Source organism: Saccostrea echinata, unplaced genomic scaffold (assembly GCF_033153115.1).
Source record: "Saccostrea echinata isolate AGI-Se365-2 ecotype Australia unplaced genomic scaffold, CSIRO_AGI_Sech_v1 ptg000056l, whole genome shotgun sequence".
Classification (NCBI taxonomy): Eukaryota; Metazoa; Mollusca; class Bivalvia; order Ostreida; family Ostreidae; genus Saccostrea; species Saccostrea echinata.
Window position 1 is genome coordinate 9825408 of NW_026889805.1, and position 109476 is coordinate 9934883.

Consider the following 109476-nt stretch of genomic DNA (forward strand, 5'->3'; position numbering starts at 1 on the left):
ACCCGAAACATTTCGCTTGTTTGAACACTATACCACAAAAAAGACTAAAACTTGCTCAATGAAATCGTTCGTAACGATAAAAATAAACAATCCCCCGGGATACAATACAAATTAAAAATTATCGCATACAAATAAGAAATTATACAATACAAAGAGCAAGAACCACTTAGGGCCCCTTTTGGCCCTGAGAATTTCTGAAAAATCGAAACTGCTCAGTTTTGGTTGAAAATGCAGTATTCATAACTTGGACCCTTGGTGAACGTGTATCCATTGAACATAACGTAATTTTCTCAACGCATTATGACGTCATAAAATGCGTCATTTTTCCCATATCCTGTAAATTCCCTTTCAAATGGCCAAAAGTTGGGGTATTTTTTCAATATAACATATAGAGCACAACCTCTGATCCAAAATATGCAATTACATAATGAAAGATCTGTTTCTGAAGATCACAAAACATGTTTTAATTTTTGGATCGTGGGCTGTGCTCATATTTTAATTCTTTGCTGAAGGTAGTCAAATACGCATGTTTTCTGCAAAATTCAAGAACATTCCATTTTCTCAAAGCCTGTTTTCCAATATCTGGATACTCAAAAAGAAATTTTGTCATAGGAAATGAAAGCATTAAGTTTCTACTTTATTTTGATAAATGAAATTGGATAGAGGGTGATAGTCAATTAATTGATATAAAGACAGGGCCATTTTATGCATAAAGTGAACCTAGCTCTTTACAGTGCAAATATAAAATATAGAATACAAATAAAAAAATATAAAATGAATCTTTTTACAATACAAATGGAAAATATAGAATACAAATATATGTTATACAATCCAAATGGAAAATTATAGAACACAAATGGAAAATAATACACTCCAGATAAAATTTATACAATACAAATGAAAAATTATACAATGCAAATGAATAATTTTACAATACAAATGGAAAATTAAGAATATGAATACAAAATATACAACATAAATGGAAATACAAATGGAAAAGATCGAATATTGCAACGTTTGACATGCCATATTTTACATTCAAATATTTTTTGTGAAAAAACTATCGTTTAATTTTGAAAAAAAAAAAAAATTCTCCAAGTAGCTGATGCCATTATGATCTTGATTTTTTATCATAATTTTTGAACGACCAGCTCTGAATTTAATGCGGAAATCACCAGTTTGTTTGTATATATAGGAGGGGTGATCAAAAAGTTCGCAAACTAATTGAATAACTTCCATAAAAGAAATAGAATAGGTTTCTGTGTTCATTACTTTTTAAAGTAGTACTCTCCAATTTTAATGCACATCTGAAACTGTTCTGTCCATGCACGAAACACGTGATCCAGGCGGTCACGTGACATACTCCGTAGCGTTCTGTTCACAGAAGCTAAAAGATTTTTCCGAGTCTTAAATTTTTTACCATGCAAGTTATTTTTTTTTTATAACAAGAACATTCCATTTGTCAGAAATGGCCAAATTTCGGCAATAGGATGGGTGGATAAGTTTATCCTCTCCCAGAATGAGAATGGTGACCATCACAACCCGAGTCATCTGTCTTAAGAGCGTCTTTTATACAATGTGGTTAAAGTATGGACGCCTTCTTTTTATCATATCTGATATGTTTAAAGTCTAAAGTAAACGATATTTTAGGGATTTAATTATCATATTATTGTTAAGATAGTCAATTCTTTTTTCTAACTGTAACTTGGCGATCTTTCATAACAAATTGGGCGATCTTTCATAACAAATTGCTCAACTAAGGACACATCTCTTCCCCAGCTTGCCTTCACTGGGCAACAGAACAAACATCATTTTTAACCATCTCCCTTCCTTCTCTAAAGTAATCAATCCAATTAATGATTGAACTTCTGGCAAGGTTTTTGTCTTCATAAACCTTGTACAAATTATTATATGATACTGCAAAGGAATTTCCAGGATATACGTTAAATTTACAGCCGTTCGTTGCTCGAGTACGACTGAGTCATCTAGTTTTTGTCACAAGTCATCTTACATATTGACGTCATTTTCACATTGCGACGTCACAAACATGGAGCAAAACATTACATATGATGTGCTATTTATAGGACATGTGTATGACTATAGAAAATAGGGGGTCAGTGTGCATATTACTGAGCAACGGTACAATGAACTTGACCTTTTTGCACTTAAATTGTAACTCTTTGGTTAATCGCTTTATGATATTTTATCAGATGTAATCATGGCAATAAATATAATCTCATTTTACGAAAAATAGTTTGGATAATATTTATCATTGAACAAGTCAGGCAAATTAATGCGCATAAATTATTGTGTGACCTTTTTGCACTTAAAAAGTCTCATATTTGAGGTATAAAAAATCTAAATAGGCAATAAAATATTTTCTTGTATCAAACTTTTTATGACTTTAGTGCTGATCGGTTGGGGGTAAAATTATGAAAGAAAAGGTAGGGGTCAGTGATGTAAATTTTGAGATTTTGGTCAAAATTTGCGATTTTTAGGCAAAAAAAAAAAGTGTAAATTTTATCTTGACCTCTTTAGTAGATCTTCATTTCTAGGCAAAGTCTGTTGAGTGAATGCGTAAAATTTGTTCTAACAATATAAATTGAAACCTACATTTTATATTCCTAACATATGATAACGGAAAATATTCTCTGAGTAAAAATATGTGGGGTTAATGTTCCAAGATATGAAATTCAATAAATATGTAGATTTGAAGAATTTTCTTCTAAATATTCTTCCACCACAAGAAATAGTCTCTCATAAATCTTATTTCTTTATGAATTTGTGAGCCGTTTTTAAATTGAATGTTGTATAATTTGCGATGTCTAATTCAAATATGTTATAAATATTGAGTTGTAATAAATAGTTTTGAAGTTAGAGGTTCTGACTGAACTTTTCTTAAAAGCTGACGAGTGACATACCTTAATTAAAATCGCAGGAGTTAACGAATCCACTGTGTTGTACGCCTTTAAGGCTCAATAAAGATCAAAATAGCTGAATATATCTAATTTTTTTTTCAATTTTTTCCTTCCGTTACCATGGCAACCAAGACATTCAGCAACACAATTTTGTTTGGTATAAATGTATTTGGTATCAAGCTTTAACAATGAGCAAAGCTTTATTAAAATCGATGACCATGAGTGCCAATCTAAATTATCGCACCATTGCCAAATCGGTAAGGGTCGGTTTATTTTAAAACCAAGATTTTCTTTAAAATCTAGATGACATAATCTGGTGTTTATCTTTATGAAGCCGTCCAAATTTTGCTATTTACCGTCTAAAGAAATATAATCGCCGATATATGGTTGAAATACTGCGGACTCGGAGTTGAACAATATAATCATTCAATCCAAAGAAATATTGAAGGCAGACACGTGACGTCCATTAGCCAATGGCAAAGTCATTATTGTCCGAGGCAAAACAAAAAAGGCCAAAGTGCTTACAAAGAATACCTCTTAAAACTGTACAGATATTTTGTTTAAAATAAATATTTTGTTTCTAGTGAAGTACAATTAAATCCAAATATCAAAGAATATTTTTTAAAAATTCAAACTGTTTTCACATCCCTTTAACATTGAGGAATTACAATGTCTATTTAATCGCTCAGGTATTTTATGACTTTGATTTTCCCAGACTTCCGCTCAGCCACATACAATGTGTCATATTCGCTCACGTTTATTCCTACGGGAAACTTAATAAAATGCTTGTCGATGAGCGATAAGAATTTTCAGTCTTTGTCTATTATATGTATACAGTACTGAATTTTGTCTACAATAAGAATGTGACTTTGGCTATCACATGCAACACAACCAGGCACAAACTCTGAGTGGGAGCGCCCGCTGTATTTATGTCGAGGGACCCCTGTGCTTTTGACGACAACAACGCAGCGTGTTTCTGCATCGCTAACGCAAATGTCTGTATTTGCATTTTCGCAAACAAAAGAGGCATCCCGAAAGAGGAAGTTTCCCTGAGAATCTCGTGAGATTCTTTGAATAACAGTTACTCCGGAATATCGAACAACCTTGTCTGGTTCACCGTGCTTGAACATAGAAACTAGTACATCGTCATTAGCAGTGACACAGAGACCTCGATGTATCCACCCAATATATGTGAAAATTGTCTTGATCTTTTTATTCTTAATTACATTTAAAACTCTGGCCGTCGTTACAGTAAAGAAGAGTTCCCCTCCTTTGTTCAGTGCGATTTGACATGGCGAATGAATGGATCCACTGCTATATGTTTCCATGACTACTCAGTTCATGTCCAATTGCTTCACTGTATTCATATCCCCCAAGGTCCATATGCTACCATCACGTGACTTTACTACTCTAAACAAAGGTACAAACCCACTCTCTAATGTTTGAATTACTGTTGGAAAAATCAGTTCTAACTCTTCTGTGAGTAAGATATTGCACAACTGTGTGATCGACGGGTGAGGACAACACGTGTCTGGAAACACAGGACTGACACAGGTGTTTCTTGCAGCTTTTACAGAAAATTTCCGCTGCTCCTCTCTCCACGTAAGCAGGACAGATGTCGCACCTGATGATGTCCTGGGCAAACTCAATCCCCGCCATACTTTTAGGACAGCACTACAATGGTTAGAAATATCAGTAAAATCGCAATAATATGGTGGCTTGTTTTCTGCCACCTACATGCAAGATAAATTATGTTAACATGCGAGAAAAGTCTGTGCACATGCAAAGATAATTATGTCTACATGAAAAATTATATTATGTTGTCATGCAAATTACCAACCTTTATACAGAATCTGATTTTAATGTTGGTAAATTTACCTACTAACTCCAGAATATGACAGCATACGTTCAAGATGAACATAATTATGTTGACATGCGACTTATGCCAACATGCGAGATAATAAATATGTAGACATACAACTTATTTATGACAAAACGCGAGTTTATTAAGAAGACATGAGACATTAATGTCAACATGCGAGTTAATTAAGTGAACATGCAACATAGTTATGTTGATATACGACTTAATCATAACAACATTCGAGTTATATCTTAACATGCCAGGTATTTATGTCAACATGCAAGATAATAAGTTGCATGTCAACATACATATCTTGCATGTTGACATAATTAACTGGCATGTAAAGATAATTATCTTGCATGTTGTCATAAATAAGTCACATGTCTACATAACTATCTCGCATGTTGACATAAATAAGTAGCATGACAACGTAACATGATTATGTTGCGTCTTGGACAATTGATGTCAGATAGTGGTGTAAATAAGTAAATTTGCCGATGTTAAAATCAGACTCCCTAAAAAGATTGGTAACTTGCATGTCCACATAATCATTTTGCATGTAGACATAATTATTTTGCACCGTCACGGTAGTTCACTCGGTAGAGCGCTTGCTCCGTGATCGGAAGGTCGTGTGTTCGAATCACGGCAGCGACTGACCTAAGTCGATAAAAAAGCAACTGTTCCTTCACTAAGCGCTCGGCACTTTGAAGTGAAAGTTGCGAGTCTTTCGGATGAGACCTTTAAAACCGAGGACCCGTGTCACGATAAAGAACCCTCACTGCTCAATGGCCCTCAGTGCCGAGCAAAGGTTTAAATTTGAAGCCCTTCACCCGTATATGGTGACGTCTCTACATAAGTGAAAAATTCTCGAACGGGACGTAAAACAGCATACAATCAATCATTTAGTAATATACTGGTATCTCATACATGTAATATCGCGGTGCTTATTTTCTTGCGTAAAAAAGTTATTCAAAATTCTTACTTTAACTTTTCATCAAGTGCTATTCATAAACCTAACAATGATCTAACTTTTTCGTGGCTAATTATTTCCTACGCTTGCTTCGTTTAATTTGTGGTCTATTTTTAAAACAGGAAGTCTTATTTACCTCCTAAAGTGGAGAGTCTCATTGTTACTGAAAAACATGGAAGCTTGGCGCTGTCACAAAGAACAATTTTTATTTTCAAATTTACGATGTAATCTACATGAAAACTGAACAATAATACAAACTTAAGACTTTCAAAATATGAACTTTATTATCGGTTTTACTAGGATATAAATTCAATGGTCTAAATAAAATAAAAACGGAAATTGAAATCTGTAAAATTACATTTTACAAAATTTCAAACGGGTGTTCCATGCTTTTTAATCATCACAAAAGTCAACAATCAGACGACAGACAGATAGTCCATCAACGAAAAGGATATGAGCTTTATATCCTATAATTTTTGGAGTATACCGCGATACAATAGAACCCGCGATATAATGAGAATTGACGATACATATATACACAAACTATAGTCTAGCTTATATTCTTTTTTATTTAAAGAAAATTCATCATACATAAAATTTGCTAAATACAAATAAAAAATAGTCTTATATTCATTTCTACAATACTAAGTTAGCATTTATCACGCCTACGTGTATGTATTTATTGTGTATAGCTCCAAAAAGGTTGCCATACATAGAGACGACCTGAGCTATGTGGTTCCTTCTTTAAAAGTTTTACTTGCGCCTGTTTACCCCTAGTGGTACAATAAGTAATGTAAACTTACTAAGTATCTTCTCTGTATAGGCGTCTTCTATCATTGTCTTCGCTCATCTCAAACACGTATTCCACCCATTCCACTTAGTCTTTGTTATATCTATGTATATTGTATACTTTTTCCTAGAGCTTACTTTTCAAGAGACCTTGACCTCATTTCAAGTTTGTCTATTTATACCATCAGGTTGATGTAATTCTCCTTAGCTCCTTACTCCCACTGTTAAATTATAGAATATAAAGTTTAAAGAAAGATCTAAAAAAAATTGTGGAGATGATTTTCGACAATTATACATACAAAAAGAGAAGAGGGTTGTCGGCCTGAAGAGGGTAAACTTATGACATATTTCTTCATTCAAACAGTTTTGACATTGAAGTATTGAAATATTTATTTTTAAGAAGTTTTGAACAAAGAAAAATTAAATGTTAATTTAAAACAAGAGGCCCATGGGCCACATCGCTCACCTGAGTAATTTTGGCCATGCTGTTCTTTACCAGATTTCCCCCTTGTAATACCTATTGTGGCCCCGCCCTACCCCTGGGGTTCATGATTTGAACACTTCAGAGTCTTTACTACCCCAGGATGCTTCCACATAAGTTTCAGCTTTTCTGGCCCAGTGGCTCTTGAGAAGAAGATTTTTAAAGATCTTCCCTATATATTTCAATGTAAAACTTGGCTTTCCTATTGTAGCCCAGCCCTACCCCCGGGGGTCCTGATTTGAACAATTTAGAATCTACACTACCACAGGATGCTTTCACATAAGTTTCAGCTTTTCTGGCCCAGTGGTTCTTGAGAAGAAGATTTTTAAAGATTTTTCTTATATATTTCAATGTAAAACTTGGATTCCCTATTGTGGCCCCGCCCTACCCCTGGGGGTCATGATTTGAACAATTTAAAATCTGCACTACTTGAGGATGCTTTCACATAAGTTTCAGCTTTTTGGCCCAGTGGTTCTTGAGAAGAAGATTTTTTTATGACCCCACCCTATTTTTGTCTTTTCTTGATTATCTCCCCTTGCAAGGAGACTTGGTCCTTTATTTTAACAATTGAAACTCCCCTTCACCCAAGGATACTTTGTACTAAGTTTGGTTAAAATTGGCCCAGTGGTTCTTGAGAAGAAGATGAAAATGTGAAAAGTTTACATACGGACGGACGGACGACGGACAATGGGTGATCAGAAAAGCTCACTTGAGCTTTCAGCTCAGGTGAGCTAAAAAGCGCAAATAATCTCAGAATTGAAAGTGAAAGATGGTAGAAAATTATAAACACTAAACGACAGAAAACCACCCTTAAAAGAAATGAAAGAATTTGTAAAATGTGTGACATGAATTGTGTTGATGATGCGCAATACCACTGACTACATATGTCAAAAAGATTTCGTGAAAGGTTCTTTAAATTGCAATTAAATTACGTAGTTTATGAGGGGATGGCTTCCCCAAGTGTAACGGAAGGAAGTATGGACGGACATTCCTATCAATTTATAACACCCCCCCCCCCCCAGCAGGGATGTAAAAAGAAAACTGGTCGATAACTTCATGTGGTATCTGTAGATGTTGTATATAATAAATGTTCAGTCACATTACCTTACACAATATCTGAGAGAATCTGTGAGATTATTGCAGAATCTGTTCGTAGTCAGTGACAGTTATCACTAGACGGTATTTGTAAGAGAGTCGAGAGAAGCGTGCATTTTACTAATTCAGTTCAGTGATCAGGTTAATATTCCTGAAAGATGACCAGTTTAAAGTGAATATATTATAATCAACTAACTTCCATAGATGTTAAATTTTCGTTTTTTGGTTGTTTGATTGCTTTACGTCTCTTCGAGAATTTTTCACTCATATTGGGTTGCCACTAACCGCCGGTGGAAACCTGTAGATTTAGACATGTATTTTTAACTAATGGTCACTGAGTATTGAGGGGTCATTTTACTCAGCGCTTGATGCGACATATAATACATAGAGTAATAATTGTACATCTAAGGAATACTAACGACAATCTATATTATTTACGTTTTCAAAAACCCATTCGGAAAAAGGAGGATATAAACAATCAGAAATTGAACCTATTATGCTAGAAATTATATTTGTATGTGAATATGTGTTAGTCCACTGGTTTTTGTTCGGAATAACATTCACACATAGTTCTTTAATCCTCACAAAAACTGCTGTGAAGGAGAAACTAAAGATTCAAGAATTTGTTATTTGTATGAAAATAAGTTTACATTTGCAGACAAGAAATTGAATAAAAGAATTTTAAATTATCTATAAACTGTATATCTCTTTGATTCGGAACGAAACCACTCAAGTCGAACACGTATTTGGATCTTAACCACTTTGGATCTTAACCACTCGGGTCGACGAACCACCCGCATTTTCTGGAGGTTTGGGGGGGGGGGGGGTTGACCCCTTATACCATTTATTGTGTCAAAAAACAAAGATGGGAAAGAGCCCGCCAAACGCGGTGTAATTTTAAAATAATTATACATGTAATTATAATTTAATACAATTTTATTTTTTTACATAAATTTGCGTTGCAATTTTTTTTCATAACTTTATCTTTTCCAAATATGGCAGGAAAAAATATTAATTGTGGGTGGAGACTGATTTTGACAAATGTGAGTTCGGAAAGGGTTTTTCCTACCCAATTACTGAAAGTTTGCACAATTCATTCATTTCCGAAAGTTGTCATGTTGGCATATAATTTTTTTCGAAGTTCATAAAAAACGCTATGCACTAAAATAATAATATTTGCTGTTTTGGCAATAAATTCGATCAACAGGTTCCAATTAAGGGCCAAAAATTTACACCCCTCTTTTATTTTATTTTTTTTAAAATAAAAATCTTTCAAAAATTCTTTTTGAACAGAATTTGCATCATTAAATTCTGTAATTTCAGACTTGTCATGAATTTAGTATATGAAATTCTTACATAAGAGGCCCATGGGCTACATGTTCACCTGAGCATTTCATGCTCGATTTGACAGATACATGTTTTTACATGTAATTTGTGTAAAATATAGAATTACGAGTGTCGTTCAATTAAGTAACGCCACGTACGGATGTAGAAGCAGTTTATTTTATATTTTCACAGAAAAAGTTCTATTTAAGATCTCCTAATCACCGAAAACCGCATGTTTTCCCCATATTTCCGCCTCTAGTTGTATTATACTTAAACACCTAACATTAGTAAATATTGACCGTTTTTCAGCATTTTTAAAATATGTATGTCAAATATATCCAGGGTTTCATTAACTTAAGAATATACTCTAAATAATTTTATAGCATAAGTGGCGACTGAAGTGCTATGTTTTTGAAGAGTTGTTATTTTGGATTTCTTAGTCTCTACTAAGGCTCAATAAAGATCAAAACAGCTGAAAATTTTTTTTTCAGTCTTTTCCATTCGTTACCATGGCAACCTAGACAGATAGAAACACGATTTTGTTTGGTATATATGTTTTGGTATCAAACTTTAACATTGAGCGAGTTTTATTAAAATCGATGACCTTGCGTGCCATTTTAAGCAATGGCACCATTTCCAAATTACCAAATCGGTAATTAAAAGCAAAAATAGCGCTGGCAGGAGTTTTTCTTTGAATTTGGATAATAATGTCGTGGTCACCTTTATGTTGCCGTCCAAATTTTGCTTTTCATATTGTCGCATGTATATATGGCTGAAATACTACCGACTCGGCGTTAAACAATAATCTATCAATCAATCTATTGAAGGCAGGCACGTGACGTCCGTGATTTGAACAAACTTCAGTCTACACTACCTGAAGATACTTCCATATAAATATGACAAATCATGAATTTGCTGTTCTTGAAAAGAAGACTATTAAAATTTTTCAAATGTATTCCTATGTGAAACTTTGATTGCTCATCGCGGCCCAACCCTAGTCCTGAGGGTCATGATATTTAAAGACTTCTCATATATATTCCTCCTATGTAAAACTTTAATCCCCCATATCTGCCCCACCCTACACCCAGGGGTTATGTTTTGTACAAACATCAATTTACACTACCTGAGGATAATTCCATATAAAAATGATTGATCATGAGTTTGCTGTTCTTGAGATCAAGATTTTTATAGATATTTCCAATATATATTTCTATGTATAACGTTGATCCCCTCTTGTGGCCCCGTTCTACCCCCGAGGGTCAAATTTTGAACAAACTTGAATCTACCTGATGATGATTCTGTTTTAATATGACTAACTAATAATGGCTATGCTGTGCTTTAAAAGATTTTTTTCTCTAAATATTCCGATGTAAAACTTTGATCCCCTGTTGTGGTCACATCTTACCCCTGGGGTGTTGATTTGAATAAACTTGAATCTTCACTATACCTGAGGATGCTTCTATATTAGTGGCTTTGCTGTTCTTGAGAAAAATTTTAAAGATATTTCCTACATATTCCTATGTAAAACTTTGCCCCCTGTAGTCGCCCTGTCCTACATCCGGGGTCATGGTATGAACAAATTTGAATCTGTAATGATAATGATAATAATGAATTTCTCAACTAAGTTTTCTCTTTTCTGGCCCAGCAGTTCATGAGAAAAAGATTTTCTAAATATGCCGCCGAATTTTCACGAAATCGTAATTATCTCCCCTTGTAAGAGGGTGTGGTCCTTCATTTGAACAAAAGTGAATCCTCTTTACTCAAGGATACCCTGTGTTAAGTTTGTTTGAAATTGGTCCATTGGTTCTGGAGAAGAAGGTGAAATTTTAAAATATTTTAGACAACGACCGACAACGGACAATTTTTGATGAGAAAAGCTCACTTAAGGTGTAATGTCTTCTGATAAGAGAGATAACTTTCCAAAGAAGTTATTCCAAGCAATCCAATGAATTGTCTTACCAGAGTTTAATAATGAGGATAATTATACAGTCACTTCTATCAAATTTGAACTATGTTACATATATTGATTTCTATTTTCTATTAGATGCTGAATTTTTATAATCAATTTATTAATATATTTTCTCTCAAAGCATATTCTGAAGAAAGATAACTACACTAGATGGAAAGATAACTCTTGTAGATGGATGCATTTATTTTACAACCACAAAAAACAATGCGATATTCTGATTTAAAAAGCAACACTTCATTGAGTTTTCTAATATGAATTAAATAGGTGTGACAGTAAATATTATTTTCATATATATATCTCATGTTGAGATAAATTATTGATCTTTCTATTCACCATATCAAATTTTCTTCATATCGTGATTAGACATAATATTCATTTCTGAAAAAGAAAGCAATGCTTCATACTTCAAACTATTTTCCATTTGAATATAATGATATTGTTGTTGGTGAAAATCAATGTTGGGAATTTAAAAAGAAATTGATGAAGTTTATAGAGCAGAGGGATATTTCACCTTAAGTCTTTGGCTCAGGTGAGCTAAAATCTGTACAGATATTTTGTTTATAATCAAATATTTTGTTTCTAGTGAAGTAAACACTGTCAAATCCAAATTTCAATCAAAGAATTAAAAAAAAAAAATAACGGTTTTCACAACCCTTTAAAAGGATTACAATGCCTAACTAATCGCTGAGGTATTTTATGACTTTGATTTTCCCAGACTTCCGCTCAGCCACATACAGTGTGTCATCTTCGCTCACGTTTATTCCTACGGGAAGCTTAATAAAATGCTTGTTGATGAGCGATAAGAATTTTCCGTCTTTGTCTATTATATGTATACAGTGCTGATTTTTGTCTGCAATCAGAATGTGACTTTGGCTATCACATGAAACACAACCAGGCTCAAACTTTGAATGGGAACGCCCGCTGTATTTATATCGAGGGACCCCTGTGCTTTTGACGACAACAACGCAGCGTGTTTCTACATCCCTAACGCAAACGTCTGTATTTGTATTTTCGCAAACAAAAGAGGCATCCCGAAAGAGGAAGTTTCCCTGAGAATCTCGAGAGAATTCTTGAATAACAGTTACTCCGGAATATCGAACAACCTTTCTGGTTCACCTTGCCTGAACATGGAAACTAGTACATCGTTGTTAGCAGTGACACAGAGGCCGCGAGGTGTCCACCCCGTAAATGTGAGTAATGTCTTAATTTTTTGATCTGCAATTGAAGATAGGTACAATTAAATCAAAGATAGGTCCAAATGAATTACAAATCAGTGTAAAGAAAATGACACCTATCTTTAAATAATTCAATCTAGGTTTAAATGATTTACACCTCTTTAGTGCCATTACAGATAGGTTCAATTGAATTATTTCAATTGATTTAAATTGAATTATTTAAATTGCCTTAAAGATGGGTAAAATTAAAATATCTCCACAAAGGATTTGAAGATAGTTACAGGCCAATTATGTGTAGGTTTAATTGCATTGCATCTATCTTTAAATCGATTATACCTATCTTTAATTCTTGCTATTCTTACCTGTCTTCAATTCTGTTAAATCGGTCACGGTAGCCTAGTGGTAGGGTGCTCGCTTCGTGATCGGGAGGCCTTGGTTCGATTTTCGTTCGCCGTGCCGCATAAAACCTAAGACGTTAACATAGGTAGACTGTTCCTTCCCCAAGTGCTCGGCACGAGAAGTGAAAGTCGCGGGTCTTTTTGGATGAGACCTTAAAGCTATATGTGGCGTATCTGAGCTAAAAAATAAAAATACGAGATTGAGTGTAGATAAACATGATACATGTTATTTACATTCAAATTAAAATTTTCACCGACTTTGAACTTGAATAACCTCATGTTTCCATAGTTAAATTGATTTTAAACTGTCTGTTAATTAAATGCGGAGTCGGTAAATAAATCGGTTAATGTTTTAAATTTCTAATATCTTTGAATCCTGATTGATTTAAATTGTGTACTTTACAGGAAAGTCCTATCTTTATATAAAGTAATAAAACAAATAGAAAGATCTTTTTAATTTTATAGTTAGTCTGAACTTATGTGAATTTATGTATATAAATAAATTTATGTGATCTAAATGCCTACAGAATTGTGTTATTTTGATTTATTAATAATGTTGTATGAATGCATGGGTCTTGAGGGGTTTTTCCGGGTTTAAGTTTTTATGCGCCCCTATTGACGGCTATTAGCCTCACCCCTATCAAAATAACGTTTGGCTCCAAAAAGCGTGGTTTAAAAGTTTTACAAGTTTTTATCTTTGTGTGAGTATTTATATTGTGTAAATCATGCAGAATAGTGTATTGATTCTTGGTCATTCATTTATCGTGCGTCTGCAGCGGTTCATGAATCGTTCGGAGCATTTAAAGGTCAATCTTGGTCTGAATCTCAGGGAAAAAGTATATTACAGAGGATATTCGGGTTGCACAATCGATAGGCTATCGGTAAGGGGCTTACGAGAAGTTGATAGATTTAAACCCGCTCTGGTGTGTCTACAGATAGGTTCGAACGATTTGTGTAACTTAGATGTTCAGGTATACGACCTGGTTGAAAAAATAGTTTCATTCATCGAGAAGCTCCAGGGTCGTGGAGTGCAGAGAGTATGTGTTTATCAAATTCTGCATAGAAAACCACCAGGTAAACCTGGCAGATTTTCAGTAGACGTTGAATGGTTCAATGCCAGGGTGGATGTGGTTAATAGGCTTTTGAATGATAGGTTAGACAGAGATTTTGGCTCTGGTGTCAGGTTCTGGCGGCACTCTGGATTTTGGTCACAAGAAAATAAGAAAATTGTGTACTGTGAAGATGGTGTGCACCTAAATGAGACATACGGGTACCCAAAATATTACAACAGTGTCAGGGCATCAGTTGTTTCAGCCCTTAAAAGCTTGTAAGTAGTTGTATAAAACTTGAATACAAATACAATGTATTGTCTTGAATACAAATCAATTTATTGTGTTGGGATCAACATGGTGTAGCTTGCATTTAATGTCCTTGTTTTATCATGAACTTATGTTGTTGGTACATCAGGCAATGCAACTAATTGACCAATGTTTATCTACTATGATTAAGTTTAAATTTTATTAAAATATATATATATATATATATATATATATATATATATATATATATATATATATATATATATATATATATATATATATATATATATATATATATATATATATATATATATATATATATATATATATATATATAAATTGGTGCACTGCAAACGCATAAAACTGGAGTATATTGTCATTTGTTGTTCACCTCGTAAAAGTTACATTCAGTCGATCATTTTGTTTTCATTATTTGCCATAGGGTTAGATGCATGAAAGTGTAATGGGTTGTTTTAAGCAGGTGTTCACAATGCAGATTATGGTTGTTTGTTTCTGGACCTCTTAAGGGAGATTAAGGTGTTTCTATGGTTTGTATAAAAAAAAAAAATGATGATTTATATTTAAAAATAAAGATAGAAATCTGGTGTTTTTTTATATGAGGGTATGGTCAATTGGACCGATACAGACAACCATGGTATTATGCCTTATATGGTTGGGCAGTATATACTACATGTTTTGTCCCGCATGATCTGATTATGGTTGGGCTAGAAATACTAAAGCTCTATATGGTTGGGCTATATGTATCCCTGTATGGTTGGGCGCCATGGTGATAGGCCCTGTATGGTCGGGCTTTTATATGTATAGCCCTGTATGGTTGGGCTATATGTATCCCAGTGGTTGGGCGCCATGGTGATATGCCCTGTATGGTTGGGCAATATATACTATAGCCCTATATGGTTGAGCTATATGTATTCCTTTATGATGTGGCACCATGATGTTATGCCCTGTATGGTTGGGCTATAAATGCTATAGCTCTATATGGTTGGGCTATATGTATCCCTGTATGGTTGGGCGCCATGGTGATATGCCCTGTATGGTTGGGCAATAAATACTATAGCCCTATATGGTTGAGCTATATGCATCCCTGTATGGTTGGGCGCCATGGTGTTTTGCCCTGTATGGTTGGGCAATAAATACTATAGCCCTATATGGTTGAGCTATATGCATCCCTGTATGGTTGGGCGCCATGGTGTTTTGCCCTGTATGGTTGGGCAATAAATACTATAGCCCTATATGGTTGGGCTTTATGTATCCCTGTATGGTTGGGCGCCATGGTGTTTTGCCCTGTATGGTTGGGCAATAAATACTATAGCCTTATATGGTTGGGCTTTATGTATCCTTGTACAGTGAGTTGTCCTGTATGGTTGGACATTTTATTTGATGCATCTGTACGGTTGAATATACTTAACAAGTTTTGCCCTGTAGGGTAAAACACACATTATGCTCTTGTTATGTTTGATTAGACATTTTATTTGATATATTCTGTAGGATTTTATATACTAATTGCAAGATTTACCCTATACGGTTGGGAACATATTATGGTTATGTATTATATATGATTGGACTTTTTTATTTTAAATACCCTGCATGATTGGTTATACACATCCTTAGCAAGACTTGGCATGTATGCTTAGGCAATATGGTCATGGTGTGTTTGGTATGACATTTTAGTTGACATAGCCTGTGTAGTTGGAGGTACTTAACAAGCTCTGCCTTGTAGAGTTGGGTGCATATTATGCTTTTGTTATTTATGGTTTCACAAGGAAGTGGTAGATGTTAGGGTCCATCATGGCATGTCTTGTCTTCTGACAGTATCATACATTCATGAATCCTTTATGTGTGGTTTTGAGAGTGAGATACATACATAAAATGGTATGTGGGTGTACATATATTTATATTGTTATAAGTACATATAACACAATAATCATTATAATGAATGATTTTATTCATGAAGCATCTATTTATGTAAGTTTTAAATCCTTTGCACGCATTGCATTTTCAGTGGTAAACTTCAGACTGTCTGACCCATTTACTATTTTGTCATAAAGAGTTTTGCTTATGAAGTTTTTTACAGAAAAATGCCTAGGGCCAAAACTGGTACCAAAAGAAAGAGTACCGATGTATCAAATAGAGGTACAGGTTCTAGGGCAAAGACAAGAAAGGCACAGAGGGTTGATGATGATGGTGAACATAAGGAGGAAGTTTTGGTTAGGAAGGTCACGCAAGCTGTATTGGAGGTCATGGATGAAAGGAACAAAACCACTGATACCACAGGGGGAGGTGCTTCGGATAGTGACGATGAGTCCGACTCAGAGATTACCTTTAAGGAGATAGAAGGGTCAGATGATGAGTATGCCTCAAGTGAGGCAATTGATACTTTTACTTGGTCAACTCCTATTTCGGCAATGATTCCACAAAAGCTTAAGCAAAAGATATGGGAAGATCAGTATATTGACCTCGCAGCACTACTTCCTGACAATTTAATTCCTTGCACCGAAAATAATGACTACACATTTAAATTAGGGAAGAATACTAACATTTCAGTAGTACCCAAAAAGGCAAAACAAACAATTAATACCATATACCAGTGGACCACAGCATTTTTGCGTTTTGTTTCTGTCTATGCTGAAAAATTTCCAAACGAAACACCAAATTTATTAAAACATGCAGAGACAGTTCGTGATATGGCATCATCTGGAAATGTTTCTTGGCAAACATATGATAAACAAATTAGGATGGATAGGCAAAATAGGGGTACACCTTGGGGAAAGCTAAATGTTGAATTCATTCTTCAGGCACAGAGATCTAGGGAGGAAACTAAACAGCCTTTTCGTCCCTTCCGATCAAGGTTTGGACAAAGATTCTTGGGGAAAAACAGTACCCCAGAGGAATTTGCTGGACATATAATAGGGATGGGAGTTGCAAACTTGAAAACTGCAAATTTCAACACATTTGTGCAGGATGTAGAAAAAACCACCCTAAAACAAATTGCCGAGCACAAACAGTTAATAGAAGCCAAGTGCAGTATCCCGCAGGCAAAACAGCAAAACAACAATGAGGTTGTGACCCCTATTATTCCTAATGTCCTGCAATATCTGTTACTAGGCTATGATGCAACAATTTCTGATTATTTGGTTTCAGGATTTAAGTATGGATTCGACTTACACTATCATGGTCCGAGATATTTCAGAGCATCTAGGAATCTCTCTTCTGCTTTGCGCAACACAGTCATTGTTTGCAACAAGCTACAGAAAGAGCTTGATGCCCATAGAATTGCTGGGCCTTTTGTTTCACCCCCCTTTGAAAATCTTCAAATTTCCCCGATTGGTATTGTACCAAAGAAAGAACACGGTCAATTTAGACTCATACACCATTTATCTTTTCCAGAAAAAAAATTCTATCAATGATTTTATTCCAGATACATTCACTAAAGTTCAATATGCTACTCTAGATGATGCTGTAAATATTATTGTCTTAATGGGGAAAGGTTGCCTTTTGGCCAAAACAGATGTAGAATCAGCTTTTCGGATTATACCTATTCGCAGAGAGGATCACGAATTACTGGGCTTTCAATGGGAAGGTCTCTTTTTTTATGATAAATGTTTGCCGATGGGTTGTGCGAGTTCCTGTGCTATTTTTGAAAAATTTTCTACGGCCTTAGAATGGATTGGTAAGGTTAAGGGACATATTCCTCACTTAACTCATGTGTTGGACGATTTTCTATTTATTGATCCACCTGCATCAGGTATATGTAATCAAAGTTTACAGGTGTTCAAACTTACATGTGAAAGTCTAGGTGTTTCTTTAAAAGAAGAAAAGACTGCTTGGGCAACTACAAAATTGGTATTTCTTGGTATTGAAATTGATACATTGGCTATGGAAATTAGGTTGCCTTGTGAGAAATTGGAGAAATTAAAACAAGCTATAGATGCAATGAAATTTAAGCGAAAGGATCGCCTTAGAGAACTTCAATCCTTAATAGGACTGCTTAATTTTGCTTGTCTGGTGGTTGTGCCAGGGCGTACATTCTTAAGGCGGCTCATTGACCTAACAAAAGGCCAATCTAAGCCTCACCATCACAAAGACATGGTTAGAGAGAGTAGGCGGGATTTGGCTGCTTGGTCATTATTTATAGATCACTTCAATGGGAAGTCATTATTATTTAAACATGTATGGGTGACATCCAAACAAATACATCTCTACACTGATGCAGCGGGTTCTCTAGGGTTTGGAGCTGTATTTGAAAAGAAATGGTTCTATGGGTCTTGGCCAGAAAATATGAAGGATTATGATATTACCCTCAAGGAATTATTCCCAATTGTGTTAGCTGTTGAATTATGGGGATCTAACTTAAAGAATTCGTGTGTCATATTCCATTCTGATAATGCAGCAGTTGTTCACATTGTAAACTCGCAAACATCGAAAGATTCAAAAATCATGATTTTGGTGAGAAGATTAGTTTTGGCACTTATGACATACAATATTCTATTTTCGGCTGAACACATTCCAGGAATGTTCAATATTTTACCAGACTTACTTTCACGCTTACAGATCGAGAAATTCAAAGAGGTGTCTGTGGATATGGAGGCCAAGCCTACAAGGATACCGATCCATCTTTTGCAACTCTCCAAAACACAGCATGTAGTTTAATAGATGCAGCTTTGGCTCCTAACACAAAGAAAGTTTACAGGCAGGCTCTAAATTGTTTTAGTGGTTTCATTCAGAGTTACTACAAGACTGATTGCATTAAAGAGGTTTCCCTTGGACAGGTTATGTGTTTTGTGTCATACCTATTCGGTTTAGGAAAAGCACCAAGCTCTATCTCAACTTACCTGGCAGCATGGGCTTACTATTTCAAAATGACAAATGCCCCAGATCTCTCCAATCATTTCTTAATCAAGAAAATGGTAAGTGGGGCAAAACGGCTTGTCAATTCGGCTGATATCTGACAACCTATTACTTTGGATATTCTTGGAAAGCTTCTGGTTGCAATACCACATGTAGCCAATTCTAAGTACCAAGCATGTTTGTACATGGCAATGTTTCTTTTAGCATTTTATGCTTTTCTAAGAGTGGGGGAAATCACAGTTCGTTCGGGCTCTAACCCAAACTTGTTGTTTCGAAGAAATGTTTCTTTCAGGCATGACAAAAAACAAGTCTACATGGTTGTTACAATGATCAACTTCAAACACAATCTAGGTAAAAAACCTGTCCAGCTGGAAATAAATCCTCAACCCAACTGCAGCTTTTGTCCTGTGCAAGCTATGCGAAATTATTTGGAGGTGCGAGGTGCAGAAGAAGGACCCCTATTTTGCTACAGATCAGGAAGACCCATCTCGCGCACAGAATTTTGTGAGGTTTTGAGATCAGCGCTTAGATTTGCCAAGCTTGATTCTAACAAATTTAAGGCACATAGTTTCAGAATAGGAGCAGCAACCCAGGCACATTTACAGGGTTTTTCAGATTCACAAATAAGAGTCATGGGACGGTGGCACTCGGAGTCATTTCAGAGATACATTAGGGTCTCAATGTTTCCAACCTTTTAGTGTGAACAGGTTTTTATTAAGGGGGTAGAGACTCCAATTATAAAGGATAACTGGCTGAGACGGTATTCTTTATTTTGGTTATATGATTGCATTTTAAATGAAGGGGGATTCTGTCTGAGGCGGTTTCCTCTATTTTCCTTTTTTCGCGTAATAGATTGTTAATTCAATAGTTTCATAATCATATGTATGATTGTTTTAGTGCCAATTTTATGTTGTAATTATCTTTTATTATGAATGAGAGAGTTGCATTGCACCATTTTTGTATGTCTTCACTTCAAACTACATTAGCAGTTAAATTCAAGAAGAATTGGGTGACTATCTGAGGTGGCACTCAAGATTTCTTCTTTGTTTATGATATTGATGATTTGTATTAATTTTTCATGTCACTTTGAATTTATTCAGGGTTTGTTACAAGATATGTAATGTTTTTGTACATATGTTAATAACTTTCAACCTGTGAATGGATGGTGGAACCACATTGTACTAAGCCTAGTGTGTTTATATGTGAGAATTACTTATATGTGCAAGAACATTTGGATCATTTCCGTTATCCTTCGAGTGCATTAGGCGGGCTATGCAGATTCCTGTTGCTTGATGTTTTGATATCGGTTAACAGACAATATACTAGTATATACTCGGTAAATGTCCGAACATGGCAAGGTTACACATGGGCAGGACAAAACAAGGAGCGAATGTAAAATAGAGATTATTCGAGTGAGAATGTAGATAATGTTTCGATGCTGTGTGGCTGATAACCTCAGTAATATTCAATATGTTGTAATGAATTTTATGTAAAATGCAAGGAGATAAAACTTTGTATTATCAATTTTAAATTTAAATCATTTATTATTCCTCTTAAGTATTCCATTGATCTATATATCAATTTATTTGTATTAATATCATACTCATGCTGTATACATCAATTAACTGAAGCACATTTTTGGGTGGGGCGAGGGAACCTTCTCTGTAAGTTCACTGTCCCTCTTGTGGGATATTTTTTGGGCCCCACCTTCTGCTGCATTCTAAAATTGTAAAATTTGTCATTTTATTCGGCATTTGTAATAAATGCTCTATTCACAAATATTTGCTTTATTATTCGAATAGCTGCAGAACAGAGCTGCAAATGTGCTTCAGGTACATAAACTGAATTATTCATTATTGCCTGCATTTAAGAGCACATAAGTGGATTTATGTATATAAATAAATTTATGTGATCTAAATGCCTACAGAATTGTGTTATTTTGATTTATTAATAATGTTGTATGAATGCATGGGTCTTGAGGGGTTTTTCCGGGTTTAAGTTTCTATGCGCCCCTATTGACGGCTATTAGCCTCACCCCTATCAAAATAACGTTTGGCTCCAAAAAGCGTGGTTTAAAAGTTTTACCCACCTCCACCCCCTCAAACCTCCATGCACAATGTTATTATTGTTCAGATTACTGGTTTTCTTTTGTTGAAGGTGTGGGATATTTTTTGGGCCCCACCTTCTGCTGCATTCTAAAATTGTAAAATTTGTCATTTTATTCGGCATTTGTAATAAATGCTCTATTCACAAATATTTGCTTTATTATTCGAATAGCTGCAGAACAGAGCTGCAAATGTGCTTCAGGTACATAAACTGAATTATTCATTATTGCCTGCATTTAAGAGCACATAAAAAAAACGCCATATATGACTTTAAAAATCGAGGTCCCATGTCAGGGTAAACTTTGGTACGATAAAGAACCCTCACTGTTCAATGGCTCTGAGTGCCGAGTATAGGTTTAAATTTGAAGCCCCTCACCGGCATATGGTGACGTCTCTATATGAGTGAAAAATTCTCGAATGAGATTTTAAACAACAAACAATCAATCTATCAATTATATTATATTTTTATTCTCAAATCAATTTTACCTATCTCACAATGAATTAAAGATTTATTGAACTGAACTTAACTTATCTTCAATTCATTTTGAGATAGGTACAATCGACTTGAGGATAGGTAAATTGTTTGAAAATAGATATAAATCAAATAATTGTTCCTCTCTTCAAATAACTGAACCTATCTCCAAATGAATTTAAGATTGGTATAATTGAAATTGTATATATTTGAAGATTCCTTTTCCGATCTCATCTCTTCTATTTACAAATGTTCTGTCAAAAACTGTCAAACCTGTGATGTTTTGAGTACAAGCTGTTCTTTTACTAGAAATTTTACTGGACAGAGCTTAAATTATACCAAAACATGGAAAATTTGAACTGCAAATCTACTGTTGTCTACTCGAAATATATACGAAATCTTTTGTTCCTGATACAGTAAACCAATGGAATAGTTTAAGTATTACCACAAGAAACAGCTCAACTTTTAGTAGTTTCAAAAACAAAATACATAAAAAACCAGCAGACCCCCTCCTTATTTCTGTTATGGTAACAGACGACTTAGTATCATACATACTAAACTACGACACAATTGTATTTTAAATTATGATCTTTATAAAAGAAACATTAGTGAGAGTCCTAATTGTTCATGTGGTACACCAGAAGACCATATCATTTCTTCTTTGTATGTAATAAATATCAACATGCTAGAGAGGAACTATTTAGAAACCTACTGTGTCTTATTAAACCAAACACTAAATTGAATATTATTGATTGTCACCTACTTCTGTGGGGAGATGAGTCACAAAATGTTGAAATCAATAAATATATTTTTCAATCTGTAAAAAATTTATAAGAGGTTCTGGCAGATTCAATTAATTATAACAGCCTTACACTAAAACTCTAGTTAGTTATATATTTATCATGTAATTAATGTATGTTTAAAACAAACATGTTTGTATATCAATATTTGTTTTCTATATATAGACCTTGACAGCTGTAGCCATTTATGGTGAGAACCTCGTAAGTTGTTAGAACTTGTGTTCAAACCATTTGTATATTATTTATACAATAAAATGTGTTCAAACTGTTGTCTACGGAATAGAAATAGAATGTACCCTTTGTGGTCTTATTTATGTTGGTGAAACCCAGGGTTCACTTAATAAAAGAATATCGGGGCATATATTTCAAATAAACAACAAGGGCCAGCAGCTTCTATACAAGCACTTTAATTTACCTTCTGTTTTGTAAATGAAAGTTAGAATTCTAGAAAAAAAATTTACATCATATTAATAGCCCATCATTAAGTACTCAGACTTTTGACATCATAGACAGCTGCTATTTCAATAAAAATGGAAGTCGTACATTTACTTTCCTTGTCATTGGTCATTTACAAAAATTATTGTGTTAAAAAAACATGTGATTGTACACACAAGTACTCCGAAATTGGTATTAAAAAGATGTTGAGTTTCTTTTTGACAATATCTATGTAGTTTTTAAAGATCAAGTCTTGAACAATCTGTCGGAATTCCCACCAATTGCGCCCCTTTATTAGCAGACCTGGTTTTATATTCATATGAACCACAATTTATTCAAAAACTTCTACTTGGAAAAAAAAAAAAGAAAACCATTTGTTGTGCTCTTCAGCTTGACATTTAGATATATCGACATCGTTTTATCAATTAACAATACTTGATTCCACTCATATGTCGACACGGTATATCCCAGTGAACTTGAAAGAAAAGATACCACAGAGTCTGACACATCTGTTTCATCTTTAGATATTTTACTAGAAAAAGGCGTAAATGGTAACCTAACAACAAAACTTTATGATAAACGTAATGACTTCAACTTTTCAATATTCAACTCTCCTTATTTATGTAGCAATATAATCTTATCACCTTCATATGAAGTTTATGTCTCCTAGTTGATTCGAATATGCAAGAGTATGCTTTACGTAGGAACAATTTCTTAAACGAGGCAAGCTATTGAAAAACAAGTTGATGAAACAAGGATATCAAAAGTCTCTTTTGAAGTCGATATTTCGCAAGTTCTATGGATGATACAATGACCTTGTCAGCAAATACAATATATCATTAAGTCAAATGCTGACTGACGTTTTTCAAACCAATTGTTAGGCAATTACTTACACACTGAATTGTCTACGGATTCATGAATGAATTAGAGATCTCATAAATATTACACAAAGCGAATCGTGAACAGGCCATATACACAGACCCCTGGAAATACCAGCGGTGGGTTTAGGTGTCTAGGAGGAGTAAGCATCCAAGCCGGTTACACCAGCCGTGAGCCGCCGTATTGATCAGGTAGACGGAATACTTCGTAGTCAAATTTAGTATAAAAGCAATGACCTAGCAGATGGTTTTTGATGCGCTATCGTCTATTGTCAGTAAAACGTCCAAATATGAAACAGATGTGGCAGTCTTTGATCATGAGATTGATCTAATTATTTTGGTTTAGTTTTGTTTTTGCCCCGCTTTTTTCACTAGGACTTCATAAAAACAAACAAAAAACAAAATACAAAAAAAAAAAAAAAAAAGAAAGACACGGTTTGCTTATTACACTTTTGTTTCATTTAATCATTGAATCATATAATAAAACAATTGAATTTTTTTTCCAGTCAGTGCGATAATTTAGCCACCTTCGAAGTACAATATTCACCTCGTCCTTCGGGCTCGATGAATTTTGTATTCCTCGGCTGGCTAAATCATCGTATTGACCAAAAAAAAAAAAAAAAAAAAAAAAAAAAAAAAAAAAAAAGAAAGAAAGAAAGAAAAAAAAGCATTATAGGGCCTAATTGTATAATTTAATATTTAAGTCTTTGATTTTATAATTTTTCATTTATGGATCTATTGTAGAATATACAATTTTGATTTTTTTTTTTATTTGTCACGTATACACTAGATTTTTCTCCATTTATACTGTGTAAAATGATAAAATATTCATGTTATCAGGGACCTATATACTAACAAAAACCTACTATATGAACCTTTTTTTTATCTCTCGGCAAATAACATGTCTGTTTCTTTTCTCCTGCCATGATGAAGAACCAGAGCTCATTTTTGAAGACTGAAATATGGAAGTACATGTATATATTTTTTCCGGAAATATTTTAAACGTTTCATAAGATTTGAACTAAATAGGTTGCCCATCATCATGTTTGCGGCGTTTGAACACTAATGGATATAGATGTTTATTAAGTATCATTAAAACTGCAATTTTTAATCAGTAGGTTAGTATATATACGTCCCTGATGTTATAGCATACATAATTTTGTATGATATACAAAACAAATGGACAGTTATTAATACAAATGGAAACGAGCGAAGTTGACATATGCCATAGCAAAGATGCAGTAATAGCGAGCGCAGCGAGCGGCGCGAAGCGAGCTCAATAGACTAACGTGTAAGATCAGAGAAAATTCGGAATGAAATCTGTACATTCGTCAGGCAAATTTTTCTGCTGCTTCACAGTTGCGCAAGCGCATTGCAACTTCCGCTTTCGCTTTGGATCGTGAACGGTGAAAATTCACAGTCATGATTGTGCTAGTTACTTTCTTTGTGGTACGTTCATTTTAAATCAGATTTTTAATTTTATCGCTTGAATAAGTTTTTGGATAACTTTTTTGTTTTTTCTCATTGAAAATACAATCTTTTTAAGCATTTAAAGACGTACAACACACTGGGGGCGATAACTCTTGGGATTTCAATAAAACGTTTAACATAACGTTAAATTTGACGTTAAGAGCCATTCTCTGTAATAACTTGAACTTTTATATCGGAGCCGTTGCATGCATAGTCTCAGAATTTCTCCAAACTCTCTATGATAAAAGCCTTTGATACCGTAAACTCAAATCAGGCAAAAATTGGTTGCTACGTGTTATGGTTACCAAAGCAACATGTCCTAAAGTTTGAAAATTGCATTTTTCAACATGTTCAGAGTCCCACAGTTAACGTTTGCAGCAAAGCAAACAAGTGGCAATGACTGTTTCTGAAAGTTGAAGGCCTGGTGTTTTAAATGCATGATAAACATGTTTGGTAAATCAACTATAACATACGTTACTATGGAAACAAAGTATTCAAAAGAAATAATTTTGTTTATTTAATTCCATGAAGTCATACACTTAAGAATAAAAACAATTATAGGTTGAAATGCAAGCAAATAATAGACAAGAGATCCTTGTAACATATACCAAGGACAAAATATGATATTTCTTATAGGTTGACAATGGTTGCCATGGTTTTAATACCACGAAGGGATTTTAAATTTACTCTCTTAGTGTTTTAATCTTATTCAATCTTTTTAAAAAGCACATTTCTATATAACTGATGATCAATTTTTAAAGGCGTTGGTGTGACCCTAATTTTCACATTTCAAAAAATTCAATTTCAATTCTTTAAATAGTGTGTTGCTATGGAAATAAGGCGAAAAAACATAAACATCTGAAAAATACTCTGTTTCCTTGGATATACCCTTGTATGTAGATTCCCAAAACTTTAATGATTGATATATGTGAACAACTAACCTGACTTTCAATTTTGACTACCACCCAATCTCTAACTGGATGCAAAAAGCTGGCACATAGGGTCTAGTATTGACATAAAATTAGCAAAATCGAACATTTTCCCTTCTTGGTAACCATAGCAATAGTGTTGTATTTTTCAACAAACTTTATCAATATATGATATTCAACTTTAGTTCTACCAGATAAGTACTATTCGCGGTGAGTCAAATAATATGTTTCTTAATTAAAAGGTTAGTAAATTCCTAAAGCAGCCAAAAAAAATTATCAATTTAAACAACTAGTACGTTGTTTCCATGGTTACACTGCAAAGTAACAATTAATCCCAATTTTCTTATGTTGTCGGTGTTGCAAGGTCCTAAGGATGTATATGTGCCAGTCATGAATTCTATTGTTTTTCCTCAAGATAGTAGCATTAACCCAATCATAGCAACAGATTTTGCATGGTGACACTGTGTTACCATGGAAACCATGTAAGTTATTTTTAGAATGATATTGCCAATACCTAATTACATAAGGTCAAATATTTTTCATTGTTTTTCTTAGATTGTTGACTGAGTTTGATCATGTAACATCTATCATTTGTGAATATTGAGCGTTTTTCAGCATTTTTCAGCATCTAAAATGCATTTAAATGTACCAATGGTTACCACTTACTTAGAGATAAATTCTAAATAGTTTCTTTATAGCATTAGTGGCAACAAGGTGTCATGTTTTTAGGAGAATGGTTTGTTTGTTTCTCTTAGTCTTTATTAAGGCTTAATAAAGATTTTAAGTAGCTGAAAATCTCAATTTTTTCAACTTTTCTGGCTGTTAACATGGCAACCAAAACACATAGCAACAAAATTTTATTTGATATATGTTTCTGGTGTCAAGTTGTAATAATGGGTAAAGTTTCATCAAAATCGGTGACCATGCGTGGCAAAGAAGTTTAAATGGTTACAGAGAATCGCTATTAATTACGAAGCGTCAAATGACGAATTAATGTTAAAAAAAATAATAGAGGTTTTTATTGTGGTTTCTTTAGGAATACCAAATCCTATCCTTGATCATTTACGCAATTGAAATAATTCTTCCCCCTCCATAAAAAAGGAAAAAAAGACAGGTTCCTTCTTTAATTTAAATTTAGTTAATTAATTCTATGATATACACAAAGGCAATGTTTTAATCTAAAAATGTTAATGCTACTCTACATTGCTTTTTCCCGTTACAATCGGCCACATAACATTGAGAATAAATATTACCGGTATGTCTAAATATTATCGTATTACGAAAATTAACATTTCTTTCCTTTGGAAAAAAAAATGAAAAAGAGTAACCATTTTCAGAAGGTCACTGATCAAAGAGAAACAACTTTAAAAATGTGGTGTATGTCTTTCCTCCCTTTAGCTGAGTTATTCCTCCTGTTTTTTCGAAGAATTGTTTTTTCCCTCACAAATACACAGACACATTTACAGTGTGCAAGGAACTGAAATCCAAAGTTTATGCAAATTAAAGTAAGTATTAACAGTGAAAAATTATTTATTGAAATTAATACAACGGTTGCACCCCACTGAGAAAATCTTTTACTGTTGACAGTTTCAGTTCGCATTTCCTCGAATTAAACAAAACGATTGATACCAATGTAGATGATACCATTGTAGATGATTCAGGCACATGAATAATTTTAATATTGATAAATAATTTACAATTTGGTAAAGTTGAAGTTAATATGGACGAACACATCATTTCCATTTATTAAAACAACGGAAGGATACAATATCGGGGGGGGGGGGGCACCTTCTCGTTTGAAAACAGAATTTAAAACCTATACGTACATATATTCCATTTTCATTACAAGAGAGTTGTACATACTCTACTGTTGGTTCACTTAAAAAATAATATTCAATGCAAGTAGAAGTCATATGAAGGTTTGAAACTGCACCTGTGTGCATGAACTCCAAACCGGACACGCGGTCATAAAATTCTTAGAAAAATAGTTTTACTAAATATGAATATAAAAAAAAAGTTCAATATGCCAATTATATATATTATGCAGACGTAACCGATGTTGTTTTTTTTTTCAAGCTCGAATGCCCTGCATTGAAGAGAATAATGGAGGGGGGGGGGTCTTAAATTTTCAGAAATTGCTTATTCATCTTCATTTAAATGCCGATGTAAAGTTTTATATTTGTAATAAATATAATGTACATTACATTTTTTAAGTAAAAGCTATTTTCCAGCCAGGAATTTTTATTTGTATTTGTAGAATCATAGCTTTGCTTTCGTCCCAAGTCTGAAAGACGCTGTGAGAAACGTAACTTAGAGAGAGGGGGAGGGGAGATTTTCCGCTACAAATTCAAAACGCGTCGTTTAAAAAAATTTCAAAAAATTATCAAGAACATTTTGATCATCAGTTACAAGAAGTAATTATTTTTTTCAAAATTAAACGACAGATTTTTTCATAAAAAAATATTTCTTTTGAAAATCACGCATTTTTCGATGCAAATATGAACCATAGTTTTTCAGTTTAAATTCTTCAAAATCGTTTTTCTCGAAGTGTACCTCTACAAATTCACTTTGTTTGTGCGTTTAATAGTTAAACGAACGATTCGGCAAATTTTGACAGCTAGGCTAACCTTAAATATTTTAGAATAAGGGATTTTATAGTTAGTTGGTTGAATTTTATTTGTACTCGTCATCAGCCAAAGGGGGGTAACTTTAGGAACTTCCTGTCCAAATTCGGCTCGAACGATTTTGACCAAAATGTACATACACATAGTAGATATTGTCATGTATAAGATATACAAAAATAGCGAAAATTAAACTGCAGGAAATTTTTGGGGTAGGTGTGTTGTACATCCTTAATATGATATTAAGTGCAATAGTTTAGATACACAATACTATACTAAACAATTTGAAGAAAAAAATTAGTTGTTTGATAGCAATATTAATAGTGATTATTATATGTTTATTCATATGAGTATAACACTATTTTATTGATTTTATTTGATCTGTTGATGGAATATATATTTCTATGGTTGAATTTAACATTTCAGTTCAACATGTTAAAAAATTATCTCCATTTTCAAAATATATGCCTATCAGATGAACAAAGGATGTCTGTGTTCTGTTGTTAGATATGATTTTTACTGAAGCAGTTGTGTGAGAGGGCAGTACACTGAATCTCTTGTAAAAATTTTTTTGGCATTTCTCAGAAAATTCAGATGCTTTATCTGTCACATTCTGATAAATTAAGGGCAAATGATTATTATGAAGTAACTGTAAGGTCAGGTCAGAACAGAGGGACATCCTATCCCCTTACTCCAGCATGCTAGAAATTCACAGCAAGATGCTTTTCACTTGGCACCACATTAGCGAGGTATATAAGGAGTGAAGGGAGGTTAACTGAAGCTTTAACTTTTAGGAGTACCTATACCCTCTGATCTCTGTTACAGATAAATACACAAGGGAAAAATTGAAATAGCATGCTATTTTAAAACAGTCAAAAACAGGAGAGAAATGTACACAAATCCTTTAACTAGTGCAAGTGATGTGTCCTTAAGCTTATACTGACTAAAATATTTCCAAAATATCCAGTGTAAATAGTAAAAAGTCAAAGAGGTGCTGATTGTTAATTTGATAATATACTGATAATATACTGATGCATTTGGATTTTATATATATAGGTGAACCTATTACAAAGACTTCTCTACTACAATGCTCACAGCGTCAGTGACTGAAAGGTGACATAGACTGAGAAAAAAATTATATCAAATTATATCAAATTATAACAAATATGAGTGTGTGGTGAAGCAGTTCTGAAATTATGAAGCTGGATTGGTCTTCCCACCTCAGTCAGAACTTGATCACTTGCAGTAATTTAAATTTTGGCTATTTATTAATAATAGGACTATTGTACATTGTACTGATACAGTGTATTGAAGCGCATCGTAGAGGAGCGAAAATTTCAAGTCTAATTTTAATTAGATTGTAAAATTATCATGACTGTGTTGAAAACCCTTAAGTTACTCCATTTTGTTCAACCTTTTGGATATATTTATATACATAGACTTGTATGTATATTCCTCTCCATCTACCGGGTATATTTTAGAACCTGTAAAAATTCCCTTCCGATGTATATACATGTATATATAATCATATATATTTGTGCTCTTGTCGGTCATGCATAAAAGAGAAATCTTACCCACCTAATTAATATGCATATACATTTATCATTATTTTGTTGACAGCCTTAGTCCCAATATATATGGGTTCTGAAATAAAATAAAACTTGCCTCCTTTCTTTCCTTCATTGTATATATTGTGAGTACGTGTCTTTATGTGTGTGTTGGGGGGGGGGGCACCAGCACTGGTTTCGTTTACCAGTGTTTACAGGGCACCCCCTATACGTAGGAATGCCCTGTACACGAAAGGTACAGGCTGGGGGGGGGGGGTATACTATATACCGTAGACTACAACAAGTTTTCTTTTTGTAAACATAGGGATAATTTTTAATTATTTGGGGGTTCTGGAGATATTAATAGGTCAACTGCAAGGTAAAGCTGGCGGGGGGGGGGGGTCTGTTTAGCTCTCTCGGTCTTTTTTTCTTTAGAGCTGAACCAAGAGCATATAAACTTTTTGCGGATTTGATTATTGATGACAATTTTGAATTTAGATAGACTCAAAGAGGAGGCATTTTTTGATATTTCTAAAATATTCAAAAATTCAAGTATACAAGAGAACCAGGAGTCTCTACTTGTACTAAGTGTTTTGGAATTACAAGTGTTTAGCTGCTAGGCTATAGCTTTTTGATGGTACAACTGCGCTCGCCCCAACGGTTACACCGTAAAACATATTAATCTGTAATCTGTATATCACAGGTATTTGTCAAAACACATTATTGCGATGCCCTCCGGATCAATGACGCAACGTTAAGTACAGATTGTTTGCATTTTTTAGTCACTTCCCGTTCACTTCCTGTTTGTGTGGGGAAAAGAACAAGGTGAGCTTCAACAAGTAACGACGTCGGCGTTTAATTATAACTATGCGATTGTAAGAAGAATTCCGAACAGTTTTAAATACAGTGGTCAACAGTACTCAAATAAATATGAAAAAGAGAATGAGATTGACGTAGAAAAGGCGAGAGAAGAGCATCGACAACTGATCGAGACGCTTAAAAAATGCGAGGTACGAGTTATCGAACTTCAAGAGGAAGAGGACTACCCCGAGTGCTGTTTTGTGGACGATTCCGCTGTCGTAATCGGTGCTACAGCCCTTATCACTAGGCTAGGACAAACTACACGTCAGGGAGAGGTAAGTCACTTCATAGAATCTGAATTTAAAAGAGGTGGAAAAAGGGGTGGGGGTGACGCGTGTGACACGATCATACTTTTCGATGACTCATGAAAAATGACTATAGTTTGATCAGTGTAAGCGAGTTGCTGCTTAACAAATTTATGATGAATTACTGAAAACAAAACTATTTCAATGTTTAGGTTTGATTTACAAAATATTTGGTGAATATTGATCTAATGAATGTCAAGAGTTCATATTTCCAAAAGTATTGGTCATAGGCCTACAACAAGCCTTGTTTACATTGTCGTAGTGTGGTAGTGTAAGATACACAGCATCCTACTAGCTTGGACTAGCGGGTTAACCCTTTAGCTCAATCGGTTGAGCATTGGTCATTGGACAAATGCCAGAGGTCCAGGGTTCAATCCCAAGTGGAGGCACTTACATCAGGTCCAGCACAATACCCTGATAAAGGTATATAGCTTGATAAAGCTATATAGCTTTATCAAGGTATTACAAATACTTTGATCAAGGTATTTTATGTAATGAAAATACAAAAAAAAATTCTAAAAAAAATAAATACTGAAAGTCGAGTTCTGATTTGTTGTCAGTAAATTCACTCATGCATGTAAAGTACTCAAACACAAAGAAATCGGTAAAAAAGCATGTCGTGTGAGGAGACGTTCTTTTATGCTGTCCTTTTTGATACCTGAGTACTTTTCATGCACGAGTGAATACACTGACCACAACTCATAATTCGACTTTTAAATTTAATTTTTTAAGATTTTTTTTTGTATTTTCATTACATAAAATACCTTGATCAAGATATGTGTAATACCTTGATAATATTTATCAAGCTATATACCTTTATCAGGGTATTGTGCTGGACCTGTACATGTCTCTGTTACATTTGATGCCCACGTTGGGACCGGGGTATTCTCTGGCGGGTGAGAGTGATTGCCCTCAGATCTTCACCCCACAAGCATCGACACTCCAAAAGAGATGAGGACATCTCATTCTCTGGAGAGGGACAATGTGGTAGTGTAAGATACATAGCATCCTACTAGCTAGGACTAGTGGATTAACCCTTTAGCTCAATCGGTAGAGCACTGGACTAATGCCAGAGGTCCCGGGTTCTATCCCAAGCGGAGACACTTATATGTCTCTGTTACAGTAGTGTATTATGAATCAATGTGCCTCATATCTTCTTAATCTTTGTTCCCTCTGATGTGATCAGAAATATTCTTGTTTATTTAATTCCAGGTTGCAGAGATTCGTAAAGTACTGAAAGATCTGAAATTTCGTATTGTGGAGATTGTTGACCCTGATGCCATTGTGGAAGGAGGAGATGTACTGTTCACAGGTAAGTCTGTGTTACCTTTTATTCACAGTTAAGTGTCACCAACCATGACTAAAACACAGATCCGCAAAACTGAACTATGAACTATTCAAACTGACAGTCTTCATTTAACTTCATTTAACTTAAACTTAATGTTTTGATTTTGGTGTCTTTAATCTTCAAACCAATTTAATTCTTCAACATAAGAATTTTTCCCCCATTCTGATTTTATATGTTACAGGTATGTATGTTTGACTGATAATCATGCTGATTATCACAACATTATAATTCATGAATTTTGATTTTGTTTCAGGGAAAGAAATTTTTGTTGGCCTGGGACAGGGAAGAAGAACAAATGAGCGGGGAGCATCAGCTGTTGCGGATGCTTTCCCAGAATACAATGTAGCCCCTGTCCGAATTGATGGGCAGGTCCAGCTGAAATCTCTGGTGTCCATGGCAGGGAAGGACATCATTGCCGTGGGTAACAGTCAGAATGCGAACAGATTTATGCAGGTAAATATCGTAAATGTCCAACATGTTTCTTAATGGATTACTTATTTTTCTCTGACACATACCATACACATTTGAATTTCATAAAAATAATTATTTGTAATATTATCAAGAAGTATGTGATACTAGTGTTGTACCGATAATCAGAAAACATCGATTGTCGACGAAAAAATGCTACCGATTCCAACGATCGATTATAATTTTTCATAATACTTCTAGTACAATACATTCCAGAATTATCCATTTCTGGTTTAAAATTTATTTCTTCTTAATGGAAGAAAATGGCGTTTGCATCTGATACTAGCCAACTAGCATGAAGCAGAGGTGATTAAGAACCGAGAGGTGCACATATAGGGCCTAAAAAAATTATGTTTGTTTCCTGTAACCCGACCGACCCCTTCAATTTACCCCTGGTTGGATTTTTTCTCTCCCAAATCTGTGTTTGCTCTTTGGTTTGATCAATCATCTGATTCTCTTTATTCAAAAATATTAATTGTATCTTTTATTTGAGATATAAAATATGCAACTTAGTCAACATTTACCTTAAATCTAAAGAATAATTAATTCCCCCCACAACTTTTTGAAGTTCGTTTTCTGCCGCTAGGCAGCCATGTTGGGTGTCCACTGTAAATATAACATCTGGATAATTCAGTCCTAGGATGATTGACCCCATTATTCATAAGCAAAAAAATCCCGACCTACCGACCCTTGATTTTTTGGGAATGTTACAGGATACAAACAAACATAATTTATTTTAGGCCTAGAAAGTGTAAAAGAAGTAAAACAACAAAGAAAATAATATATAATATATTTTATATATTCATGTTAAAGAAATAGTATGAAATAATTGTAATAGTCTGATTTTTGTATACAAAACTATGAAATCCGATTATAATTGGTAAAATTGTAGGAGTGAAACGGTTCACTGCGGTATCGATTCACCGCGGTAATTTTTCTCGGTTTGATACACGGTGCAAAATCTCTAATTTTCGGTTCGGTTCATTTTTCGGTCGGGATCATTATTCAGTCGGGTTTGGCATAAGGTAAAACATGCTACTTAATATAAATAAGTATAGAAAACGTAAATTTTTGATGACTGATAGCTTGTAAAATAATTTTTGACAGTCAAATAATTTTTATCAATTTCTTCTAGTCAATTTGCAAATAAAATTCGTAAAATATGTGACTAGATTTAGAAAAAGAAAGCATAAAACAATATGAATTTGTTTCCTTCTATCAAAATATATCGTATCGAAAATAACCGAACCGAGACAAAATTATACAATACGTATCAAATCGTGAAGGAGGTGTATCATTTCACCCTTGCATCGGAAGCAGTAACCGATTCCAACCGATGATCGATTATGAAAATTAACCGATGTCCCATCGCTATGTGATACAGCAAGTTAATATTTTACATTGGATTAGAATAATTTTGCACACAATCTCAGTACAGTAAAACATGCTTATAAGGAAGTGCCAGGGACGGACAATTTTGCTTCATTATAAGCGTAATACGTTATATCCTTTAAGTTTACAATATGTTTTAAACTCACAGGGAATGACAATCACTTCACTGTAAGCATCAATTCATTATAAGTGTGTTCGCTATAAGTGTGTTTTACTGTATTCCCATTTCTCACAAGGAATTAATCATAAAGTGAAATGATAGAATATAATGATATATTCAGGAAGTTTACATTTGCTATGATTTAGAATACTAAACTGTTGATTATATATTTTTGATGACATGAAAATTAAATGTTTTTTTTCATAGCAAATCAAGCAAGTGGCACAGTACAGTTATCATATTTTGAAACTTGACAATGATAAGGCAGCTAACATGTTGTATGTAAATGGCCGACTGATACACAGAACCAGGGAAGAAATCGGGGATAGCAGTTACAGTGTAAGTACTCACAATAAAGTTAGTTAATGTAGTAACATTAAAAATAATATACAAATCTATACACTGAGTAGAACTTATAGAGTAGGACCTTGCACTATAGCTAACGAATTAACTCAGTAATGTTAGTTTATTTGACAAATCTATACACTGGGTAGAACTTACAGAGTAAGAACTTGCACTATAGCTAACTGATTAACTAAGCAGTGTTAGAATATTTTACAACTCTATACACTTGGTAGAACTAATATATTTTTAAGTTTTCATTAATCAAATAAATTATTTTAAAGCCTTTGCATCAAAAAAAGTTTTATGTTCAAGTCAGGTATTTTCCAAAACTTTGAGATGTGACAACTCTATACAGGATTTCAGTACAGAGTTATTTCTCTTGTTTTAATGTGCTATTTTTAAAAGATTAGGCAGAATACACAAAATAAATTAAAGGAAATGTAACAGTTTGATTAAAAACATAAATTTTCACATTGAAAAAGAAACAGATTTAATGTCATATTTCTTTGCCATAATTTTTGTATTCTGAAGGAATTAATAAATAAATGTATTTATCATGGGTGCTAAGCATTATTTGTACCCGTGGGAAAGTAGGCGGGTTTGTTTTGATACGGGTGTTGGATTTATACAATGATTGGCTATTTATATAGTAACAAGTACACATGAGTAGAGATGTTATTGAAGGGCGAGTATTGTGTGAATGTGCCATTCGAAGGCTCAGATTCTAAATCATTCCACGTTTTATCCATGTTACAATGTCCGAGCACGAGGACACAGAGCTGAATCTTTTATACGAAACACCAACTCAAGGCCGCTCTCAACAAGTTTCAAGGGCTCCTGAGGTTCAGTCTACTCTTGGGAATACTAGTAATGTGAATGACTTGGCCGATGCAGTAAGTTTATTCAAAAGCGTCATTGACTCTCAATTTGCTTCTCTATCTGAAAAACCTCTGACCGAGCAGAAAGTTAACGCTAAAAGTCTGTCAAAGAAGATTAAAGAAAGTAAAAGTACACGTATTCAGGGTGAAGGCAATAGAATTCAGTACACTTTTAACGAAGAAATAATTGAAGACCTAGAAAATCTGTCTATCATCCTTAAAGACAGTTCGGCTGTATCCGTCATTAAAGAGATTAAAGAAAAATTGCAGAAACGTAATAAACTCATAAGAATTGCAGATAATAGTCCAGCTGGTTGGAAGACCGTAAGAGAATATGAACAAAACGATTATGCAGACGACTCTGATGACGATAAAAAGATACGAAGTGCGGAGTCACGGGCCATGCGGCAGAAGTTCCGAGGCAGGGGACGTCCTACACCGTACAGCCGTCTGGTGTCAGCAGCGGCGGGGTCCCCGGCGCAGCTTTCCTCTGGTAGTTTTGGTGGTTATCCTCTACTCAGTCAGCCCTTTCGTGCCTTTGGGGGTTCAAGGAGAACCCCACAGCCTTCAGACTTGTGTCACAGATGTTTTAAGACCGGATACTGGAAAAGTCGCTGCCCCCTCAATTACACGCAATCCACCACAGGGTCTGCAGGAGCAAGCACATCAGGCGGTCAATGATGATAAGTATTGTTATAGTCCAAGCTGGTCTGGTATTCTCGATATTTCAAAAAGTATCAAGGAAATTTTGATTTCTTATGATAGAAAATGTAATCAAATAAAAGGTAGAGTCAAGAAAAGTTTGTTTCATAATCTTCAGTTTTGGAAAGAAATAGATGCTTATGATTCGGTTTTTTTCTATAATTCAAAATGGATATTCTCTTGATTTTGAAATTCACCCCCCTTCAAAGCATTTCGAGAATAATAAATCAGCTATGTTGAATGAAGATTTTGTTTCAGGAGCAGTTCAGAATCTGATAGACTCAGGTAGAGTAATTCAGTTACATGAAAAACCATATATGATCAATCCACTGAGCGTAGCAGAAAACCACGAAAAGAAAAGGCTTATTTTAGATCTTAGTTTCTTGAATAATTTCGTACGGAAAGAAAAAGTAAAATTTGAAGATTGGAAAATCGCTATACAATATTTCAAAATAAACTGTTTTATGACAAAATTTGATTTGCAGTCGGGATATCATCACATAGATATCGATCCTTGTTTTCAGCAATATTTAGGTTTTTCATGGAAGGGTAATTATTTTTGTTTCACTGTCTTACCATTTGGTCTAACTTCAGCTCCATATGTTTTTACAAAGTGTTTGAGGCCATTAGTAAATTATTGGAGAAAAAACAATTTAAAAGTAGTTCTATACCTGGATGACGGTCTTATTCTGGCTATGTCCGAGGCAAAATGTATTTCAGCTACAGGATTTATTAAACAGTCTTTAGTTTCAGCAGGTTTTTTCAAAAACGAGAAGAAATCAATTTTCAGCCCTGTACAAGAAATTGAATGGCTTGGACTGGTATGGAGATCTTTAGATTTTAGTTTACGAGTACCAGAACAGAGAATAGTAGACTTAGAAAATTGTTTAGAAAGAGTTTTGAATGCATTGCCTAATGTTTCTGCAAGAATTGTAGCACAGTTTACGTGAAAAATTATTTCAATGTTACCGGTTATGGGAAATGTTGTTAGACTTATGAGTCGTGCTTGCCACGTTGCTATAGAGAATAGGGTTTCTTGGGATAAAAAGTTAGATCATGTTATCTTAGATTCAATATTACCTGAAATGTATTTTTGGAAAAAGAACGTTAGATCTTATAACTGCAAAAGCCTTCAGAATTATTCAAGAAAGCATGTCATGATTTTTTCAGACGCTAGTGATGTTGCTGGAGCAGCACATACAGTAGAGTTGGATCAAAAGGTTTTTCACATTGGATGGAGCGAGTTTGAAAAAGAAAAGAGTCCTACATGGAGAGAATTAAAGGCTATAGAGCTTGGTTTATTATCGTTTCACAAAGTTCTTTGTGGAAAAACTGTGAAATGGTTTACTGATAATCAAAACTGTGTAAAAATCATTGAAAGTGGGAGTATGAAAAGTGATTTACAAGAAATTTCATTGGGCATTTTTCAGATTTGTCTGTCTAACGGTATTTCAATCGACGCTCAATGGATACCCAGAAATAAAAATTTCAGAGCAGATTATTTAAGCAAAATTATTGATTACAAAGACTGGGGGATAACAGATGAGTTTTTTGAATTTATGACCAGTATTTGGGGTCCATTTGACATTGACCGGTTTGCGAATTTTAAAAATACCAAGTTAGAACGATTCAATTCGTTATTTTGGAATCCTGGTACAGAGGGTGTAGACTGTTTTAGTTTTTCATGGGAAAGGGATAACAATTGGCTAGTACCCCCCATTTCATTGATTGGTAAATGCATTTTACATTTGATTGGAACTAAATGGAGAGGTACTATCATTGTTCCACATTGGCCCTCTTCTTATTTCTGGCCTTTGATTTTTGACGAGTATAATGAAACCATGCCCGTTGTAAAGGAGGTTTTAGAGTTTCGTGAAGGTTACAGAATTTTTAAACAAGGAGATAATAAGAATTCTATTTTTGGTTCTCTGGATTTTTATTCAAAAGTTTTGACAATCAGATTAGATGCAAGAATGTGAAATGGGACCTGATGTGCAAGGGCACATTGCAGAAGGTTTAACATATTATTGGTCCTGGTGCATGCGGTGCATTGCAGATGTTTTTATAAACGTATATATTGTATGATTAGTTGTCAAGAGAGATTTATTGGAAGATGCGTTAATCTTATAAGTGGTATCGGGTCCTGATATGCTAGAGGCATATTGCAGAAGTTTTATATGAATAACATTATATACGGAGGTCATGAATAATGAAATGTGTGTATATTTCGATGCATATACATGTAGGTAGTGATATTTTTTTTATAGATGTTTTCAATTATGCGTTTTACAGATATATTCCGCAAGGGAAGGTGGGCAGAAAACAGATCGTACGACAACCCAGAGCTGAATAGACTATCTGCCCTACTACCGGAGTACTGTCTAAAAGGAAAGGCAGAAAATACCAGAAAGAAATATAAGTATGCATTTAATAACTTTTGTGTGTAGTTCTCATTGTTCGAGTTTGTCATTTTTACCTTCAACCTTCAACTTTTACCTTCAACTGATATGACAGTTTCTATGTATTTGGTACACATTGGCCAGAATTTTTGCTCGTCAGCCAAACTAGAGGAAGCTGTAAGTGCTATTTCATGGGCTCATAATTTAGCAGGTTATTCAAACCCATGTCATTCTTCTTTAGTCACACAGGTCAAAGAAGGGGTACTGAGAGAATGCAGGAAACCGATCACAAAAAAGGAACCTATTTTACCTCTTCATTTATTTCTTCTTGCAGAAAAGTATGGCAATGAAAACAGCTGTCTTCCAGATTTGCGAATCATTACAATTTGCCTTATAGGATATTCAGGTTTTCTTAGATTTTCGGAAATTGTTAACATCAGACGATCCGATATCTCATTCCAAGATCAGTATGTCTCCATATTCATTCCGAAAAGTAAAACAGACAAATATAATGAAGGTTCTCATGTTTGCATTGCAGAGACTTGTACCAAAACATGTCCTGTAAATTTTTTGAAAAGATATTTAGAATTAGCGGGAATAGAGAGTTCCTCAGATGAGTTTATTTTTAGACAAATTACATACTTGAAAAAAGCCGGTTCCTTTAAGTTAAGAAATACTAACAAACCACTGTCATATACTAGAGCAAGGGAAATTATTCTTTCTGCCTTGGGGGATATTGGTTTAGATAAGAAAAAGTTTGGATTACACAGTTTAAGGTCAGGAGGCGCTACAGCGGCAGCTGCTTCAGGAGTTAATGACAGAATTTTCAAAAAACATGGCAGGTGGAAAAGTGAAAAAGCAAAAGATGGTTATGTAAGGGAAACAAAGTCAGAAAAATTGAGCGTTTCAAAAAATCTGGGTATATAATTCAATTTTGCCCTATTGTAACTTAACTCTACTTTATTCTTTTCGAAATCTGAGCGCTTCGCCTCCTATTCTATAAATAATGTGTTGTTTTATATGGTAAATGAATTATGTTCGTTTGAGTGAAACGAATTAAGAACATAAATGTATTTATCATGGGTGCTAAGCATTATTTGTACCCGTGGGAAAGTAGGCGGGTTTGTTTTGATACGGGTGTTGGATTTATACAATGATTGGCTATTTATATAGTAACAAGTACGCATGAGTAGAGATGTTGTTGAAGGGCGAATATTGTGTAAATGTGCCATTCGAAGGCTCAGATTCTAAATCAATTCCACGTTTTGGCATTATTCCCACCCACCCACCCATTATTACAATTTATAATTTATATTGACTGATTTGTTTAATGTATTGATGTTTAAATTTTTTTTTGTAGTTTGATGAATGTATATGGATGGAGGTATAAGGGTACATGATGGTACATGAGAATACATGATGGTACATGAGGGTACATGAGGATTGATAATGTATATTATAATGTGTGAATAAATCTGAGTGCTTCGCCTCCTATCCTATAAATAATGCGTTGTTTTATATGGTAAATGATTTATGTTCGTTTGAGTGAAACGAATTAAGAACATAAATGGAGGATTTCAATGTTTTGTAGTTGGATATGGAATTTATTTCACAAGTGGGACATGATATTTTGATATTTTTTGAGTGTGAAGCATGAGTAAAAATTTTTTTAAAAATCCTGTTTTACTAGTGATTGTGAGATTGAAAACTTGTAAACATATTTCAGCAACATATTTGGAGAAACTTCGGCAGTTTTAATTTCTGTGTCAGGATGCTTTATTTACTTTCAGACTGTATTATAACAGTCCAGAGAGTACATGTATTTTTTTTAACAGCACCCATCATGAAGGGAAGAAAGTTGAGAGTTTTGCAGCACTTCTGATATTCTTTCACACTGTGACAAAATATCTCTTTTATTCAATTACAGTATTTCGATGTTAAAAATGTAATAAATGTTCATATGTGGCACACTTTTCCTAAATATCATTTAAAAGTTTTAGCTTTTTTTTTTTGAAAAACACGATTAGGTGATCAAAATCAATCTTGACATTTGAATGAAGTGATGTGAAACAGCATCATATATACATATTGATATTAAGGAAATTGATTAGAAAAGCAATGAAGTCAAGCAATTAAAAGTGGTATCAAATTGATTTTGACTATGGGTTCTTGATGAAATATCTTTTTCGGCTTGAAATAGGTTATACAGAAATTGATAGAGGATGACATTCCAGTCTCCCAAAAAGAGCTATTTCAGACAGGGGGGGGGGGGACCATTCAGAACTGTTGTTTATTGTGAATGAATGTGTCCGAGTTCAAACATATTATCTCCACCCTTCCATCAACAGGTATTATTGTTACTAAGGCATGGATTGGTTGATTTTTGTCATCAAGGCAAGGATTAGCTAATCCTTATTGCCAATGCAGGGATTGGCTATGGGACTTCAAATTCTCATTTTAAGCTCACCTCGACAGTCAAAATGAACTTACGCTATACCCCCCGTTGTCAAGGTTAAAGTTTTTGGAGCAAGTCCATTCCTAAATAGATTAACTATGATTCCTATGTTGACCAAATGTGAATGGATGATGCACTTAGAGTTGCACATTATCAGACATACTTTGGATGCTAGATCTGAGCTAGATTTTCTAGATAAATTACCAGGTTAAAGTTTTCAAGCAAGTCCATTCCAAGTAACTATAAGCCCTACATGGACTAGTCTAAACTTTAATGAATGATGCATCTAGGGATGTACACTACTAGACATGCTTTGGATGCTGGATCTGACCTAGAATTTCCAGATGAGTGACCAGGTTAAATGTTTTGGAGCAAGTACATTTCCAAGTAACTGCAAGTCTTACCTGGACCAAACTTGCATGGAAGATGCATCTGTGGATGTACACTACCGGATTTACTTCAGATGCTGTATCTGACGTAGATTTACTACATGTATATGAGTGACGAGGTTAAAGTTTTTAGAGCAGGTCCATTCCCAAGTAACTACAAGCCCTATGCTGACCATACTTGACAGGATGATGCATCTAGGGATACACATTGCCAGACATGCTTGGGATCAGATGCTGGATTTGATCTACATTTTCCAGATGAGTGACCAGATTTAATTATTTGCAGTAATTTATTTTTCAAGTAACTATAAGCCCTAACTGGACAAAACTTGCATGGATGATCCATTGAGAGATTCACACTTCCAGACATCCTTTAGATACTGAGTCTGACCATCATAAAATTAGCTATAACCCCTATGTTGACAAAACTTGAATTGATGATTCATATGGAAAAGCACACTAGCAGACATGCTTCAGATGCTTTATTTAACCTTGATTTTCCAGATGAGTGACCAGGTTGAAGTTTTTTTGGAACAGGTCCATTCCCAAATAACTTTAAGTTCCATCTAGACCAAACTTGCATGAATGATTCATCTAACAATATACATTACCAGAACTTTTATTGATGTGAGACTTTGCTTCACTCCTTGATAATATTCGTCGAGATGAACTTCATAAGTTTTGATTACCTATGTTTCTATTTTTCCCCTCTAAATTTATGAACAAAAGGTACTGTTGTTTGCAGATTTATTGCATGACAGATCTAGGTATATTTAAAATGACTAAAAAAAATTGCATGACTGACATATTTCTGGGGAAAAAAATGTAAATGTGGTACTCCACATTCACCAAGATGGACATCACAATCAGTGAGCTTTGTGCCTGTGTTGGAAGGGTATTTAAGTAAAGAAAATTAATTTCTGAATGAAAACTAACAAATGGTTTTGCATGTAACTAATATTTTTAAGATAGAGTTCATTGATGACTTTTGCAGGTTGAATAAACCAATGAAATGTTATTATTGCTTGTAAAATTATTTTTATTAGTTTTCCAACTGTTTCTTTAATAAAATCAAACTAAAGAAGATAAAACTTATTGTAGGTTTTAGATGAGAAGATAACATATGCAAAATACGAAGTTCAACTCTCCGAAATAGAAAAGTCTGGTGGTGTATTATCCAACCTTGTCTTATTCCTTAAGAAGTGATAGTGTCTACTATTACTTCTCGAGATGTCACCATGTATTCAGAAATCAACTTCATGTGAGAAAATGGCTGTATTTCTAAAAAATGTGTTGTAGCATTTATATACTTATGTTACATGTTAGATGTGCTTTAATTAACAGTATTTGCTTAAATATAGACATGACATGTTTTTCCTTCATATGATAGCCTGTTCTTGACATTGATAGGATTTTCGATTTTTGCAGTTGCACAGAATTTTTCAGAGCTTTTTGCTTGCCATCTGAGATGAAAATAATATACAGAGCTTGTGTTACTTATATGTATTTTTGTTGGGATTTTGCAGAGCAATTGTTTAATATGCTGTAGACCAGTTAAATTGTGTTCATAATTCTCATTAAAGTTTTTGTTGAATTATTCAAAGGAAAAAGTTTAAATATTGTGGTTACACTGTACATGTGTTAATTTTGACAAATGTCATTTAACCCTGTCAAATCGTATTGCTCAGTTGTCCATCATGATAGCAATCAAATGGCACTATGATTGTGTGATAACATTCTTGTAAGTTTTTTGTGTTTAAATTATCTTTGTTAGGTTGTGATAACTCGGATATCAGGTAAATCGTTGTACACATTCCTTTGGACACTTTTTAAGTGTGTGATAATTCTGATATCAGTTAAATCATTGTATACTTTCCTGGACACTTTTTAAGTTTGTGATAAAACATGGAGTTGTGAAACAAAAACATTTACTGTTTTTTTTTTTTTTTTGCACAGTCAGGGATCTGAAGTTTTCTAATATTCTTTATAATATTGTTACATTGTGTTAAGACACTTTTCATGTACCTTAATATATAAATATACCATGGAGCAATGAACCAGATAGATTTTTTGTCGGATATCACTTTAATATTGTTGCTTTTTATATATGTGTTTGTTGGTTCTAGACTACTTGTATATAAAACTTTATGCATAAATAAATAATCATGTTCAGAAAATCTTAGATTTATATATGTATGATTTAACACAAAATATTGTATAAATTTATTTTTTATTCAAATAAATTAAGATCAACAACTGTTCTAAGTTAATTTTTTCCATAAAGAATTAGAAAATAATATAATAATTTAACATTTATTTATGAAGACTAAAAAAGTCACCCGCGTGGCGCAGTGGTTAGAGCGTCTGCTCTAGAGTCCCAAAGTAAGGAGTTTATCCTTACGTCGCGGGTTTGAATCCCACTCTGGGACGTGGAGACCGGTCCTTCGGATGAGACCATATAAACCAAGGTCCTGTGTCGCAGTAGGTGCTGGCACGAAAAAGATCCCTCACTGCTCAATGGCCGTAAGTGCCGAGTATAAGATAAAATTTGCAGCTCTCCACAAGCAAGTGGTGGCGTCTCCATATGAGTGAAAAATTCTCGAGATTGACGTTAAAACAACATACAAAAAAAAGAAAAGAAAAAAAAACGAAGACTAAAAAATATATCCAGCAATATATACCTGTATGGGAAAAAAATCGTTTCTGATGCATGCATTATAAGATATATAAACTTTGAAACTTGAATTAAACTGCAAAATTGACCATCTTTTAAAACGTAAAATAAGTGCTGAATAGTTCAAACTGTTAATTTCTGTAAGAATGACCTCCTCCTTACTGACAGGAAATTTTACCTCTAGCGTTGACAATATTCCACCCTTTGGGTGGGATAAAAAATGAATTTCAAGCAAAAGTTTACAGTGTGTGGCAATCTTTAAAACGACCGTGTTTAAAGATAAACATTTTACAAAAGAAAGTTTCATCAATTTTAGAGTTATCTCTCCTACCGGGGGGTCACCTCCTCCTTAAGTTATTTGCAGTCACTCAGTAAAGTGAATCAACTCGCAAATCCAGAGTAAAAACATCTTGTTGCTAGTAAACTGAAGACAACTGGTAAAGATGATTTCTCTTTTGGAATTCCATCTCATTCTCGTTTGTCATACAATTTAGTTGACAGTCAGCGCTTATCGTCTATAGTCAGTAAAACATCCAAATATGAAACAGGTGTGGCTTTTATTTAGAATTCACTGAGATATATTGAGTCGACATATAAATGGAAGTACATTGATAAAACATCGTCTATATATCCGAATGTCGAGTTGAAGGCTATAGCAAGTGTATGTTTTTTTCTTCTCGTGTAGAAGTTTTCAAATAAATTTTGCTTCATAGGAATATAAAAAAAACAGGTCGGCTAATAAGGGAACAAAATTAGTGCCCATCGGAATTCCAACATTTGTTGGAAGACCTGGTCTCCAAAGACCACACAGATTTTGTCAGTGAGGAACCCCGTCATCCTTTTAATAATTTATCAGGCTCCGTGTCAAGTTTCAATGATACTAAGACGGTTATGCATGTACATGTTCATTTTATGCATTAATACATTTGTTTTAAATTTCATTAAAAAAAAAATCCAGATCATTCATGTACTGTTAAACAATGTTCATGAATTAATAAAATTTTTAAATGTTTTCAGAAATAAATTTTCCATGCAAGAATAAAACTTCTTTGCTTTCAATATTTAAAGTCCATATCAGTCTCTTGGAAGGTGTTATACAAGCTTTATTGTTATATTTTTGGACAAACAAGGAAAAAAAAAACAACAACAACAACTATCTTCGACCTCCTGCGTTTTGCATTGAAAGCATACTTTAAATTTTTGGTTTGAGTTAAGTGTATTTTTTTTAATATGAGCAAAAATGCAGAGATTAGATATGTTTTTCCCCTGATCATGGTTATTAAAAGTGGTGAGCAACATGAAGCGTTCCCTTCCAAAGTTGTGTTGAATGTACTGCATGTATTGGTGTCGTATACTAAACGTTCAGCAAAGCAAACTTCTCACATTTTTGGTTGAAAATCCTGAAAAAAATCTGCTCGATGATCGATGAAAACTTTGCACACGATACTAGACGTAACCGTGGTGCATCGAATTATACAGAGAAGTTACTCTTTAAGATATTGAATCAATTTTTCATTTATTTTTTATTTTATTTTTGTATTTTTTTCTTCAATTTTTTTAGCTCATCTGAGCTGAAAGCTCAAGTGAGCTTTTCTGATCATCTGTTGTCCGTCGTCCGTCCATCTGTCTGTCCGTCCGTCTGTAAACTTTTCACACTTTCAACTTCTTCCCAAGAACCACTGATCCAATTTTGACGAAAGTTGGAACAGAGCATCCTTGGGTAAAGGGGAGTTTAAATTGTTGAAATGAAGGGCCAACCCCCCTTACAAGGGGAGATAATCTTAAAAAGACAAAAATAGGGTGGGGTCATTAAAAAATCTTCTTCTCAAGAACCACTGGGCCAGAAAAGTTGAAACTTATGTGGAAGCATCCTTGGGTAGTGTAGATTCTAAATTTTTCAAATCATGGCCCCCGGGGGTAGGGTGGGGCCGCAATAGGTATTACAAGGGAGGGGGGTCTGGTGAAGAACAGCAGGGCCAAAGTAACTCAGGTGAGCGTTTTGGCCCATGGGCCTCTTGTCCATTTATGGACTACCCTGGTGCTTTGCTTTGATATATTCTTGTAACAACACTGTTTTCTTATGCCCGTGTTTTTTTTTTTATTTTTTCCACCGAGGAATTTGATTTCGACTATAAGAAAGATTACTAAATTAAATGCTGTACTATTTTCGATGTCAAAATCTTTTTCTTTCTTTTCTTTCGAACTTTAAAATCTTTTAAAAAAAAGATTATTGCCTTCAGTCCCTTCCCCCACATTTCTTAGGAGATATATATATCTTATTGTTATGATTGCCTGTGTCAAAATTGAGTCATTATGTAACTATAACTTTTTGACTATAATGGATTCAAAGTTTAGTATGACATTGCCCATGGCCTGAAGGTGCGTCATGATTTTGATCTTAAGGAGGTTGGATCCTGACATCAAAAGTAATGAGAATTTTTTATCAAGTATATTTTTAGAATTTATACACGTAGCTTAATTAAAAATCAAAACAAAAAATTGGGGTCAATGCGCTTTTTTTGGCGCTACAGAGCATTTAGTTTGACCTTTTTGCACTGTAAAAACGTCTTACACATAAATCAATTTTTTAAGTTTTTCCTCCGATATTTTTTATTCAAATAAGTTATGGGAACAAACACAGTTTTATTTCATCTTGAATAGACCCATTAAAATTTTTGACAACGAAAATTTTTTTTAAATTACTCCGCACGTTCAATTATTTGACCTTTTTGCACTCAAAAAATTTCATTTTGCTAGCATTGCAAATTTAACAAGCAAAAAACTAATTTTAAAGTAATGACATTTTACTGAATTTAAGAAGAATGATTAAAATTATCTTGTATATTCAGAAAAGAAAGTTAAAAGTGGGGGTCTGTGATGTTAATTTTTAGATATTACTAAAATAGTGCTAATTTTGAGCTTAAATTAGGGCTATTTTTTCTCTTGATTTTCACAATATATTTGATTTATTTATCAAATATGATGATTGAATTCATGACAGTTTATTAAATATATAATTTAGGACCAGTATAAATCAGTTCACTGCTCAAAATAATTCTGTGTGCAGACTGCATGTAAAAATAGGAATCCAAACTTAACATACTTTAAATACTTCGAAAGAGAAAAATTGATCATTTTCTTCTAAAAAACCTTCCGCCACAAAATATAGTTCCTCACTTAATGCTTTTATTAGGGAATTTAATCATGGAGTTTTAACTGAATATAGCTTATTTGGCATTGTAGAATCCAGATTTATTGTAAGAATTAAAACATTACGCAGATTTTTTTAAATATAGGTTAAAATAGAAATCTGCTCAAAAGCTCAGCAGCGAACCTCGTTAAAGGAATACTTCTAATCTCTAGCGGGCTATTGTCCATGATGTAAAAGTTTGTTGTCGATTTGACTCGAGGCAATATATCAAAGTGCAATGCATGTGCCAGAAAGTCTTTTTTCTAAATGAATTTAAACTCAAGTACATAAGTAAACTCAAATTATGCTATAAAAGTATTAGAATATTAATAGTTCTCTTATACGATTAATATGAAAATTATTTAGTTTGTATGGATTATATAGTAAATATCAAGGTGGATACCTAAACTATTACGAACTGTTGCCAAAGGCCACGCTTAACCAGAAAAACAGCTTCTGAATAATTTTATTTGGGTATGACTGTACCTTATTACATTTAGATAATTTTGGTTAAAGATGGTCTTAATATGGAAAATGATAAAAACATATATTCAATTTTCCTTCTCATTTCCGTAGGATTTACTAATCTGTTTAAAATTTATCATTAGAACAGCAATGACTTCGTGGCGCAGTGGTATGATCGCTGGGCTGAAAATCTTACGATTCCGAGATCGAGACCAGTATTTTCCATTCATGTGCTTTTAAATTTTTCTCTTTTTTGGCGTTTCTATTCTACTTTAAAAAAAAAAATTTAGAATGAACACAATTTTGAAAAGTTCCAATATACACGTTACACTTTGAAAGCATCTCGGGAAAAGACAGTTCTAAACTATTTTATTAAATTTTACAAATTCATACCTCCTTGATTTATTGTTAAATATTTTCTTAACCTTTTGTCTCGAAATTAGAGTAATGAGCATGTTAATGACTTTTATATGTATTACTTGCACTTAAGAAAATATAATACACGTCCACAAATGATATTAAATATGTTGGCTTTCAATTGAACAAGAATGTCTATAAATAGAAACGGGTGATTTCCTTTAAAATTCTCGAGTCGGCCGTGTCATCGGCAAGGCAGCTATGGCTCTTTACATTCTTTGTCACTGGTCATTTGCAAAAAATATTTTGTTAAACACACAAGTACACCGAAGTTGATATTAAAAAGATAGTTGAGTTTCTGACTGACAATATATATTGAGTTTTTGGAGATCAAGTCTTCCAACAATCTGTTGGAATTCTCACGAGTAATTGCGCCCCTTTATTAGCAGACCCATTTTTATATTCATATAAAGCTAAATTCATTCAAAAACATCTACACGAGAAGAAGACAACATTTGTTGTTGCTTTCATCTCGACATTAAGATATATCGAAGGCGTATTATCAATTGACAATAGTTGCTTTCATTCAGATGTCGAATATATGTATCACAGTGAACTTGAAATAAAGGAAACGACAGAGTCTGACACGTCTGTTTCATATTTGGATATTTTACTAGAGAAAGATGTTATTGGTAACGCAACAACAATACTTTATGATAAACATGATGCCTTCAACTTTTCTATCGTCAACTTCCCTTATTTATATAGCAATATACCCTTATCACCTGCAAATGGAGTTGATGTCTCCAAGTTGATTCGATACGCAGAAGCATTCTCTACGTATGAACAATTTCTAAAACGAGGCAAGCTATTGACAAACAAGTTGATGAAGCAAGGATATCAACAGTCTCGTTTGAAGTCAATTTCGCAACTTCTGTTGTCGATAGAATGACATTGTCAGCAAAACAATCTATCAGTAAGTCGAATACTGACTGACGATTTCATACTAATTGTTAAGTCATTATTTACACATTGAATTGTCGACGGACTTTCCTGTTTGCTCGATCATGACAAGAAGCACACGGCGGGTGTGACCGGTCGACATGGGATACCTACTCCCCCATGACACCTGATCCTACCTCTGATGTTTTTAGAGGTCGATCCGTGTTTGCTCTGCTCCCAATTTTTATTGTTTCGATGGACTTTTGAGCTTGATTATTGTTCATTATCTCCATATTTCACAGTAATTTTGAAATATACCTTTCTTAGATTTTCGGAAATTGTAGTTACTCTGTAGCCTTTGGAGATTTCAAAAAATCCATTCGTTTATATTCGTCGAATCTCAATAAAGGGGGTCAAAGCTTTACACTGGAAAAACATTTTCTATGATCATTATCTAAAGATCATGTATTCTAAATATGGAAATACACTGTATATGCATATTTTCCTATGACGACACTTGAAAATAAAAAATTAAAAACATGAACAGGTGACTATTTTGATAACATGTACAATCTTATGTGTTTTTTCTACAATAAAACTCTTAATCAAGATAAAGTCAGTTCTCCATGATTCTTGGACCAATGTAAAGACGAATAAAGACCCCTTAGAAAATGATTTTTTTGTAGGTGACAGTTTTCTACATGTGAAACTTATAAGAAAATGATCTATTGTGTTCTCAGCACACAATAAAGATTTCACAATAGATACTTAACAGTGGCTATTGGTTAAAACTGTTATCTTAATATTTCTTTATCATCTGTTTCATATTTGGGTATTTTACTGATTATAGACGTTTATGCCCGACTAACAACTAAACTACAAATGTATCTATGGCAAACGGAATGACTTTTGAATCGTCTATTCCATCGGCAACTTACAAGTATTTATCTAGTTATATTCCACTATCGCCTGCACGTGGTGTTTATGTCTCCCAACTTATTAAGAACACCAGAGCATGCCCTAAGTACGATCAACTTTAAAACAGAGACAGGATACTGTCAAATAAATGATGTTACAGGGCTCCCAACTGTCTTATTTGAAATCAGCATATTGAAAATTCCTGAGTCACTTGTAGCAAATACATTTTTTTAATTTGTAAGGTTATATATTTTGTAATTTTAGAAAATTGTTTACTCTAACAAATTTGCCAAAATCTCCAAATACTTGTTTCAAAATTTATAAATACCGAACATAAATTTATATAAGGCAATTGTACGGTGCCATTGAAGCCCAGAAAAAAAATATATAGTTATTCGAACTAAATATATTTTATATATATATATATATATATATATATATATATATATATATATATATATATATATATATATATATATATATATATATATATATATATATATATATATATATATTCTGACAAATAAGATATTAGTTCTGACAAGTTTGTTCTTCGCTCAGACGAACAATATATCTGTGTGGACAAATAACTTCTTCCTTCGGACGAATTAAATACACTTGAAAATTATTTTAATATTTTTGTTCGGAATTATTCAAACATTCTCATTGTACTCTCACACAAGTACTCTGATGTTGATATCAAAAAGAGCTTGAGTTTCTGATTGACAATATCTATGTGGTTTTTGGAAACCAGGTTTTCCAACAATCTGTTGGAATTCCCATGAGTACCAAATGCGCCCTGTTGTAAGCAAACCTATTTTTGTATTCATATGAAGCAGAATTTATTCAAAATCTCACACATTAGAATAAGAAATCTCTTCCTGTGACCCCCAACTCGACATAGATATAGCAACGACGTATTATCAATTAACAATAGTCATTTCCATTTATATGTCGACACCATATATTCCAGTGAGCATGAAATAAAAGATACCACAGAGTCTGACATATCTGTTTCATATTTGGATATTTTACTAGAAAAAGACGTTAATGGTAATCTAACAGCCAAGCTTTATGATAAACATGATGACTTTCACTTTTTAATCGTCAACTTCCCTTACTTATGCAGCGATATACCCTTACCACCTGCATATGGGGTGTATATCTCTCAGTTGATTCGATATGCAAGAGCTCTACATATGAACTATTTCTAAAACGAGGTAAGTTATTGACAATCAAGTTGATGAACAAGAATATCAACAGTCTCGTTTAAAGTCATCATTTCGTAAGTTCTATGGTCGATACAATGACCTTGTCAGCAAATACAATCTATCAAGTCATATGCTGACTGACGTTTTTCATACTAATTGTTAGGCCATTATTTACACACTGAATTGTCGACGGATTTTCCCGTTATTTCCCGATCATGACAAGGAGCACACGGCGGGTGTGACCTGTCGGCAGGGGATGCTCACTCCTCCATGGCACCTGATCCCACCTCTGATGTGTTTGGAGGTCCGTGTTTGCTCTACTGCCGACTTGTATTGTTTTTATGTACTTTGAGCTGGAATACTGTTCGTTATCTCCATATTTCATCTCGCTAACTTTGACTCACTCAAGGAAGCTTGTTGATGAAACACAAATTGAAGCGAATATATTTTGGCATTTTCCTTTATTCTGTTATATGAGTCAACAATTTTTGAAGATGATTTACCATTTCTCTGCTTTTTAAAAACAAATATTTTTCAAATTCATTTTCTCTGTAAATTTATACTTGCCATACATTGCATGGGGCCTTAACTTATCATCCAAAAAGCAAAATTTTACCACTTGTATGAGGAATTATCACTCGTTGTCATTTTACGCACAGGTTTTTGCAAGCTAGTCTTATGAAAAAAATCTTATTCCTTTATTTATAACATATTAAAAACAATTGGGAAGTTGATTTTTAGTATTAACTGTTATAGTCCTTGCAAGCGAAATACCCTAAGACAAATTTCTCCATGGTGACCAGATCGGATGTGTTAGGTTGTTACATTTCACTCTTGGGTTTCTGGGGAAAAAAAACAAGAGTCAATGCAAGAATACTATTCCTTTCAACTTAACAGATAAGCACACTTAAACAATCTAGAAAATTCAATAAGTACTGTTATTTCTTGTATATTAGAATCCACGTTTTGTGCGTATGTTATGAGATGACTTTGGTATCACTAGTATTTTACTGTAATGAACAGAAAAATATATTGTTTACTGACTTTACTCACGTATTACTCATTACGAGAAATGCATGACGGGTAATTTTATCCACCTCAATAGTTTGACAAATGATGGACGACAGTGTGACCTTTTTTATTTCCGTCAGCTGATCTAAAATGTTGGAGAGAGATAATCAAGAAATATAAAAAGATGCGTTAGATAGAGTTTATATCATAGTGTTTTTAAATCTGAAAGGTCAAGTCTTTAATACTGTCAGATATTGGGACGTTAATATTATTAAAACTGTTCCTGTTTTCAGTTAAAACAGATGTTAGCATTACTAGTACTCAGTAGTTAGGTATGAAGAGGGTGGATTGAATTCACTGAATAAAATACTTATCTGAATATGATAGCGATAAAGAATTTAAATGACATCGTACTTCTTGGTTATATGGATATATATCAAGAAAATTTATGCCCTGCTTTAAGATATTTTGAATGATATATTTTCCAATCTAAAGTCCAAAAAGCATTTTTATACATAATTGCGTAAATTAATGTTTCAAGTCTTCATAAGACGACAAGAAGCCATCTTTATTATACACAGAACAACTGCATCTCTCGGGATTTCATTTTAACTAACCTTCAGTAAACCCTGTATAGCCATCGTTTTCGTACCAGAACCTGTCTCCTTTCTTGTACAGAGTGAACTGCTTCGCTATCAGACAAGCAAATGTCGGCCCCACCACTCCACCTTTCACGTGCTTCTCAGTCATAGCACCGGCAAAGAGGTCTACATTTTCTAAATTCCTAATTTTCAAATACTGAATGAAATTATCAAAATTTTAGAAGACTGTAATTATGTAAATAAAATTTAATCTTTAATTAGATTTTGATTGATAATTTTTATGATAAGATTTTTCTATCTTTCTTTTTTTTCTTTAGATAGAGGGTGTTCTTTTGTTATTTTCCCTAAAGTTGTAGCAGTTTAAAAGAAAAATTTTAAGTAAAAGAAAACGGTCTTAATTTTTTAAAGATACAACGGTATATACAGCACAATGTAGAACGATATTTAGAAACTGCATATCAACTTCCAATTTGCCATTAAATGAAGTGTAAATTAGTCACATAGCAAAATAAGTCAAGATTTCTGTTTTCCAAATAGGGAATCCCCATTGTTCTGAAAAATTGCCTCCTTGAAACAGAATGAATTTGATATACGCATAAGGAGACAGGATTTTTCTTCAAAACTGTCATTTCCGATTTTTGTTTCAAAGAGGCATATTTTTGAAAATCACAAAAATCGAATAAAAATTATCATCCATTCGAAATGCAATATGTGCTCATAAAATAGCACAGGAGACTTCATTGTCCGAGCTGGTCTAGTGGTAAAGTGTGTGGACTCTGTGCGAAGATTCTTTTACCTGAGAATGGGTTCAAATCCTGGAATGGCTGGTATATACATATTTTTTTAGTCCCCTACCGGTGAAACCGGAGGGGACTATAGGTTTCCTCTGAGTCTGTCCGTCCGTCCGTCTGTCCAGCTGTCTGTCCGTCTGTCTGTCTGTCTGTCTAGCTGTCCCTCTGTCTGTCTGCCAGTCTGTCCCACTTGGTTTTCCGCACTTCTTTCCTAAACGCTTGCAGATGTTGAGCTGATTTTTGGTATGTGAGTGTATCTTGATGAGTTACAGATCAAGTTTGCATTTCGTTCCGCTTCATTGATTTTTGACGGAATTACGGCCTTTTCAATTTTTAGGGGTTTTCCGCAATTTTCTTCTAAACGCTTGTAGATATTGAGCTGATTTTTGGTATGTGGCTTTACCTTGATTAGTTATAGATCAAGTTTGCATTTCGTCCCGCTTCATTAATTTCCGACGGAATTATGGCATTTTCAATTCTTAACGGGAAAGGAACCAGATAACACTTGCCGGTAGGGGACTAGTATTGCTAATGCAATACTCTCAGAATGCTTGTTTCTTATGTAATGAAAGTACAATGTAACATCTCTCTTGAGAGAGAGGGAGAGAATGTCAGAAAGTTAATGGGTAATATTTAAAATGCATGCAGAATTAAATTGTTTTCCTTGATATTGTGATACATACATTTAATGTCATTATTTAGTGGCGATGTCTTAAAAAATAAAGTACTGTTATTTTAAATAATTTAAATTTTTTCATACTCATTTCGTTTCATTATTGTTCTGTTAATTAGTGGCTCAGATTTGACCTGAAACAACTAAATTGAAATGACTGAATGGAATTTCATGGATATTGCATCAACAGCGTGATTATTGGACACTGCATGGTTATTGGACACATTTTTATATATTAAAAATTATTAACGCACGCTGTCAATAGTACATCTTTCAAAATGATGTGCGAGGTGCACTTGCCATTAATTGTGCTTTTTATCGTTCTAACTTTTCTCGTGCAATATGCCGAGAGTGACCATAGATGTGAAAAAAAGTTTACTTACAGATCGCCAGTCTATGTTAGGAAAAAACTATGCATGAAATAAACGTTACTGACTTGAAAGTTAAAACCTCTAAGGCCTTTCTTTAAATGTTTTGTTATAACAAGCTGGACATACCCGTCGTATAAATAAAGTCATCTACGTAGCATTATCTATATTTAGAGATTACTCTTCATGCGTCGTGGGTATTTAAATGTCCTTCTCGATATATAGGGAATAATCACGACTTTCTGCAACACCCTCTATATGCAAAAAGTTCTTAAGGAGAATAAGTTCAGTAAAGTACAGGAACTTTTGTGATATTTTCAGAAACATGACATGTGATAATTTTGTACTTTTTATTAATTTTGTCATGTTTAAAAAGAAGAGCCTAAAAGAAAACTATAATATACCACTATTACGAAAAACTTGTTTTAACTTATTAAAATCATAGAGTTCAGGCGTAAAAATTATTAAATGCTAAGAAACGGTTAAAAGAATCAGAAAAAGAAAATTTCGTCAAGGGGCAAAAATGTGAATAGGATATGAACACACTTGTATAATCTAAGTGGTCATGCTAGTACGTTAAGCAACAGGATTTTACAATAAAAATGTCCTTATTTGTTTAAAACAATTTTTAAAGTTAGACCATCAATTTTTAATTGATGTACTTTGTTAGCAAAAACAAACCTATAAATATTTTGAAGTTTGAGTTCGTCAGCAGTACTGTGATCTGAGAATGTTTTGTGATTCAATCCACAGAATTTCCTCCATTTCCAGTATGGTGGTATCCCATGATCCCTTCCACGCTGCAAATTGATGGCGGGAAGATCCAAACTCCTACCGGCCGGGTCCATGAAAAGCTTGTCTCTAACGCCACTCTCGAATACTCTTGAAAAACCCAGAAGTTTTTATAGGCATGGAGAGATAAATTTAGATTAGCAATATTTTCTGTGACTATTCTCTTACCCGTCTGTTTTTGCAGTACCCTCTGCAAGCTGCCATCTTAAAACACCGTCACTTCCTTTTCCTTCCTTTTCGACACACATATGTGGGTGATGATAGGTGTCTTCAATATTCTTGCTCACAACTCGAGAGTACGTTTTACTAAACTGCTTTTGATGGTTTGAAACCTGAGAATGACCGAAACGGAAGGCCGCAACACCAAAACTATTTCTAGTAGATGCATCAACCTTCTCGTCATAAACCGTGTCCTGGCCATTGGATTTAGGGAGGAGTTTATATTGCTCCATAATGTCATGCCCTAAGACAAGCGGCAGATACTCACTGTAAACCACATGTTGTGTGATACCACTCACTATAGCACGAGTTTCTTGATAAAGTATTTCGTCATTCCACAAAGGATTGATATCAGCCAATTGCTTTGCAATGTAATTGTGATATCTAACAAACAGAAGGTGCATCGAACCAAGATTTGGTACAACATTTACCCGAACATCTCCTAAAATGAAATGCGCAATATTACAGGTAAATCATAGAATACTATCAAAACGCACATTTCTCCTATGTTTACTTTAACACACCATTAGTGTCTTTACCTGCATTTGGACAATATTCATGTGTAGTATCATCATAAACACATTTGCTTGTGCCACCATCTGGCAAGCCGGCGTTCTTCTGACGCACTGTACCTAAAACAATATTTATCAGTATAATCCAGAATATATTACTAGTATCCAGAAATATCACACGACATTGTTTTTTTACTCTCATTAAAAAACTATGTATTTATATTCAGTATTGTATGATAGGGTTGAAGACAAGCAAAGTAGTTCTCAAAAGTCAGAAACTGGGGTAGACGACAATGGATTCTTGGAGGTAAAAAGAGTGTACCTTTAGAAAAGATTATAGACCTTAAACTGTCCATTCTTTGAGAAGAAAGAACTGTTGGAGGGCCGTTTGGTCCGATGCACACGGCATGACTTGCCTTCAATTCTTAAAACCTAAATTTCTGAAAGGCTGTGTACACCTAATAAGGCGAGCCTTACAAGATTATAACCAACATTACCATAAATTCCACGTGTTTTTATTATTGAGTTCTCAAAGTGGAAAGAAAAAGAAACTAAGAAAAGGAAACTAAAACAGATTGTTTCCTCTACCACCCCAAAACTAACGACTTTCTCTACAACCAAGTTTGTATAGACAGTCATTACCACTTTCGAATTCGCCAATCTACCCACATGTACGTTTAGAAGAGGCTGACACTCGGGTGACTAATTTTCATGGGCTAACAAGAAAAAGTCGGCTTGGCCTTGTATTCAGATTGTATTTAGAAATAGAGCAGTGCTCTATTCCCAAGTCAGACTTGTAAGGGTGTATTAAAGGTGTACACACGGTTAGACTAGAACTTAAGTTTCATGACTTGTAAGCCAAGCTTTATGGTGCGTATCGGTCCTTAGGAAAAAAGTTTTTTCTCACAGAATGGACAGTTTGAGGACTATAACCAGATAACCTACATAAAACATGTACTCTTCTGTGTTCATAAAGTACTTTCTTCTTTATTAAAGGTCCATTGTTCAAGCAAGATATTGTCTATTCACTGGAGTGTTTCAGATAAAGGGATTATTTACAATTTAATAAAAATAAAATACCGGTAGCATTCACTGCAATAATTAACTTAGTGGACGTTAAAGGTAAGTGCTATTTCTAACTGAATAAAGAATATGAAACACAAGACGTGAGACTCGAATGCCATTTTCATTGAAGGCATGTCTTCGTCTGAGGGGAAACGAATTTTTTGACGCAAAACATAAACCTAATGAACTTTGACCCAAAAGTGAATATTTTCCGGACATTTTAAACCTTTGGTCCCGACAAATCAGGATGGAGAAAATAAGGTGAACGTAGAAAGTTTTCAATAATTGAATCAAGACTTGTCGAAGAAAACACAGCTGACATCTAAATGGGTGATAACTGGCAGAGAGTACGTAAAACTCTACACAATGATTGATTGATGCTGTCATGCTTAAGGATATCATGATGATGAGTGATAAAGAAATCAATAAAACTATAAGCTTTTTTGATCGCTATATTCAGAAACAAAGTGGAGCAAGACAGTGGACCAAACATCCTTGTGTTCCTATAAAAGAACAAACGATGTTCTCTGGAAGAAAGTGAGCAAAATGATTCAGAGGAAGAAAGAAGGAGCTACGGCTTCTTGACCGGGGGGGGGGGGTAAACAGGGTAAGTGATGTATACAAGTGTTCGGTTGGTTCAAGTGAGATTCAAATAGAATTTTAAAAATATTTCATTCAAAGGATGATTCTCTATAAGGCCATTTTCCGGCCTACGATAAAATCACTTAAAAATGTGATTTTATGTAACTTTAATCATTGTATTTCATGATTTTGATGTTTGTTTTTCAACATCGATCACCTAAGTAGCGTGATTTAAAGATCACAAACGGCCGTCAAGTAAAGAAAAATTGAGGGTAGGTCTATTTACATCAAGTTTCTATGCATGTTTCTAGATGTAAATGATCAAAAATTGTTTATTTATGTCGGAAACATATCAGACTAAAGTAATAAGTGCAAAGATTGTTTAATTTAAGGCTAAAGATATTTTTTTATGGCAAGAATTTTGATGCATTCACATTTTGCATATTTTGAATGTAAATTTTTACAAAATGCACCTCGTATGATGTTGAAAAATGTTTAATTAGCATTTAATTAATTAAAAGTATTATTTCATATATGTTTATATTGTAATTGTGTATTGTTTCTATAGATGTGGTACCTATTTTACGCATAAAATGCCCATGCAAGAAATGAGATTTCTAAGTTTCTATTGAACTATAAAAGTTGTGTATCAAATGTTTAAAGCATTGAATGAATTTTGTTTGTCATTAAATCAAAATTAAGTTGTACTTTATAAAATATAGTCTACATTTCCAAAAAAAAAAAAATAAAGAATTCATTAATATACAGGATGAAAATATTAATGCAAGTACATGTTAATAGTCAGTACATAAAACTCAGAACGGTTGTATTAAAATATATATATCGACGTAAAATGAAATAACATCGTAAGAATTGCTTTGATTCAATTTAATTATGCATGTAAAACAATATATTTAATTTAAAATGCTATCTAAACTATAATACACAAATGTATGTATAAAAGTCGAGCCCCCCCCCCCCCCCCCTCTCCACGGCACTCCATAAAATGGAGTAGATTTTCAACAGTTCCTTCCACTACGCATATCAGAAGTTTGAGTATATCCATGGACTAACAGAGTTCTACAACATCCCAGGTACAAAATGGACCGTAAGAGATGACACTCCTTTCGCACTCTTGAAATCTGAGGATTAAATTCTCTTTCCGTGCTGCGTCAAGAACTAAGGTGTTTAACACGGGTAGTGACAGTTCCTTTGCTAAGTCATTGAAAGTAAAAGTCATGGGTCTTTTGGATATTATCTTAAAGAAGGAGGTCCTGTTCCACGGTAGGTGTTGGTCAATACTGAAACCATGCATTAATCAAAATTGTGACACTTCACCTTAAGTGGATGATCTCTTTATCTGGGTGAAAAATTCTAAAATGACGTAAACCAACATTCAATTATCAATCACGTGACATTTAGGAACCCCTTTCCTCCTTGGCGTTTTATTTCTTAAGACAGAACTACTGTTCTCATAACTTATATTGATGCTACCAAAGAAGTGTGATGAATAGATTGAGTCCTCTCAACACCCAGTTAACAAAATACATGGATCCTATGTCACTCATACGGAAAAGTGTCCTTCTAAAAGGTCGAGGCGAGAATTTCCATTATAAAACCATCCCATCAGTAATTCTCTATCTATAAAAGTTACATGTGTACCCATAGAAAAATTAAGTTTATAACACAAATAGCAAATGCATCTTCCCGCTACAACAAAAATAGCTTTTATTCTTTCTAGAACTAATAACAAATATGCAGTACTCCGAAGGAAATACAAATACAAAGAAGTAGCATAGATAAACTATTCTATCCTTAGAAATAATAATAATTATAATAAGTAACTTATATTCATGCCTTATAGTCTATAAAAAAATTCTTTATTTCTAGCAGATATAGTTCAATGAGACAACCAGTCATTTCAGTCCTTTGATTTGAGATTTTTTAAGTAAAAAGTTTACCTTTTTTGAGTAAACATGCATGGCTTATATTAATTCTTAGTAAATCAATAGACACATGTACTCTAAATGAAAGTTTATAATAAGAAATAATCTACATAAGCTGATATCCTTCATTGTGAGTAGTTTGCTTTTCCTGCAAATATCGTAAAAATGAAGCGAAAAGTTTTTATTTACATGTCATAACCACCTTTAACCAAGTTGATAATTTGGTAGTCACTTTTTATGTTCATAAGAAGTTAACATGCAAATTTTGGTGTTGGTTAAAGGTGGTTATGACATGTGTAGGAGTTACCTAACACACCAACCCTCTTGATTTTTCCCATTACCCTAATGCTAATACGGACCGATAGTACCTTACTTTTTGACCCTATATCATAACAAATACTATTGTATCATTAACCAATCAACATTTATCATTAAATTGGAACATTAGCCTACTGACTCGTGCAGTTTTTAAGGGAAAAAATACTATTTGAAAAGTTGAAGTCATTGTAGGCCGCAAAACGGCCTTATAGAGAATGATCCTTTGAGTTCTGACATCAATTGCAAGTTTCTGTGTTGTATTTGTTTCAATTCAATAACTTATCTTAAGATGCCCAATAAGTTATTAATATACTGTCCCTTATTATTCATAATGGACATATTTTATTATTTATTGGACGACTGTCTTGAGCCTTTCGAGAACTAGAAAGTATTAAAAGAACAAATTGTTATGTCATACTAATGTGTTAATATGAAACGAGGAAGCAATTGAGAGAGAAAAACTTACCATTCTGAAAAGTTCTAAGCCTATTTGCTTTATTCATATCAGAACCGTATACATTTGATGCATCAATATAGGAAGTGACGTCATTGACCTGCTATCGACAACCTACAAGATTACTGAATGAACTCATCTGTACACATTGGTAAGCATTTTTTTTATAGTTAGTTTAATCATTCATTTCTCATAGATAGAAAAAAGATGTTTAGACATAAAAAAAAATCCAGTTAGTATTCATTTTGAAAATCTTTGGTGTAAAAAAAGCAGTATTCGATTTCAAATATTTAAAAAATAGGAACAATTTGAAATTACTATGAAAAGGTGCTTTTTCTCTTAATACCAAGCGAAAGCTTTGTATGATATCATTAACAATTTTTTCCCCAGCTTGATTTAAAAGCTAACAGAAGTATGTCTCTCTTCATCTTCAGGTACGATAGATTAACTGCATATAAGTAAAATATATATGTTTCTTTTTTAGCTAAACTCGAAGTCGGGGGGGGGGGGGGTTAAGCTATACCATCGACATCAGTGTCCCAGGTTCAAGTTTTGGAGAAAATGTATTTTTAATGAAAAAAGTGAAAATAACGAACAGTTATCGATCTAAAAAATCTTTTAAATAATATTGGTAAACAGGGCACAAAACACAGACCCCTGGAAATTTCAGAGATGGGATCAGCTGTATTGGAAGAGTAAGCATCCCCTGATGACCGGCCAAACCCGTCATGAGCCCTATGTATTGATCAGGTAGACGAAATAATCCGTCCGTAGTCAAATTAAGTAAAAAATACTAGCCTGACAACTTGCATTAAACATGTCAGTCAAAATATGACCCAATGATAGATTGTATTGGCAAACAATGTCGTTATAACGACGTAGAATTTTCGAAATGCTGACTTTAAACGAGGCTGTTAAAATCCGGTAATAACAGCTTATTTGTCAGTAGCTTGCCTCGATTTAAAATTTGATCGTACTCAGAGCATGCTCTTTCATATCGAATGTGAGACATGAACACCATATGCAGGCGATAGTGGAATAATAAGGACAAGTTGACAATGGAAAAGTGAAATCGTCTCGTCGTACACCGTCTACAGTCAGTAAAATATCCAATTATGAAACCATGTGGCAGACTTTGTCGTGTCTTTCATTTAGATTTCACTTGGATATATCTTGTCAATATATTAATCAAAGTAACTGTAGTTATAAGATAAAATCTCTTATCTAAGAGATAATCTAAGATATAGATTATCTTATCAAGTTGAAGTCCACAGCAAGAGTTTTCTTGTTATCATGTAGATTTTTTTGGAATAAATTCTGCTTCATAATAATATAAAAACAGGTCAGCTAATGAGCACGATAAGTGCTTATAATAATTCCGACAAATTGATGGAAGGGATGGCCCCAAGACCTTAAACTGAGAACAGACTTAAGTCAAAATTTCAAACTATTATAACTTATGATATTGAAACAAAATTTTCATCATATATTTGAATTGAAATATTACACAATATTGCAAATTTTTAAGCAAATACATTAAATAAAACCCAAGATATTAATAACAAGAGGCCCAAGGGCCTTAACGGTCACCTGAGTATAATACAACAATTTAGAGGATCCATAACGTATAAAATGAACTGAAAGGTGAAGCTTTGTTGCCCAAAAGCAAGAAAAATAGGGTGATCAGGATCAACAAAATAATTAGTTTAGTGTTCATTAACAGTACATAAATTAGGTTCTAATCTGCTCCCCATTTATCACTCTCACCAGACAGTATATAAACAAACTTATAATCAGTGCTTCTGAACTCTTTTAATTCCTTGTTGAAATCTCTTACATTGGCTTCTCTTGGTCTTTGATGAACATTTAATTAGACAAGTTAATTTTGTCTCATTTTTATTTATCTGTTACTTACAAGTCTACCTGATCATTAAAACTATGAAAGTACTTTTTGTATTATACAATAAAAATTCTTGCATAATTCTCTTATTCTATTAACCTTTCAAGTACATTATTTACAGTGATTAATTATCACAAGTAAATGGAAAGGGGAATAACTCCTCTCAGAATACAAATTAATAGAGCCCTGGCCTGGACCAGAACACTTGACCAAATGGTTCTGATGTTCAAAAATCTGCAGCTGGTAAAAATACCCTTCCTTATTAAAACTTTTACTCTTTTTGCCTTTGATATGCCCAGGTGCAGAGAAGATTTTTAAAGCATTAATGCTTTTTCACTATATAATAAATAGAGCCCTGCCCTAATATCAGAACCTCTGATCCAGGGGTCATGAAATTCACAATTCTGGAAGAGGCATCCTTGCTTATCATAACCATTTATTTGTTTAAATAATACCCAGGAGAAGAGAAGATTTTCAAAGAAATAATGCACTTTCACTATATGATCTATATAGCCCTGCTCTAGCATCAGAACCCCTGACCCTGGGGTCATGAATTTCACAATTTTGGCAGAGTCACTCTTGCTTATCACAACTATGTATTCAATTTGTTTCAATAATACCCAGGAGTAGAGAAGAAGATTTTCAAAGAAATAATGCACTTTCAATATATGATCTATATAGCCCCACCATAGCACCAGAACCCCTGACCCTGGGGTCATGAATTTCACAATTTTGGTAGAGTCACCCTTGCTCATCACAACTATGTATTCAATTTGTTTCAATAATACCCAGGAGTAGAGAAGAAGATTTTCAAAGAAATAATGCACTTTCACCATATGATCTATATAGCCCCGCCCTAGCACCAGAATCCGTGACCCTTGGGCCATGAATTTCACAATTTTGGTAGAGGGCTCAATGCTTATTACAATCATGCCAACAGTTTGACTGCTTGATGTGCAGGAGTAAAGAAGAAGTTTTTTAAAGATTGCATTAATTTTGATGGTTTTGGCCCCACCCCTCAGGCCCCAGGGGGGCAGAGGCCACGAATTTCACAATTTCTGTTCCCCTTCACCCATAGATGCTATATGCCAAAATTGGTTGAAATTGGTTTGCTGGTTCCAGAGAAGAAGCTGAAAATGTTCAAAAGTTTACGACCGACGAACGACGGACGACGGACGAAAAGAGATAGCAATAGGTCACCTGAGTGACTCAGGTGACCTAAAAATCAAAATTTTGACTTAAGTCTGTTCTCAGTTAATGGTCTTGGGGCCAGGGCCCGGGACCATGAAACAGACTTAGACTTTAGTCAAATTTTCAATCACCTGTAAAATGTTCATTAATTAGTGAATTAATCTCTGAGTTTACAGACAATGAGACTTTCGTAAAGTAATATTGAAAATTATTTCAGTTTCGGTTTGCTTGACTACACCAATATTTTAGTACAACATGAGGATTTTGACTTAAGCTTAAGATGCTTCATGATCCCCGGCCCTGGTCTCCAGACTGCATAGATGTTGTCAATGAGGAACTCCAGCATCCTCTTAATATCAAATCTCACACTACTTGTGTGTAGATTCAGAATGATTTTAAGGAAGGAAGTAATTTCATAGATGACCAATCACAAAATATGAAAATTTCCGATTTCCATTATTGAAGAAGCAGTTCTCAATATATATCAAAAAGCCTAGTTTTTAAGTAACTCTTTGTCTTCAGAGTTACATTGATGATGCATATAGTATGTTTCATTGTACCAGCCAAATTTCTGATACTGCTTTGTTAGTCAATGATTTCCATTAGAATGGTCAGATTAATGTTTTGGAGCAGGCTTTTAGTTTTGGAGCAGGTCTCATTCTCGAGTAACTATAAGCCCCATAGTGATAGAACTTGCCAGGATGATGCATTTAGGTATGATGATGCACACTACCATTCTTTCTTCGGATGCCGGATCTCACAAACAATTTTCGGAAAAGTGAACAGGTAAACGATTATCTAGCAGGTCCATTCCTACGTAGCTTTAAGCCCTATGGTATTCAAACTTGCATTTATGATGCATCTACTAATGCACACTACCAGACTTGCTTCAAAAGCTGGATCTGACCTACTTTTTGCAGATGAGTGATCAGCAGAATGGTGACCAAATTTCTGTAATGATGCATCTAGGGATGAACACTTCTAGAATACATCTATTCGTCCAGCTGAGCTCTGTAGTCTTTGATTACCTTCGTTTGTAAACCATTTTGATATTTACAGGGAAAAATATATTTTTCTATTGCAGTTTTGTACGTACACTTGTGTTCACGTTGTTGGAAAAGTGAAGCCGATCGTGTCAGAGGCATGCAGTCTTCTTTAAAGAATGGATCCCCTAGAGGAATAGTAATGGGTATACACAGGTCGCTATCACTGTCTTCTCCACAGCAGGCAAAAGTTCCTGAAAAATAAAACTTATACACTATTGATTTAACCAATGGCTGATAAGAGCGAGAGAGAGAGAGCGAGCTACCTCTAATTAAGTGTGTCAATGAGAGAGAGAGAGAGAGAGAGAGAGAGAGAGAGAGAGAGAGAGAGAGAGAGGGTTACCTCTGATGAGGGGTGTCAGTATCAGGTCGTGATCAAGAAACTGGCCAAACGACATATGAAGAACGTTAAGCTTTGGATCCATATCGGTTGTTGAATTTCTGTTTTGGAATAGCAGGTTGCTGATTTCACGAAAACTAGGTAGTGGCATCTTCCTGTATCCTTTTTGTCGAGGAGAGTTACAGTCTTTCAAATGAATTAAATAATTGAAGCAAGTTCAGTTAACGATTTCATAGAGCATAAAAAAATTATGTGAACTACTGATTGTTTTACACATATAAGTGAGAAATGAAACCGAAGGTTACCACTGTCATATTCCGGTAAGAAAAATCGTCTTTGCGCTGTGTAGCTTCTTCCCCAGTCTGGATGATTTAAATTATTACAAGATCCGTCCGCAGACCTGTATTTGTATTCAGAATTACAAGACAATTCCGGTGGTGACGCATCGCAGATTTCCCTCCCCTGTTCCTCTGTGAAAATTCATTAGAATTTATAGCTTCTTTCATTTGATTGAAAACCAGAATTAGCGTGTGTATTTAGTGTTACGCATGTTCTTCATCTGTCGTCTGTCTGTCAGTCAACATATTTATTTACAATTAACCAATTTCTCGCCTCCTAATTTCATGTGATAAATGACAGAAGCGTAAATATAGAAATACTTCTTTACGACTTTCATTTTCTTTTTTTTTTTTTTGGGCGGCATTAAAATCCTTTTAAAATAGTGGATGTTATAATAATAATTCTATTATTATAATATAAGTAATACATTGAAATTTAATATGCACCACCTATACCACTGCATGCCTATATGTACCTTTCATAATCTATAGTAACTGATTTAAATTCCAAAAATGATAATTATGCTTTAAAGGGAACGAGACATTATTTAAACTCACCCTTTTCGTCTTCTGCTTGAAGATGAAATAAGACTTGAAATTCTGCCAAAAATGAGAATTGAAAATTTAAACAAATGATATTTGAAAAGAAAATGAAATAAATGTTGTGGATCAAATGAATGAGTAATAAATGCGTTTGAAGAGAGCAAGATACTGTATGATATTATAATACAAAGGTTGTCATTTCCAAACCATTTTTAGACAGATAGGATACATATTACTTGAAACAAACAAGTATGGCACTTTTTTTTTTAACAAAGTTTACGGAAATTTACATTAATTTAGAAAGTTAATTTCTACCATTGCTTTCTTAGCATACGAGAGAGGTGATGTTATTTCCAAAGCTCTTTTTTTTTTATTTTGAACACCTTCTTGTGCTATTACGTTATTGACGGTAAACAACGGAAAATCATGAACAATGATGTATCCTTTTCCAAAGTGGCAGTAATTTATACGATGCTAAAATTTTGTAGACTTAAAATTTACCACCATATCAAAACACTACTTGAACTTGATTAGGAAGAGTTAATTTGGGATGAAAAATTATTGATTGATTGAACCAGGATAGGCCAGGATATGCATGGTGTAAGCCCCCCCCCCCCCCTTCCTGAGAATTTTTATGAGACAAGATAACTCATTAAAAATATATGAATTTTAACATAGGCCTATATCTGTACTAAAAATACTCGAATTTTTAAAATATCATATCTGTATTTCGATATTGATATAATTTTCTGCTTTTGTTAAGTTTTGTTGTTAAAATTAAAACTTATCAAAAACGAGAAATAATAATAAGTAGAAAGTTTTGTTGAAGGTTTATTTTCATGTATTTAACCCTAACATTTTAAGAAATGCAATATTTAAATCCAGTGATTCAAATTCTTTGGGAGGAACTTACAGTTTACCTATCATAGGAACCATCAATTCAATTAAGTTTTATGTCTGAAGTCGAATCAATGGGTTAGAGAACATTTGGATGGGATACTTAACTATTCACGCCACAAAAATATCAATGAATGAAGTTCATTAGAATAAAATTAGAACACTGATATAGCACATACTAAAATGTTCGTTTTGCTTCAAAATCCGTCTTTGGAATTAAGTTTTTCAATTTTTTCCTTGATGACCAATCTTTTTTATTTCAATTTTATGTTCCTCAAAATTTCCTTTTCTTATATATAATAATAGTTTAACAACATGGTTTCAGTAATTGTCACCTATAAAAGTAATAAGAAAATGATAAGTAAAATCCTTCTGGATTATAGGGAAAAAATTACCTTGGATCCCAAGAATGGCAAGTACAAGTAGGAAGACCCGGCATATATTTTCAATTTGTTTCTCCATGTCAGTGTTATCATATTATACAACATATTCCGATCAATCAATGGGTTGATGGCAGTCCAGTTCGGCAGCCCTATCCGGATAATTCAATAAAATATAACCAAAATATGATATCACAAAAATCCGGATAATGTTATAAAATACACTCAAAATAATCAATCACAATAATCTGGAAAATTCAATAAAATAAAGCACAAAAATCCAAATAATTCAATGAAATATACACCCCCTCCCCCAAATCCGGATAATTCAATAAAAATATCAAAATATGTAATCGCAAAAAAACCCAGGATGATTCATCTAAAAATCTCCTAAAATTCCGGATAATTCAATAAATTATACCAAAAATATGTTATCACAAAAATTGGATAATTTTCTAAAATGTACCTAAAATATTTAATTATTTATTTAATCACAAAATTCCGGATATTTCTATAAAATATACCCCAAAATCCGAATAATTTAATAAAATATACTTGTACACAAAATATGTACATGTTGTCATGTAACGTTCATGTAGTATTTAAAAGCTTTACATCATGTATAATGTAATCAGTTTGTTATCGAAGGGAATTTTTATCGTACAAAGGATAAGGTCATCAAAAGTTAGCATTTAGTTTAATATTTCTGGAATTTCTGGTAAAATTTTTTTTTACTTCAAGATCCTAATTTAATTTTTCACACACCACATCAAAGCAAGCAGACATCTCCGATGCCTCAGTTAACCAACTATTTTGAGATTTACCTTAATGGTATTATTTTTGCTGTGAATTCATGTCAGCTGCATCTGTATGCGCAAAAGATACCCCAAAAATATCCTATAGACATAATGCCCATATTTATCACAATTTTCTTTCTTTTTTTATCACATCATACTTATTGTTGCAATTCTCTCCGAATCTTTATTGAAATTCGACGCAAAAATATTAAATAATTAATTTAAGAATTATTTTATTCATGATATACATAGAAGTAAATACAATGAACATGGATTGAACAGCAGGGAAAAATTGCCTATATTGGTTCTCTCAATTAGAGATCAAGGTACAAATGTAACAATGATATATATTTGTATTTTAAACTAATTTTTAAGGAGATTACAGAGTACAAAATTGAAAACAAAGGGTATGAACAGTAAAATGGAAAAATGAAAGGGGGAGGGAAAAGGGGAAAAATTAAATACCGGCAATTAAAATCCAAAAAATAAAATATAATTCAAGCGTTATGGTACCAAGTAACAAATTATTTGAATCTAAAACAAGAAAATCTAAGAGGCTTTGAAAAGAATCCACTTTCACCAAAGAATGTGTATCCTTTTGACTTCAGGCAAATCATAAAATGAATTGGAATCATCAAGTATGACGTCTTTTTCTGAGAAATTGTTTTTACAATTCAGGATATGTTAATAACACATTGATAGCGTCATATACACATGTATTATTTGCACGACTTTTACTCGACTTTACTTGGTATTTTTATTAATGTACTACAGTGTGGGTGAATTAAAAAAAAAGACCAAACCCATATTTTTCAACCTGCACAAAAAGTACAGACAATGGGAATAAATTTCTACGTCTCTTATATGTCTTTAGATAGTGTCTAAATATCTGCCAAGTATCTCATTGATATCTCAATTCACAAAAAAGTTATGCCAAAAAATGATGCTAAAAAATATCAGGAGTGCAACACCTTTTGTGAAATTTTGAAAATTTAGTATATTTTGAAGATCTGTGAAATAAATAATAATGGTTTATGGTGGAAATATAGACTTGAGTCAAAGTATTGAGCCTGAAATGTAGACTGTAGCAACTTTTGTTTGACCAAGTTGTGGTCATGGCTGATGTTGAAAAAAATGTTATACAATGTCAGGAGTGCAACAGAAAAAATGCAGTGTTACCAAAAAAAACATAAATTTTAAAAATCTGAAAGACAATTAAGTCAAAAAAGAATTTTCAAAGTGTAAAGCAATATCTGATATACAATTTAAAACTTTCAAAAAAAAAATGTTATATAAAACACAAGCAGCATTAATGAGTATGTGTGCATACCCAATAATGTCAGGAGTGCAACATTTAATGTTTTGTTCCCCAGCATGAAAAAACTTTTATCAGTATATGATTTTCTGATTTTTATTTTTGAAAATAAGACACATTTTTACCAAATAGATTTATCAATTACAGGGTATGTCTATGTTTCAGGTCTATATTTATATGATCAGGGGTGCAACACATTTTTATAGATTCAAGTTATATGATGAAAAGACTTCCACTCATGCTAAGATATATTCTTACAAACAAAGATTCATAGAGGGTTCCAGTAAATGTTCAACCAAGCTTCTTTCTTTACTCCTCACTAAGATATTAACAGTAATGAAGGGAAAACTTCAAGAGTACTATGCAACAATATATTCGAGAAGTGGTGTAAATCAGATGTGGATACTTAAAATTCCAAGGAACTTCTGGAAAATTTGAAATCACAAGATTTTACCAAAATCAACAGCTTAAAAACTTACGACTTTTCAACTTAATACACAACCATTCCCAACGATAAATTAAAGTCCAGGCTTTTATGATATCATTAACAGCTACTTTTTTAATAAAAATGGAACTCGTAAATTTACCTACCTTGTCATTGGTCATTTGCAAAATTATTTTGTTAAAAAACACTCTGATTGTACACACAAGTACTCTGAAGTTGACATTCAAAAGATGCTTGAGTTTCTGATTGACAATATCTATGTGGTTTTTGGAGACTAGGTCTTCCAACAATCTATTGGAATTCCCTGGGTACCAATTGCAACCCGTTATTAGCAGACCTTTTTTGTATTCATATGAAGCAGAATTTGTCCAAAATCTTATACGTGAAAAGAAGAAAACACTTGCTGTGGCCTTCAACTCGACATTTAGATATATCGACGACGTATTGTCAATTAACAATGGTTATTTCTATTCTTATGTCGATACGATATATCCCGGTGAACTTGAGATAAAAGATACCACAGAGTCTGACACATCTGTTTCATATTTGGATATTTTACTTGAAAAAGACGTTAATGGTAATCTAACAACCAAGCTTTATGATAAACGTGATGACTTTCACTTTTCAATCGTCAACTTCCCTTACATATGCAGCATACTCTACGTATGCACAATTTCTAAAACGAGGTAAATTATTGACAAACAAGTTGATGAATCAAAAATATCAGCAGTCTTGTTTAAAATCATTATTTCGTAAGTTCTATGGTTGACACAATGACCTTGTCAGCAAATACAATTTAATTATCATTGAGTCAAATGCTGACTGACGTTTTTCATACTAATTGTTAGGTCATTATTTACACACTGAATTGTCGACGGATTTTTCCGTTATTTCCCGATCATGACAAGGAGCACACGGCGGGTGTGACCGGTCGGTTGGGGATGCTCACTCCTCCATGGCACCTGATCCCACCTCTGATGTTTTGGAGGTCCGTGTTTGCTCTGCTCCTATTTTGTATTGTTTAATGGACTTTTGAGCTCAAATACTGTTCGTTATATCCATATATTTCATTCTTTAATTAATAATGATCTATTTGAATAATTTTGTACTAAATTATTGACAGTTTTATTATTAAAACCCTTCTCTTTTTCAATTTTATCAATTCAGATGTATTTTTTATCTTCTCTTTGATTTTTTTTTAAAAATGTGAAAAATAAACACACTGAAAATTGTTATAAAGTTCAAGTAATTCCACCTCAACTTCACTGTAACAACAGAACAAGTTCTGATATATAACTTTCGCTTCACGATTGTACTTTAAAGACTCCCATGCTCTTGGTCAGGAGTGCATCATATACTAGTATGTTAGAATTATTACTGATCAAATATGAATAAATAAAAAGAAAAATTGATAAGTAGAATGTTTCTGGTTGACCTCAGTTACTTCCTTTGTCCTGTGAAGGAAAATACACTATAAAATTTATTTTATCTTCTAAATGTATATTTTATCTTATATATATATATATATATATATATATATATATATATATATATATATATATATATATATATATATATATATATATATATATATATATATATATATATATATATATATATATATATAATTTAATTTTGTTTGTATTCTAGCCTCTGATTGGTTAATATCCAAAAAGGAATACAAATTATTTCTGTATAACCTGGTTTGGTATGGGGACACACCCCCCTGACAACCAGGTAAATCGTCTGTATCCATGCAATCCTCTCATTTCCAGTCCTCGGGATTCATGGAAAATTCCAGATTTAATAAATGTACCTTTAACTTCAAACAGTAACTCGGATCTTACCACATGTAAACAAAAAACATGGCTGCTAGGACTATGTACCAGTTTTTACCTCCCCTCGCTTCCCATCACTTCCGTCACTAGGGTTGTATTATTGAGCGGCAAATTTGAACTAATAAAAAGCAACGAAATTTTACACCCAGGGTTGTTTAATGATTTTAGAATTAAATTATAAGGAATGACTCTAATTCTTGGCCAAATTATTCGAGGATAACCTGGTTTCGGTCAGTTTACGCTGTTTTATAATCCGCTTCGCGGATTATAAAGCGTAAACTGACCCAAACCAGGTTATCCTCGAATAATTTGACCAAGAATTAGAGTCATTCCTAAAATATATATATATATATATATATATATATATATATATATATATATATATATATATATATATATATATATATATATATATATATATATATATATATATATATATATATATATATATAATTATAAAAGAAAAAGAAAATGCACAGTTTCCAAAATTCATTTAACACAAGCGCTTTCTGGATTTAACAATCTTTCTTCAGGTGTACATACTTTGAACTGATTTGTTTTGCTTTTTATAAAACCACGGATACACACCAATATCTAAACTTCACCTCGTGTCATCCTACTCACACCAAAAGGAATATTCCTTACAATTTAGCCAGAAGAATTTGTACGATTGTAAAAGATACAGATACTAGAAATCGAAGGTTGACAGAACTAAAAACATTTCTTCTTGCACAACATTATCCAGAAAATCTTATCCTTTCTGCCATAGAAGAATCCAAGAAAATCCCGCAACATATATTAAGAACGACCAGAAAAAAAGGACAAAGATCCCTTCTTAATCCCTTTTGTAACAACATATAATCCAAAACATATTAATATATTCCAAGAGGCGAAAAAGAACTTTACAATCATCGAACGGGACAATGATCTGCAACAACTTATACAGAAATCGGACTTAATTCACAGCCAACGACAACCACCCAATTTAAAAAATTATTAACCAGAGCTAAATTCAACTCCATTCCTGAACAATACACAGTATCAAAATGCGGTGATCCCAGATGTGGTACCTGCCTTTATATACGAACAGGATCCTCTATTATTTTCAAGTGTGGAAAAACATTTTTTGTAAATGAAAACATGTCGTGTAAAACCAAAAATCTTCTTTATTGTATAACTTGTAACAACTGCGGAGAGGAATACATCGGTCAAACCGGATCCCAATTAACCGACCGCATGCGCGTCCACCGTCAGCAAATCAATAATCTGAGCATTAGAAACACGCCATGCAGTGAGCATTTCGACATTTGTTCTCAAGGAAACTACTGTGTCTTTCCATTTTATAAACTTAGGAACGATTCAGCCGTAATGAGAATAGTGAAAGAGAAATACTTTATAAATCTATTTTCACCAAAACTGAACAAACATTAATATTTTGATAAGTTCATGTCTTTTTTGTATAATAAATTTCTTAAATACTTTGTTTATTAAGACTGAGAAAATCATGATTTATTGTACAATTCAATTTTCCCGAACTTTTACGTTATACTATGACGTCATGGATTTATTCCTTCCCTGCAAAGACACTCATGACGTCATAGCTAACGTTACCAAGCAAAACAAATCAGTTCAAAGTATGTACACCTGAAGAAGGATTGTTAAATCCAGAAATAAAAGCGCTTGTGTTAAATGAATTTTGGAAACTGTGCATTATCTTTTTCTTTTATAATTATTTTTACTGTGTGACATCATCTTTTAACTACCGTGATTTATTTATTGAATAAAAGTGATATTCTCTCACAGTGTGAAAGGATACCAAAGTGATATTCTCTCACAGTGTGAAAGGAAATCAAAGTAAGTAAAAAATAATTTCTGGCCTGTCATAAGATAGAGATATTAACTAAGCATCTTGATAGAGCTAAAACTGCAAATTTCTTCCCAAATATGTTGCTAAAATCCATGCTATCGCAGCTATGTAATGTTTTCAATCACATAACTGCAGCGCTAAGCTATGACGTCTCAACCGCTCAACTATGACGTCAAGCCTATGACAGTGTTAAGACAAGACAGAGGCAAAGGGAAAATCAAAGAAAATGTAATAAACAGAAAATTCAATGTTTTGTAGATGAATATGGAATTTATTTCACTCGTGAGACAGGATTTTTTTTATATTTTCACTCGTGCTTCGCACTCGTGAAAATATCAAAAAGTCCTGTCCCACTCTCTCTCTCTCTCTCTCTCTCTCTCTCTCTCTCTCTCTCTATATGTAATGGATATATGCCGAATATTGTTCTATATGTAAAATTATCAGACTGTTTGAGGCCCGTTAGGGCCGAAAACAGTGATAATTTTACATATAGAATTGTATGAGGCATATATCTTACTTAAAACATTGCTATTTAATTTCCAAAAGTTACCTGAAGGAGTCCGATAAATACACAATACATACACAATAGGAGTTCAGGCATCAATAGTTTTCTACCTGAAACCATCTAATAAGTAGACAAAAGAAAAGAGAAAGTTTTTTTTCTTTGGAGAGTAAAACCAGTGAGTGAACTCTTTTGTTTCATTTATTCATTCAATGGCAGTCGTTTGGCTTAGCAGGAACTATGGACAGTGGTCAAGTGATGAAGGATTTTTTTTATGATTCCAAATATTTTTTTTTTATTAAGTTATTGTTATCACTGCCGTCCGATAATATCTTACTGGACTCTTAATTATTATTATCGGACGGCTACAGGTAAATTTTTAGACTGCAAGAACAAAGACATGACGTCACAGCAATGTTTTAAATATATCTATCTATCTATCTATCTATCTATCTATCTATCTATCTATCTATATATATATATATATATATATATATATATATATATATATATATATATATATATATATATATATATATATTTATATATATATATATATATATATATATATATATATATATATATATATATATATATAGGGAATAGTTCAAAATAAAAAGCCAAGTTTAAATACTTTCTTGTGTTTTAATTCTGAAGTATTGGACTATAAATATTGCACAATTTTGTTACCACTTGATGTTGCCAACACTTTATGAATTTTTGTGTTCTGTGGTTTTAGTTTTCAAATTTTCTGCAGTCAGGAGTACAACAAAACTGTTTTATGATTGTCAATGATCTTCATCTATCTTTACTAAAAAATAAATTGAAAAAAAAGTTTGATACTATTTGATGTTTAAAACATTATGTCTGCCGACTAATTACCGGTACAGACATTTTACAGTCAATTCAGAGAATAGTTTTCATCAATTTAACATATATTTTCAAATACAATGTATAATTATTACACATTGCAAATAATCATGTTTTGTGGTCTTGAATATATGAAAAATATGCCGTAAATGATAAAAAATATTAAAACAAAGAACTGATTTACAAACTAAGAATGGGTCATTGTGTGTTATAATTTTTAAAACAATATTAGATAAAACTGGATATCAGTTGTCAGGAGTGCAACACAATAATGCAACATAGGGTCACTTCTAAATCTAATATTTTTTGTAAGAAAACTTGTATGTCAAAATTCTCTTTTGGCTTGATTTTAAAGAACTGACTTAAATGAACAAAAAAAAAATGAATTGGGGGATTTTTTTGTTTAATATTTCTTTCATATTAAAACTTTTCAAACCAGAATAGAAAAAATAATGTAAAATAACAATCAAAAAGCCAAATTTCTTCCACATATACAAGAGAAGAAACTCAATCAAGGTTTAGATCTAATCATTTATATCCCTAATACAATTTTGAAGAAAAAAACTATAATTTCTTTTGATTATGTATTTTAGAAAGTCTTTTAGGATATAGTGATATTTTCTTTTTTCAAATAAAGTTTTGCTAATAACTTTATCCAATTGTCTATTCTATTGCAACTTAAGGAATTTTAACTAGAATGCATGTACAATATGATAATATAAGTGAAAAATATGTTATGGGTAGTTGATTTTTTTCCAAAAATTTCAAATTAGTGGTCATTTTTTTTTAATTCACCCACGTATACATATAAATAGATGGCATAGTCTTTCGTGAAGGAGCGTGGTTGCGTTGAAGCACAGAACTGCCAGGTTTTGACTAAGGTGTAAAAACAATAAATACAACAAAAAAGTTCATGCAAAAATAAACAATTCACAATATTGCTGATTATAATGAACAGCATTTTTTCATGATGTGTTCAGTAAATCGAACTTTTGAATAGTTAAAGGACATGGGCAACGTACTTTACAAAATTGTAATCTACTGGTTATTATCCAGGATACTATCACTTTATAATCATAGTACCATCAGATGTTCATAGCCAAAAAATCAGCATACATTACCAGGGGTTTTGAAAAGATATCAAATGATAAAAATCCTTCTTTTTTCATTAAAGAATATACAAAAATTACCAAATATATCATTTTAGCTGAAATTTCCTCAGAATTTGTTCTAGAGGAGGTAAACAGTATCATAAAAGTCGAAAACTTACTGGAACTCTTAAATTACAGAAAATAAGAAAATAAAGTCCAAAATTACGTTGCGCAGTCGCCCGCGTGGCGCAGTGGTTAGAGCGTCTGCTCTATAGTCGCGGAGTAAGGAGTTGATCCTTATGTCGCGGGTTCGAATCCCACTGTGGGACGTGGAGAACGGTCCTTCGGATGAGACCGTATAAACCGAGGTCCCGTGTCGCAATAGGTGTTGGCACGAAAAAGATCCCTCACTGCTCAATGGCCCTAAGTGCTGAGTATAGGTCAAAATTTGCAGTTCTCCACCGGCAAGTGGTGCGTCTCCATATGAGTGAAAAATTCTCGAGAGGGAGGTTAAACAACAAACAAAACGTTGCGCATGTCCGTAAGGTATTACTGACTACAGGCTACTTTTTCTGAATTTGATCTTATTTCATGATCTTACACAATATGATCTCTAAACTTCAATCATTAGCTATAGGCCCGAACCAACGATTTTGAAAGTTGTAGTGGGGAACTTCTGAAAAAAGGGATATAGGAATTAAATAACTCAATATTGCATTATCATTTGCATAATAATGTATTTCTTCAGTTTTTCTAAATTGTACCAACTATTTAAAATTCGCACAAAGTATTTTCTAAATTGTACAAATGATTTCGAAAATGATTTTTCTAAATGTGACATAAATGATTTTCCCCTGCAAAATTGAAAAGACACGTATACGCCGTGGTATTTTATTTTCTTTACATATTTTATTAGATATTCATATTATACATTTATTAACAGCAAATTTTTAACTCTAAAGCATCTTATTTGCAAATAAAACTTTTTTTTTCATTTTCTATGAAAAATTGGGAACAAAATCTTATAAAATGATTAAGAGCTAATTTCGGCCTTTCAATGCCGAAACCATAGTTTAAAAGGGACGTCTTAAATCTATTAAATAAAATTCTGGTGTGGCATTCCTCCTTAAGCAATGCTAAATGCTAATAACATTTTCACCCTTTATTTTTGTATAATCTTACGATTGTATTGCTTGCTTTTGTAATAACCTTAGAAACAGGAAGCCTTTTTGTGATTTTGCAATAAACTAAAGGAATGAAAGTAAACAAAGAAAACTAAAACTAAATGGATAGTTACTTGTTCACGAATGAAACTGACTTTTGATTATGAAATACAATTAACAGGAAGATATTTTGAATTCTTTATGAATTTACTGCGCATAAACAAAATCCTGCAAAATGTTGTGAATACATTGCCCATAAGTCTTTTTATGTTTATTAATCAACAATGAGCATACATACTCAGTTTTCTATACATAATTTTATGAGTGAACAAAGCAAGTGTTTGTCCTGTATAACTTCACTGAAGTTGCTTACATTTCATTTGTTTTAACAACATACCAATCTTGGGAACTAATCCCACTTTGTTTATGAATTTGAAGACAAGCTCATCAAGCTCAAAAGACCATTGGAACAATAAAACTGGGAGCAGAGCACACACGGACCTCTAAGAACATCAGAGATGGGATCAGGTGCCATAGAGGAGTTTGTCTAAGCACCTGACCGTCACGGTAGTTCAGTCGGTAGAGCGCTCGCTCCGTGACCGGAAGGTCGTGTGTTCGAATCACGGCCGCGACTGACTTAAGTCGATAAACAAGAATGGATATGGGGTTACCCCATATCCAAGATATTCGACTTTTAAATTACTCAAATTTTCACTGTGCTCAGCTGATCTCTATAAGAAAAAAATGCACTTGTTATGAAACTAGTTCTTCGATCCGTAGCAAATACTGTCAACAGTCTTGCGACACTAGCAAACAATGAACACATCTGTGATTTCAAGACCAAATAGTGTCCTGTCTGACATATTTCATTTTGTCAAATAAAATCTGCAACACGTGCTATCAGAAAGTCAATCGCATATAAATTCGTTTTTCGTTAGTCGGAAAGTCCCGAGAAGTTGCGATTGCAGCTGTTATATAACCACTCCGTCAGTAAACAGTTAAAAAGAGAAACAAGAACCACACACACACAATAAATGATTAACATTATCTATCATAAGAAATTGTATAATAATTAACGAAGAATAATCATGAAAGTAATGTAGTTGGTGAAAAGATTGTCAATCGAAGAATGACCTACATATTTTCGGGGAAAAGGTTGAGAATAAGAATACTTCTTATCTACATTTCTAGGTATAAAATGATTTTCTAAAAATCGTTTTACGTTAATTTTGTTTTCTTCCATGTATAACATACTCATCGATATTCTAAACATTTGTTGTAATGTTGTATCTGCTGATCATGAATGGACTATATTTTTTCAAAGCAAATGTGTGAAGAGTACCTGGCTTTAGTAATATATCTTGAATAGATAGTATGCACTGATCGAATATATTAAAAATAGGTAGCAACTGTTCCTTCGCCAAACTTTGAAGTAAAAGTTGCGGGTCCTTCGGATGAGACCTTAAAAAGCGAGGCCCCGTGTCACAGTAGGCGTTGGCGCGATAAAGATCCCTCACTGCTCAATGGCGTCTCTATATGAGTGAGAAAATCTCGAACAACATACAATCAATCAATCGAAGCATTTTCTAGTCTACTTAACGATAAACATTTACATAAAAAACGCTTTCCAGCAACGCTCAAAATCATTTGTGTATCCCCTAAAACCAATAAATACTGATATAAATGTCTATATTTAAAAGGTATCCTGTTTACTTTACGTTTTTACTACTTCATTTGACGAAGGAGAGGCTGCTTTGATTAATTCTGAAAGAGAGGACTTGTGCCTTAAAAAACCTCATCAACAAATTCCCTGTTGCTTAACGAGGTTGGATCCTGATTTTTAAAGTCTTAAACTTTTTTTTGTCAAGTATATTTTTAGTTTCTACACACAAAGCTTAATTAAAAATAAAAACAAAAAGTTGGGGTCAATATGCTTCTTTTGGCGCTACAGTACATTTAATATGACCTTTTTGCACTTAAATTTGTGTCTTAATCAAAAATCACATCTTCGACGTTTTTCCTCCAATGTTTTTATCCAAATAAATCATGGGGCAAAATAAACTATAAGTCTATTTTAAAAAAGTCACATTAAAATTGTGACTAAGAAAAAGTTTCAAATTGCTTCGCAAAATCAATTATTTGACCTTTCTGCACTCACAAAATGTGATTTTTCTGGCATTAAAAATTTAACAAGCAAGAAAATTATTTTAAAGTCTTTAACTTTTGCTGAATTTAAGCAGATTGATCAAAGCTTTCTTATATATTGAGAAAAGAAAAACAAAAGTGGGGGTCTATGATGTAAATTTTTAGATATTACTAAAAATGTGTTAATTTTATGTTAAAATTGGCTCAATTTTTTCCTGGACTTTCAGAATATATTTACTATATCTGTCACAATATAATGAAAGAATTCAAAAGAAATAATTTGATAGATGTTTCAGAACTAGCATAAAATATCTCACAGCAAAAAACAGCTCTGTTTGCAACCAGCATAGAAAAATAGGAATCTAAACTTAACAGTACTGTATATATTTCAAAGGGAAAAATTGATCATTTTCTTCTAAAAAACCTTCCGCCACAAAATAAAGTCCCTGACTTAATCCTATTTGAATGGAATTAAATTGCGGTTTTTTCATTGGATGTAGGTTAATTTGCATTTTAGAATCCAGATTTAATGTTAGAACTTAAAAATGATGCAGAATTTTAGAAATTAAGGTCCAGACCAAAATCTGCTCAAAAGCTCAGGATCGAACCTCCTTAAAATGTCAAATGATCTGTCTTTGACATATCTTTTACTTAACATAAAAATATTATTACAATTTGTTTCTGGATCATATTGAAATATTAGTAAATAATTGGGGAAAGAGTATGAACAGTTATAATTGGACAGCTATGCTGTTGCTGAATGAGACTTCAAAACCAATTTTATTCGTTATTCAAATTTTGATTAAAATTAAAACACCTACCGGTAGTTTTCTTTTCTTGCTTTATAGTCGATATTTTAGCAAATAAGTTTGTAATTGTACAAATTAATAGAGATAGCAAAAAAGATGCTTTTGAAATACTGTAACTTTTAGCCATCCTTAAAAAAAAATTCCAGATAACACAAATTATTTTGAATAATACAAATAAAATCAAGGATTTACACACCTTCATGTCGTGTTTTTTTTCCTGCTCCCAGTCCAGATTTTCATTTAGATGACAGGGAAGTATCATATTTGTCTTTAACCTCCAAAAGGAAGAAAAGCTAGAATATAGGCGGATCAAAGAATCTTGTAAAGACGAGGAGATATTGAGAACTAAATAGTGAATGGAATCTCTGAGATTACATTTTTTTCGAGAAACCGTCCTCCTTTGATTTAAACCGGACGGAAAAGCGCGTAAAACTTAATATTCTGGTATTTCAATTTTAAAGGATGTCTTCTATTTACGTAAACCGTCTTCACGTCAGCAATACAATAGGGTGACAGGGCATTTAAGAAAAAATAACAAATTACATGTATGTCAATTTCCATAATGAATAGCAAAGAAAAAAAAAATGGCCACCAGGAATGAAATATATTTGTAACCAGAAGAATTTGATGAGATTGTAGCTCTACACCTTCATTTTTTAAAATTAGAAGAGATAATTCCAAACTGAAGCACTTTAAAAGTTTTGAATGCACATATCTATATATTCTGATGATTTCTACACAATTACCAACTTTAACTGAAATCAAACCCAAACATTCGAAGGAGTAGCATTTTTAAAGAATTTCAAAAAATCTATTTTAAGTAACCATATCAACAAAGTTCATCGAAATTTTAAAAAAAAATATACAGGTAATCATATTTTAAGTAACCATATGAAACTTTTTTCATTAAGAACCGATTAACATCATTGTCAATATTGTTGTAGTATTGTGGTGTTCCAAGTTTCATGGGAATCGAAATAAAATTGTAGGAGTATCAGCATTTTGAAAAAAAATGGCTTCTATTTCATTTTTAAATATATCATGTGTAAAATGTTTTCCACTGTAACATTACTTAAAATGAAGCGATGTAATAATATACTACAGGAATTTTTAGTTTGAATATTCATTTGATACTGCCTTTCAAGTTTGTTCAAAATAGGTTTTATATTGTTGAGTAAAATTCAAGTATCTTCTCATTTTTGATTAAAAAAAATACGAACTAATTCTTAACAATGTTTAGTTTATATTCTTTACAAAGATATAAATACATTTGAAAAGTACTGTATTGTATTGCATTGCATTGAATTGTATTGTATTGTAATTAACGTTAGCTGCAGATCTGTAAATGGTTGGTCTGTAAAATTAGGACGGACCAGTTGTGTTGGTACCTTGTATGCTTGTATACAAAAAGTCTACTTTTTTCAAAAGAAGAAAAAGAAATAGAAAAGGGATCAACCTGGATATTGTAACCCTATACTATTATGTACTCTGTAAAGCTTACTTTAGTCTACCGTTCATTGCATTCTATTCTGGGTTGGAAGAAAATTAAAAAATACACCATGAATTGTACGTCACAGTTGAAATTAAATAAATATTCTAAGACAGTAAATATAACGTATGAATCAGATATTATTGAAACAAGGAACTTTTAACAATTCTGCATCACAGCAAACAGACTCTAAGAAACAAACGCATCACCAGTCCCACAACCATTCGCAAACCCATAAATAGATATATTCTTCCTCAAAAAACCACAGTGACACTTCGCGACGAGGCAAAATAGATCCTTGGAAATGATGGAGTTGACTGGGCAGTTATATATGTTTCCAACAAGGTTTCCCTTTTTCCTCTCTGTAAGTGTATCCTGAAATTTTACAGACGATTCATATAGTTTGAAAAAAAAACACTTTTCCTCCATTCGTGTGTTAGAAACCAGCTTAAATTTACTTTTTTGTGTAGGATATTGTTTGTCTCCTTTAAAAGGATCAGTTTTTTACTGTTTCTCAAACACACTTTTCACCCCAGTCCTTGAAAAATATATTGTTCTCTTGGATACGTACATGTATCGTTGTTTGTAAATTCCCAAACTTTTTTGATTGATAACCTGACTTTCAATTCCGACTACTATAAAATCTCTCACTGGAAGCAAAAAACTACCACAAAGAGTTCAAATTGGTATGAAATTAACAAAACTGAACGTTTTTCTTTCTTGGTAACCATAGCAACAATATTACAATAAAGGTTAAGGTCATATTAAGCGGTCAAAGGTCAAATATAGTGACGTCATCTACTGAATCTTTACATTTTTTGCATTTGATTTATTAAAAATTGAAAATTTAATCTGGGTTCTATTTCAATTATTCTGTTGATTTTTTGTAAAAATTGAATTATACATTTTCTTTAAAGAGGACTTAACGTGTGGCATATTTACATGTGAATTTTCAAATCCCGGATATATGTATGTTCTATTTTTTTTTTTTTTTATCACATTTTACTCAAATATACCGGTATCAAAATATTTTACTAAATTTTAGTACAAAAAGGTTGCCTTTATAAACAGCATCACACAAGTTTGCAATAGATCAATTGGTTATTTTTAAATAATGCACAATTTTAGGTCGGCTGTGTGAATTCGCAATCTTCTTACAGGGGTCTGATAGGGCATATTTCAAATTAAACTATGTGGGCAAAATATGTATGGTTGAATTTCTTTCATTATATATATATAAAGAGAGATTTTGTATCCTAGAACAAAATATCAAAGTTTGAACAAAATTGAATTTGAGGAAAAATTTGGCCTATCTATTGTATACTACCTTAAGTTCTATCAGGTAAGAATTCAAGGTGAGTAAGATAGAATGTTTCTTGATTAAAAGGTAACTAAAAGTCTTCAAGCAGCCCAAAGATATTACTATAAACACCTGAAATGTTGTTTCCATGGCTAAACTAGAATATATCTATAAATCCTGATTTTTAATCTGTGTTACAGGGCCTAAAAAGATATTTGTTATTCCTTTAAAAATTGTTTCCTATTTATATCTACACTGAAAAAAGTCTAAAATTTCAAATGTTTTACTGAGCGGTGCAAAAAAAAAAGAAAAAAAAAAAAAAAATCGATGTCAGACCACAGAGAATGATATCGGACCTGTCGATGAGATATTGGACTGCTTTTTTCAAACTGTGGGTGGGATCAGCTATATCATATTTGCATCCGTTGATGTCCGAATAGTTACGGAATTGACAGAGTTTGAACCACAATGCAGGAAAATGAAATTTACATCATGAAAGTCAACACAAGATCCCCCCCCCCCCCCCTAAAAAAACGTAAAAGGTATAACAAAATATTTATTGATTGTATTCTCGGCAAAATGCGTTTTGCCAACCCCTCGAACCAAACTGTTTACATTTGGCTTAACGGTATCAGGCAAACATTTTGATTCTTGGGTCTAACAAAATGCATGTTGCCTCCGAACCCAATCAATAAATGCATAATATTTGAGAGTCTTGATTTCCCATGTCTTTCCTTAAGATAGTTAAAATAGTATTACTAGTAATCAAAACATAGCCCCAAATTTTGAATGACCACACTGTGTTTCCCTGGTAACCATGAAAGTTAATTTTGGATACAAATACATTTCTATAAACTTTTCACAGTAAAGTCAAGTATTTCTATTGTTTTTCTTGTGTTTGTGATATGTTTCTGGAACTTAGGGGATTGAAATCTGAGACAATTGACAAATTATGTGATCCAACTTTTTGAAACAAATTGAAAACAGGCTTTGACGTTATATATTTAGCTGAAATCCATCTTGGTACTGATGCATCAATATTCAGTGTTCCTATCAGTTTCAGTATGTAGAGAGAAGTCTGTCATCCTTTCTATAATATGGAGGGGTACCCATCCCTTATCTGCAACTCCTCCTATACCACTGATTAAAATTTAATATGACTTCCACAGAATCTTTATTACATAATGCCATTCTGCACCCCCTATTTTACTTTTTGATCGGACACTTATTTCGGATCTCACACAGAAAAAAAAAACATCGACTTTGCCATTATAAACATATGGGAGGCGGGGGTATCATTTTGTGATCTCAGTGCTCACAGTTCCTCTAGTTTTATGTGGTATTTTTAATGCCAGATTTCGATCAGAAACAGATTTTATTTTTGCTTTGATTTCTTCCATTATTTGATTATTATTCTGTAGATAATTAATTCAGAGATCTTGTAAGGATGGTGTTGTAAATAGGAGAGGTAGAGATTTGATTGACATGTGCATAGGAGACCATTTAAGGTTGTTGAATGAATGTTTGATGATGTGTAAGGAAATTTTGCTTGTTATACCCCGAATGGCTCTAGTACTGTTGATTATGTAATAGTATCTGAAAATTGCCTACATTACCTGTTACTCATTGTAAACTATCTATGGTAACAACATCTAGATTTCAAATTAAAAAGAACTTTGACTGGATTCATATACATGTTGTTTTGCCAAATTTTCACTGGTCAAATGACTTGCCAGAAAAATTGTATCCCAATTGTTTAAGTTTTACGAAACGTGATACACCAACAAAAAGCACAGGAAATTGTTGATGAAATAGCTAAAGTTTTTTTCTGAAATTTTGACAAAGGTCTCATCCCAGACACTGAGTAGGAAAAAAAAACCTTCAATAATCAAACAATCAACCAAAAAATGATTTAATAAGGACATTAGTCATTTAAGTAAATTAAGATTCAGTTTCATTAATTATTGGAAAGTTTATTCTTTGTATCCCAATGATTCACTTAAAAAAAAGGAAAAAGAAACTATAACAGATCGTATAGAATTTACCCCCCACCCCCCCACCCCATGACGAAAGATACTCGTATCTAGAAACCCTGCATAATTTTGACCCAAAACATATTCATCATGGAATGGAAATTCATCAATGACCTTTCAAAATATGAAAACATGACCCCCCAGCTTGGTATTCTCATTGTAAAAACCTAAACAATACAATATAAAGGACGGATTTCAACATAGATTGAAGGAATTAGATTCTAAACTTTCTGAATTAAAAAAGAACATTAGATTTTTGATTACTGAAGGAGAAAATTCCGCAGCATTAAGTAAATTAAAATGTAAAAAAAATCTGGGCTGGACAGTATATCTAATCATAGCTTAAAACAGACCAGCATGTACTTCTTCCTGATGTTAAAATATTATCAATTTATTTTTCTCTCATATCATTTATCCTACCTTTTATGCTTCAGGTAAAATCACAACAATACACAAATCTGACATTAAATCAGATCCCAACAGCTATCGAGGAATCACTGTTACTAGTGCCATTGGTAAAATATTTAATAGTATCTTAATGATAGATTGGAAAACTACCGGCAGGCATAGGAGATCTTTTTAATAAAATTATTAAGAAATTAAAATGTTTGAAGTCAGCACTTGTACAATTCGATAAACCATTTGTTTTGTATGTTTTAACACCTGTCATTAGAGAATATTGATCGTTTTTAGCATTTAATATGTATGTCAAATGTATCCTGGGTTTCATTAACTTAAAAATATATATTCTAAATAATTTCTTTAAAGCAGAAGTGGCAATGAAGTGCAAGTTTTGAAGAGTTGTTATTTTGGTTTTCTTAGTCTTAAGGATGTACAAAACATCCATCCTCTAAAATTCCTGTCGTTTAATTTTAGTTATATTTGTATATTTTATATATTGTTATATCCACTATGTGTATGCATTTTGGACAAAATCGATCGAGTCATGTTTGTACAGGAAGTTCCAAAAGTTACGTATACCTCCCTTTGGCTGCTCACGAGGAGAGGAAAATTTTAAGCAATACCCTATAAAATTCTTGATTTCCAAAAACTAAGATTAGGCTATCTGTCAAATTTCAAAACATTAAACACACAAATAAAGTAATTTTGCAGAGGTACACATCGAAAAAATAGTTTTGAAGAAAGTGAAATGCTATGTTTCATCTTAGCCTTGAAAAATTTACAATATTCCATCTTTTCCATTTGCATTGTAAAATTTTCCATTTGTATTATATAATTTTTATTTGTATTTTATAATTTTCAATTAGCATTGTATAATTTTTAATTTGCATTGTTAAATTTTTATTTGTATTCTATAATTTTCCATTTGTATTCTATAACTTTCCATTTGTATTCTATGATTTTTCATTTGAATTGTATAAATTTTTATTTATATTCTATATTTTCCATTTGTATTGTAAAAAAATCATTTGAATTGTATATTTCTCATTTGCATTCTATATTTTCCATTTGAATTATATAATTTCTTATTTGCATGGTATAATTTCTTATTTGTATGGTAAAATTTCTTGTTTGTATTCGATAATTTTTCATTTGTATTGTATCCGAGGATTGTTTATTTATTTCGTTAGGGAGGATTTCATTTTTTTACATTTAGCCTGTATCGTGTTGAAAATGAGCGAGAAGTTCCGGGTGCTCAAAGCAAACTGGGCTCCAATATTTATTTGCGTGCATGTTAGAAGACAGACGGCCATTTAGATGAAAAGGGATCGAGAGCTGGCAGATGGCAAATAAATAGTCTGTCCTTAGAAATGTTGTCTGGGTAAATAAATTGTTTGATCTTGACTGGTGGTACCTCCCCCCAACCCCCATTCCCCACTCCTACCCCCAGGAAATGGAGTTTTCGGGTTTGGGCAGATTTTATTCTCTTTCTTCTTCTTCTCCTTGTCTCTGGTCATCTTTGATCTTGGACATAAATATTCTCCCCTGCAAGAGCATGAAAATAAATAATCTGATTTGCCAGCCCCCCACCCCTTTGTGAATTACATGACCTTCGCTTAGAATCCGCGCAAATAGAGGAGCCCAGTTCACCCGAAACATCTCGCTTGTTTGAACACTATGCCACAAAAAGACTAAAACTTGCTCAATGAAATCCTCCGCGATCGTAACGATAAAAATAAACAATACCCAGGGATATAATACAAATGAAAAATTATCGCATACAAATAAGAAATTATACAATACAATTTACAATGCAAATATAAAATATAGAATACAAATAAAAAATTATAAAATACAAATGAATCTTTCTACAATACAAATGGAAAATATAGAATACAAATAAATGTTATACAATCCAAATCCAAATGGAAAATTATAGAACACAAATGGAAAATTATACACCCCAAATAAAATTCATATAATACAAATGAAAAATTATACAATGCAAATGAATAATTATACAATACAAATGGAAAATTAAGAATATGAATAAAAATTATACAATTTAAATGGAAAATTATACAATACAAATGGAAAAGATCGAATATTGCAAAGTTTGACATGCCATATTTTCCATTTAAATAATTTTTTTGGGAAAGAAAATTATCGTTTAATTTTGAAAAGAAAAAAATTTCTCCAAGTAGCTGATGCCATTATATCTTGATTTTTTATCATAATTTTTGAACGACTAGCTCTGAATTTAATGCGGAAATCACCAGTTTGCCGCAACTATTGTATATATACGAGGGATGATCAAAAAGTATGCGAATTACTTCCATACAAGAAATAGAATTAGGTTTCAGTGTTCATTACTTTTTAAAGTAGTACTCTTCAATTTTAATGCACATTGGAAACCGTTCTGTCCATGCGCGAATCATGTGATCCAGTCCGTCACGTGACATACTCCACAGAAGCTAAAAGATTTTTCCGAGTCTTATATTTCTTATCATGCAAGTTATTTTTTTTTTATATAACAAGAACAGTCCATTTGTCAAAAATGGCTAAATCTCGGCAATAGGATGGGTGGATAAGGATATCCTTTCCCAGAATGAGCATGATGACCATCACAACCCGGGTCCTCTGTCTTAAGAGCGTTTTTTATCCAATGTGAATAAAGTATGGACGCCTTCTTTTTATCATATCTGATATGTTTAAAGTCGAAAGTAAACGATAGTTTAGGGATTTAATAATCATATTATTGTTAAGATAGTCAATTCTTTTTCTAACTGTAACTTGGCGATCTTTCATAACAAATTGCTCAACTAAGGACACATCTCTTGCCCAGCTTGCTTTCACTGGGGCAACAGAACAAACATCATTTTTAACCATCTGCCTTCCTTGTCTAAAATAATAAATCCAATTAATGATTGAACTTCTGGCAAGGTTTTTGTCTTCATAAACCTTGTACAATTTATTTTAGGAATGATTCTAATTCTTGGCTAAATTATTCGAGTATAACCTGGTTTGGGTCAGTTTACGCTTTATAATCCACGACTGAGTCAACTAGTTTTTGTCACAAGTCATCTACATATTGACGTCATTTTCAATATTGCGACGTCACAAACATGGAACGAAACATTACATATGATGTGCTATTTATAGAACATGTGTATGACTATATGTATGCCAACATAGGGGCTTGTCTTCCGGATTGTTAAATATAAAATAAATTTAAAAAATTTTGAATCTTCTTTAAATACAGTATGATGCAATATATATTCGGACAAGATGGCGGCGTGTTTACATTCGATACGAAACTAGGTCAATTCTTGATTAGAGATATTTCATTAAAAAACATGAAATAAATAATAAAACTTACCTAGTACTTTGTGAGATGTCCCTTAAGTCTAATTACGTCCATTAATCTCCGGGGAATAGAGCGGTAGAGGCATTTAATGAAGTCTGGGCTTATCTCTCTCCAAATACACTGGATTTTGCGAAAAAGATCATCTTTACTCGCAATCCCCCAAACTCGTCCCTGTAGCTTTCTCTTGATCAGCAACCACAGACTTTCAATGATGTTTATATCTGGACTTTGGACAGGCCAGCTCATTGCAGTCATTCTATTTCTGTGCATAAATTCCTGGGTAGATCTCGCACGATGTACTGGGACATTATCGTCCTGCAATATATAGTCAATGGATGGAAAATGGCGAGCTATAACTGGCCACAGATTGTTATCAAGAATGTCTTGGTATTTTTCAGCGTTAATATTTCCATTTACTGCCATGATGGTACCAATTCCATTCCAAGTAATACACCCCCAGATCATGATCTCAAAGCATGGTTTTGAACGGCGCTGAGTCACCAAATCAGGCCTCCATCCTTCACCCCTCTTGCGCCAAACATGTACCCTTGAACCACGTCAAATGACAATTTTAGATTCGTCCGAAAAAATGACTTTCTTCCAAAATCCTTCAACAGTTAACTTTCGTTTTTCCCAGCACCATGACAATCTTTTTTCTTCGATTTACCTCCCCTATCACCAGTCGATACACGCCTTGTAAACCCATGTTTGTGTAAATGCAGCTGTAAGGTACGTTTAGATACTGCAATGTTCCTGTTTTCTTTGAATTTGCTGGTAATTTCTGCTAGACTGTCCCTCCTGTTAATTTTTACTAACCTTTCTAAGTATCTATAGTCACGATCTGTCACAGTAGGCAGTCGACCACTTCGCGGGATGTTTTCTGTTGAACCCCTCTCTTCAAAACGTTTTTTCAGTGATCCTATATCGTAGAGTGGGATACACCAAGAACATCCGCCACATACCTGACAGTTTTTCCCTCATCTAGTAATTTCTTGGCGATTTCTTTAACCTCACTACTGAGTTCTTTTCCTTTTCTACCCATCTTACTTTCAGCTGTCAAATTTTGTAAACAAAGCAGACGAAAACAAAATCAGACGTACCACCCCTATATACATAAACTCTACGTATATAGGTGTGGTACGTCTTTTTTAAACGTGGTTTTTCTTGACTGAAAGTGTCAGAATCTCTATTTTATCAACTTTTAAGTGTATTTAAAGAAGATTCAATTTTTTAAAAATTTATTTTATATTTAACAATCCGGAAGACAAGCCCCTATGTATGCCAAATTTAATTCTGGTCTGAATTGTGGTTCTGTAAATACAGAGATAGTTCGCGAACTTTTTTTATCACCCATCGTAAAAGCTTTCAGTAATTGTATGAAAAAGGTGAAGATAACAAACAATGATCAATCTAAAAAAATCAATAAACAATACAATTCTGTGAAAAGGGCATAAAACATGGACCCCGGGAAATTCCAGAGGTGGGATCATTTGTCTAGGAGGAGTAAGCATCATCTGTGGACCGGTCATGCCCGGATAAGATAAAAAAAAATGCTGTGGTATGATCACGAATACAATTTACATATGAAATTAATTTAGGGGATAATCTTTCTTTTCTTCTTTTTTAAGGGAGGGGTTAATGCAAATGCGCAAATAATCAAGGATAGGATATGGTATTCATAAAGTCACCACAATCCCTCTAATCCCATTTTTTCCTTTTAAATACATGGGGATCGTATCGCTTGTCATATTGACGCTTAATGATTAACGTCAAATTTGACGTCACGTTACACATTTAATTTAAATCGCAAGCGTTAACCAACCCACTGTGCTGTATGTCTTTAAGGCTCAATAAAGACCAAAGTAGCAGAAAATCGCAATTTTTTCAATCTTTTCCATCCGTTACCATGGCAACCAAGACACACAGCAACACAATTTTTTTGGTATAAATGTATTTGGTATCAAGCTTAAACAATGAGCAAAGCTTTATTAAAATCGATGACCATGCGTGCCAATCTAATTATCGCACCATTGCCAAATCAGTAAGGATCGGTTTATTTTAAAACCAAAGATTTTCTTTAAAATCTAGATGACATAATCTGGTGTCTACCTTTATGTTGCCGTCCAAATTTTGCTATTTACCGTCTAAAGAAAAATAATCGCCGATATGTGGTTGAAATACTGCCGACTCGGCATTAAACAATAATCAATCAATCCAAAGAAATAGTGAAGGCAGACACGTGACGTCCGTTAGCCAATGACAAAGTCATTATTGTCCGAGGCAAAACAAAAATAAAAAAAAAAGGTTTAAGTGCTTACAAAGAATACCTCTTAAAACTCTACAGATATTTTGTTTAAAATGAATATTTTGTTTCTAGTGAAGTAATATCAAATCCACATATCAAAGAATATTTTTTTAAAAAATCAAACTGTTTTCACATCCCTTTAACATTGAGGAAGGCACTACCAGGATTACAATGTCTATTTAATCGCTCAAGTATTTTATGACTTTGATTTTCCCATACTTCCGTTCAGCCACATACAATGTGTCATCTTCGCTCACGTTTATTCCTACGGGAAACTTTATAAAATGCTTGTCGATGAGCGATAAGAATTTTCCGTCTTTGTCTATTATATGTATACAATACTGACGGCTTGGCCAAGATCAGGTGCCCATTTCCAACTAAATGGTGTTATATAGATGTAACTCTTTATAGTTACATCAAATCTAAATGTCTTTTTTGCATTGCAAAGATCAGAATGAGAGCTTTCCATTGGTATATAATATCATATATATAGTATCTGCATTTTTGAAAAAACAACAGAATAAAGTCAAAGATTCATAATTTTTGAAGCGTTATGCTATTGCACTTGATTTTTTACATTAATTTTTAAATAAGGGTTAATAAAAATTATTTTGAATGAAACATTCCAAAGTAAATGCATTTTATTAAAGAGAAATCATTCTGGTTAAGTTTATTTTTTACAGAAAAGAAAAAGGATAAAAATTGTGGAAATTATGAATAAATGTGTGCAGATATACCTTTGTTATATAATTTAAGATTTATCAATGTTTGAATAGATGCATAATTTCTATCAAAAAGAGCAAATAAAATTTGTTTAAATTTTTTTTATTTAACTTAAGAAAACAAGTACCATGAGAAAAATATAGTGGTTATATTGTAAAATGTGTGTGCATTTTGTATTTTATTTTCAATACTTGTCTAATATTTTGTATAGTCCGTAGCCCCATATTTCATTACAGTCTGTGTTCAACAAAAGAATGTAGAATTAATCATGCTCTTGTTTAATATTTTCTCAGTCACCAGTAAAGTAAAAAACAGTAATGAATAGCTTTTGCGCTAACACCAAAAGAAGTTATAGAAGAATGATTGGTGTCCGTAGCCCTGTATAGTCCGTAGCCCCAATATAATAGGTTCCAGAAAAAGTTATATACATTATTGATACAATAACTACAATACAAAATATATTTATTCGAACAATTGCAATGTTTTTAAATACAAATGCCACTGTAATTAAAAATAAAATATCTGAAAATTAACATTTTTCAATTAAAGGCTTGCTTCTGTAGTCTGTCCTGTTATGTTTTGGTCACAACATATTTCTAAATATAAATGATAAAAATTTCCTTCTTGTGATACATACTATCAATCCATTTACAATGATAAGCATTGGAATATTTTTAAAGGAATATTTAGCCACACAAATCCTACTTACAAAAGGGCTATGGACTCTACAGATAAATCTAGCAAATTTACAGACCATACAACAGCACTTCTGTATAAGCAAGAGATTTTTTTCCTACTTGTATCTACTGCAAAATGGGGATCCAATTGTTTATTAGTTCTCATCGACCAGTCTTAACATCCCATTGTGGGATTTGATCCAAAAACATAAGGATCAACTCCTTACTTTGCAATTTAGCACAAAGTGAAGCCTTCACTCTTATAATTGCGCCACCCAATCTACTTGTCACTGAATTGTTAGTTTAAAAAAAAAGCATTGATTTTTTATGGATAAATATTGTACTATTATTTTTTTTTTTACTTCAAATGGTCAATCATGTTTTGCAATTTATTATTTTTTTTTAATTACACCATATGGTTATGATAAATTATATACTGATCCACCTTTTGAATGACCATCTTGAGTTATATGCATTACATTAAATCGGAAAAAAAAATAAGGCAATATAGTCCGTACCCCCTTCCCCCACAAATCATGCCTTGATTTATTTTCAGCTCCTGTTGTTTTTATTCATTATAGTTTGAACACCAATTATGCTTTAATTAGTTGAACTGGAATTTCATTTGGCATTGAAAGTACATAGTACATTAGACAATTGATTTTTAAGTATGGTATTATAAATACTCAAACTAAGTAGTGTGAACTGTTATAGAAAACCAATGAATAAAAAATTGCCCAAAATTTAATTAAACAGTTATATTTTCTTTAAGTATTGTCCACAATAGAGATGTTTAACGGTATAGTCCGTAGCCCCAGTGCTCACATGAAATTCATCCTTCTTAGATGCTAAATTAAAGCTCATTCTTGGTCTTTAGATGGTTTTAAACAATATTTTATTATTAAAACACCAATAACATGTAATTCTGACAAGTATTATTTTGTTCTGACTTTTTATATTTTACTCTTATTGTGAATTTATATAAAGTTTTTGTTTTATTTTGTTAAATTTCACAGGATTTTGTATAAATTGATTTAATATCCAAATGAAAGCATTTATTAAACATGTGTGAACTCCAAGATGATAATTTCAACAAATATTTACTGAAAAAAGCTACCATTTTCCTATGGTCTTTCATTAAATGAAAATACTATATGTATTGTCCGTAGCCCGAGGTCTTAAAATAGTCAATCAAAAAATAGCTGAAATTTTCATACCCATATACAGTATCTTTAGAAAAATTGAAAGTACATTAATGTATTTTTATTTCAAATGTCCAAATATTAAGAGTAGAAAAACGCTCAAAGATTAACAAATTTACCCATGTCCTTTATATACTGTAACATTTAAATGGAAATGAATAATGTGATTTTTTTTGCTCAGACAATATTTTGTGAAGAGTTTGTATTTGACTTATACTTTTTTATTCAGTTGAATATGATAGAAATGAATGTTATACCTGAATATGTATAGTCCGTAGCCCACTTGGGTCTCTGCTATAGTAAGACTAAAATCTTTTTAACCGCTTGACAGAAATGGACAGAAATTTCAGACAATCTGCCAAAAGGATGTAGTGTTACATAGAACATACTCGTAATACATTTCATTTGACTTCATTTTTTTTTGTTAATCTGCAACCAACATGGGCACCTGATCTTGGTCAAGCCGATATGTAAAAGTGTGAATAAAACTTTTGAATTGAAAAAAAAAATGAACTATTGGGTACAATTCCCAAGTTTATAAAATGTATATAATAAAGTAATCAATAAAATTATCATACCACCCCTCCATCTTCAGGAAACCAGACCTCATTATTTGGTCAAAAGAGTCATACATATGAAGGAGGAATTAAGTGATGTAAATGTCTATGAAAATTGACCCCACCCCACCCCCACTCCAGAATCCAGAACTCCTGTATATATTTTGCAGCTTGTTCATATATCTGAATTGTTCCCTTGTCTACATATATGTAACTGGTTCATGCTACATGTAATTATTAACATTGACTAGCATGGTGGAAATTACATGCATATATCATAAATGCAACCTTTACAGAAGATAGGATGTACATGTGTGTTAATCTACTCTAAATGCAACCTTTACAGAAGATAGAATGTACATGTGTGTTAATCTACTACTGTATCACTTATCAGTAGTAATACATAAACTTTTGTTATTTTTACAGCTATTATAAATAGTTGAAGATGACACCCTGTTCCTTTAAAGAAGGAGGAAATATATCTTGACCGGAACCATTATTGTTTTGCCATGTTCCAAATCAGATATCTGTCTAATAACCACATACCGGTAATCCCCAGAACTGAATCTGAAGGAAATGAGGATTGCAGGTGTTATGTATTTTTTGGATGATGTAGACAGTTAATACATGTATGTGCTCAAATCACAGGCAACAGGCAAAACTTGGACTTGGTTGGACTTTTTGTATTGTTTTTGAGCCTCATATGTGTATAAACTGAATATTAAATGATCTAATATAATGACTTTTGAAAAATTATGAAAATTCTTTTTGTATTTTTGCGCTATTAGAAAATGGGACTTGCAAGAATAAGTAGCCACTAAAATTCTATTTTTGGTTCTTAAGATTTTCCAAGTTAAAATTGAGGACTTGGAAGAACATTCTGATTAGTTACTGATTAGAAAATCTCCTCCTCTGCTCCTGGGCATTAAGGTGATAAACTAAGTACATAGTTATGATGAGGAGATGGGCCTCTTCCAGAATTGTGAAAGCCATGGCCCCTGGGTCAGGGGTTCTGATGTTAGGGCGGGGCTCTATTGATTATATAGTGAAAATGCATTAATTCTTTGAAAATCTTCTTCTGTGCTCCTGGGTATTATTTAAACAAACTAAGTGCATAATTATGATGCATAAAGATACCTTTTCAAAAATTATGAATTTCATGGCCCCAGGGTCAGGGGTTCTGGTGTTAGGGCGGGGCTCTATTGAATATATAGTGAAAATGTATTGATTCTTTGAAAATCTTCTTCTCTGCTACTGGAGATTATTTAAACAAGCTAAGTGCATGGTTATGATGCATAAGGATGCCTTTTCAAAAATTGTGAATTTCATGGCCCCAGGGTCAGGGGTTCTGGTGTTTGGACGGGACTCTATTGATTATATAGTGAAAATGCATTGATTCTTTGAAAATCTTCTTCTCTGCTACTGGAGATTATTTAAACAAACTAAGTGCATGATTATGATAGGCAAGGATGCCTCTTCCAACATTTTTAAATATATGGCCTCAGTTTTTGGGGTTCTTGAGGAAGGGGGGGGGGGGGTTCTATTGATTATATAGTGAAAAAACATTAATTCTATTAATTAATCATTAATTAATCCTGTCTGCTCCTCAGCGTTGAGCTGATAAATAAATTGCTTAGCTATGATGAAAATGGGAGCTTTGAACAGAATTTTTAAATCTAGTGGTCCTAGGGTCAGGGGTTCTGGCATAACAAGGGGGGGGGGGGCTTTTGATAATATAGTGGAAAAGTGTTAATTCTTTGAAGTCCATAGTTATGATGATGAGGGTAACTCTTCCAAATTTGTAAATTTCTTGACCCTTGGTCTTGGGTTCTGGTGTTAGGGTAAGGCTTTGTTGAATCTGTAGTGAAAATGCATTGTACCTGTGAAATTCTTCTCTGCTTCTGGGCATATCGGAAGAAAACTGAGTAAAAGTTTAAATGATGTAAGTAAACGTATTTCTACCAGATTTTTGAACATCTGAACCATTTGTCTACGCATTCTAGTCCTGGGCAGGGCTCTATTAATTTGTATTCTACTGAGAGAAGTTATTCCCCTTTTCCATTCACCTTTGATAATTAATCACTGTAAGTAATGTATTTGAAAGGTTAATAGAGTAAGATAATTATGCAAGAATGTTTATCATATAATTCAAAAAGTATTTTCTTAGTTTTTGTAATCAGGTAGACCTGTAAGTAATAGATAAATAAAAAATGAGACAAAAATAACTTATCTTAACAAAAGTTCTTCAAAGACCATAAGAGAGGTCAATGCAAAAGGTCTTAATATGGATTTAGAAATAGTACAGAAGCACTAATAGTTTGTTAATAGTCTGCATGGTGATAGTGTTAAGTGGGGGACAGATTAGAACTTAATTTAAGAGTTGATACTGAATACTAGACTAATTATTTTGTTGATCCTGATCTTCCTGCTTCTCTTGCTTTAGGGCAACAAAGCTTCATCTATCAGTGTATCTAATTTCTAAATTGTTGTATTATACTCAGGTGACCGTTAAGGCCCTTGGGCCTCTTGTTTTCTTAAGGAGTAGTTGTCAAAAGTTGAAGCATTATTCATGCACATTAAAGAAACCTCCTCCTTAAAAAGAAAATTGAATATTTTACAAAAGGGTCAAATTATATTTTTTTCATTTAATTTAAAAAAAACAAGGGGGGGGCGGGGGTGTTAGGCTGAATTCTAAGGATGTTTTTAATGAATGTGGTCAAATTAACTTTTGTTAAATCATTTTTAGTCTTAATAAACATTGAGTTTAGTTGAATCTGATGTGAATTAAGAGGTTGAATGATATAAGAAGAGGGGGAAAATAAAATAGATTTTTCATTGGATTTCTCCTGTAAGTGCTTTCAGTAGTGTATTTATGGAACTATTGAAGGAGAAATTTTTAAAGGGGCATTAACCATAGCTGTACTTAATGGGCTTTTCTGTTAAAAAATTTGTGTTGTTGTCTTCATCATCTTAAACGCTTCTGATGAAATAATTTTACTGAAAATACCATTGGACCATGCTTGACACCGAAAATCCTTCAGTAAAGGGGCTATTTCAAGTTCGTTCAAATAAATAGCCGAGCTCCTTTCCAGGAGGAGATAATCAGGGAAAGCCAAAAAAAAGGGTGGGGTAATTTATATTTGCATAAATCTTAAGAAAAAGATGATGTGAAAGCTTCCTCATATATCAAATAATGGCCATTGGGTTAAGGGTGAAACCACAACAGGGAATCAAAGTATATAGGCAAAAAATAAAAAGAGCGAAGCCAGGATTTGTCATATTTTTGTCATATTATGCAAGGAATTCTTGGGTAGTGCAGGTGTCATTGTGTACTAATTGTGGTCCCAGGGGCAAAGATGAGGCTTAAATGGAGACTAAATGAGAATACATGTACACATTTTCAGTTATTCTTTTCAAGAATAGCAAGACCAAACTAAATCATATCAATTAATTTGCAAAGTTATGTGGATTTTATTTTTTTCCCTCAGATTGTCAACCTCTAGGTATGGATGGGGCTAAAATTTTACGTAGTGCAGGGGAGGAAAATTTTAGGGAACATCAAGGTCATTTTAATTATTGATGTTGAAGCATCATTATTCAGTGTTGACTAAAGTTCGTTTATGATGCATTTCTTTGCACATGTTTCAAATACATGTACTTCAAGAACAGGTCATGACAGATAAAATTTTTAAGTTTGACCTCAATTAATTAACTGACCTTGGCATTGGGGTCAAGGTCAACAGTAGAGCATGAATTTATCTTCTTGAATTGTCTAACAGTATACACTGTGCATCAATGTATGAAATATTTGGAGCAAGGTTCAAAATATCAAGAACCATGTAGATTTTAGACATAGAATATATAATACAGAATAATTTGACCTTGTGGTCAAAGGTCAAAGTGAGGGGAAGGTCATAGTAGTGCATGACTCATTTCCTGTTACAGCTGCACCCATGTGGAATAAGGATATCTTGTTTCTGAAAGGACAAATTACTTCTAGTAATCTGAATTGTTTACAGGAAATCATCTAAAAATGCCCAAATTTGCATATTTTTGAATCTCCATGGCAACAATGTTTTTGAAAGTCTACCCAATTTTATTTTTTAATTTTTTTTGTATAATCAAACAGTTACAAAATTTCATTATAGAGTTTATAAGCAGTTGTACGGATTTTTGTCAAATGCCTTTTAAAAATGTCTTAAATTCAGCTATTTTTTCAATGCTAAACTTGTCGCTTTTTCCCATTGCCATAGCAACGTAACACAAGAACTTAATCCAATTTAATCAGGCAAAGTAGAACTATCAATTTAGTCATCTTTAAAAATGGGTAGTTTTAAACCATCTTTTGAGAACATTTGTTTGAAAAATACATTTAAATATGTCAGTATTTGCCCCTTTTGAATGTGAAAAATTGTTCTGGTAACTAAGGAAATGTTTCTCCTTGGATATGACTCAGTGATTATGGTTGAAATCATTAATTTTGTACTTTTCTTGTTATTTGTGACAGAAATAATCCATACACACTATTCTTAAAAAAATTCATATTTTTGACTTTCCATAGAAAGCTCAATGCTTACTGACATGCTCTCTTAATATGTAGACAACTTATTTATGACAACATGCGAGTTAATTAAGAAGACATGGGACATTGATGTCAACATGCGAGTTAATTAAGTGAACATGCAACATAGTTATGTTGACATGCGACTTAATTATGTCAACATTTGAGTTATATCTTAACATGCCAGATATTTATGTCAACATGCAAGATAATAAGTCGCATGTCAACATACATATTTTGCATGTTTACATAATTAATTCGCATGTCAACATACATATCTTGCATGTTGTCAAAAATAAGTCACATGTCTACATAACTATCTCGCATGTTGACATAAATAAGTATCATGACAACATGATTATGTTGCATCTTGGACAAATGATGTCAGATACTGGCGTAAATAAGTAAATTTACCAATGTTAAAATCAGACTCCCTAAAAAGATTGGTAACTTGCATGTCCACTTAATTATTTTGCAAGTAGACATGATTATTTTGCATCGTCACGGTAGCTCAGTCGGTAGAGCGCTTGCTCCATGATCGGAAGGTCGTGTGTTCGAATCACGGCAGCGACTGACCTAAGTCGATAAAAAAGCAACAGTTCCTTCACTAAGCGCTCGGCACTTTGAAGTGAAAGTTGCGAGTCTTTCGGATGAGACCTTTAAAACCGAGGACCCGTGTCATGATAAAGAACCCTCATTGCTCAATGACCTTGAATGCCGAGTAAAGGTCTAAATTTGAAGCCCTTCACCTGCATATGGTGACGTCTCTTTATGAGTGAAAATTTCTCGAACGGGACGTAAAACAGCATACAATCAATCAATGAATAACTATTTTGCATGTTTATGTCTCGCATGTTAACATAATTTATCATGTATGTAGGGGGGCATATTATGCCACAATACATATATGTTTTTGTATTTGACCCCCCCCCCCCCCCCCAACGAATGCTATTTTAATTGAAGATAGTCTATTAACCAATGGTGATTCAAAATATAATAACAAAAATTAATCATACATAAAATTTGTGAGATACATATATACAAAAAACATAGTCTAGCATATATTCTTTTTATTTAAAGAAAAATTAATCATACATAATATTTGCTAAATACATGTAAAAAAAAAAAAAACAAACAAACAAACAAAAAAAAAAACAAAAAAAAAAAACAAACAAACAAACATAGTTTTTTATTATCACACTTGTCTAAGTTAGCATCTATTGCGCCTACGTGTATGTATCTATTGTGTGTAGCTCCAAAAAGGTGGCCATACATAGAGACGACCTGAGCTATGTGGTTCCTTCTTTAAAAGTTTTACTTGCGATTGTTTTCCCCTAGGGTAAAATAAGTTGTGTTTACTTACTAAGTGTCTTCTCTGTAGAGGCGTCTTCTATCATTGTCTTCGCTAATCTTAAACGCGTATTCCACCCATTCCACTTAGCCTTTGTTATATCTATGTATATTGTATACTTTTCCCTAGAGCTTACTTTCCTACGGAAGAGCGAATTGACCTTGACCTCATTTCAAGTTATCAGGTTGATGTAATTCTCCTTAGCTCCTTACTCCCACTGTTAAATTATAGAATCTAAGTTTAAAGAAAGATCTAAAAAAAAAAATTTGGAGATGATTTTCGAAATTATACATATATGCACTGGTTTATAAAAAGATGGTTGTCTGTCGGGTAAACTTATGACATATTTCTAAAAAAAAAAGTTTTGACATTGAAGTTTTAAATATCTATTTATAAAAAGTTTTGAATAAAGAAAAATTAAATGTAAATTTAGAAAAAGAGCAAATAATCTCAGAATTGAAAGTGAAAGTTGGGAGAGAATTATAAACACCAAACGACAGAAAACCACCCTTGAAAGAAATGAAAGAATTTGTAAAAAGTGTGACATGAATTGTGTGGATGATGCGCAATACCACTGACTATATATGTCAAAAAGATTTCGTGAAAGTTTCATTAAATTGCAATTAAATTAAGTGGTTTAACGAGGAGATGGCTATCTCAAGTGTAACGGAAGTGAGGACGGACATTCCTATCAATTTATACCTCCCCCCCAGCAGGGATGTAAAAAAAAACTGGTAGATAACTTCATGTGGTATCTGTAGATGTTGTATATAATAAATGTTCAGTCACATTACCTTACACAATATCAGAGAGAATCTGTGAGATTATTGCAGAATCTGTTCGTAGTCAGTGACAGTTATCACTAGACGTACTTGTAAGAGAGTCGAGAGAAGCGTGCATTTTATTAATTCAGTTCAGTGATCAGGTTAATATTCCTGAAAGATGACCAGTTTAAAGTGAATATAGTATAATCAACTAACGTCCATAGATGTTACATTTTCGTTTTTTGGTTGTTTGATTGCTTTACGTCTCTTCGAGAATTTTTCACTCATATTGGGTTTCCACTAACCGCCGGTGGAAACCTGTAGATTTAGACATGTATTTGTAACTAATGGTCACTGAGTATTAAGGGATCATTTTGCTCAGCGCTTAATGCGACATATAATACATAGAGTAATACTTGTACATCTAAGGAATACTAACGACAATCTATATTATTTACGTTTTCAAAAACCCATTCGGAAAAAGGAGGATATAAACAATCAGAAATTGAACCTATTATGCTAGAAATTATATTTATATGTGAATATGTGTTAGTCCACTGGTTTTTGTTCGGAATAACATTTACACATAGTTCTTTAATCCTCACAAAAACTGCTGTGAAGGAGAAACTAAAGATTCAAGAATTTGTTATTTGTATGAAAATAAGTTTACATTTGCAGACAAGAAATTGAATAAAAGAATTTTAAATTATCTATAAACTGTATATCTCTTTGATTCGGAACGAAACCACTCAAGTCGAACACGTATTTGGATCTTAACCACTTTGGATCTTAACCACTCGGGTCGACGAACCACCCGCATTTTCCGGGGGGTTGGGGGGGTTGACCCCTTATACCATTTATTGTGTCAAAAAACAAAGATGGCAAAGAGCCCGCCAAACGCGGTGTAATTTTAAAATAATTATACATGTAATTATAATTTGATACAATTTTATTTTTTACATAAATTTGCGTTGCAATTTTTTTTCATAACTTTATCTTTTCCAAATATGGCAGGAAAAAATATTAATTGTGGGTGGAGACTGATTTTGACAAATGTGAGTTCGGAAAGGGTTTTTCCTACCCAATTACTGAAAGTTTGCACAAATCATTCATTTCCGAAAGTTGTCATGTTTGCATATAATTTTTTTCGAAGTTCATAAAAAACGCTATGCACTAAAATAATAATATTTGCTGTTTTGGCAATAAATTCGATCAACAAGTTCCAATTAAGGGCCAAAAATTTACACCCCTCTTTTAATTTTTTTTTTTTTTAAATAAAAATCTTTCAAAAATTCTTTTTGAACAGAATTTGCATCATTAAATTCTGTAATTTCAGACTTGTCATGAATTTAGTATATGAAATTCTTACATAAGAGGCCCATGGGCTACATGTTCACCTGAGCATTTTATGCTCGATTTGACAGATACATGTTTATACATGTAATTTGTGTAAAATATAGAATTACGAGTGTCGTTCAATTAAGTAACGCCACGTACGGATGTAGAAGCAGTTTATTTTATATTTTCACAGAAAAAGTTCTATTTGAGATCTCCTAATCACCGAAAACCGCATGTTTTCCCCATATTTCCGCCTCTAGTTGTATTATACTTAAACACCTAACATTAGTAAATATTGACCGTTTTTCAGCATTTTTAAAATATGTATGTCAAATATATCCAGGGTTTCATTAACTTAAGAATATACTCTAAATAATTTTTTTATAGCATAAGTGGCGACTGAAGTGCTATGTTTTTGAAGAGTTGTTATTTTGGATTTCTTAGTCTCTACTAAGGCTCAATAAAGATCAAAACAGCTGAAAATCTTTTTTTTTTTTTCAGTCTTTTCCATTCGTTACCATGGCAACCTAGACAGATAGAAACACGATTTTGTTTGGTATATATGTTTTGGTATCAAACTTTAACATTGAGCGAGTTTTATTAAAATCGATGACCTTGCGTGCCATTTTAAGCAATGGCACCATTTCCAAATTACCAAATCGGTAATTAAAAGCAAAAATAGCGCTGGCAGGAGTTTTTCTTTGAATTTGGATAATAATGTCGTGGTCACCTTTATGTTGCCGTCCAAATTTTGCTTTTCATATTGTCGCATGTATATATGGCTGAAATACTACCGACTCGGCGTTAAACAATAATCTATCAACCAATCTATTGAAGGCAGGCACGTGACGTCCGTGATTTGAACAAACTTCAATCTACACTACCTGAAGATGCTTCCATATAAATATGACAAATCATGAATTTGCTGTTCTTGAAAAGAAGACTATTAAAATTTTTCAAATGTATTCCTATGTGAAACTTTGATTGCTCATCGCGGCCCAACCCTAGTCCTGAGGGTCATGATATTTAAAGACTTCTCATATATATTCCTCCTATGTAAAACTTTAATCCCCCATATCTGCCCCACCCAACACCCAGGGGTTATGTTTTGTACAAACATCAATTTACACTACCTGAGGATAATTCCATATAAAAATGATTGATCATGAGTTTGCTGTTCTTGAGATCAAGATTTTTATAGATATTTCCAATATATATTTCTATGTATAACGTTGATCCCCTGTTGTGGCCCCGTTCTACCCCCGAGGGTCAAATTTTGAACAAACTTGAATCTACCTGATGATGATTCTGTTTTAATATGACTAACTAATAATGGCTATGCTGTGCTTTAAAAGATTTTTTTTCTAAATATTCCGATGTAAAACTTTGATCCCCTGTTGTGGTCACATCTTACCCCGGGGGTGTTGATTTGAATAAACTTGAATCTTCACTATACCTGAGGATGCTTCTATATTAGTGGCTTTGCTGTTCTTGAGAAAAATTTTAAAGATATTTCCTACATATTCCTATGTAAAACTTTGCCCCCTGTAGTCGCCCTGTCCTACATCCGGGGTCATGGTATGAACAAATTTGAATCTGTAATGATAATGATAATAATGAATTTCTCAACTAAGTTTTCTCTTTTCTGGCCCAGCAGTTCATGAGAAGAAGATTTTCTAAATATGCCGCCTAATTTTCACGAAATCGTAATTATCTCTCCTTGTAAGAGGGTGTGGTCCTTCATTTGAACAAAAGTGAATCCTCTTTACTCAAGGATACCCTGTGTTAAGTTTGTTTGAAATTGGTCCATTGGTTCTGGAGAAGAAGGTGAAATTTTAAAATATTTTAGACAACGACCGACAACGGACAATTTTTGATCAGAAAAGTTCACTTAAGGTGTAATGTCTTCTGATAAGAGAGATAACTTTCCAAAGAAATTATTCCAAGCAATCCAATGAATTGTCTTACCAGAGTTTAATAATGAGGATAATTATACAGTCACTTCTATCAAATTTGAACTATGTTACATATATTGATTTCTATTTTCTATTAGATGCTGAATTTTTATAATCAATTTATTAATATATTTTCTCTCAAAGCATATTCTGAAGAAAGATAACTACACTAGATGGAAAGATAACTCTTGTAGATGGATGCATTTATTTTACAACCACAAAAACAATGCGATATTCTGATTTAAAAAGCAACACTTCATTGTGTTTTCTAATATGAATTAAATAGGTATGACAGTAAATATTATTTTCATATATATATCTCATATTTTTAATTTTATGTTGAGATAAATTATTGATCTTTCTATTCACCAGATCAAATTTTCTTCATATCGTGATTAGACATAATATTCATTTCTGAAAAAGAAAGCAATGCTTCATACTTCAAACTATTTTCCATTTGAATATAATGATATTGTTGTTGGTGAAAATCAATGTTGGGAATTTAAAAAGAAATTGATTAAGTTTATAGAGCAGAGTGATATTTCACCTTAAGTCTTTGGCTCAGGTGAGCTAAAATCTGTACAGATATTTTGTTTATAATCAAATATTTTGTTTCTAGTGAAGTAAACACTGTCAAATCCAAATTTCAATCAAAGAATTAAAAAAAAAAATAACGGTTTTCACAACCCTTTAAAAGGATTACAATGCCTAACTAATCGCTGAGGTATTTTATGACTTTGATTTTCCCAGACTTCCGCTCAGCCACATACAGTGTGTCATCTTCGCTCACGTTTATTCCTACGGGAAGCTTAATAAAATGCTTGTTGATGAGCGATAAGAATTTTCCGTCTTTGTCTATTATATGTATACAGTGCTGATTTTTGTCTGCAATCAGAATGTGACTTTGGCTATCACATGAAACACAACCAGGCTCAAACTTTGAATGGGAACGCCCGCTGTATTTATATCGAGGGACCCCTGTGCTTTTGACGACAACAACGCAGCGTGTTTCTACATCCCTAACGCAAACGTCTGTATTTGTATTTTCGCAAACAAAAGAGGCATCCCGAAAGAGGAAGTTTCCCTGAGAATCTCGAGAGAATTCTTGAATAACAGTTACTCCGGAATATCGAACAACCTTGTCTGGTTCACCTTGCCTGAACATGGAAACTAGTACATCGTTGTTAGCAGTGACACAGAGGCCGCGAGGTGTCCACCCCGTAAATGTGAGTAATGTCTTAATTTTTTGATCTGCAATTGAAGATAGGTACAATTAAATCAAAGATAGGTCCAAATGAATTACAAATCAGTGTAAAGAAAATGACACCTATCTTTAAATAATTCAATCTAGGTTTAAATGATTTACACCTCTTTAGTGCCATTACAGATAGGTTCAATTGAATTATTTCAATTGATTTAAATTGAATTATTTAAATTGCCTTAAAGATGGGTAAAATTAAAATATCTCCACAAAGGATTTGAAGATAGTTACAGGCCAATTATGTGTAGGTTTAATTGCATTGCATCTATCTTTAAATCGATTATACCTATCTTTAATTCTTGCTATTCTTACCTGTCTCCAATTCTGTTAAATCGGTCACGGTAGCCTAGTGGTAGGGTGCTCGCTTCGTGATCGGGAGGCCTTGGTTCGATTTTCGTTCGCCGTGCCGCATAAAACCTAAGACGTTAACATAGGTAGACTGTTCCTTCCCCAAGTGCTCGGCACGAGAAGTGAAAGTCGCGGGTCTTTTTGGATGAGACCTTAAAGCTATATGTGGCGTATCTGAGCTAAAAAATAAAAATACGAGATTGAGTGTAGATAAACATGATACATGTTATTTACATTCAAATTAAAATTTTCACCGACTTTGAACTTGAATAACCTCATGTTTCCATAGTTAAATTGATTTTAAACTGTCTGTTAATTAAATGCGGAGTCGGTAAATAAATCGGTTAATGTTTTAAATTTCTAATATCTTTGAATCCTGATTGATTTAAATTGTGTACTTTACAGGAAAGTCCTATCTTTATATAAAGTAATAAAACAAATAGAAAGATCTTTTTAATTTTATAGTTAGTCTGAACTTATGTGAATTTATGTATATAAATAAATTTATGTGATCTAAATGCCTACAGAATTGTGTTATTTTGATTTATTAATAATGTTGTATGAATGCATGGGTCTTGAGGGGTTTTTCCGGGTTTAAGTTTTTATGCGCCCCTATTGACGGCTATTAGCCTCACCCCTATCAAAATAACGTTTGGCTCAAAAAAGCGTGGTTTAAAAGTTTTACAAGTTTTTATCTTTGTGTGAGTATTTATATTGTGTAAATCATGCAGAATAGTGTATTGATTCTTGGTCATTCATTTATCGTGCGTCTGCAGCGGTTCATGAATCGTTCGGAGCATTTAAAGGTCAATCTTGGTCTGAATCTCAGGGAAAAAGTATATTACAGAGGATATTCGGGTTGCACAATCGATAGGCTATCGGTAAGGGGCTTACGAGAAGTTGATAGATTTAAACCCGCTCTGGTGTGTCTACAGATAGGTTCGAACGATTTGTGTAACTTAGATGTTCAGGTATACGACCTGGTTGAAAAAATAGTTTCATTCATCGAGAAGCTCCAGGGTCGTGGAGTGCAGAGAGTATGTGTTTATCAAATTCTGCATAGAAAACCACCAGGTAAACCTGGCAGATTTTCAGTAGACGTTGAATGGTTCAATGCCAGGGTGGATGTGGTTAATAGGCTTTTGAATGATAGGTTAGGCAGAGATTTTGGCTCTGGTGTTAGGTTCTGGCGGCACTCTGGATTTTGGTCACAAGAAAATAAGAAAATTGTGTACTGTGAAGATGGTGTGCACCTAAATGAGACATACGGGTACCCAAAATATTACAACAGTGTCAGGGCATCAGTTGTTTCAGCCCTTAAAAGCTTGTAAGTAGTTGTATAAAACTTGAATACAAATACAATGTATTGTCTTGAATACAAATCAATTTATTGTGTTGGGATCAACATGGTGTAGCTTGCATTTAATGTCCTTGTTTTATCATGAACTTATGTTGTTGGTACATCAGGCAATGCAACTAATTGACCAATGTTTATCTACTATGATTAAGTTTAAATTTTATTAATATATATATATATATATATATATATATGTATATATATATATATATATATTTGGTTATGTCAACATGTCATTAAGGCCAATATAGTAATATTGTAAGGAATGGCTTATATATATATATATATATATATATATATATATATATATATATATATATATATATATATATATATATATATATATATATATATATATATATATATATATATATATATATATATATATATATATATATATATATATAAAATTGGTGCACTGCAAACGCATAAAACTGGAGTATATTGTCATTTGTTGTTCACCTTGTAAAAGTTACATTCAGTCGATCATTTTGTTTTCATTATTTGCCATAGGGTTAGATGCATGAAAGTGTAATGGGTTGTTTTAAGCAGGTGTTCACAATGCAGATTATGGTTGTTTGTTTCTGGACCTCTTAAGGGAGATTAAGGTGTTTCTATGGTTTGTATAAAAAAAAAATGATGATTTATATTTAAAAATAAAGATAGAAATCTGGTGTTTTTTTATATGAGGGTATGGTCAATTGGACCGATACAGACAACCATGGTATTATGCCTTATATGGTTGGGCAGTATATACTACATGTTTTGTCCCGCATGATCTGATTATGGTTGGGCTAGAAATACTAAAGCTCTATATGGTTGGGCTATATGTATCCCTGTATGGTTGGGCGCCATGGTGATAGGCCCTGTATGGTTGGGCTTTTATATGTATAGTCCTGTATGGTTGGGCTATATGTATCCCAGTGGTTGGGCGCCATGGTGATATGCCCTGTATGGTTGGGCAATATATACTATAGCCCTATATGGTTGAGCTATATGTATTCCTTTATGATGTGGCACCATGGTGTTATGCCCTGTATGGTTGGGCTATAAATGCTATAGCTCTATATGGTTGGGCTTTATGTATCCCTGTATGGTTGGGCGCCATGGTGTTTTGCCCTGTATGGTTGGGCAATAAATACTATAGCCCTATATGGTTGGGCTTTATGTATCCCTGTATGGTTGGGCGCCATGGTGTTTTGCCCTGTATGGTTGGGCAATAAATACTATAGCCTTATATGGTTGGGCTTTATGTATCCCTGTATGGTTGGGCGCCATGGTGTTTTGCCCTGTATGGTTGGGCAATAAATACTATAGCCTTATATGGTTGGGCTTTATGTATCCTTGTACAGTGAGTTGTCCTGTATGGTTGGACATTTTATTTGATGCATCTGTACGGTTGAATATACTTAACAAGTTTTGCCCTGTAGGGTAAAACACATTATGCTCTTGTTATGTTTGATTAGACATTTTATTTGATATATTCTGTAGGATTTTATATACTAATTGCAAGATTTACCCTATACGGTTGGGAACATATTATGGTTATGTATTATATATGATTGGACTTTTTTATTTTAAATACCCTGCATGATTGGTTATACACATCCTTAGCAAGACTTGGCATGTATGCTTAGGCAATATGGTCATGGTGTGTTTGGTATGACATTTTAGTTGACATAGCCTGTGTAGTTGGAGGTACTTAACAAGCTCTGCCTTGTAGAGTTGGGTGCATATTATGCTTTTGTTATTTATGGTTTCACAAGGAAGTGGTAGATGTTAGGGTCCATCAT

The 109476-nt window shown here is 33.2% G+C and overlaps 3 protein-coding genes, 2 long non-coding RNA genes and 4 pseudogenes across 5 annotated transcripts; 5 read left to right on the top strand and 4 right to left on the bottom strand.

Annotated features, from left to right (window-relative positions):
* Positions 1-3439: 3439 nt before the first annotated feature.
* On the bottom strand, positions 3440-6669 carry LOC133173140 (uncharacterized). The gene is made up of 2 exons (XR_009718997.1): positions 6553-6669; positions 3440-4592 (listed from the first exon to the last, which is right to left on the bottom strand). It is a non-coding gene; the product is annotated as an uncharacterized LOC133173140 (long non-coding RNA).
* A 5191-nt stretch (positions 6670-11860) lies between these two features.
* On the bottom strand, positions 11861-12755 carry LOC133173599 (E3 ubiquitin-protein ligase TRIM71-like; annotated as a pseudogene).
* A 3645-nt stretch (positions 12756-16400) lies between these two features.
* LOC133173600 (uncharacterized) lies at positions 16401-19011 on the top strand. Its single transcript, XM_061308582.1, has 2 exons — positions 16401-18768; positions 18874-19011. The coding sequence occupies exon 1, from the start codon at positions 16401-16403 to the stop codon at positions 17727-17729; it is 1329 nt and encodes a 442-aa protein (XP_061164566.1). The 3' UTR covers positions 17730-18768; positions 18874-19011.
* LOC133173601 (uncharacterized) lies at positions 18199-19868 on the top strand (annotated as a pseudogene).
* Positions 19869-25239: 5371 nt separating this feature from the next.
* LOC133172891 (N(G),N(G)-dimethylarginine dimethylaminohydrolase 1-like) lies at positions 25240-43821 on the top strand (annotated as a pseudogene).
* LOC133173470 (uncharacterized) lies at positions 36062-37746 on the top strand. The gene has a single exon (XM_061308456.1). The coding sequence runs from the start codon at positions 36062-36064 to the stop codon at positions 36863-36865; it is 804 nt and encodes a 267-aa protein (XP_061164440.1). The 3' UTR covers positions 36866-37746.
* Positions 38170-40791, top strand: LOC133173230 (uncharacterized). The gene is made up of 2 exons (XR_009719009.1): positions 38170-39305; positions 40646-40791. It is a non-coding gene; the product is annotated as an uncharacterized LOC133173230 (long non-coding RNA).
* Positions 43822-52615: 8794 nt separating the features above from the next.
* On the bottom strand, positions 52616-90326 carry LOC133173602 (peroxidase-like protein; annotated as a pseudogene).
* A 15103-nt stretch (positions 90327-105429) lies between these two features.
* LOC133173604 (E3 ubiquitin-protein ligase TRIM71-like) lies at positions 105430-106099 on the bottom strand. The gene is made up of 2 exons (XM_061308583.1): positions 106084-106099; positions 105430-105968 (listed from the first exon to the last, which is right to left on the bottom strand). Exons 1-2 carry the CDS (start codon positions 106097-106099, stop codon positions 105430-105432), a joined length of 555 nt encoding a protein of 184 aa, XP_061164567.1.
* Positions 106100-109476: the final 3377 nt, after the last annotated feature.

Coding starts and splice junctions, on each gene's coding strand:
- LOC133173600 (XM_061308582.1), top strand. CDS start 16,401: ATGCCTAGGGCCAAAACTGGTACCAAAAGAAAGAGTACCGATGTATCA.
- LOC133173470 (XM_061308456.1), top strand. CDS start 36,062: ATGTCCGAGCACGAGGACACAGAGCTGAATCTTTTATACGAAACACCA.